Genomic DNA, 119848 nt, shown 5'->3' with positions numbered 1-119848 from the left:
AACATATTTTCGTTGCAATAATACACTAAAGAGGCCCACAATCAGAAGTGACTTTGGTTTAACCCAGGAGCCGACATGTATTTATTTAAAAAGCTCTTAAATGTAATGTGGTTCTGCGTGGTTCTGGTACCGGTTTCGACCAACATTTTCACGTATAAATCGATCTGTGGACAATGTAGATCAAAATGGCTTGCATTGAGTAATAGCCCTGGTTCCCACGGACACAGTAGTATATTTTCTGAGCATATGTGATGCAGGATGTGAAATCTGAAACCACTTGTATCTGGGATGTCCCTCCTACAATTTAATTCGCTCTTCTGACTGTCTATCAACTCCTGGCTGAACCTTATGTCAAAGCAACTGACAAAGCAAATGCTTGCAATCCTTACATCATAGCGCAGCAGGAGAGAGTGGTTTCATCACTGTAGCACACTCACAGATCGATTTATAGCCATTCATCTAAAATAATTCATAGATTTTAAACATAAAAACATTATCTTTGTGATAGTCAAATAGTAATATGAGAAGAAAGACAAGTTCCTAATGAGTTCAGGAAGCCAAGCTAGAGCTCTGTGAGACGTTCACAGTGATGGGGGCAGACATTTTGATCAAGAGAGACCTTTAGCGCATTTTCTCTAACACTAAACATACAAATACTGTACACTACATGACCAAAAGTATGTGGACACCTGCTCGTCGAACATCTCAATCCAAAATCAAGGTCATTAATATGGAGTAGGTCCCTCCTTTGCTGCTATAACAGCCTCCACTCTTCTGGGAAGGCTTTCCACTATGGAACATTTCTGCTGGGACTTGCTTCCATTCAGCCACAAAAGCATTAGTGAGGTCGGGCACTGATGTTGGGCGATTAGGCCCGCAGTCGGCGTTCCAATTCATCCCAAAGGTATTCGATGGGTTTGAGGTCAGGGCTCAGTGCAGGCCAGTCAAGTTCTTCCACACCGATCTTGACAAACCATTTCTGTATGGACCTGTTTTTATGCACGGGGGCATTGTCATGCTGGAAAAGGAAAGGGCCTTCCCCAAAGTTGGAAGCACAGAATCGTCTAGAATGTAATTGTATGCTGTAGCGTTAAGATTTCCCTTCACTGGAACTAATGGGCCTAGCCCGAACCATGAAAAACAGCCCCAGACAATTATTCGTCTTCCACCAAACTTTACAGTTGGTACTATGCATTGGGGCAGGTAGCGTTCTCCTGGCATCCGCCAAACCCAGATTTGCCCGACTGCCAGATGGTGAAGCGTAATTCATCACTCCAGAGAATGCGTTTCCACTGCTCCAGAGTCCAATAGAGGCGAGCTTTACACCACACCAGCCAATGGTTGGCATTGCGCATGGTGATCTTAGGCTTGTGTGCGGCTGATCGGTCATGGAAACCCATTTCATGAAGCTCCTGATGAAAAGTTATTGTGCTGATGTTGCTTCCAGAGGCAGTTTGGAACTCGGTACTGAGTGTTGCAACCGAGGACAGATTATTTTTACGCACTACACGCATCAGCACTCGGCGGTCCCGTTCGGTGAGCTTGTGTGGCCTCCCACTTCGCCAGCCATTGTTGCTCCCAGACGTTTCCACTTCACAATAACAGCACTTACAGTTGACCGGGACAGCTCTACCAGGGCAGAAATTTGACGAACTGACTTGTTGGAAAGGTGGCAACCTATGACGGTGCCACATTGAAAGTCACTGAGCTCTTCAGTAAGGCCATTCTACTGCCAATGTTTGTCTATTGAGATGGCATGGCTGTGTGCGCAATCTTATACACCTGTCAGCAATGGGTGTGACTGAAATAGCTGAATCCATTAATTTGAAGGGGTGTCCTCATACTTCTGAATATATAGTGTGTACTAGTGTTTTATTTTTCATTAATAAAAAAATTAAGTATTTTGTGTAGATCTTATTTTTTTAAGACATCCATTTTAATCCCAGTTTGTAACGCAACAAAATGTGTAAAAAGTCAAGGGGTGTGAATATTTTCTGAAGGCATTCGGATAGTATTCAGACCCCATGACTTTTTCCACATTTTGTTATGTTACAGCCTTATTCTAAAATGGATTAAATAAAATGTTTTCCTTATCAATTTACACACAATACCCCATAATGACAAAGCAAAAACTGGTTTTTAGACATTTTTGCGTATTTACATAAGTATTCAAGGATGACCCTTTGCTATGAGACTCGAAATTGAGCTCAGGTGCATCTTGTTTCCATTGATCATCCTTGAGATGTTTCTACAACTTGATTGGAATCCACCTGTGGTAAATTCAATTGATTGGACATGATTTGGAAAGGCACACACATGTCTATAAAAGGTCCCACAGTTGACAGTGCATGTCAGAGCAAAAACCAAGCCATGAGGTCGAAGGAATTGTCCGTCGAGCTCCGAGACAGGATTGTGTCGAGGTACAGATCTGGGGAAGGGTACCAAAAAATGTCTGCAGCATTGAAGGTCCCCAAGAACACAGTGGCCTCCATCATTCTTAAATGGAAGATGTTTGGAACCACCAAGACTCTTCATAGAGCTCACCGCTTGGCCAAACTGAGCAATCGGGGGAGAAGGGCCTTGGTCAGGGAGGTGACCAAGAACCCGATGGTCACTGACAGAGCTCCAGAGTTCCTCTGTGGAGATGGGAGAACCTTCCAGAAGGACAACCATCTCTGCAGCACTCCACCAATCAGGTCTTTATGGTAGAGTGGCCAGACGGAAGCCACTCCTCAGGAAAAGGCACATGACAGCCCGCTCGGAGTTTGCCAAAAGGCACCTAAAGGACTCGCAGACCATGAGAAACAAGATTCTCTGGTCTGAAGAAACAAGATTGAACTCTTTGGCCTGAATGCCAAGCATCACGTCTGGAGGAAACCTGGCACCATCCCTATGGTGAAGCCTGGTGGTGGCAGCATCATGCTGTGGGGATGTTTTTCAGCGGCAGGGACTGGAAGACTAGTCAGGATCGAGGGAAAGATGAAAGGAGCAAAGTACAGAGAGATCCTTGATGAAATCTTGCTCCAGACCGCTCAGGACCTCAGACTGGGGCGAAGGTTCACCTTCCAACAGGACAATGACCCTAAGCACACAGCCAAGACAACGCAAGAGTGGCTTCGGGACAAGTCTCTGAATGTCCTTGAGTGGCCCAGCCAGAGCCCGGACTTGAACCTGATCGAACGTCTCTGGAGAGACCTGAAAATAGCTGTGCAGCGACGCTCCCCATCCAACCTGACAGAACTTGAGAGGATCTGCGGAGAAGAATGGGAGAAACTCCCCAAATACAGGTGTACCAAGCTTGTAGCGTCATACCCAAGAAGACTTGAGGCTGTAATCACTGCCAAAGGTGCTTCAACAAAGTACTGAGTAAAGGGTCTGAAACGTATGTAAATGTGATATTTTATTTTTGTATACATTTGTAAAAAAATATATATATAAAAACGTGTTTTTGCTTTGTCATTATGGGATATTGCGTGTAGATTGATGAGGGGGGAAAAAACAATTGAATCCATTTTAGAATAAGGCTGTAACATAACAAAATGTGGAAAAAGACAAGTGGTCTGAATACTTTCCGAATGCACTGTATATGTTATTTTCTTCACAGGGCAGATTCTTGCACATGACTAATGATCTACAGTATATACTGTTTTTTGCATCCTTCTGGTCTCATGACATTAAATTAAGGGGATAGCCTTGACCGGGACCTGAACACAGGTCCAAGCGACTGTCAAGCCAACACCTTAACCATTACGCAACGAGGTTTGAACCTCTTTACGAGGTTGCTAGGCGGGTGACTACAAAATAATTGTAAACGAGCCTATATCATGTTTTGCGTCTGCAGCCATCCAGTTTAGGTCCAATCTAGACACATTGGGAACAGTATTTATAAACCCCACCTGTCCTGTCCGCCAGCTTGACAGATCTCCCCCATGACAGGGCAGGGTATGAATACCAGGACCTATTTTAGATCAGGGCTGTGAACTAGGACTGGGCTCTTCTCAGGCTTAGCTGGCTTTCACATGGTAAATTGGAGAGTACATTTCACAATTCACATTTCCAATTTCACAATGAATGTAGTATTCTGCATGTATTATTCGTTTGCATTCTGAAGGTGAGAAAATGCAGCATCTAGGTCTACCCTCTGTGCAGTTATGGCTGTGATTTTCTAAGTGTGTTGTTTTAATACTACCTTCGTGATATTTTGTAGCGTTCAGGAAAGTATTGATCTATTGGGGTATGTATTGGGAATTTTTGCCCATTCATGTTCACGGAAGGACAGGAACATGTATTTATTGCCCAACACTGCCCTCTAGACATGAAAGTTGTTAGGTACCAGAGAAAACCAACAAACACAAGCACCACTCTGCTACTCTTTTAAAGAAAAGATCTCATGACAAAGTTCAATATTGAAATGATTTAAACTTGAAGTTCTTTAAGTTAGTCGTTTTAAAATGGTTAATTGTTTGTTTATAGATGATTATGAATCCATAATAGACAGCAGCGCTGAGGGGAGAACGGCTCATAATAACGTCTGGAATGGAATCAATGGAATGGTATCAAACACATCAAGCAGGTGGTTTCCATGTGGTTGATACCATTCCATTGACTCCATTCCAGACGTTATTATGAGCCGTCCTCCCCTCAGCAGCCTCCACTGTAATGATAACACATTATTTGAAATACTGTGATTGTTAACAGTGTTCCTAGAATCCAATGAATCTGTCTAAGCCACCAGTATAGAAATACACATAATGAAGAGGATTGTAAACTAATGGTATGAACACCTCTAAAGGGGAACCTTAAAATTACAACAAGTAGTTGTAGTTTTCCATACAATGTCAATTTATTGTCAACATGAAAGTGCTTTTTGATTGAGGTTAGGAGTTTTGGACCAGTGTAGGGATGGAAATAATGGAACATGTGGATCAATAGAAAGGGGGGATGAAAAGAAACAGGTGGATATATGGAAAAGGGAAATGAAAAGAAAAGAGTGGATCTATGATAAAGAGTTTGAAAGACAGAGAAAGAAAGACAGCCATTTCTAATACTCTTCTCCGTCCTCATCTTCTTCACCGCTGTCACGTCCCACCTCTTCATAATCCTTCTCCAGGGCTGCCATGTCCTCTCTGGCCTCAGCAAACTCTCCCTCCTCCATACCCTCACCCACATACCAGTGCACAAAGGCACGTTTGGCGTACATCAGGTCAAACTTGTGGTCAAGCCGAGCCCAGGCCTCTGCCACAGCAGTGGTGTTGCTCAGCATGCACACAGCCCTCTGGACTTTAGCCAGGTCTCCACCAGGGACTACAGTGGGCGGCTGGTAGTTGATGCCAATCTTGAAACCAGTTGGACACCAGTCAACAAACTGAATGGAACGTTTGGTCTTGATGGTGGCAATGGCAGCATTGACATCTTTGGGCACCACATCACCACGGTACAGAAGGCAGCATGACATGTACTTGCCGTGGCGAGGGTCACATTTCACCATCTGATTGGCCGGTTCAAAGCAGGCATTGGTGATTTCAGAGACAGTTAACTGCTCATGGTAAGCCTTCTCTGCAGAGATAACTGGGGCATAGGTGGCCAGAGGGAAATGGATACGGGGATAGGGCACCAAGTTGGTCTGGAACTCTGTCAGATCAACATTGAGGGCACCATCAAATCGAAGGGAAGCAGTGATGGAGGAAACGATCTGGCTAATGAGCCTGTTGAGGTTGGTGTAGGTAGGACGCTCAATGTCGAGGTTCCTACGGCAGATGTCATAGATAGCCTCATTATCCACCATGAAGGCACAGTCAGAGTGCTCTAGGGTGGTGTGGGTGGTCAGGATGGAGTTGTAGGGCTCCACCACAGCTGTGGACACCTGGGGAGCTGGGTAGATGGAGAACTCCAGCTTGGACTTCTTGCCGTAGTCAACCGACAGGCGCTCCATCAGCAGGGAGGTTAAACCAGAGCCGGTGCCACCTCCAAAGCTGTGGAAAACCAGGAAGCCTTGAAGGCCTGTGCACTGGTCAGCCTAAGGAGAAATAGAAACACGTCAATAGAAGGACATTTATTTGATAACATATTTTACTGATATATTAATTCATCAAACCAACCAGTTTGCGGATCCTGTCCAGCACCAGGTCAATGATCTCTTTGCCAATAGTGTAGTGTCCACGGGCATAGTTGTTGGCAGCATCCTCTTTGCCAGTGATGAGCTGTTCAGGATGGAATAACTGGCGATAGGTCCCAGTTCGCACCTCATCTGAGGAGAGAAAATTAGCAGCTCATGGAGGAGCTCAATACCATAAAAGCAAAAAATAATATCTAACAAACACCTTTGACTCAATGTAGGAAACATAAATCTGTCAGAGTGCTGTGTGTGGATGAGTGTAGGGAATCAAGCGCAGGAACCAGGATGACTTCAACAGACTTTAGTAAATCCAAAATCAGGTAAAGAGTCGCCAACCCAACCGGGCGGCGCGAACAATTACGCACAAACACAGTGCGGAAAACAAGAAAAAGCGCACGCAGTGCGAACTCTCGAAAATGACAACCAACGAGAGAGAACAAACTCCTCTGTGGCAAGCTGACAAAATACAATCACGCATAACACCTGACCCAAACAAACGAAACTAAATAGGGAACATAATCAAACACAAACAAGGGACAGGTGTTACAAAGAGACAAAACCAAACGAACATGAAACATAGAACGGTGGCAGCTAGTACTCCGGAGACGACGACCGCCGAAGCCTGCCCGAACAAGGAAGAGGAGCAGCCTCGGCCGAAACCGTGACAGTACCCCCCCTTGACGCGCGGCTCCAGCCGTGCGCCGACCCGGGGCTCGGGGACGACCCGGACGACGCGGAGCAGGGCGCGCAGGATGACCCCGATGGAACTCGGTCAGCAGGGACTGGTCCAATATGTCCCTCCTTGGCACCCAGCACCGCTCCTCCGGGCCGTACCCCTCCCACTCCACGAGGTATTGAAGACCCCCATCCGGCGTCTCGAATCAAGGATGGACCTCACGGTGTACGCCGGAGCCCCCTCGATGTCCAACGGGGGCGGAGGAGTCTCCTCTATCTCATACTCCTGGAGTGGACCAGCTACCACCGGCCTGAGGAGAGACACATGGAACGAGGGGTTAATATTCCTATAGTCAATAGGCAGTTCTAACCTGTAACACACCTCGTTCAACCTCCTCAGGACTTTGAATGGCCCCACAAACCGCCGACCCAGCTTCCGGCAAGGCAGGCGGAGGGGCAGGTTTCTGGTCGAGAGCCAGACTCGATCTCCAGGTGCGTACACAGGCCCCTCACTGCGGTGGAGATCGGCGCTCGTTTTCTGCCGACGGATGGCCCGCTGCAGATGTACGTGGGCAGCGTTCCATGTTTCCTCCGAGCGCCGTACCCATTCATCCACCGTAGGGGCCTCGATCTGGCTCTCGTGCCAAGGTGCCAGAACCGGCTGGTACCCTAACACACACTGGAAAGGGGTTAGTTGGGTGGAGGAGTGGCGGAGAGAGTTCTGTGCCATTTCGGCCCACGGAACGTATCTTGCCCACTCCTCCGGCCGGCCCTGGCAATAAGACCTCAGAAACCTACCCACCTCCTGGTTAACACGTTCAACCTGCCCATTACTCTCCGGGTGGTAACCCGAGGTAAGGCTTACCGAAACCCCCAACCGTTCCATAAATGCTCTCCACACTCTGGAGGTGAACTGGGGGCCTCGGTCAGACACTATATCCTCGGGTACCCCGTAATGCCGGAAGACATGGGTAAACAGACCCTCAGCGGTCTGTAGGGCAGTGGGTAGACCCGGCATGGGAAGGAGACGACAGGCCTTCGAGAACCGATCCACAACGACCAGGATGGTAGTATTCCCCTGTGAGGGGGAAGGTCGGTAACAAAATCCACCGAGAGGTGGGACCAGGGTCGTTGTGGAATAGGCAGGGGTTGTAGCTTACCCCTGGGCAAATGTCTGGGCGCCTTACACTGGGCACACACCGAACAGGAGGAGACATAAATCCTCACATCCCTAGCTAACGTTGGCCACCAGTACTTCGTGCTAAGGCAGTGCACTGTCCGGCCGATACCCGGATGGCCAGAGGAGGGGGGACGTATGAGCCCAACAAATGAGGCGATCGCGTACCTCGAGCGGAACGTACGTCCGACCCACTGGACACTGTGGAGGACTTGGGTCGGTGCGTAACGCCCGCTCGATCTCGCCATCAACCTCCCACACCACCGGTGCAACCAGACAAGACTCTGGTAGTATGGGCGTGGGCTCAACGGACCTCTCCTCCGCGTCATACCGCCGAGACAGAGCATCTGCCTTCCCGTTCTGGGACCCAGGGATGTATGTGATTTTAAACACAAACCGGGCTAGAAACATAGTCCAGCGGGCCTGGCGAGGATTCAGTCTCCTAGCTGCCCGGATGTACTCCAGGTTACGATGGTCAGTTAGAATGAGGAAAGGGTGTTGAGCCCCCTCGAGCCAATGCCGCCACACCTTTAGGGCCTGTACCACGGCTAACAGCTCCCTGTCTCCTACGTCATAATTCCGCTCCGCCGGACTGAGCTTTTAGAATAAAACGCACAGGGACGGAGTTTAGGTGGAGTGCCAGAACGTTGGGAAAGAACGGCCCCTATACCGGCCTCTGACGCGTCCACCTCTACCTGGAACGGTAAAGAGGGATCCGGATGCGCCAACACCGGCGCCGAGGTAAACAGGTCCTTCAGTCTCCCAAAAGCCCTGTCCGCCTCAGCTGACCACCGCAAGCGCACCGGACCCCCCTTTAACAGAGACGTTATGGGAGCTGCCACCTGTCCAAAACCCTGGATAAACCTCCGGTAATAATTCGCAAAACCCAAGAACTGTTGCACCTCCTTCACAGTGGTTGGGGTCTGCCAATTACGCACAGCTGACACCCGGTCTACCTCCATCTTCACCCCTGACGCAGACAACTGGTAACCCAGAAAGGAGACCGACTTCTGAAAAAACAGACATTTCTCTGCCTTGACATATAGGTCATGCTCCAACAGCCTCCTCAATACTCGGCGCACCAGGGCTACATGCTCTGCTCGGGTAGGACTGTACACCAGAATGTCGTCGATGTACACGACTACTCCCTGTCCCTGCATGTCCCGGAAAATCTCATCGACGAAGGATTGGAAGACTGAGGGAGCATTCATTAACCCATATGGCATGACTAGATACTCGTAGTGTCCGGAAGTCGTGCTAAACGCTGTCTTCCATTCATCGCCCTCTCTAATGCGCACCAAGTTATATGCGCTCCTGAGATCCAATTTTGTAAAGAACTGCGCACCGTGCAGTGACTCCGTCATAGTCGCAATCAGAGGAAGTGGATAGCTGTACTTCACCGTAATCTGATTGAGACCGCGGTAATCAATACACGGGCGCAGACCTCCATCCTTTTTCTTCACAAAAAGAAACTTGAGGAAGCGGGTGAAGTGGAGGCCCGTATGTATCCCTGTCTCAGAGACTCAGCGATGTACGTCTCCATTGCCTTCCTCTCCTCTTGAGACAAGGGATACACATGGCTCCGCGGGAGAGCTGCTCCTGACTGGAGATCTATCGCACAATCCCCCGTCTATGAGGCGGCAGCTGCGCCGCCCTAGTCTTACTAAACACCAGTTTCAAATCCTCATACTCGGGGGAATATGCAGTGCTGTCATTAGATTCGGACTCTCCACCGAGGTCGCCCCTATGGAAACACCCAGACACCGCCCCTCACACTGGGCAGACCACCCTTTAAGAGCTTTCTCGCCACATAATAGTAGGGTCATGGGTCATCAACCAGGGAAGGCCCAGCACTACCGGATACGCAGGAGAGTCAATCAGATAGAGCTGAATCGTCTCCTCATGACCCTCCTGCGCCATCATTTGAAGGGGCGCTGTGACCTCCCTAATCAACCCAGACCCTAACGGACGGCTATCTAGGGCATGAACAGGGAAAGGCTTATCAACTGGAAGGAGGGGAATCCCTAACTCTATACAAAACTGGCGATCTACAAAATTCCCAGCTGCGCCTGAATCTACCAGCGCCTTATGCTGGGAACGAGGTGCAACCTGTGGAAAACAAACAGGCAAGGTTAGGTGCACGACAGAAAGCTCTGGGTAAGTAGGGCGCCTACTCACCTGGGGGACCCCCAATGCGTGACCTGCCTTCTCCTCCACCGGGGACCCTCCCCAACACCTAGCCGCGGTGTGCCCTCCACGGCCACAGTTAGTGCAGGGAACGGCCCCCCTCGGGTTCCTACTCCTCCGTTCTCTAGCGCCAGCACCCCGAGCTCCATAGGGCTCGGCTCGGAGGTGCTGGAGAGTGGAATGGCGAACCCCACCCGGGGACGTCCACGGGTGGCGAGCAGGGTATCCAGCCGAATGGCCATGTCGACAAGTTGGTCAAAGGTCAACGAGGTGTCCCTGCACGCCAACTCTCGCTGGACGTCCTCCCGGAGGCTGCAACGAAGTGGTCTATATGGGCCCGCTCATTCCACCCTGCATCGGCCGCTAGAGTCCGGAATTCCAAGGCAAAGTCCTGGGCGCTCCTCATCCCCTGTCGGAGGTAGAACAGACGCTCCCCCGCCGCCTTCCCCTCTGGTGGATGGTCAAACACAGCACGGAAGCGGCGGGAGAACTCCGCATAGGTAGTGGTAGCGGCGTCCATTCTCCTCCATTCGGCGTTGGCCCACTCCAACGCCTTGCCGGTGAGACAGGAGATGAGGGCTGAGACGCTCTCGTGTCCCGAGGGCGCCGGGTGTACGGTGGCGAGGTAGAGCTCCACTTGCAGCAGGAACCCTTGACACCCGGCAGTGGAGCCGTCGTACGCCCTTGGGAGCGAGAGCCGAATCCCACTGGGTTCCGGAGATGGGACAGGAGGACTGACCGATGGGGATGGTTCGGTAGGTGGGGTCGTGGGTACCCCGCTGGTTTCCCATCGGTGGAGAGTGTTCATCACCCCCTCCAGGGCATGACAGACCTGGTTAATCCGATCCTCCTGCCCACGAAGACGTTCCTCCATACCTGCTGTTGGCGCGGTCGCTCCTGCTGATTCCATGGAATGATGCGTGATTCTGTCAGAGTGCTGTGTGTGGATGAGTGTAGGGAATCAAGCGCAGGAACCAGGATGACTTCAACAGACTTTAGTAAATCCAAAATCAGGTAAAGAGTCGCCAACCCAACCGGGCGGCGCGAACAATTACGCACAAACACAGTGCGGAAAACAAGAAAAAGCGCACGCAGTGCGAACTCTCGAAAATGACAACCAACGAGAGAGAACAAACTCCTCTGTGGCAAGCTGACAAAATACAATCACGCATAACACCTGACCCAAACAAACGAAACTAAATAGGGAACATAATCAAACACAAACAAGGGACAGGTGTTACAAAGAGACAAAACCAAACGAACATGAAACATAGAACGGTGGCAGCTAGTACTCCGGAGACGACGACCGCCGAAGCCTGCCCGAACAAGGAAGAGGAGCAGCCTCGGCCGAAACCGTGACAAAATCTTACCAATAACTGTGGGCTCCAGGTCCACAAACACAGCCCTGGGGACATGCTTTCCAGCCCCAGTCTCACTGAAGAAAGTGTTGAAGGAGTCATCTCCTCCTCCGATGGTCTTGTCACTGGGCATCTGTCCGTCCGGCTGGATCCCATGCTCCAGGCAGTAGAGCTCCCAGCAGGCATTGCCAATCTGGACTCCAGCCTGACCCACGTGGACGGAGATGCACTCACGCTGGGGAAAGAGAGTTCTTTACAACTTTCTCAAACCAATAACTACTTTTAATTAGAAAATCGATCAAGTATGAACTATACACATAGGCCTAGTTACAGTCAAAACGAAAATATCTCCTTCAAGTTCTACTGTACAATCTCCTGAAAGAACTCACTGGGCATAGACATCAATTCAACACCTATTCCACGGTGGTTCAACGTAATTTCATTGAAATTATGTGGAAACAATGTTGATTCAACCAGTGTGTGCCCAGTGGGAAAACTGTTATACCTGAGTACATCTTTGGGCACAATAGACAATTGTACCAAAATATTAATCTAAAACTGGAATAGCAACAACAATATTTAAATTGTTCAAAAATGGCAATAGGATTGTTTGTTCTACTTTATTCATAGCAACTCTGTAGGGGAGGAGAGGGAGGAGAGGTGTGGGCACGGGGTATTACAGAAAATGCTTTCATTGTAGAAGAAGATAGGCTTCCAGCTTAAACCAGAACACATGGGGACGCATCACCTGACTGAAGAAACAAGTGATCAGCTGTTGAACAGACAAACAGACAGTGTGTTTGAAGCCAAATGTCAGACATAGCTTACTGTGGGTGGCTAATTTGACAAATCATTCCCATCTGACCAACACATTTCAAGGAATGCATTTTACTTCAAATGGATTTAGTAGACTTTTAATGCTAACCAAATCTATTTTAATATGCAATGTTAAATCAAGGTATTTAATGTTGCACTAAGAAATGTAATAGCATATCAGCAAAGCAGTTTGAACTTTGATATAATCAGAAATTCTGAAATAGCTCATGAAATATTTGAGTTCTAAATACATTTTACAGGATAGACCTGCCTACTCATTACTTTCAGCCTCGTTCATAAACGAGGCAATTATTTGAATATATTATGAGTGCCAATGACTGAGTTTACATTCGCCTCTACAATAAGTAATCATCCCTGGTTCGCTTCTAATGCAGACAATCCAGACATCAAAGCAGAGAGAGAGATGTCACTGACAAATCTGCCACTGAGCAGAGACATCCGTTTTGACATTAAGTTTTGTTAGAGTAGTTGACTGGAATTATCAAAATAATTGGGATTGATTAGCATTTTGGTTTAGGTTGGCTACAAAACAAAATCTCTGTAAGAGTATGACTTTAAAAATCATTTTAGTCTAATTGACGAATTGTGTTGAAGAAATTAAATAGAATCAGCTTTGATCCAAAACACTGATACAACATGATTGAAAGCAACAATAATATTATTTGTTTTATACTCACCATGTTAAAGTTGAGAAGATTCAAGATGTGGTGCGGAGAAAATGAATCTTCTTTTAGTTCAACACTTACAGGCAGACCTTTAGGAGTCTGTAGTAAGAAGTCAGTGTGATACCAAATTCGGTGGGTGGGGCCATTTATACTTCCACGATACAGTGGACAGGCTTTGTCGAAACTGATTGGAAGATCTTATCATATGCTTTGTCCCAATTGGCTATAAGAGGAGAATACTTGAAAGTACCTCATAGGCTTGTTGAAACTATGCATGAGGGTTTTTCTCTGATATAAGCATAAGCATCTTTAGCGCCTACTTGTGCAAGTTGAGGTAACACTGTATAGCTGCAGTTATATGTCCAAAATATTCCCATTCACTGTAGTATGCTGCATCCAGTGATTTTGCCCTTCAACTGCAGTACTACAATTTCAGAATTCATGTCACCAAATTATTACTATTTTACTACGTTGTAACTGCAGTATATTTTTTACATATTAGTTATTCAGCAGATGCTCTTATCCAGAGCAACTTACAGGAACAACTAGGGTTAAGTGCCTTGCTCAAGGGCACAATGATACATTTTTGCCTAGTCAGCTCTGGGATTGAAACCAGCAATCTTTCACTTAGTGTCCCAACGCTCTTAATCGCTAGGCTACCTGCCACCTAGGTCTACCGAATACAGATTCCTCTACTTCTGGTGAATATGTTGGAGTTTTGAAAACATGGATAAGTAACTGATGAAATAGTATACAATAAAACATATACATGGGAATCAATTTAAACACACTTTCTTGGTGAATCTTCAATGAGACACTCATTTCCCCCCTGTGACTGTCACTACAACAGGCCAGTTGTGCTTTAAACCTAAACAAGCAACAATAAAATATGAAACCGTAAACATAAATGCATTGCATCTTTTATTGTGCTTTTTTAAGATATGGGAGCCAGGGGCATCCTGGCATGAACACTCAGTATTCCTCTCCCTCCTCCTGTCCATCACCCTCGACAGTGTCAACCCCCACTTCTTCATAATCCTTCTCCAGGGCTGCCATGTCCTCTCTGGCCTCAGAGAACTCTCCCTCCTCCATACCCTCACCCACATACCAGTGCACAAAGGCACGTTTGGCATACATCAGATCAAACTTGTGGTCAAGCCGAGCCCAGGCCTCCGCAATAGCTGTAGTGTTGCTCAGCATGCAAACAGCCCTCTGGACTTTGGCCAGGTCTCCACCAGGGACTACAGTGGGGGGCTGGTAGTTGATGCCAACCTTGAAACCAGTTGGACACCAGTCAACAAACTGAATGGAACGTTTGGTCTTGATTGTCGCAATAGCCGCATTGACATCTTTGGGCACCACATCACCACGGTACAGAAGGCAGCAAGCCATGTACTTGCCGTGGCGAGGGTCACATTTCACCATCTGATTAGCCGGCTCAAAGCAGGCATTGGTGATTTCTGCCACAGATAGCTGCTCATGGTAAGCCTTCTCTGCAGAGATAACTGGGGCATAGGTGGCCAGAGGGAAATGGATACGGGGATAGGGCACCAAGTTGGTCTGGAACTCTGTCAGATCAACATTGAGGGCACCATCAAATCGAAGGGAAGCAGTGATGGAGGAAACGATCTGGCTAATGAGCCTGTTGAGGTTGGTGTAGGTAGGACGCTCAATGTCGAGGTTCCTACGGCAGATGTCATAGATAGCCTCATTATCCACCATGAAGGCACAGTCAGAGTGCTCTAGGGTGGTGTGGGTGGTCAGGATGGAGTTGTAGGGCTCCACCACAGCTGTGGACACTTGGGGAGCTGGGTAGATGGAGAACTCCAGCTTGGACTTCTTGCCGTAGTCAACAGACAGGCGCTCCATGAGCAGGGAGGTGAAACCAGAGCCGGTGCCACCTCCAAAGCTGTGGAAAACCAGGAAGCCCTGAAGGCCTGTGCACTGGTCAGCCTAAGGAGATAGAGGAACACGTCAATAAAAGGAGAACACAAGATACCCACATTCTGATCAGTTTGTTGATAAAATATTTAATTGATTAATTATGTGGTACCCACCAATTTGCGGACCCTGTCCAGCACCAGATCAATGATCTCTTTGCCAATAGTGTAGTGCCCACGGGCATAGTTGTTGGCAGCATCCTCTTTGCCAGTGATGAGCTGTTCAGGATGGAATAACTGGCGATAGGTCCCAGTGCGCACCTCATCTGAGGAGAGAAAATCAGTAGCTCATGAGAAGCAGAACACTCAGAGAAAGGAGTGTTCTAAAATAGTTATTCTACAGGGGCAAGGGTTCTACATGGAACTTTTTTCATCTGAGAACATTCTCTATGGAAGACAGGGTTCTAAAAGGGTTATTTCTTGTTGGAAAAGGCTTTGGAACCAGCGTTCTTCTACAGGGACAATCCAATGAACCCTTTATTGTTCTAGGTATAACTTTTTTGCCTGAGAGGGAAAGCTTACCAATGACTGTGGGTTCCAGGTCCACAAACACAGCCCTGGGGACATGCTTTCCAGCCCCAGTCTCACTGAAGAAGGTGTTGAAGGAGTCGTCAGCTCTTCCGATGGCTTTGTCTGATGGCATCTGTCCGTCCGGCTGGATCCCATGCTCCAGACAGTAGAGCTCCCAGCAGGCATTGCCAATCTGGACACCAGCCTGACCCACGTGGATAGAGATGCACTCGCGCTAGGGTGAAGGGGGAGCCATTTTTTGTCTGATAATTTCAGATGTACACCCCCTTGTGATAGGAGGACCACAATGGCTCAAAACAGTCTATACTCTATACCAGGGGTGTACTGTATAATCTACTGTAAAATAAAGTGTGTGAATAGAATAACAAAGATGATACCTGCAGCCAAGTGTTACATTGTTCTGATGTGGACATTTCTTTATTGCTGTTCTATCTATTCTATTCTATTATTCTATTATGGAATAATAACATATTTTTGTTCTGCTGATGTGTTCTAGTGTTGTGTTCTACTGTTGTGTTCTAGTGTTGTGTTCTACTGATGTGTTCTATACTGTTGTGTTCTACTGATGTGTTCTAGTGTTTTGTTCTACTGATGTGTTCTAGTGTTGTGTTCTAGTGATGTGTTCTAGTGTTGTGTTCTAGTGATGTAATCGACTGTTGTGTTCTACGGATGTTTTCTAGTGTTGTGTTCTACTGATGTGTTCTAGTGTTGTGTTCTACTGATGTGCTTGACTGTTGTGTTCTACTTATGCTTTCTAGTGTTGTGTTCTACTGATGTGTTCTAGTGTTGTGTTCTAGTGTTGTGTTCTACTGATGTGCTCGACTGTTGTGTTCTACTGATGTGTTCTAGTGTTGTGTTCTACTGATGTGTTCTAGTGTTGTGTTCTAGTGTTGTGTTCTAATGTTGTGTTCTAGTGTTGTATTCTACTGATGTGTTCTATACTGTTGTATTCTACTGATGTGTTCTAGTGTTGTGTTCTAGTGATGTGCTCGACTGTTGTGTTCTACTGATGTTTTCTAGTGTTGTGTTCTACTGATGTGTTCTAGTGTTGTGTTCTACTGATGTGCTCGACTGTTGTGTTCTGCTGATATTTTCTAGTGTTGTGTTCTACTGATGTGTTCTAATGTTGTGTTCTAGTGTTGTGTTCTACTGATGTGCTCAACTGTTGTGTTCTACTGATGTTTTCTAGTGTTGTGTTCTACTGATGTGTTCTAGTGTTGTGTTCTACTGATGTTTTCTAGTGTTGTGTTCTACTGATGTGTTCTAGTGTTGTGTTCTACTGATGTGTCCTAGTGTTGTGTTCTACTGATGTGTTCTAGTGTTGTGTTCTACTGATGTGTTCTAGTGTTGTGTTCTACTGATGTGTTCTAGTGTTGTGTTCTAGTGGTGTGTTATAGTGTTGTGTTCTACTGATGTGTTTTAGCAGTGGAGGCTGCTGGGGGGAAGACGGCTCATAAAAATGTCTGGAACGGCTAGAATGGAATGTTGTTGGTACTGTTCCACTAATTCCGCTCCAGCCATTATCAAGTACCCATCCTCCCCAATTAAGGTGCCACCAACCTCCTGTGTGTTCTAGTGTTGTATTCCTCTGACAGTGCAGCATATGGAGAGGATTATCTAGGTCAGCCAGTTTTAGGGCTGCTGTCTCTTTAAAATGTTATGAAACTTGTCAGACCACTTCCACATTTCTGCTGAAATTAATTTACAGTGTTTGATTATATTCTGATTTGTAGGCTACAATAATACGTATTTTTCCAATATCAATAATTACAGCAGGCTGATAGGAGAAACCAAACAGTTATCTGCAATTATTTATGTATTTATCCAAAATCTCACAGCAAGTGAGGAAATGATTTATTCTAAATAACGGTGGAAAATATTTGCAAATAGTCTAAAAAGTTGTATTTCTTTTTTTGTCTGCGATATGGCAGCTCAGTGAACAGACTGTCCACGTTTACCAGAGTTAAGCATGTCTAATCTGATTTACTGTCTGCACTGACACTGACCAAAGGATTTTGGAGAAGTACCGCGCAGCCTCCATTCAATTGCCGGTCCCCACAATTATTTTTATTTTGGATCAACCCCATAATATTTCCCGGCTTTCAACTCCGAACATTTTTTGAAACACAATATTTGAGGAATGAAATATCTAGTCAGTTGATGAGCTATAACTTGTTCCTATTGACAGGTGGGATCTATGGCCTACCGGGTGCAGGACTTCCACACACACAAAATTCACAAAAATATCTGAATAAAATTGTTGAAGTTTTACGTTCGATAATACGCCACAAAAAATAAATAGAATATTGCTCACCATGATATGTCTTTGTGCAGGGGATTAGGAGAAGTAATAAAAACAAGGAAGAGCTCGATTCAGAAGCTTGCAGCTTGAGGTGTGCGATGTCTGAAGATTATTTTATGACGCAACCGAGTCGACTACAGTATTATGTCTGGGCTGGGGAAAAGCTCCCATAGACTTGAGCATTGATTTCTTGCTAGAGGCATTTTTTTATTTGAATAGGTTATTTTTTCCAAAAACGTTATAGGCTATTTTGAAGCTGTACACCTGAATGTGTTTGAAGGCAGACACGTCCGGTGGACAGGACAGGAGGATTACATTATGTGATTCATTCATTGTAAGAAAATCCAAATGTACAGTCAGGGTAGTAGGGTAAGTCATCTTCTCACTCACCCAGGGTAGCTTTCGAATTGATTACCCTTCTAGGAAATTATAATTACGTTTCTAAATAATTATGTAACAAAATGTTAACACAATATTGTTTTACAGTGTAAATAAAGTGTTATTACAGCGTTATACATACATGTAGGTATAAGAACAAATTCATGTAAAGTGTTACCAAAGCCTGATTAACATCTCTCTGCTTTATCTACTGTAGCTGAAATGCAATTAGTAAGAATATAAAAAAGAGAAACAACATAATGCAAATTTGTCCTCAATAACTTTATTCTCTCAATTAGTTGATACACTTGCATTTCGCTAGAAATGCTTTTGGAATCATGTCCAGAACAACTTCTGCTTCTTGAAAAAGTAGCACCTAGTACTCTTCTCCCTCCTCCTCTCCCTCACCCTCAATGGAGTCAATCCCCACCTCTTCATAATCCTTCTCCAGGGCTGCCATGTCCTCGCTGGCCTCAGCAAACTCTCCCTCCTCCATACCCTCACCCACATACCAGTGCACAAAGGCACGTTTGGTGTACATCAGGTCAAACTTATGGTCAAGCCGAGCCCAGGCCTCTGCCACAGCAGTGGTGTTGCTCAGCATGCACACAGCCCTCTGGACTTTGGCCAGGTCTCCACCAGGGACTACAGTGGGGCGCTGGTAGTTGATGCCAACCTTGAAACCAGTTGGACACCAGTCAACAAACTGAATGGAACGTTTGGTCTTGATGGTGGCAATGGCAGCATTGACATCTTTGGGCACCACATCACCACGGAACAGAAGGCAGCAAGCCATGTACTTGACGTGGCGAGGGTCACATTTCACCATCTGATTGGCCGGCTCAAAGCAGGCATTGGTGATTTCTGCCACAGATAGCTGCTCATGGTAAGCCTTCTCGGCAGAGATAACTGGGGCATAGGTGGCCAGAGGGAAATGGATACGGGGATAGGGCACCAAGTTGGTCTGGAACTCTGTCAGATCAACATTGAGGGCACCATCAAATCGAAGGGAAGCAGTGATGGAGGAAACGATCTGGCTAATGAGCCTGTTGAGGTTGGTGTAGGTAGGACGCTCAATGTCGAGGTTCCTACGGCAGATGTCATAGATAGCCTCATTATCCACCATGAAGGCACAGTCAGAGTGCTCTAGGGTGGTGTGGGTGGTCAGGATGGAGTTGTAGGGCTCCACCACAGCTGTGGACACCTGGGGAGCTGGGTAGATGGAAAACTCCAGCTTGGACTTCTTGCCGTAGTCAACAGACAGGCGCTCCATGAGCAGGGAGGTGAAACCAGAGCCGGTGCCACCTCCAAAGCTGTGGAAAACCAGGAAGCCCTGAAGGCCTGTGCACTGGTCAGCCTGAGGAGAGAGGAACACATAAAACAAGGACAACACAAGATTCATAATCCATAATATTATAATTTAGTTAATACAAATAAAATGCTGTAATTCACTTGTTCATTAAACCCACCAGTTTGCGGATCCTCTCTAGCACCAGGTCAATGGACCTCTTTGCCAATAGTATAGTGCCCACGGGCATAGTTGTTGGCAGCATCCTCTTTGCCTCTGATGAGCTGTTCAGGATGGAATAACTGGCGATAGGTCAGAGTTCGCACCTCATCTGAGGAGAGAGCATGAGCAGCAGATCAATAAGGGATTTCTACAACCCCGCTTTGACTCAATTCATATTAAATGAGAAACATCTTACCGATGACTGTGGGCTCCAGGTCCACAAACACAGCCCTGGGAACATGATTTCCAGACCCAGTCTCACTGAAGAAGGTATTGAAGGAGTCGTCTCCTCCTCTGATGGTCTTGTCACTGGGCATCTGTCCATCCGGCTGGATCCCATGCTCCAGGCAGTAGAGCTCCCAGCAGGCATTGCCCATCTGGACTCCAGCCTGACCCACATGAACTGAGATACACTCACGCTGGGGAGAAAACATAGGCCTATTTAGTAAAAATCAATACTAAAATAATAGTCTGGACAACTATTCTATACATTCAGAACATCTTCTAAATATTGAAAAGAATCACCCAGAGGTTTAATGTTTTCAAAGGAAGTTGTAAGAGAGTTATGTTTTCTTGTAGGTTTGATTTGAAAGAAAGGCAACGCCTTAGGAATTGCTCTGTGCTAGCCATTCATGTATCAGTGTATACTTGATATGGTAGTTACATTGTTACAGCCTTCACAGTATCAGAATCTCTCAAATAATGTTGTATGTATCTAGCTCTATAATAATATGCTACATTATCCTGAATAATGTTTCTCTCTAGCCTATTTAATTATATTGTTGGCACCTCCCAGTGGTTGGCACGTTCTATGGAATTCCGTTCACATCACAACCTTCCTAAGCCCCTTTTTTGTCTGGGACATTGCGCCATTGCGCCATTATTCGACCCTGTACTCGAATCTGGTATTTCATGTTATATCAGGTGCAGACATAAATTGAGCAGAACAGAAGTCTGCCTTGGATATCTATTTAAGACTAATGCTATAATTAAAATAGCCTACAAAATCAAATTAAACACTTAAAAAATAGCTGTTTAGGCATAAAAGGTTCTAAATCAGGTTCTTATTAAATAGTTGATATAAATGTCACATTGTTCAGATATACAATTTCAAATGATTCAGTAAACAAATGTAAATAAAATAAAAACTATCTTACCATTTTTTTTTTGTCCGCTCCTCGAAAGGGCGTCTTACAATAGGACCGCAAGGGAGTCGATGTAAGATTCTATGCAAATGACTGCTTACAGCTCAATATATATACAAGTGTTGGCCTAACGACTGCGTCTCCTTTATCGCTATTGGGCAAGTCATGGTAAATCTGCCCAGTAAAGAAAACTCTGCATTTTTCCATTGGATAAACTAGAGCATCGTAAAAAAAAAAGCACCTATCCCTTACCGTACCCAGCTGTTATAAATGCCTATGCGCACATTGTGCGTCAAATTCAGTATTTTAATATTTCCAGCCTCAAACAGATTAATTGCAACAACTGACCACATACACCAGTAGCCTTTATTGCATATCACTGTTTCAGTAATGGAATTTTCATTTTCATATACAGTAGATTATTTTATTATCTCATTAAGCCTACAGGCATATCCACACAAAACATATATATATTTATGCTCACTGCTGACTGAATTTGAGTTTCATGTTAACACTGATTTGAACTCTGTAGCCTAATCTAATGTAGCATATATCCTGCATAGAGAATGCCTTGAAAACGTTTCCATCGTAGCCTACTCCATTCATATTGATCTGCAGAAAAAGTCGCATATATCCTGCATAGAGAATGCCTTGAAAACGTTTCCATCGTAGCCTACTCCATTTATTTGATCTGCAGAAAAAAGCATGACAAATACAATGTTACACTCCATCTGTCACGTAACCTAATTATCTTCTCACCACCTCCAAGCTGCTTCAAAGAAACACATCTAATGAATATGCCTAGCATTTTACTGAAGAATGTGTTTGGTTTCTATAATTGTGTTTTGCATTTCGTGAATTGATGTGAATATTGATGTATATATTTATGTGTTGATGTGTATTGATGTGTATACAGGGCTCATCTGTGAAAGAGGCCTTGGTCTCAGCATGACTCCCTGTCCAAATAAAGATTAAATAAATAAATAGAGCACACCATATAAACCCTGTGGCAAATATGTAATGTAGAATACTTGTATTTGTATTCGTATTTATTATGGATCCCCATACTCTTCCTGACGTCCAGCAAAATTAAGGCAGTTATACATCTTTTAAAACATTACAATACATTCGCAACAGATATCACAACATATTAAGTGTATTCTTGTGATACAATCAACCTTGCAGAATGCAGGCATCCCGGTCCTATCCACTGAGAGAGATCCACTGACATCTTCATGGATTGTTAGTGAAATGTAGGCCTATGTAGTACACAAGTGTCATTGTGATGATTTATATTCATTTCAAGCTATGAAGTTATTTGTTTTAATGTTTAGTGTCTGTTGCAGCATGACCACATCCAGCTGTAAAAATTATTATTCAATAGGGGTAGAATCTTCAAATGGGGTAGATTTCAATAGCTGACATTATTGATAAAATGTTACAGACTGCACCAACTTAACGTGAGTTCTTGCTTGTCATAGAACTACTGTCTGTGATAGAGGTCAAATGACTCAATTCTAGATCTAGGACAGGGAGCAACAGACACTCAACCCCCATTCCTCCCTGGCTCCATCCGTTGCTAGGTAATGAATAAGTTGCGTGGATACAGGCCTAGTATCCACATAAAGCCTCTTTATCTCTTAGTCACATGACCAAGATTGAACAACAGCAGTCATTGGGAGGAGGACGCAGCTGTCTCAGTGGGGCTTGTGACTGAGGCTTCCCTCCCAGACAGTCCCTGCTCCATTTCTTGTTTTCATTTTCTCTCATCCTGTGTTCAATGAAACAGGGACAATCCGGTTTTCTCTACATAGTATGTGCTGGAAAAGAACAAAATGTAGTGAAAAACAAGCATGCTAGCAGATACCCATAGACTTCCAGTCATTGCGCTAACGCTAGTTAGCATTGGCTTGCGAAACTACCTCTTACTTCCTTCATACTGGGCACAGAGACATACAACATTTATCCACAAGATCCTCTGACTCTGGATAAGTAGATAAAGGGCTTCATTGTCAAAATCCAGAAGTATCCCTTTAAGATTTATGCCCTGCAGTGGAATGACAACAATCAGTAAGCAAATAAACATTTTCACAGCCAACAATATGCTTCTTTTTCAAAAGTGGCTTGTATCATTCTGTCTTTTCTGGTGAGAATTCAATAGAGAAGCTTCAACTTGTTCACAGAGATCATCAGTAGGCCCAGAGGCGTCATGCCCATAAGGGACACAGGGGCACGTGCCCCCTCAGATTTGTCCTGTTTAATAATATATATTTTATTTTTTTTGCTGTTGTTGTTTCTCTGTAATCCTACTAGCCACCAGGCAATTTTATGAAGAAAAGTAATCTAGATTCTAGACTCTTCAGCTCTTAGCAATTTTTCGGCCAATCTCCAACCTTCCATTCTTAAGCAAAATTCTGGCAAAATTGTTTTTTAAACAGCTAAATTGTTTTTTTAAGTGCCAACTGTATTTTAGAAAACTCCAATCTGGTTTTCGGGCCCAACACAGCACAGAGACAGCCTTAGTTAAAGTGGTAAATGATCTTAGAGCCAACACAGATGCCAAACAGCACTCTGTCCTTGTACTCTTAGATTTAAGTGCTGCATTCTACACTGTTGACCATGATGTCCTTCTGGACAGGCTGGAGAGGTGGGTTGGCCTCTCCAGTCCAGTTCTAAATTGGTTTAGGACCTATTTAACAGGTCGAGAGTGTTTTGTCACCCTTGGTGAACATAGCTCAGAGAAAATAAATATCACATGTGGTGTTCCACAAGGTTCGATTTTGGCTCCGGTACTGTTCAGTTTATATACAGTTGAAGTCGGAAGTTTACATACACTTAGGTTGGACTCATTAAAACTTGTTTTCCAACCACTCCACACATTTCTTGTTAACAAACTATAGTTTTGGCAAGTCGGTTAGGACATCTACTTTGTGCATGACACAAGTAATTCTTTCAACAATTGTTTACTGACAGATTATTTCACTTATAATTCACTGTATCACAATTCCAGTGGGTCAGAAGTTTATAAACACTAAGTTGACTCTGCCTTTAAACAGCTTGGAAAATTCCAGAAAATGATGTCATGGCTTTAGAAGCTTCTGATAGGCTAATTGACATCAGTCGAGTCAATTGGAGGTGTACCTGTGGATGTATTTCAAGCCTACCTTCAAACTCAGTGCCTCTTTGCTTGACATCATGGGAAAATCAAAAGAAATCAGCCAAGACCTCAGAAAAAAATTTGTAGACCTCCACAAGTCTGGTTCATCCTTGAGCGCAATTTCCAAACGCCTGAAGGTACCACGTTCATCTGTACAAACAATAGTACGCAAGTATAAACACCATGGGACCACACAGCCATCACACCGCTCAGGAGGGAGACACGTTCTGTCTCCTAGAGATGAACGTACTTTGGTGTGAAAAGTGCAAATCAATACCAGAACAACAGCAAAGGATGCTGGAGGAAACAGTTACAAAAGTATCAATATCCACAGTAAAACTAGTCCTATATATCGACATAACCTGAAAGGCCGCTCAGCAAGGAAGAAGCCACTGCTCCAAAACCGCCATAAAAAAGCCAGACTACAGTTTGCAACTGCACATGGGGACAAAGATCATACTTTTTGGAGAAATGTCATCTGGTCTGATGAAACAAAAATAGAACTGTTTGACCATAATGACAATCGTTATGTTTGGAGGAAAAAGGGGGTTGCTTACAAGCCGAAGAACACCATCCCAACCGTGAAGCACAGGGGTGGCAGCATCATGCTGTGGGGGTGCTTTGCTGCAGGAGGGACTGGTGCACTTCACAAAATAGATGGCATCATGAGGAAGGAAAATTATGTGGATATTTTGAAGCAACATCTCAAGACATCAGTCAGGAAGTTAAAGCTTGGTCGCAAATGGGTCTTCCAAATGGACAATGACCCCAAGCATACTTCCAAAGTTGTGGCAAAAATACTTAAGGACAACAAAGTCAAGGTATTGGAGTGGCCATCACAAAGCCCTGACCTTAATCCTATAGAAAATGTGTGGGCAGAACTGAAAAAGCGTGTGCGAGCAAGGAGGCCTACAAACCTGACTCAGTTACACCAGCTCTGTCAGGAGGAATGGGCCAAAATTCACCCAACTTATTGTGGGAAGCTTTAGGAAGGCTACCCGAAACGTTTGACCCAAGTTAAACAATTTAAAGGCAATGCTACCAGATACTAATTGAGTGTATGTAAACTTCTGACCAACTGGGAATGTGATGAAAGAAATAAAAGCTGAAATAAATAATTATCTCTACAATTATTCTGACATTTCACATTCTTAAAATAAAGTGGTGATCCTAACTGACCTAAGACAGGGAATTTTTACTAGGATTAAATGTCAGGAATTGTGAAAAACTGAGTTTAAATGTATTTGGCTAAGGTGTATGTTAACTTCCGACTTCAACTGTATGTTACCCCTTGGCAACATTATCAGAAGCACAGCATTGATTTTCACTGCTGCGCAGACGATACACAACTTTATATTTCTTTGTCACCAGAGGATTTTAGTTCTACGGATAAATTATTAGACTTTTTTAGTGAATTAAATACTTGGATGGCTCACAACTTCCTCCAGATAAATCAACACAAGACCGAGGTACTTATTGTTGGAGCCAAAGCACAGAGAGAGAATCTGGCCGGCACGTTTTAATTCACAGGCAATAAAGATAAACACCAGGTATTAAACCTAGGTGTTATTTTAGATTCTGAACTCAATTTCGAATCACACATTAGTAATTTGACCAAAATAACTTTTTGCCACCTGAGGAACACTGTGAACATTTTTTAAAGAGATCTTAAAACACACCTTTTAAGCTTAGGGTGCTTTTTAGTCATTCAGTTTGCGTCCCTGAGTAGGCCTATAACTGCTTTGTGACTGCATTGAAGGCTTTGTATTCCATTAAAGGCCCAGTGCAGTCCAAAACATGATTTTCCTGTGTTTTATATACTGTATATTTCCACACTATAAGGTTGGAATAATACTGTGAAATCGTGAAAATTATGATAATGCCCTTTTAGTGTAGAAAAGACCACCTGAAATTTCAGCCTGTTTTGGTGGGATAGAGTTTTGGCCTGCCTGGTGATGTCACCAGGCGGTAAATTCATTAATAGACCAATAAGAAAGAGAGTTACAAACCTCTCTGCCAATAACAGCTCGTTTTCAGGTTTCCCTGCTCAGACCACTCCCAGACAGTCCTAGCAAAATTCTTGCTTGATAAATTGCTCTATCTAAGAAGCCATTTTTGTTAATTTTTGACCATTTTAATTGAAAACAATCCCTTACTGTGATTGTTTTCAATTAAAATGGTCAAAAATTAACAAAAAGACTTAAGTGTTACCCAGAAATGATTTGATATTGAGATACTAAAAACGTCTGCATTGGACCTTTAAAGGAAAAGTGTGCTCATTCTTGGAGGACCACTCCCATCTCAAACACTTCCACCATCTTCTCGCCTGCAGCTGTTTAATGTCAGGCTCCTCCTTGTCCCTCAGCTGTTGGGGAATGAGGACCTCCTGGAACAGTCGGCATGGGGCCATACATCTTGTTCAGCCCCTTCTACAGTAGGCCTAAATCACACTCACACTTACTGTATTACCCCACAATTGACATCTTTGTTCCTTGGTAACCCACCCAGTGAGCAAAACGGATTGAAAAGACGTCATTTCAACCAGTTTTGCTCACTGGGTGGGCTATATTTAGAATATTTCAAAATAAAGCTCTAAAGACCTATACAACTAGTATAGTTTGTGTCACAGATGCTTTTGAGTGGATTTTGCAGAGAGACTGTATCGAGGCGACAATTCACTTTGTAGTACATGACTTTGTAGCACAAGCTGATGTAAGCTTTAATTTAAATAGCTGCCAGACAAATTCCAGTATTCAGGATAGTCTGACAAAATGCAGGCTTTTCAAGCATCGGATGTTGTGTAATCCTTCATCGGAACATGAGTATGGCTTTATCAGGAAGCTTAGATTACCAAAATGCACTTGCAGAGACCTGAGCCCTAAAAGTCAATACATGTTTGGTCATCATGGGTATTCAATTGGATAGATGGGTTGAAAGAAAAACGGCTTACTTCCTTAATATGCTTACACTAAGGCCAGCACAGTGCATTCAGCAGCAAGACACTGTGATCATGTGATCAGCCCAGATGGATGACATCATCATTGCAGAGAATCTAAGACAAAGAGGAAGGAGAGATAGGAGGAGGATAGTGAGAAGGATTAGCTCCTACTTCTGCCATTCTACATGATTTATCTGGTACTGTTCCACAAAATGACTTTGGACATAAATCTACATATAACCATACTTGAAGATGTGGGTATGTGTTTTAGGTATGGTGATATTGGCAGGGTTTTTTGAGCATTCTGACATGGCTTCCACGGTCACTCCCATTGATTTGTCATCAATTATAATGATAAAGCTGTCCCTACATCTAAATATTGGATTGCTCACTTTCAGTGTTATCCATGATAAGATGCATTTTTAATTGGGGTGAACTATCCCTTTAAACGAGGTGACAGAGGACATCCTTTAAGGTAAATCCACTACCATCCCATGCATTCCCTGAATTGGAGAAAATATGTTTTCTCCTTACATAACATTTCTTACTTTTTTCAATCGCAATGCAGAATGAAAAAAATATCAACTGAACAAATAAGCTTCGTTTTAAAAACGTACATTCAGCCTCATATAGGCGTATTACACAGTGTGCACTGGCTGTGCATAAATCTGGGAGCGCCGCCCCTCTCCATCAGCAGTTGTTGCGTCGACTCTGACGGGCAGAGCATACAGTACACCCATTCATTCAGACACAAATAGAGATCTCTCTGCGTAGACTATTTCTTTGTATTTTCCCATATTGTTCGATCCTCCTCAGAAAATATGGTAAGTCATGTAGTTTTTCAGCAATAATAAGCCTGAAATAATTACGTGTTTGATGTTTTCTGTTGAGAATTTCTCAAATGATGAGACAATCACTACACGACCGTATGGTGGCTGTTATGGGTCGATTTTTAATGTATAGGTCAATGAATTCGAGATAGGGGCGAATTTGGAACATCTTGGTGTTGTTAACCCATTTTCAAATGAGGAATTTGCTTAGACTGAATTAACGCGTTTGGAATAGGTATTGCATGCTATTTCGGTTTATTACAAGGCTATTACATAAATTGGTAGGCTAATTGTATGGGAATGGAATGAAAGAACAAAGCACTATATTTAGAATGCATACTTTTTGGTAGCTATTGAACACAGATGAATTGTACAATATTCATCACAGACAGCAGCATTTATTTATTCAGGTAATGGATATAAAATTGGAATAAAATGGGATCATATTCTTAAGGTCATCCATTGTGTTGCTAGATGGGGGAAGGCAGACTAGGTGGGGACAGAAGGGGAATATATGTATCTCTACAGTTGTACACCTTAACATATGTCAATATTAATATGTCTAGTTTAACCCTGAAAATAAACCTATTCCACTCCAGCTGCCTTTTAATTCCTTAGTGATGTAATATGACCTCCTTGTCAGCTAAGTAATGGTCATAGGTGTAAATGGCTGATTCCTGCACATCAGTTGATTTGTCTATATTGTGACTGTTCTTCAGTCTACATGTAACCTACCCGTTCTTCCACTAGGTGGTGTTTTTGACAATTGTACATTTTTGTCAAATTAAATGTAATTCTGTTACATTCAATATTTTTCCATTTATTTTACAGCGTGAGTGCATCTCCGTCCACGTAGGTCAGGCTGGAGTCCAGATTGGCAATGCCTGCTGGGAGCTCTACTGCCTGGAGCATGGGATCCAGCCAGATGGACAGATGCCCAGTGACAAGACCATCGGAGGAGGAGACGACTCCTTCAATACCTTTTTCAGTGAGACTGGGGCTGGAAAGCATGTCCCCAGGGCTGTGTTTGTGGACCTGGAGCCAACAGTCATTGGTAAGATTTCTGTTTCTCATTTAATTGAAATAAAAGTATGTCAAAGAGGATTTCCTCTGCTTTCTTGCTATTGAGCTCCTTAACGAGCTGTTAATTTTCTCTCCTCAGATGAGGTGCGCACTGGGACCTATCGCCAGTTATTCCATCCTGAACAGCTCATCACTGGCAAAGAAGATGCTGCCAACAACTACGCTCGTGGACACTATACTATTGGCAAAGAGATCATTGACCTGGTGCTGGACAGGATCCGCAAACTGGTGGGTATTTCAGAATGAATAAATTCAATATTTTATCAACTATCTGATCATAATGTGGACATCTTCTTCTGTCCATTTATTGACATGTTCCTCTTTCTCCTTAGGCTGACCAGTGCACAGGCCTTCAGGGCTTCCTGGTTTTCCATAGCTTTGGAGGTGGCACCGGCTCTGGTTTCACCTCCCTGCTCATGGAGCGCCTGTCGGTTGACTACGGCAAGAAGTCCAAGCTGGAGTTCTCCATCTACCCAGCTCCCCAGGTGTCCACAGCTGTGGTGGAGCCCTACAACTCCATCCTGACCACCCACACCACCCTAGAGCACTCTGACTGTGCCTTCATGGTGGATAATGAGGCTATCTATGACATCTGCCGTAGGAACCTCGACATTGAGCGTCCTACCTACACCAACCTCAACAGGCTCATTAGCCAGATCGTTTCCTCCATCACTGCTTCCCTTCGATTTGATGGTGCCCTCAATGTTGATCTGACAGAGTTCCAGACCAACTTGGTGCCCTATCCCCGTATCCATTTCCCTCTGGCCACCTATGCCCCAGTTATCTCTGCAGAGAAGGCTTACCATGAGCAGCTCTCTGTCTCTGAAATCACCAATGCCTGCTTTGAGCCGGCCAATCAGATGGTGAAATGTGACCCTCGCCACGGCAAGTACATGGCTTGCTGCCTTCTGTTCCGTGGTGATGTGGTGCCCAAAGATGTCAATGCTGCCATTGCCACCATCAAGACCAAACGTTCCATTCAGTTTGTTGACTGGTGTCCAACTGGTTTCAAGGTTGGCATCAACTACCAGCCCCCCACTGTAGTCCCTGGTGGAGACCTGGCTAAAGTCCAGAGGGCTGTGTGCATGCTGAGCAACACCACTGCTGTGGCAGAGGCCTGGGCTCGGCTTGACCACAAGTTTGACCTGATGTACGCCAAACGTGCCTTTGTGCACTGGTATGTGGGTGAGGGTATGGAGGAGGGAGAGTTCTCTGAGGCCAGAGAGGACATGGCAGCCCTGGAGAAAGATTATGAAGAGGTAGGGGTTGACTCCATTGAGGGTGAGGGAGAGGAAGAGGGAGAAGAGTATTGAGATGCCCCTGCAGGCAAGCCATTGTTAAACACTGTTACTGTTGCATGATCTTATTATGATACCTAATAAAACATTGAATTAAATTAGCTATTTGTGCTCTTGGACTTTATTCACCACCTTATCTTGACAAAAAGAAAGACACTAGTACAATTTTGGGAGGATTTTAATGGGGAAAAGACATACAAATGTCAAATGTTTCCAATATTATTCACTGATAAAACTTCCAGTATAAAAATATGAGGATGCACATATGCGCTTAGAAAAAAAATTGTTTGAGGGAAATAAGCCAAATTATACACATTCATGAACTTTCAGTTAAAAAATAAATGTATAAAAAACTATAAAAGAAAAAGCAAAACATTTTGGATGACTATATGCGAAAATAAGATGTTTCTATGCTGTTGTGTATTGTGTATTTGGTTTTTGTCCATTCACACCAGCCTGTCATCGAGCAGTGGGCTGTTCTCTACAAGGCCCCGTTGTCGACTCAGAAGGTTCCAGAACAGTAGAGGCCCATAGCTCCAACCAGGACTGCTCTCAGCGCTCTGGGAGGCGGAGCCAACCTCAGACTCCTCCTTCAGAGGAAGGTAGGCTTTGAACCGTCTGTGGAACAAAAGGAGAACAATTATTTACATTAGTTTTTTCCAAGGCTCACTTATAAATATGTAAATCTCAATGTGACTCCTCTGGTCAAATAAAGGATAAAACTGTTATCAATGGTACAATATGCTGCATACAGTTGCCATGTACACAGGCACCATAAGGGTCATGTCTCAAGCAAGCTGAAAAGGTTATTGTGGTGATATGGAACTCTTCAGAGAGCTGTGACTAGAGTAGACCAATGTTGATTTGTGACTCACTTGTAAGTGTAGGCCACGGTTCCTGAGACCAGAGCAACGATCAGGACCCCCATTGCTATGGCTACAGTGCCCGCTGAGGACAGACTGGAACCTGCCACCAAAGAACCCAGACAATAATTTATGTAAAACAACTTCATATAACATCATATTACAATATATTAATTATATTCTAAACAATAACAATAGGTGTTGGACTGATTGTCCCAGGGACCCAGGTTCGAGACGTGGAGGGCAGATGTGCAGAGCAGACATCTTACAGTACATACCCACAGTCACGCTAACTTTGGCGCTGGTGATTGCCAGACTGACATCGTTGGTCATGGACACGTTGATACAGAAGATGCCGGAGTCATTGAAAAAGTGACGCAGTACCAGCTTGCACTCAGAAGAGGGCGCCACTGTGTTACACATGGTGTGGAAGGGCATAAAACAGTCCGCGTTGGACACCCCCATACACACCTCTGTGGGAAGGCTGGGTGGAGAACAGACACAGGGTCAGAAACACTCAGTGAAACACTAAGGGCCAGACTAATCCTGGACTAAAATGCAATAATAATTTTTAATCCAGGACTAGGATTAATCTGAGGCACAAACAGCTGGTTGCACCTTAAATCGGGGAGGAAGGGAACATAGTAATTACATTTGACATTTTACTCATTTAGCAGACGCTCTTATCCAGAGCGACTTACAGTTAGTGAGTGCATACATTTATTTATTTTTCATACTGGCCCCCCGTGGAAATCTAACCCACAACCCTGGCGTTGCAAGCGCGATGCTCTACCAACTGAGCTACACGGGACCACAAGGTTTCCATGTGGTTGATACCATTCCATTTACTCCATTCCAGACGTTATTATGAGCCGTCCTCCCCTCAGCAGCCTCCTGTGATATGGGCAATGAAACTGATCCTAGTGCCTAAATGGTGGAATATAGGCCTACATACCTAGTGGATTTGTCTGTGGATCATGATTCTGCTAAGGGAAATAATAAATGGTGTGATTGTCTGAGAAGTCTCCCTTTAATTGGGTCTGGAGAAGGAATACTCACCTCCCTTGGCAGGTGACAGTTAGATCCACCACGTTTCGTTCAACCTCAGATTCATCTGTCTTGATCACAGCATTGTCCACTTGCACTATCTTCAAACTCTCAATGCCCTCTGAAGAAAAACACAAAAAGACGGGCCGTAAAATAATCCTCAATTTAAATCAAATACAGTATTAGGATGGAGATTTACATGTTATTTAGACAGTGGACTTACCAACAATGTCAATGCCAGTGCAGAAGGACCCATAGCGATAGATCACACAGTCATCATCCTTGCGTTTGTCACCGGCTTCACGCTTAACAACTATCACCACGGGAGCTTGGCCTGTAGCGGTCTGTCCTGTATCAGGAGAAACAACAATGGATTCCAGTTACTAAATTGAAAATCCAACAATCTAAAGCACATTAGATGTACAGTTAATTCGCTTAATTAATCAATTAAAATGAATATGTTACATGTTTAGAACATACAGTACCTGCTGGCTCTACTTCCTCAGAGGAAGCTGTTGCCATGGCAGCAGGGACAGTTGGAGTGTCAGGGTTAACTGGAGAAGGTATCTTTGTGTCCTGAGCGGTGGAGGCTCCCTCATCAGTCATGTCCTCTGTGTCAGTCTCAGCGGGAGCTGATGGGCCTACATTTATTGTAGCTTCCTGTGTGGCCACCATCACTGGAGCAGCTGACGCATCAGCAGCAGGAGCTCTCACTGGAGGGAGAAACAAGACAAGACAATTCAATTTTCTATTTTCTTTGTCAATTCTGGCATAGCCTACATATTGGGTGAATCTCAAAAGTATTTTCCATGATTCCCCACATCCTCTCTTCTTGAGGACACTAAGGATGCAAGGAATCCAAGTTAAGACTTTAGAAATTGCCTTGTGGACTAAAGCGCTTCAAGATGGGAATGACCTGTTGTGCCGGCCGGGTCTGCGGGCCCGATGGTGACAGCATTACCAGTGGGGTCGACACCAGCTGGTGTGGCACATGCTTTATCAGGGATAAAGGCCTGTACGACCACCTTGGGCTTGAAGCCACCAGCCACTATATAGGTGTGGGTGACAGTCAGCTCTCTGGAGATGAGAGCCCCGCTGCTGTCACCAAAGTCCCAGTTGTAGGTGATGTCGGCGTCACTCATGTACTCGCTGGGGTCGTGGAGGCTGATGGTGAAGGCTATGGCTCTGTTCTGGACGAAGCTCAGGTCTGCCTCGTTGATGTCATTCACTTGGGTCATCGAGACTGCGAAGGGGATTTGATCTAAAGATATAGAGATAGAGAAAAACACTCATCTTCTTTTTCAAGACAGCTACTCATTCATTCATCCATTCATTCATTAGTTCGTCCATTCATTCATCCATTTATGACACTAACCAGTGATGGAGAACTGTGTTGAGGCGTATCCCAGAGGGATGAACTTCTCATGGCTACGGTAGTGGTAGATGACAATGTCCACGATGTAGGAACCCAGAGGGACATTGTCTGTCCCAATGGTGAGGGAGGAGGATGGGCCATCAGACACCTGCCAGTACTGACCTGTAAAGCAAAGCAAAGAAATTGGCTTATTACATGCTTATTACAGTGTTATTACATGCTTATAACATGTTATTACAGGTTTATAACAATATCATTAGCAGACAAAGTAAAACATTAATAATGTAGGCCCTAATAAGTGAGTGCTTGCAGCTGCACTTTACCCCATATCTTCCATACAAACACATATGCAGGGGGCTTGTCACCGCCCTTCTTGAAGGGTGTTCCGTCGGGAAAGACACCATTCCACTCCATGTTTTGTGCAGGATACACTGGCTCAGACTGATGGTAATTTGTTCCTGGAGGAAAACAGAGCGAGTGTTGGTTTCTGCTTCGTCTTTAGACCGAGGAGTATGTACAGTGAGGAAAAAAAGTATTTAGTCAGCCACCAATTGTGCAAGTTCTCCCACTTAAAAAGATGAGAGAGGCCTGTCATTTTCATCATAGGTACACGTCAACTATGACAGACAAATGAGAAAGAAAAATCCAGAAAATCACATTGTAGGATTTTTTATGAATTTATTTGCAAATTATGGTGGAAAATAAGTATTTGGTCACCTACAAACAAGCAAGATTTCTTGCTCTCACAGACCTGTAACTTCTTCTTTAAGAGGCTCCTCTGTCCTCCACTCGTTACCTGTATTAATGGCACCTGTTTGAACTTGCTATCAGTATAAAAGACACCTGTCCACAACCTCAAACAGTCACACTCCAAACTCCACTATGGCCAAGACCAAAGAGCTGTCAAAGGACACCAGAAACAAAATTGTAGACCTGCACCAGGCTGGGAAGACTGAATCTGCAATAAGTAAGCAGCTTGGTTTGAAGAAATCAACTGTGGGAGCAATTATTAGGAAATGGAAGACATACAAGACCACTGATAATCTCCCTCGATCTGGGGCTCCACGCAAGATCTCACCCCGTGGGGTCAAAATGATCACAAGAACGGTGAGCAGAAATCCCAGAACCACACGGGGGGACCTAGTGAATGACCTGCAGAGAGCTGGGACCAAAGTAACAAAGCCTACCATCAGTAACACACTACGCCACCAGGGACTCAAATCCTGCAGTGCCAGACGTGTCCCCCTGCTTAAGCCAGTACATGTCCAGGCCCGTCTGAAGTTTGCTAGAGTGCATTTGGATGATCCAGAAGAGGAATGGGAGAATGTCATATGGTCAGATGAAACCAAAATATAACTTTTTGGTAAAAACTCAACTCGTCGTGTTTGGAGGACAAAGAATGCTGAGTTGCATCCAAAGAACACAATACCTACTGTGAAGCATGGGGGTGGAAACATCATGCTTTGGGGCTGTTTTTCTGCAAAGGGACCAGGACGACTGATCCGTGTAAAGGAAAGAATGAATGGAGCCATGTATCGTGAGATTTTGAGTGAAAACCTCCTTCCATCAGCAAGGGCATTGAAGATGAAACGTGGCTGGGTCTTTCAGCATGACAATGATCCCAAACACACCGCCCGGGCAACGAAGGAGTGGCTTCGTAAGAAGCATTTCCAAGGTCCTGGAGTGGCCTAGCCAGTCTCCAGATCTCAACCCCATAGAAAATCTTTGGAGGGAGTTGAAAGTCCGTGTTGCCCAGCGACAGCCCCAAAACATCACTGCTCTAGAGGAGATCTGCATGGAGGAATGGGCCAAAATACCAGCAACAGTGTGTGAAAACCTTGTGAAGACTTACAGAAAATGTTTGACCTCTGTCATTGCCAACAAAGGGTATATAACAAAGTATTGAGAAACTTTTGTTATTGACCAAATACTTATTTTCCACCATAATTTGCAAATAAATTCCTTAAAAATCCTACAATGTGATTTTCTGGATTTTTTCCCCTCATTTCGTCTGTCATAGTTGATGTGTACCTATGATTAAAATTACAGGCCTCTCTCATCTTTTTAAGTGGGAGAACTTGCACAATTGGTGGCTGACTAAATACTTTTTTCCCCCACTGTATTATGAATTACACTATATATACAAAGGTATAAGGACACCCCTTCAAATTAGTGGATTCGCCCTTCAAATTAGTGGATTCTGCTATTTCAGCCACACCCGTTGCTGGCAGGTGTATAAAATCGAGCACACATCCATACAATCTCCATAGACAAATATTGGCATTAGAATGGCCTGTGCTGAAGAGCTCAGTGACTTTCAACGTGGCACCGTCATAGGATGCCACCTTTCCAACAAGTCAAATTTCTGCCATGCTAGAGCTGCCCTGGTCAACTGTAAGTGCTGTTATTATGAAGTGGAAACGTCTAGGAGCAACAACGGCTCAGCCGCGAAGTGGTAGGCCACGCAAGCTCACAGAACAGGACCGCTGAGTGCTGAAACGCATAGCGCGTAAAAATCGTCTGTCTTCGGTTGCAACACTCACTACCGAGTTCCAAACTGCCTCTGGAAGCAACGTAAGCACAATAACTGTTCGTCTGGAGCTTCATGAAATGGGTTTCCATGGCCGAGCAGCCGCACACAAGCCTAAGATCACCATGCGCATTGCCAAGCGTCAGCTGGAGTGGTGTAAAGCACGTTCTCTCGAGTGATGAATCATACTTCACCATCTGGCAGTCCGACGGACGAATCTGGGTTTGAAAATCTTTGGAGGGAGTTGAAAGTCCGTGTTGCCCAGCGACAGCCCCAAAACATCATTGCTCTAGAGGAGATCTGCATGGAGGAATGGGCCAAAATACCAGCAACAGGTGTGAAAACCTTGTGAAGACTTACAGAAAATGTTTGACCTGTGTCATTGCCAACAAAGGGTATATAACAAAATATTGAGAAATTTTTGTTATTGACCAAATACTTATTTTCCATAATTTGCAAATAAATTCATAAAAAATCCTACAATGTGATTTTCTGGATTTTTCTTTCTCATTTTGTCTGTCATAGTTGACGTGTACCTATGATGAAAATGACAGGCCTCTCTCATATTTTTAAGTGGGAGAACTTGCACAATTGGTGGCTGACTAAATACTTTTTTCCCCCACTGTATACACTGCTCAAAAATATAAAGGGAACACTTAAACAACACAATGTAACTCCAAGTCAATCACACTTCTGTGAAATCAAACTGTCCACTTAGGAAGCAACACTGATTGACAATAAATTTCACATGCTGTTGTGCAAATGGAATAGACAACAGGTGGAAATTATAGGCAATTAGCAAGACATCCCCAATAAAGGACTGGTTTTGCAGGTGGTGACCACAGACCACTTCTCAGTTCCTATGCTTCCTGGCTGATGTTTTGGTCACTTTTGAATGCTGGCGGTGCTTTCACTCTAGTGGTAGCATGAGACGGAATCTACAACCCACACAAGTGGCTCAGGTAGTGCAGCTCATCCAGGATGGCACATCAATGCGAGCTGTGGCAAGAAGGTTTGCTGTGTCTGTCAGCGTAGTGTCCAGAGCATGGAGGCGCTACCAGGAGACAGGCCAGTACATCAGGAGACGTGGAGGAGGCCGTAGGAGGGCAACAACCAAGCAGCAGGACTGCTACCTCCGCCTTTGTGCAAGGAGGAGCAGGAGGAGCACTGCCAGAGCCCTGCAAAATGACCTCCAGCAGGCCACAAATGTGCATGTGTCTGCTCAAACGGTCAGAAACAGACTCCATGAGGGTGGTATGAGGGCCCGACGTCCACAGGTGGGGGTCGTGCTTACAGCCCAACACCGTGCAGGATGTTTGGCATTTGCCAGAGAACACCAAGATTGGCAAATTCGCCACTGGCGCCCTGTGCTCTTCACAGATGAAAGCAGGTTCACACTGAGCACATGTGACAGACGTGACAGAGTCTGGAGACGCCGTGGAGAACGTTCTGCTGCCTGCAACATCCTCCAGCATGACCGGTTTGGCGGTGGGTCAGTCATGGTGTGGGGTGGCATTTCTTTGGGGGGCCGCACAGCCCTCCATGTGCTCGCCAGAGGTAGCCTGACTGCCATTAGGTACCGAGATGAGATCCTCAGACCCCTTGTGAGACCATATGCTGGTGCGGTTGGCCCTGGGTTCTTCCTAATGCAAGACAATGCTAGACCTCATGTGGCTGGAGTGTGTCAGCAGTTCCTGCAAGAGGAAGGCATTGATGCTATGGACTGGCCCGCCCGTTCCCCAGACCTGAATCCAATTGAGCACCTGGGACATCATGTCTCGCTCTATCCACCAACGCCACGTTGCACCACAGACTGTCCAGGAGTTGGCAGATGCTTTAGTCCAGGTCTGGGAGGAGATCCCTCAGGAGACCATCCGCCACCTCATCAGGAGCATGCCCAGGCGTTGTAGGGAGGTCATACAGGCACGTGGAGGCCACACACACTACTGAGCCTCATTTTGACTTGTTTTAAGGACATTACATCAAAGTTGGATCAGCCTGTAGTGTGGTTTTCCACTTTAATTTTGAGGGTGACTCCAAATCCAGACCTCCATGGGTTGATAAATTTCATTTCCATTGATAATTTTTTGTGTGATTTTGTTGTCAGCACATTCAACTATGTAAAGAAAAAAGTATTTAATAAGATTATTTCATTCATTCAGATCTAGGATGTGTTATTTTAGTGTTCCCTTTATTTTTTTGAGCAGTGTATGTGTATATATATATATATTCAAACACACACACACACACATATATATATATATATATATATATATAATATATAATACACACACACACACACACACATACAACATATATATATATATATATATATATATATATATATATATATATATATATATACATATACATATACATACACACACACATATCCTTTCTCCTGAACTTCCTCTACTCTCAACCTCTCCGATCATTTTCATGATGTCCATCTGGTTTGCTTCTATATGCCATATCTTTCTAACTGTGCTCTTTCACAAAAGCTCCAAACCTACAACCTATATACTTATTATGGACACAGTATGCTTACATTATTAGTTATCTTGTTATTATTTGTTGTTATTAGTCCCATCCTTCAATTCCATTCAACACCTCCCATCTATCTTTTAACACCATCCATATAGGATTTCTATTTGCCATATATATTTCAACTGTACTGTGATGTCTTACAAAAGTTCTGAACCTTTCTATTCTCATTGTTTCTACAGATTGTGAATTGAAAATACAAATTTTTGCTAAAAGTATTATTATGTTATTGATCGATTGACTATGACTTTTCAGATCACCCAGTAATGCTATCTGCAAGGTTAGCTCCAGGTAAATATTGCAATCCTTTAGCCATTCCTGGACCTGTGTCCAAAAACAAGCTACAAATGGACAGTACTAAAACAAATGATCTAATGATTCTGTCTCTTCGCAGCAAAATCTGCAGAGCTGGGAAGATAGTATCCCCCATATAAATAACATTCTATTGGTAGCAAGAATTTTATATAATAATTTAAATAGAAAGATTCTACGTTTTGAATCCGGTGTCGTTTTGCGTATCAGTTCATAAACACTATGCCATGGGATCGCATGCGTCAAAAATCTCTTCCCAACTATTTTGCAATCTATATGGGACGGCTGTCAATCCTTTGGTCCTTAAATGAAACTGATATACTTTTTTATTTATCACAGTTTCCTTAACCAATTATGTTCTTTAATGCAAGGCCGACAGACAAGTTCCTTACTTTCTCCACCTTCCACTTTCCTCTTCCATTTTTGCGGTAAGGCTGCAATTATTTGGTTGTAATTTTGGGTAGAGCAGACATTTCCATATGTTTTTGTTAGCTGCATGTGCGACATAACTCCACCAGTCCTACCGATGATATCATTTACGAAGATTATACCTTTTTTAGTCAATTAGTGTTGTCATGTGTTGCTGCCATGCTGTGTTGTTGTCTTAGGTCTCTCTTTATGTAGTGTTGTGGTGTCTCTAGTCGTGATGTGTGTTTTGTCCTATATTTGTATTTTTAATCCCAGCCACCATCCCCGCAGGAGTCCTTTTGCCTTTTGGTAGGCTGTCATTGTAAATAAGAATTTGTTCTTAACTGACTTGCCTAGTTAAATAAAGGTTAAATAAAACATTTACAAAATATTTATAAAAATGCCCCCGTGGTCCATACAGAAATGGTTTGTCGAGATCAGTGTGGAAGAACTTGACTGGCCTGCACAAAGCCCTGACCTCAACCACATCGAACACCTTTGGGATGAATTGGAATGCCGACTGCGAGCCAGGCCTAATCGGCCAACATCAGTGCCCAACCTCACTAATGCTCTTGTGGCTGAATGGAAGCAATTCCCCGCAGCAATGTTCGAACATCTAGTGGAAAGCCTTCCCAGAAGAGTGGAGGCTGTTATAGTAGCAAAGGGGGGAACAACTCCATATTAATGGCCATGATTTTGTAATGAGATCTTCCACGAGCAGGTGTCCACATACGTTTGGTCAGGTAGTGTATGTAGAAAAAGAGTACGTAGTATTTAACCTCAAAATGCACTGTAGTCTCCAAAGGGAAAGAACAATACAAATACTGTAGTCTCTCCCGTGACATACTTAATTAACAATAGCTGGCCAGAAACCAGCATTCGTGCAAGATTTAGTTCAGGGAGCCAAGATTTCTGTATAAGTGACAAAAGACCCTCATATGGCCAAAACTCTGATTTTGTTCCCAAGACACTTCCTCCCAATTAGCTTGGGAATGAGGTTACCAAAACCCTGATCTTGTTCACCAGACATGGGATGAGGTTACCAAAACCCAGTCAGTTCTCGAGGAGGACTTACCATTGACAGTGCAGTTCTCAGCCCACACCACCTCTCCATCCGGCATGATCTTCTGGTTGTGTGGGAACTGCAGCTCGATGGTAAAGGTTACCTTGGCTCCAGTCAGGGTTGGTGCGTCATTACCCACAATGAATTTCACCTTGCCACCTGTTGGGAAGAATGTACACTTTGAAGTGAATATCATTAGTATAATATTTCACAGAGATATTTGACTTACTTTACGTCAAGTGAGCAGAGGTCATCCACAAATGTCCACACATTTCACAGTATTATTCCAACCTCATAGTGTGGAAATATATATAAAACACAGGAAAAATCTAATGTTGGACTGCATTGGGCCTTTACACCCTTTTACTATATGAGGAGCAGAGGTCATCCACAAATGGCCACACATTTCACAGAGATATTCCTGATAAATAAGATGAAAATGTTATGTAACCATCAGAGTATACACATTGTGTTGAGACAGAGGATAATTGTGCATACCTTTCCAAGAGTATTTGTACTGAGGATCTTCATCTTTCCAGACCGGATACATTTTCGTATTCCATGATGGATATCGTGTGAAGCGACTTTTGGGCTCTGGAATATAATCATAGAAATGACATAAGTAAGCAGAGCATGCATCCATTAGAGTTGAAAAGGAAGGAGCTGGCCACACTTTAGGTTGCAACCTTAAAGGAGGGTGCTCAGCTCTAACCTAGGGGACTGCTTATCTCAAAAACTATACAATCTCCCTCAATCCTACTCATGTGAATGGCAGCTGAATTTGTACCATACATTTACTACAGATTAGGTCTAAGGGTGGGAGGGGATTGTCTTTGACATAAGGACCATGGAGGTCAAACAATTAATATTCCATTGCACTGATAAGCACTGATTCTTTTCATATATGCAGTAGTAGTATGTTTTTTTTAAAATCCTGAGTTGGAATTGAACCCCGGTCATCCATACACGGCACCCTAGTCAAAATCACAATACTTATATCCCGTAAGGCGCTTATCAAGAGTATGATTGTTACAATAGGCTACTGTATTGTGCAATGATCCCACCAACGGTACAATTTACTGTTAAATTAAGAACTAACAGCCGCTGACTGATACTCTCTACATTGTTTGGAATTCATGCAAACTGCTTATTGGTGACAAATGAGACTCTTGTGCTTTTTAATAATTCATTTAAATCTCATGCCATCTCATGCTACTTGCACGATGTTGAAGATAGTGTGCATTACTGCATTTAATCTTACTACAGGCCCTATGACTGCAATGATGCTTCCCCATAAAATTAAGAGTGTCAATTCATGTTTGATTCAAATTTGTGCAGTGTTTGCAAAGCATTTCGTTATCAAAACAGATAATCTCCATTGAAAGGGTTTTAGTCCAGGACTATGCTTAATCTGTGTCTGGGAATCTGACCCTTGGTCATGCAAAGGGCACATAGTGCTGCACTGTGGTGCCTCTGTCATAAGAGCATCTAAGACAAAACCAAATGCAGTGTTCCTCAATACACATCATTACTGAAAGGTTTGAATAAAACAAGTGTTGTCTGAAATGCCAGATGGGCTGGTCCATTTTTTGCCCAGTGGGCCTGTCTAACTTGATTAATGTTTTTGTGCAATATGATTATTATCTGGCTAATAATGGGGGCCTCAAGGGGGAAAAAATGGTCCAGTGTGGGGGCCTCAAGGGGAAAAAATGGGCAGGTGTGTTAGAAATGCCAGGGCAAATTTTTTGTCCCGTCCGCCCCTGCTAAAATTATTATCATATTGGGAAATCCTGGTGCACCACAGCCTGAAGTGAAGAATAACTCCCTTTTGTAACATCAAAAAAAGACAATTTTTGAAAATTTTGAAAATATATTATCTAGATATTCCTGCATTATCTGGTATACATTATGATATCCAGAGTGGCTGTACTTACTTGCTGTAGCAGATGAAAAAAGTGTCAGCACCAACACTGCAAGAGCTGTCCCTGTCCTCATGTCCTAAGTGTGCACACTTCCTTTCCACCTTAAATATGGAATATCCCTTTTCTTCTCCTCCACTGCAGGTCAGAACAAACTCACAAAAGCATTGTTATTCCTGGCTTTATAAATGCTCTAATCTGACCTCACAGCAGTAGTACTAAACCCCTCCTAAACCCACTGAAACCGTGATCCCACCTCCCCAAAGGCCCTTGTGACCTATGGGGTTTTCCTAGAACAGTAAATGAGGGCTCACTTATGTAAGGCACACAATGAAATGGAGATTCAAATGTATTTTACATGCACATTTTGGGTTGATCTTTGTAGACCATTTCAGAAGATACCTGAGTGTAAGAAAGAAGTTTAACTTGTCTGGTGACACAGAGAGTGATATTATCTGGGGAGTGATGTCCACCAATCGAGTTAAAAAATAAGACATTAATAAAAAAAGACCACACCTGTTGTGGTTATTTCCCATTAGGCTGTGCAAAGACTTGGGAATTATTTCTGTCTTCTTTATCTTAGTTTGTTTCCATACTGTAGCCTCATAAACTCACTATTACCTACACATCCTCATGAGTGAACTTAGACTCATACAGTATTTGTTACTCTGATTACGGATGGGTGCAACAACTTGTGAAATCAGCAGTCTACCTTCCCAAGGCTGTGGGGCTTTGCTAGTCTCAGGTTAGGGCGCCAAAGGGTGGCATAAGGGTCATGCTATGCTGCCTTGTGAATGAATTGTGACGGGTCGCCACTGGGGGTAATACTGTCATTCAGGGCAGGTGGGGCAGAGCCAAGCCTGTTTTGCATGTTATTTGGGCATTAATACGTGTCACATAACAGTTTGCAAACAATATAAAAAAACATTGAGTTAATAAAGTCGCGTACAAAATTCTTCTCTTTTTTGATTTCTTGATTAAGACAGCTCCAAAATGCAGGTGTTTCAGCCTAGCTCAGTGCTTTCTGTGGTGGAGGGGCAGCGAGTGGAAAATACAGAACGTAGGGGTTTTCAATCCTTGTCATATGAAGATAAATTATAGATAAAACGTATCAGTGCTCATCGGCCATTGGACATAAACATTACACAGCAAGTTGGAAATCACAAATTCAACATGAGTGGTTTGGAAGGAATCAGTGGACATCTGCAAGCGTTGCAAAGCAATCACTATTTACTTCCCCTGCTATTCGTGGAGAGGGTGTGTGGTCCAAGTCCAGGTTTAAGGGTCTCTTTTCCAAGCTTAAAAGGATAAACATACAGCATGACTTCTGCCGCGTTCAAGACAACTGAGAACTCGGAAAAGAACGAGCTCCGACTAGGAAAATACATTTCGAACGGTCATCCAACTCGGAATTCCAAGTCAGGAACTCGGGCCTACGGTTCTGACTTGGTGTACAGGGAGAATACTGTAAGAACGGCCCATGTTATGAATTCTGTTGCTGTACATTTCAAAAGTGCTGAACAAATAGTTATATTGACTACGTCCGTCTTAGCTCGCTCATTAATGTCTTAATCAAAATTACGGATTTCCTCTTATCCGCTCATCGTTCCCTTATGCCATAGTTTGTACATCTCAATTGTCAGTAGAAACCACATTTGTTTAAGCAAGTCAGCCATATCAGCTATATGTTTTTTAAAAAGGCAGTAATTGAGGCTGAATGAATTGTTTCGCTGCCAGACAAGGCTCTGCTGATAGCCAGGTGTAGCAGTGGTAAGGATTCACTCCATGGTGCTGAAAAGAAAGCTCTGCTGTTGGGACAGCTTTATGCAGGCCCTAACAGTTTGTGGGCACCGTTTGTCACCGTTATAGTGCAATTAATGTATTGTTTAGTGTTGTGTAGTGGCTTTGCATGCATGCATTAAAAACAATTGGGGGGAGTTCAGTTGGTAGAGCATGGCGTTTGCAACGCCAGGGTTGTGGGTTCGATTCCCAGTATGAAAAATAAATAAATAAAATTATGCACTCACTAACTGTAAGTCGCTCTGGATAAGAGCGTCTGCTTAATGACTAAAATGTAAATGTAATGTAAATGTGATTTCTCTCTGCCGTTTGGAACCTTTCTCGTATGGTGTAATACTGGCAAAGGCATCCGAAATAGATTTTTGCTTTGGAGGGCATTGAGATGCACTGCTGGACTTCACAGATGCACTCTCAGGAGAAGACTATGTTAGTGTCTCATATGTGAAGCCAGTTCTTCACCTGTTCAACACTTCAATGCTGCTAATACAAGAGGGAGACACAGACTTGACCAAGACCTTGAAAACTGAGATGTTACACTACATCAACGAGAAATATATAGATGAAGCCTCTCAGCAGCTGCTAGATGCGGCTTCTTGTTTGGACCCCCGGTTCAAGATGGACTTCATCAGTGAAGACAACAAGCCCCAAGTCAAGGCCAGAGTGGCATCAGAAATGATGGAATGCCAGGAGGAGACGTCAAGCAGCAGCACTGAAGTGGAGCCTGAAGTTGCTGATACGTCCCATGCAAAGAAAGCCAAGAAGTCCTTGGGAAGTTTCTTTAAACAGAACGGAGCTGCAGCAAAGGGTGATTCCTCTCTGACCCACAAGGATGCTGTGGAAGCAGAATTAAACAACTTCCTGCTAACACCTTCCTTAGACAAAGAGGAAGATCCACTTGCATGGTGGAAAACACAGAGTAAGCTTTCCACATCTCGCCAAGCTTGCCCGCAAGTATCTATCCATTCCCGCTACAAGTTCCCCCTCAGAGAGGCTTTTCAATGGCAACATTGTCACTTGCCAATGGTCATGTCTCAAGCCTGTAATGGTGAATAGACTGGTATTCTTGGCCAAAAACCTTCAAGTTTGAGTGAGCAATGTATACATGCTTAAAGTCAAGTTATTATATTTGAATAGAATTTAGATTTACTATATTATTCTACAGTTGTGAGAAATACATTTATTTATTTTACTAGGTACTCTGTTTAGAAAGAAACCCGATTTTATACAGTTGAAAAGTTTAATTTAAATCGGCATTTGTCTAGCCATGATGATCAACACTGTTTTCCTTTGGCACTGTTGCTAAGAAAAGTTTATTTTAAAAACAGAAGTTTGTGAAATACAAATGGTTCTGTGTTGATATTTGTTATTCATGTTAAGTTCATTGGTATTTATTAGTTAGGTTTTGCTTTTATTATTACAAATGATTTGTTTTATAAACACTGTATTTTGTTTTTGTAAACCACTCAGGATTGGTGTATAGCTGCTCTTTTTACATTTTAGTCATTTAGCAGACGCTCTTATCCAGAGCGACTTACAGGAGCAATTAGGGTTAAGTGCCTTGCTCAAGGGCACATCGACAGATTTTTCACCTAGTCAGCTCTGGGATAAGAACCAGCGACCTTTCGATTACTGCCACAACGCTCTTAACCACTAAGCTACCTGCCGCACCTCTATTTTTCTAATGGTTTAAATTAAAATATATATGTTTCTATTTTAAAAAAGGAGGTTTGTAATTTAATTTGTAATGTATTAAAATGTTAAATGACTTTTTGATTTGATTTTGTCATTCACATGAATTCCCTATTGTGATAATGAAACTTCCTCCGTAGAGAATGCTCTGTTTTAACCTGGTTGGAGTACTGAGATACAGCCTCCTGTAATCTCCTGGATCCCTTATATACACCACACCTCTTCATTCACAAAGGAGCCCCTTTATTTTAGGGTAAGCAACATGCATTATTAATATCATAACATGTTAGATCATTGACTTTAGCCTGAGTTGATAGAAGAGTATTACATGAATACAATAGAACCATGGTGAATTAAACAGTGTATTAATTAATATAATGAATTAAACTACCCAAAATAAGTCAAAAGTCATTTTCAGTTTCATTTTTTCATTTTTATTTTCCATGAAGATGCAGTTCCCTACAAAATCACCCCAATCATTCTAGAATAATTAATTATTCTCAAATAGAGCTTTTCAAGTCATCTGGTGAAGACATCCTGTATTTTTTCATATCGCAATATATATTGCAGAAAAACCAAATATCGCAATGTCAGTTATTTCCAATATCGTGCAACCCTATTGAGAATGTTAATAGCTTTTATTAAAATTGGGTAATTACCAATTATGTATACAGTGAGGGAAATAAGTATTTGATCCCCTGCTGATTTTGTACGTTTGCCCACTCACAAAGACATGATCAGTCTATAATTTTAATGGTAGGTTTATCTGAACAGTGCGAGACAGAATAAAAAATAAAAAAATCCAGAAAAACGCATGTCAAAAATGTTATAAATTGATTTGCATTTTAATGAGGGAAATAAGTATTTGACCCCTCTGCAAAACATGACTTAGTACTTGGTGGCAAAACCCTTGTTGGCAATCACAGAGGTCAGCCGTTTCTTGTAGTTGGCCACCAGGTTTGCACACATCTCAGGAGGGATTTTGTTCCACTCCTCTTTGCAGATCTTCTCCAAGTCATTAAGGTTTCGAGGCTGACGTTTGGCAACTCGAACCTTCAGCTCCCTCCACAGATTTCCTATGGGATTAAGGTCTGGAGACTGGCTAGGCCACTCCAGGACCTTAATGTGCTTCTTCTTGAGCCACTCCTTTGTTGCCTTGGCCGTGTGTTTTTGGTCATTGTCATGCTGGAATACCATCCACGACCCATTTTCAATGCCCTGGCTGAGGGAAGGAGGTTCTCACCCAAGATTTGATGGTACATGGCCCCGTCCATCGTCCCTTTGATGCTGTGAAGTTGTCCTGACCCCTTAGCAGAAAAACACCCCTAAAGCATAATGTTTCCACCTCCATGTTTGACGGTGGGGATGGTGTTCTTGGGGTCATAGGCAGCATTCCTCCTCCTCCAAACTCGGCGAGTTGAGTTGATGCCAAAGAGCTCGATTTTGGTCTCATCTGACCACAACACTTTCACCCAGTTCTCCTCTGAATCATTCAGATGTTCATTGGCAAACTTCAGACGGCCCTGTATATGTGTTTTCTTGAGCAGGGGGACCTTGCGGGCGCTGCAGGATTTCAGTCCTTCACGGCGTAGTGTGTTACCAATTGTTTTCTTGGTGACTATGGTCCCAGCTGCCTTAAGATCATTGACAAGATCCTCCCGTGTAGTTCTGGGCTGATTCCTCACCGATCTCATGGTCATTGCAACTCCACGAGGTGAGATCTTGCATGGAGCCCCAGGCCGAGGGAGATTGACAGGTCTTTTGTGTTTCTTCCATTTGCGAAATATCGCACCAACTGTTGTCACCTTCTCACCAAGCTGCTTGGCGATGGTCTTGTAGCTCATTCCAGCCTTGTGTAGGTCTACAATCTTGTCCCTGACTCCCTTGGAGAGCTCTTTGGTCTTGGCCATGGTGGAGAGTTTGGAATCTGATTGATTGATTGCTTCTCTGGACAGGTGTCTTTTATACAGGTAACAAGCTGAGATTAGGAGCACTCCCTTTAAGAGTGTGCTCCTAATCTCAGCTCGTTACCTGTATTAAAGACACCTGGGAGCCAGAAATCTTTCTGATTGAGAGGGGGTCAAATACTTATTTCCCTCATTAAAATGCAAATCAATTTATAACATTTTTGACATGTGTTTTTCTGAATTTTTTTGTTGTTATTCTGTCTTTCACTGTTCAAATAAACCTACCATTAAAATTATAGACTGATCATGTCTTTGTCAGTGGGCAAACGTACAAAATCAGCAGGGGATCAAATACTTTTCCCTCACTGTATAAACCCTGGATTGCTGATGCTATGTATTGGCTATTGAGAGGCTTTGAAGCCACCGGTCGGCCATATTGGTACTCCCCAGTAGAAGCAATCCTCCATAGGAATGAATGGAGATAAGGACAAAATTACATGTATTTAAGTATTCTGTAGTGGGGACAGTAACCTTCGTAATCTCTAAAAATTATACTTGAGGTAAAAAGAAAATGTGTATGTTTAGCTCACATAATATAATTTAAAAGTATGCATTAAGGTGTCTGTAATAGAATAAACATGTCAGAAACTAATGTAGACATTAATAAATGCATTTCTATAGCTTTCAAAATATTTTTTACAATGGTGAGGGAGTGCCAAGATGGAGGCACAGTGGCTTCAACACAGCACCCCTTATTAGTCATCTAGTGTAGCCTATATGTAAATCATTGGTGATTACAGTGTCACATGTGAAAACTCGTGCTAATAAGTGAATAGCCATCTTAAAATACCACCTAACCCATTGCATTTAGGCCAATCGGGACTCAATCTGTCCCAAAGTAGTCCTAATGATTTGGGGATTTACCCTCAAATACTTGCAGCTCTATTCTAATGAGGCTATTCAGTATTTAAAATATTCTGACAATCTGAGCAATAATGATCAAATCTTGCCAGAATAAACAGTGAATAAAATACCAAAGAACTCTTGATGTATAAATTCAACTACCTGAGGTATAATACCTGGAATACAGAGGAAGTTGTACTGATTAGTGAAGCGTTTCTGTGTCAACAGAACAATAGGTTCTGTTAAGAGAGACTGCTTACAGGCAGGAAAAATGGCAGGAATGTAAAGTTAATAAGGATTACTGGGGCGCTTGTGACTCCTAAATTCATCCAGCTTTGTCCTCCCCTCCCTTTAGAACCATAAGTCACAGTGTTAAACTTTTTTTGTATTAATATTTTATGGTCAAATTGTGAGACTGTTGGGCCTCCCGAGTGGCGCAGCGGTTTAAGGCACTGCATCGCTGTGCTAGAGGCGTCACTACAGATCTGGGTTCGATCCCGGGCTGTGTCGCAGCCGGCCGCGATCGGGAGACACATGAGGCGGCTCACAATTGGGCCAGCGTTGTCCGGGTTAGGGGAGGGTTTGGCCGGCTGGGATGTCCTTGTCCCATCGCGCTCTAGCGACTCCTTGTGGCGGCCGGGTGCATGCACGCTGACTTCGGTCGCCAGCTGTACAGTGTTTCCTCCGACACATTGGTGCGGCTGGCTTCCGGGTTAAGCGGGCAGTGTGTCAAGAAGCAGTGTGGCTTGGCGGGGTCGTGTTTCGGATGACGCATGGCTCTCGACCTTCGCCTCTCCCGAGTCCGTACGGGAGTTGCAGCGATGGGACAAGACTGTAACTACCAATTGGGGAGAATAAGGGGTAAAAAACTAAGTACAATAAAATAAAATAGCCTGTTTAAACAATGTCACCATTCAGAGCAAAGCTATATAATTACTCTCTCCTAACTTTCAATGTATTATTCCTAACTTAACCCTCACATCTAAGAAAAACTACATAGTGTAAATGCTTATGTCTTTTTTAGAAAATAAATGCATTCTTTAATAGCTCAATGCGATTCAAAATAATGTAAGCAAATGCTTCTATCATGTATGTCCAAGTAAACATGTGATTCTCTCTTCAGTTATCACTCTTGCTGTGAGGAGAGGTGTTGGAGGCAGTTGGTGAATCGGCGCGGGGTGTCCTCCGAATCTGAGCCAAAGTGCTGGGCATCTCATTGTCAGACGACAGCGCAGCCAAATGTCCGGCTAATTCGCTCCGCTTTGCCTCAACAACATCCTCACGAACAGACAGCATTATCTCTGCGACGAGTCTTTCGGACGAGTCTATCTTAAAGATGGACTCCTTGTCTGAGCTGTCGACCACTCTTAATAAAAAATAAAAAATGCATTTAATTTGTACAGCGCTTTTCATAACAGAGTTCTCAAAACTCTACTTAAAATACCAAAATAAAAACATTTAGAATCAAGGCAGTTAAAATATCAACAGTGGGGCTAGGTGCTAAAAAGCTTTTCAGATTAGGACTATGAGAAAGACAGTCTTACCTTGGCCTCTGGGACTCTGGAGTTGAGGAGTCTCCCTCGGATGACGATGGACTGGTCGATCGCATTGTCTCAGGGGGGAAATGAAAAGGATCCCTGTAAACTGTGTAAATGTGCATCTTGTTGGGGGGCTGCTGTGGAACCTTCTTAAGGCAAAGCACTGGGCGCCATGGCAGCCTCACCTTCGGCTTTCCCTCTGGAGGAGTAGGGACGAGGCTAGAGACATTGAAGACTGATTTGGAAGAGGTCAGGAGGATTGGTACTGGGGATTTGGACACACCGTCTTCTTCGTCTGTGGAGGAAATCCTTTCGGCCTCTTCGTAAATTGGGATATCAGACACACTGGAGGTATACTCCAATGCGCTCCAACAGTTGCTCATGGCATAAAGTGAGGATGATGCAGAGACATCCTTTCGCGACTGAGTCAGTTTCAATTCTGTGCCATATGAAACTTCCTCTAAGGTTGAAGTAGGCACACCAATTACGGAGAGAGAATCAAGGCTTCTACTGTGGTGAGTAGCATTGTCAGTGTCTTCAGGATTCTTCAAAGCATCAAGGTAGGACATTGACAGGCATCTTTTGACAGGCATGGAATTGACTGGGGATGCTGGTTTTGAAGTAATTACCTTCTGAAGATCAAGGTCTTGCTGTGAGGATCTTGCACCAGCGCTCCATCTGAGGAAACCATCCTCATCCAGTAGGTCCTCACAGATAGTGTCCATGAGGCCTGAGGCAATATATTCCATCTTCGGGGATGACATCCAGATCCCTGGATATCCCTCAAAAGCTTCAGTTGAGTAAGATTGTACATCATCTAGGTCAGGCTGGAGTCCAGCCACATCAGGAAAAAACGATTTGTTGCTTGCCATGAGAGAGGTTCCCATAGCACCCAAAATGTTGCTGACAGCATTGATGGCAGTCTGGCTTGCCTTGGGGGAAATCGCCCTGTTGGGAGAATCTTGTCTAATGATATCGATTATTTTAGTCTTGACATGCTCCAGAACATTGATGATTAGGTCTTTGGCAGTAGACTGTAGTTTGGGGGTAGGTGAAATGGCATTTACATTGGCATTCATGGGCTCACTGGCTTTCTTGGTCGGCTGACAGGCCTGGTCTTTACTGAGTTTTCTGGATACACTCTTCAACATATCCTCAATAATTTCTCTCTCTGAGCAATCCTTGCTTTCGAGGTTCACCGATCCAAATTGAGGCAAAGAGAAAGAACGTCTTACCTCATTCCTCACAGATTGGGCCAGGATTTCTTTGAAAGGCTCTGTGCTAATTTGGTCCAGAACTCCATCCACAAGGGTGACATAGAGGTTAGGGAAAGTGGTGCTTCTGGTGGCCTGGTGAGCTTTCCTTCTAGGGGATGAGTCAAATACATAACTTACTCTAATGACTCTTTTCTCATCAGTATTCTTCTCACCTGGAGATATGAGCGTTGGGTCTTGGATCAAAATTGGCTTTACCTCATGGTCTTCAATCTTTACTGCAGGGACCTGTGATTTTGTGTGGCATTCATCAGATCCAGACAGGCTGCTCTGAATTGGTCCAGGAACAACAACATTTGATGGACCTTCTTCAGGATCATCATGTAGTAGGCCTAGTGGCTGGCCGTCTAAAATCATTTCACTGCACATATCAATGACATCTTCCACTAAATCATCAGCAATCAACTCAACTTTTGCAGAGGCCATTGATTTCGCTGGGTGCTCGCCTGATGCCTCAGAGAGCATTCCTTCCATACCTGCTCTGGAAGTAGTATGAGACCGTGGAACACTGGCCATCACAGTTGTCTCCATGTCACCCAGAAGACTGCTCACAGCATTGATGGCTGTTCTGCTTGCCTTTGGAGATAGAATCAGAATACTTTATCGCCATGTAACAAATGCAGTGGTGTAAAGTACTTAAGTAGTACTTTAAAGTATTTTTACCTAAGTAGTTTTTTTGAGTATCTGTACTTTACTAACTTTTACTTCACTACATTTCTAATGAAAATAATGTACTTTTTACTCCATACATTGTCCCTGACACCCAAAAGTACTCGTTACATTTTGAATGCTTAGCAGGACAGGAAAATTGTCCAATTCACGCACTTATCAAGAGAACATTCCTTGTCATCCCTACTGCCTATGATCTGGCGGACTCACTAAACACACGATTCATTTGTAAATTATGTCTGAGTGTTGGAGTGTTCTCCTGGCTATCCGTAAATTAAAATAACAAAAAAATTGTGCCATCTGGTTTGCTTAATATAAGGAATTTGAAATGATTTCTACTTTTACTTTTGATACTTAGGTATATTTAAAACCAAATACTTTTAGACTTTTACTTACTTAAGTAGTATTTTACTGGATGACTTTCACATTTACTTGAGTCATTTTCTATTAAAAAAGGTATCTTTACTTTTACTGAAGAATGACAATTGGGTACTTTTTCCACCACTGAACTAATGACACTAGGAATTTATCTTGGTGTTGAACATAGAAGCATCCACATCAACAATCACATCAACAATCCAAATACACTGCTCAAAAAAATAAAGGGAACACTAAAATAACATCCTAGATCTGAATGAATGCAATAATCTTATTAAATACTTTTTTCTTTACATAGTTGAATGTGCTGACAACAAAATCACACAAAAATTATCAATGGAAATCAAATTTATCAACCCATGGAGGTCTGGATTTGGAGTCACCCTCAAAATGAAAGTGGAAAACCACACTACAGGCTGATCCAACTTTGATGTAATGTCCTTAAAACAAGTCAAAATGAGGCTCAGTAGTGTGTGTGGCCTCCACGTGCCTGTATGACCTCCCTACAATGCCTGGGCATGCTCCTGATGAGGTGGCGGATGGTCTCCTGAGGTATCTCCTCCCAGACCTGGACTAAAGCATCCGCCAACTCCTGGACAGTCTGTGGTGCAACGTGGCGTTGGTGGATGGAGCGAGACATGATGTCCCAGATGTGCTCAATTGGATTCAGGTCTGGGGAACGGGCGGGCCAGTCCATAGCATCAATGCCTTCCTCTTGCAGGAACTGCTGACACACTCCAGCCACATGAGGTCTAGCATTGTCATAGCTATGTCTCCTGAGTGGCGCAGTGGTCTAAGGCACTGCATCGCAGTGTTAACTGTGCCACTAGAGATCCTGGTTCGAATCCAGGCTCTGTCGCAGCCGGCCGCGACCGGGAGACTCATGGGCGGCGCACAATTGTCCCAGCGTCGTCCAGGGTAGGGGAGGGAATGGCCGGCAGGGATGTAGCTCAGTTGATAGAGCATGGCGTTTGCAACGCCAGGGTTGTGGGTTTGATTCCCACGGGGGGCCAGTATAAAAAAAAAAGATGTATTCACTAACTGTAAGTTGCTCTGGATAAGAGCGTCTGCTAAATTACTAAAATGTAAAATGTAAATGTCTTGCATTAGGAGGAACCCAGGGCCAACCGCACCAGCATATGGTCTCACAAGGGGTCTGAGGATCTCATCTCGGTACCTAATGGCAGTCAGGCTACCTCTGGCGAGCACATGGAGGGCTGTGCAGCCCCCCAAAGAAATGCCACCCCACACCATGACTGACCCACTGCCAAACCGGTCATGCTGGAGAATGTTGCAGGCAGCAGAACGTTCTCCACGGCGTCTCCAGACTCTGTCACGTCTGTCACATGTGCTCAGTGTGAACCTGCTTTTATCTGTGAAGAGCACAGGGCGCCAGTGGCGAATTTGCCAATCTTGGTGTTCTCTGGCAAATGCCAAACGTCCTGCACGGTGTTGGGCTGTAAGCACAACCCCCACCTGTGGACGTCGGGCCCTCATACCACCCTCATGGAGTCTGTTTCTGACCGTTTGAGCAGACACATGCACATTTGTGGCCTGCTGGAGGTCATTTTGCAGGGCTCTGGCAGTGCTCCTCCTTGCACAAAGGCGGAGGTAGCAGTCCTGCTGCTTGGTTGTTGCCCTCCTACGGCCTCCTCCACGTCTCCTGATGTACTGGCCTGTCTCCTGGTAGCGCCTCCATGCTCTGGACACTACGCTGACAGACACAGCAAACCTTCTTGCCACAGCTCGCATTGATGTGCCATCCTGGATGAGATGCACTACCTGAGCCACTTGTGTGGGTTGTAGACTCCGTCTCATGCTACCACTAGAGTGAAAGCACCGCCAGCATTCAAAAGTGACCAAAACATCAGCCAGGAAGCATAGGAACTGAGAAGTGGTCTGTGGTCACCACCTGCAAAACCAGTCCGTTATTGGGGGTGTCTTTCTAATTGCCTATAATTTCCACCTGTTGTCTATTCCATTTGCACAACAGCATGTGAAATGTATTGTCAATCAGTGTTGCTTCCTAAGTGGACAGTTTGATTTCACAGAAGAGTGATTGACTTGGAGTTACATTGTGTTGTTTAAGTGTTCCCTGTATTTTTTTGAGCAGTGTACATCAACAATCAATCAGATCACCATCAACACAGATAAATACATCAACATCAATACAAATACACACTGAGTATAGAAAATATTAAGACAGACTGACCAGGTGAAAGCTATGATCCCTTATTGATGTCACCTGTTAAATCCACTTTAATCAGTGTAGATGAAGGGGAGGAGACATGTTAAATAACTATTTTTAAGCCTTGAGACAATTGAGACATGGATTGTATGTGTGTGCCATTTAGAGGGTGAATGGGCAAGACAAAACATTTAATTGCCTTTGAATGGGGTATGGTACTAGGTGCCAGGCACACCGGTTTGTGTCAAGAACTGCAACGCTGCTGGGTTTTTCACGCTCAACAGTTTCCCATGTGTATCAAGAATAGTCCACCACCCAATGGACATCCAGCCAACTTGACAACCGTGGGAAGCATTGGAGGTGTTCCTAATGTTTATTATACTCAGTGTACATGACTTCCCTTGTAGGAAAAGTGTCATAGCATCACACAGCACATACAAAATGTTGCATACATTTCACAGTACATACAACATATTAATATATTGGCTTACTTTTGGGGATAGACATCTCTTGGGAGAACCCTTCCTGATCTTGACGACAAACTTTGTCTTGACCTCCTGGATAACTTTCTGTATCAGTTGTGCTGCAGCAGATTCTAGTCTGGAGAACTCTTCTTCATCTGTAGCGTTTTCAGCCACGGTGCTAGAGCTTTGTCCTCCGCACTTTCGGGATACTTCCTTCAGCATATCCTCTAGTATTTTCCTCTCAAAGTAATTATCAATTTCAAGGTTTAACAATCCAAATTCAGGCATAGAAAGGGTGCGTCTCACCTCATTCTTCACTGATTGGGCCAGTCTGTCTCTGAAGGGTTCTTTGCTGAAGTGGTCCATAACTGCATCCACAACAAGTCCATACAGGTTAGGAAGAGAACCGCTTCTGGTGGCTGCATTTTCTTTCTTCACCTTGTGTATGAGAATAGGCCTTGAAACAACTTCTTCAGTATTGACTGAGGGGACAGAAAGGGCGTTGTCTGTGTCACTGGTGTTACCATTCTCTATTCTTTCTTCTTTGCATTCCACAGTGGTTGTGGTATACGTCTCCTGGGACGAGGTTGATGCAACTGCAGAGGCCTCTGGTATGCTTGTCTTACTGTTGTTTTCTGCAACCTCTGAAGTGTCAGACGAAAACACCATTCCATAACTGGGAGAGTTGGAGAAAGATGAGATCACTGGCTCCGTGGGAAGTATTTCCAGAGTCAGGGAAGGAGCTTTTTCTACAAAAGAGATTTGTATGTTACTTCTGATAGCCCTTGAGGTACTTGGTTGTTCATCTCTTTCACCCTGAAGCTCAGGAAAAGCCAGCTCGAATAGGAGGCTGTCATATGCAGTGCTAATAAGGTCACAGGCGACACCTTCTAGTTTTGAACAGGAATCTGGGCGGTTCTTGGGGTCTGCCTTTTTTAATGCAGTCATTGCAGGTGGCTGGCTGTCTGAAAGCCCTGAGGTGCCTTCTTCAGCATCACTGTCTAGTGCAAGCTCTTCAATGTTTTCCTCATTTAATAAGTCTCTAATGTCTTCCAAAACATTGCTTACCACATCAATGGCTGTTTGGCTGGCCTTTGCAGAGACAACTCTGAATTGGGTAGGGGAGTCTTTTCGGATCATTACGATAACCTGCTCCTGGACTTCCTCCAGAACGTCAGTGATCAACATTGTCACATATGTGTTTATGTCTTCTCCGTTGGCCATCTGCTCCTCTGGTTCTGGATCATCTGCTTTAGCGTTGGGTTTGATTGGGTTTCCCCCACGGAGTCTGCAGGCAGGTTCATTGCTAGGATTGGCCGCTCGAGAGACGCACTTCAACACGTCGTAAGCGATTCTGGCACTCAGAGCCCTTTGTGCCGCTGGCGTAGACCCTGGAATCGTCAGTTTGACCTCATCCCTGATCGACTCCGCCAGCTGCTTCCTGACAAGCTTGGAGCCCAAGTGGTCGAGGATCACAGATTTCAGCTGAGCTCTGTCTGGGATGCTTTGTCCCTCGATAGCTTTGAAGATCCTCAAAACAGGTTCTTGGAAACCCTTCAGCGGTGCCAGACCATCCAGGCATGGTCTCCTCTGGAGTGGTGCAAGGCTTGGTCTCCTCTGTAGCATGGCTGGCTTTTCCTTAGATTTCCCTGTTACTAACACACACAAAATATTAAATTGGATTTAATATAGCATTCACTGTCTATGAACAAACAATACTCCGAAAGATCTTTCGTAATGAAATGATGGTTCTTTAGTAAGGAAATGTACTTACCTGACAAATAAACTGTTTTCTTTACAGTTTTGGAGTGAGCAGGTGGGAGAGCAGGCTGAGCAGAAGCTATAATTCAGAAAAAAATACAAAATGATATACAGCACAACACATTCAACTGCTCCTTGTATGCTGCATTTGGCATAGTCATTTAAACATTGCTTAACTGTGTGATGAATTCAAATGAAATCTTACCTGTTTTTTCAAATATTTCTTCCAGCAGCTTATTTGGTTTGATAGTGGCCCCTCTCAACTTCTCAAAATCCTGGAGGTTTTTCAATTCCTCTTCCATTTTCCTCAACTGAATAGCCTGTTTTTGTTCAATTTTGCTAATTTTCTGTGAAGAACATAATATAGAATCCCAAAATAGCAAAAATAGCAACTTAGCACCCACAAATGTTGAGGTAAAATTATTTCTTAATTTTCTGAATTATTCAAACTTGAAAATAATTGTTGGTAGTTTTGTGAAGTATGATGAAAGTGTGACATTTGTACCTTTCTGATGCGCTTTTCTTTGGCCTCTTTCAGATACTTGGCCTTGTTGATGTCGTGCCTAACATCCTTTTCAATGAGTTTCAGCCTGGATCGCTCCTTAAAAACCCAATCCTCTTTACATTTACATGCAGTTTGCAGGGCATATTTCTGTCCCCTGTCCCTATCAATACATTAAACAGATGAGTCATGACATTGCCAACACAGAGTGAGCCTATATAACTCTACGTTATTACCTCATGCACTTCTTGCCTACCTGGAACCAATGGTTGACTGCAGATGCTTCAGGTTCTGAGCTCCTTCTTTCAGTAAGTACTCTCTAATAGCTTCCAGGGTAACATCCTTAGGGATATGGCCTTCCTCTTGCAACTGAACCATTCTCAGCATCTGTTTCTTCTTAAATAGGATAAATAACATTTTTGTACATTTTAAACACTTATCTACTTGATTAAATACATGTTACATTAACATTGCTTTTAGAGTGATGAGTGATCATTTCACATTTCCTCGTGAAAATAATGTGTGATCTCAACGTGTGACCTTCACAGAAATTCACATTTAAAAACACAGTCATACTGCCCACATACCATATTTTTGCTGTAGGTTTTGTGATGGTCAGTCTTGACCGTATCTAGGTAATGTTTGTATGTGTTATACTCCTTTAATGAGCATACAACCTTGAGAAGAGAGAGAGAATCATAATGTATCCTGCTATAATACTATTTCCTGGAGTTAACTATCAGTAAAGTTTACAGTCTTCAACTACACTGTTCAGAAACAACATTATTAACTTAAAACTTACATTGTCTTCTTTAGTGATGAAGTTTCGCTTCTTAAGCTTGTCATGCATTTCCTTCTGATGGTAGTATTCATTGAGGTTTGGGTCATGCAAACTGTTGTATGTCGGCCTCATAATGTGACAGTTTGGGTCACTGAGGTTGAAATCAGATGTAGGCTGATACAACTGAAGGAATCAGGATAACAATGGTTCAAAAATAAACATTCCACTGCACCATTCTACTGGACCCTTCTTCCATTCTACTGGACCCTTCTTCCATTCTACTGGACCCTTCTTCCATTCTACTGCACCATTAGACTGGACCCTTCTTCATTTCTACTGTACCATTCTACTGGACCCTTCTTCCATTCTACTGCACCATTCTACTGGACCCTTCTTCCATTCTACTGGACCCTTCTTCCATTCTACTGCACCATTAGACTGGACCCTTCTTCATTTCTACTGTACCATTCTACTGGACCCTTCTTCCATTCTATTGGACCCTTCTTCCATTCTACTGGACCCTTCTTCCATGCTACTGCACCATTCTACTGGACCCATCTTCCATTCTACTGCACCATTCTACTGGACCCTTCTTCCGTTCTACTGGACCCTTCTTCCATTCTACTGCACCATTCTACTGGACCTTTCTTCCATTCTACTGTACCATTCTACTGGACCCTTCTTCCATTCTACTGCACCATTCTACTGGACCCTTCTTCCATTCTACTGCACTGTTCTACTGGACCCTTCTTCCATTCTACTGTACCATTGTACTGGACCCTTCTTCCATTCTACTGTACCATTGTACTGGACCCTTCTTCCATTCTACTGTACCATTGTACTGGACCCTTCTTCCATTCTACTGCACCATTCTACTGGACCCTTCTTCCATTCTACTGGACCCTTCTTCCATTCTACTGCACCATTCTACTGGACCCTTCTTCCATTCCACTGTACCATTGTACTGGACCCTTCTTCCATTCTACTGCACCATTCTACTGGACCCTTCTTCCATTCTACTGGACCCTTCTTCCATTCTACTGCACCATTCTACTGGACACTTCTTTCATTCTGCTGCACCATTCTACTGGACCCTTCTTCCATTCTACTGCACCACTCTCCTGGACCCTTCTTCCATTCTACTGGACCATTCTACTGGACCCTTCTTCCATTCTACTGGACCCTTCTTCCATTCTACTGCACCATTCTACTGGACCCTTCTTCCATTCTACTGTACCATTCTACTGGACCCTTCTTCCATTCTACTGGACCCTTCTTCCATGCTACTGCACCCTTCTTCCATTCTACTGGACCCTTCTTCCATTCTACTGGACCCTTCTTCCATTCTACTGGACCCTTCTTCCATTCTACTGCACCATTCTACTGGACCCTTCTTCCATTCTACTGTACCATTGTACTGGACCCTTCTTCCATTCTACTGTACCATTGTACTGCACCCTTCTTCCATTCTACTGCACCATTGTACTGGACCCTTCTTCCATTCTACTGCACCATTATACTGGACCCTTCTTCCATTCTACTGCACCAATCTACTGGACCCTTCTTCCATTCTACTGGACCCTTCTTCCATCCTACTGCACCATTCTACTGGACCCTTCTTCCAATCTACTGTACCATTCTACTGGACCCTTCTTCCATTCTACCGTACCATTCTAATGGACCCTTCTTCCATTCTACTGTACCATTCTACTGGACCCTTCTTCCATTCTACTGTACCATTCTACTGGACCCTTCTTCCATTCTACTGCACCATTCTACTGGACCCTTCTTCCATTCTACTGCACCATTCTACTGGACCCTTCTTCCATTCTACTGCACCATTCTACTGGACCCTTCTTCCATTCTACTGGACCCTTCTTCCATACTACTGGACCCTTCTTCCATTCTACTGGACCCTTCTTCCATTCTACTGTACCATTGTACTGGACCCTTCTTCCATTCTACTGTAGCATTGTACTGGACCCTTCTTCCATACTACTGCACCATTGTACTGGACCCTTCTTCCATTCTACTGCACCATTATACTGGACCCTTCTTCCATTCTACTGCACCATTCTACTGGACCCTTCTTCCATTCTACTGCACCATTCTACTGGACCCTTCTTCCATCCTACTGCACCATTCTACTGGACCCTTCTTCCATCCTACTGCACCATTAGACTGGACCCTTCTTTCATTCTACTGCACCATTAGACTGGACCCTTCTTCCATTCTACTGGACCCTTCTTCCATTCTACTGGACCCTTCTTCCATCCTACTGCACCATTAGACTGGACCCTTCTTCCATGCTACTGCACCATTAGACTGGACCCTTCTTCCATTCTACTGTACCATTCTACTGGACCCTTCTTCCATTCTACTGCACCATTCTACTGGACCCGTCTTCCATTCTACTGGACCCTTCTTCCATTCTACTGCACCATTAGACTGGACCCTTCTTCCATTCTACTGCACCATTAGACTGGACCCTTCTTCCATTCTACTGTACCATTCTACTGGACCCTTCTTCCATTCTACTGCACCATTCTACTGGACCCGTCTTCCATTCTACTGGACCCTTCTTCCATTCTACTGGACCCTTCGTCCATTCTACTGCACCATTCTACTGGACCCTTCTTCCATTCTACTGCACCATTCTACTGGACCCTTCTTTCATTCTACTGCACCATTCTACTGGACCCTTCTTCCATTCGACTGTACCATTCTACTGGACCCTTCTTCCATTCTACTGCACCATTCTACTGGACCCTTCTTCCATTCTACTGTACCATTGTACTGGACCCTTCTTCCATTCTACTGGACCCTTCTTCCATTCTACTGTACCATTCTACTGGACCCTTCTTCCATTCTACTTCACCATTCTACTGGACCCTTCTTCCATGCTACTGCACCATTCTACTGGACCCTTCTTCCATGCTACAGCACCATTCTACTGGACCCTTCTTCCATGCTACTGCACCATTCTACTGGACCCTTCTTAATTTCTTCCATTCTACTGCACCATTCTACTGGACCCTTCTTCCATTCTACTGCACCATTCTACTGGACCCTTCTTCCATTCTACTGGACCCTTCTTCCATTCTACTGAACCATTCTACTGGACCCTTCTTCCATTCTACTGGACCCTTCTTTCATTCTACTGTATGCTTGTTCTTTTTTTAAATGCTATACTGTATCCTGTTAAATGTATGTTCTGCTTACCTTTTTACCCAGGCTGGCTCTAAAAAATGTAAAGGCAACCCCAGGTAGGACCGGAAGCTTTGTCATCGCAGGCAATTTGCTGCTCACTAACGGATTTGTCTCTATCATGATCTGAGGAGGCTTTCCTTTCGGTGGAAGAGGTTGCTTCTCTGGTTGCGAGGGTATCTGACTCGGGGGCTCTGAGGTCTTCTCCTGAAAACAGCAACATAGCAATAATGTATTTCTTACTAACTCACCTGTGATAGTCCACCTGACCATTATGACATGGCGCAAGCCTGATATGTCATTTTACATTTACATTTTAGTCATTTAGCAGACGCTCTTATCCAGAGCGACTTACATTCTTCTTTTTTTTTTTTTTTTCATACTGGCCCCCCGTGGGAATCGAACCCACAACCCTGGCGTTGCAAACGCCATGCTCTATCAACTGAGCTACCTCCCTGCCGGCCATTCCCTCCCCTACCCTGGACGACGCTGGGCCAATTGTGCGCCGCCCCATTGGTCTCCCGGTTGCGGCCGGCTACAGCAGAGCCTGGATTTGAACCAGGATCTCTAGTGGCACAGCTAGCACTGCGATGCGCCACTCGGCCTCTCTCATCTTTTTAAGTGGGAGAACTTGCACAATTGGTGGCTGACTAAATATGTCATCATAGGTTGACGCCCAATGAACTACTGTGGCCATAGCCTGAGTGCCAGTCTGTTTGTGCTTTTATGTCATTTCCCGGTCACTCACTGTCATGCCAAACATGATGTTTGGCTTAGCTATGAGAGCAATGAAGTTGACAAGAGCACAAACAGATCTGGGACCAGACTACTATTGCAATAGAGATCCTAATTATGTGACCTGTGTCTGACCAGTAGTGGTGTGTGGGTAGAATCACTGGGGAAGCCAAGACAGTAAAAAAGCCATATTACAACCTATGTTGTGATATTTGCTCTATAACCCATCAGTTCATAAGCCACTGTGATATACAATAAGGCCATGACAACAAAAAGACAACAGTTATACAGTGGCGGAATAAATTAAACTACATATACGTTTGTTTCATCACAAAACCAGAAAGCAACATATGTCTGGTGAAGCCCACAAAGCAAATATTATATATAACAAAACAGTTATATGACCTGCAGCATGGTCAAGCAAGTTCACGTTCACTAAACAAGTAGCTACTGATGTAGAACCACAGAGTTACCGCAAGTCTGCACAAAGACAACGGGAGCACTGCCTCTGCTATTCACGCACTATTTCAACTTAAACATTTAAACATCATCAAATCAACAAGGCTATATATGCTTAGTTTAATACACTGAAAATGTTTCCATTGGCACGTTGAAGTCAACAAGGTTGGGCTGGCCTTGGTGGGCTAGCTCAAATTGCGTTTCCACTGCCCCCAGAAATTTGAAATGATGTCATGTTGCTAGGTAGCCAATATGTGACTGCAGCTGGATTCGCAAATGTTGTTAGCTAGCTAGCAAGATGTTGAATAATTTCATTCACCCTCACCATGCTGTAACTAACGTTACCCCATACTCCTGTCAGTGCCAGCCAGACTCAGAGCCATGTATTTAGCTTGCTAATGTTAGGTAGCTAGCATTTGAGGGCTGACTGTTCTCATAAAAGTTTATTGTATAGTGCAAAAATGAATGAAGGATCCAGCTATGGTGGTAATTTGTGTCATGTCTGACTACTGCAGTTCTGCTTGTCCATGTACAAGCTAACAGCAACAAGCCCAGACTAGCTAGCAAACCGTTGTCAGCATCCAGCAGTGATCTGCTTGGTGGTTGTATAGTAACGGCGTCACCAGCCCTAATTCTAATCAAGCTGGCACCAGTTGTGAAACTGAGCTGCGCTGGCCCAGGTTTCCCTCGACCCAGCTCGAATTTGGCCCTAATTTTAAGTGCCAGTGTAAACGGGGCTTTAAAGATACCAAAAACAATTTAGTCCAATGTTGCTAAATATAATGTGGCTGTCCATAGTACTGATTTATATCTGTCTGTGTATGGAACAAATGTTTTGTAGGACTCACCCTACTTGTAGACTAGTTGAACGCCAGTGCCGTCCTCCTCTCTTTCATGTTGGCAAAACGATATATGGCTCTGTACGCTTTTAGTTTTAGTTTTCATAGGCTACCTAGCTAAAATTATTGCTATCCTAACTTCCTCGCATGGGCAACAATGAACCAGCTAAGTTAGCTAGCTAGTTAATGTGAGTCTACTAGGCTACATATTGAACTTCAATCGTCTCAGGCCAGCGGCACAATATATTAATTTATGGTTAGATCAGAATCGCTGTTATAATTATTGGCCTGTAGAGAGAATTAAGTCAAAACCTCAAGTCCAAATCCCCATCCATGGCTTGGGAAAGGGCCGATTTAGCAAAGTAGCTACTGCAAGATATCAACACAAGAAGACTGGAAACCAACACCTTTTTCTGACAATGATGACGTTTTTCGTGATTTGATTGGTGTGAAGCCAAATCCAAATTGGCCTCCCTTGGGGGGGGCGTTCTGCTGCGCCAGGACAACCCACAGTTGAGCTCAGCTCAACGCTGATTGGCAAATTTGTATTAATTAAATTTGTTTTATCAAGGGAGGCCAAATGCTTGCTGGCATCAATCAATCAAATGCTACGGCGGCAACATGTCATACTCTTTTGTTCCACACAGCATCAGATACATGGTCTACATGGATGATTTCTCTGGTGAGATTCAGCCACTTGCGAATTTACGGATAATTATGAAAACACAGAGAGACTAAAGATAAATTATTTTATATTTTTATTGGTCAAATATTTGGGGAAGCCTGGCTTCCCTTGGCATCTATGAATACACGCCACTGTGTCTGACTGAGTTGGAACTGGACTTCACCCCTCCCTTGACCTCCTCTCACAACACCCCATCAACTGTGCGATCAAGGACCAATGGCACCAATGAGACTGACTGTGTTTGAACCCAGATCATATGCACGCCACAAGACTGAGGGGGTTAGTTTATCTGGCCAGAGTTTGAACCGGGTGAAAAGTGATTGCATTCGTTTTGGAACCGTGCTGCCTCCCGGGGGTGAGCCAGGTGCCCCGCTCTGGCCGACAGCAAAGTCGGCAAAAAACAAAAGTGACGTAATTATTAAGCTCATGGAGTGATGAGTAGTGATTGCTTTGATAAAAACGCTTTATCTTCCTTCCCAATGAAAACTTGTTTGAAAATTCAAACATCTATTTTATGCAAAAGAGATGTATGTTTCTGGAAGATGCACCATGCTGCCTTGTTGACAACATGACCGAGCAGCGCAGATTACTGTTTGATTTGAGAAGGGCGCTCCATCCTCCCTGCTTTCAACCAATGATGTGACCGGCCATTGCCCGGTTCAACCCGGTCCAGCGTAATATAACTCCCTCTCTGTGTGTTGGCCAGATGGTTGTTGCTAGGTGGGACCCATAGGATGTCCCAAGGATACCGCCTAGCAACAACTATGGCACTGACTGTGTTTGAACCGAGGTCAATCTGCAAATCAAATCAAATCAAATTTTATTGGTCACATGCGCCGAATACAACAGGTGCAGACATTACAGTGAAATGCTTACTTACAGCCCTTAACCAACAGTGCATTTATTTTAAACAAAAAAGTCAAAATAAAACAACAACAACAAAAAAAGTGTTGAGAAAAAAAAGAGCAGAAGTAAAATAAAGTGACAGTAGGGAGGCTATATATACAGGGGGGTACCGTTGCAGAGTCAATGTGCGGGGGCACCGGCTAGTTGAGGTAGTTGAGGTAATATGTACATGTGGGTAGAGTTAAAGTGACTATGCATAAATACTTAACAGAGTAGCAGCAGCGTAAAAAGGATGGGGTGGGGGTCAGTGCAAATAGTCCGGGTAGCCATGATTAGCTGTTCAGGAGTCTTATGGCTTGGGGGTAGAAGCTGTTGAGAAGTCTTTTGGACCTAGACTTGGCACTCCGGTACCGCTTGCCGTGCGGTAGCAGAGAGAACAGTCTATGACTAGGGTGGCTGGAGTCTTTGACAATTTTGAGGGCCTTCCTCTGACACCGCCTGGTATAGAGGTCCTGGATGGCAGGAAGCTTTGCCCCAGTGATGTACTGGGCCGTACGCACTACCCTCTGTAGTGCCTTGCGGTCGGAGGCCAAGCAGTTGCCATACCAGGCGGTGATGCAACCAGTCAGGATGCTCTCGATGGTGCAGCTGTATAATTTTTTGAGGATCTGAGGACCCATGCCAAATCTTTTTAGTCTCCTGAGGGGGAATAGGCTTTGTCGTGCCCTCTTCACGACTGTCTTGGTGTGTTTGGACCATGATAGTTCGTTGGTGATGTGGACACCAAGGAACTTGAAGCTCTCAACCTGTTCCACTACAGCCCCGTCGATGAGAATGGGGGCGTGCTCAGTCCTCTTTTTTTTTCCTGTAGTCCACAATCATCTCCTTTGTCTTGGTCACGTTGAGGGAGAGGTTGTTGTCCTGGCACCACACGGCCAGATCTCTGACCTCCTCCCTATAGGCTGTCTCATCGTTGTCGGTGATCAGGCCTACCACTGTTGTGTCGTCGGCAAACTTAATGATGGTGTTGGAGTCGTGCCTGGCCATGCAGTCATGGGTGAACAGAGAGTACAGGAGGGGACTGAGCACGCACCCCTGAGGGGCCCCCGTGTTGAGGATCAGTGTGGCAGATGTGTTGTTACCTACCCTTACCACCTGGGGGCGGCCCGTCAGGAAGTCCAGGATCCAGTTGCAGAGGGAGGTGTTTAGTCCCAGGATCCTTAGCTTAGTGATGAGCTTAGAGGGCACTATGGTGTTGAATGCTGAGCTGTAGTCAATGAATAGCATTCTCACGTAGGTGTTCCTCTTGTCCAGGTGGGAAAGGGCAGTGTGGAGTGCAATAGAGATTGCATCATCTGTGGATCTGTTGGGGCGGTATACAAATTGGAGTGGGTCTAGGGTTTCTGGGATAATGTTGTTGATGTGAGCCATGACCAGCCTTTCAAAGCACTTCATGGCTACAGACGTCAGTGCTACGGGTCGGTAGTCATTTAGGCAGGTTATCTTAGAGTCCTTGGGCACGGGGACTATGGTGGTCTGCTTGAAACATGTTGGTATTACAGACTCAGTCAGGGACATGTTGAAAATGTCAGTGAAGACACTTGCCAGTTGGTCAGCACATGCTCAGAGTACACGTCCTGGTAATCCGTCTGGCCCTGCGGCCTTGTGAATGTTGACCTGCTTAAAAGTCTTACTCACATCGGCTACGGAGAGCGTGATCACATAGTCATCCGCAACAGCTGGTGCTCTCATGCATGCTTCAGTGTTGCTTGCCTCGAAGCGAGCATAGAAGTGGTTTAGCTCGTCTGGTAGGCTTGTGTCACTGGGCAGCTCGCGGCTGTGCTTCCTTTTGTAGTCTGTAATAGTTTTCAAGCCCTGCCACATCCGACGAGCGTCAGAGCCAGTGTAGTACGATTCAATCTTAGACCTGTATTGACTCTTTGCCTGTTTGATGGTTCGTCGGAGGTCATAGCGGGATGTCTTATAAGCATCCGGGTTAGAGTCCCGTTCCTTGAAAGCGGCAGCTCTACCCTTTAGCTCAGTGCGGATGTTTCCTGTAATCCATGGCTTCTGGTTGGGGTATGTACGTACGGTCACTGTGGGGACGACATCATCGATGCACTTATTGATGAAGCCAGTGACTGATGTGGTGTACTCCTCAATGCTGTCTGAAGAATCCCGGAACATGTTCCAGTCTGTGCTAGCAAAACAGTCCTGTAGCTTAGCATCTGCGTCATCTGACCACTTTTTTATTAACCGAGTCACTGGTGCTTCCTGCTTTAGTTTTTGCTTATAAGCAGGAATCAGGAGGATAGAATTATGGTCAGATTTGCCAAATGGAGGGCGAGGGAGAGCTTTGTATGCGTCTCTGTGTGTGGAGTAAAGGTGGTCTAGAGTTTTTTTCCCTCTGGTTGCACATTTAACATGCTGGTAGAAATTAGGTAGAACGGATTTAAGTTTCCCTGCATTAAAGTCCCCGGCCACTAGGAGCGCTGCATCTGGATGAGCGTTTTCCTGTTGATTAATGGCCTTGTACAACTCATTCAGTGCAATCTTAATGCCAGCATTGGTTTGTGGTGGTAAATAGACAGCTATGAAAAATATAGATGAAAACTCTCTTGGTAAATAGTGTGGTCTACAGCTTATCATAAGATACTCTACCTCAGGCGAGCAAAACCTCGAGACTTCCTTAGTATTTGATTTTGTGCACCAGCTGTTGTTTACAAATATACACAGACCGCCACCCCTTGTCTTACCGGAGTCAGCCGTTCTGTCCTGCCGATGTAGCGTATAGCCTGCTAGCTGAATGTTATCATTGTCGCTGCTCAGCCACGACTGGTGAAACATAATATATTACAGTTTTTAATGTCCCGTTGGTAGGATAACCGTAATCTTAAGTCATCCACTTTATTTTCAAAAGATTGAACGTTGGCTAATAGGATTGATGGAAGAGGCAGTTTACTCGCTCGCCGTCGGATCCTTACAAGGCACCCCGATCTCCGTCCCCGATATCTCTGTCTCTTCCTCACGCGAATGACGGGGATTTGGGCCTTGTCGGGTGTCTGTATGATATCCTTCGCGGCCGCCTCGTTGAAGAAAAAATCTTCGTCCAATACGAGGTGAGTAATCGCTGTCCTGCTATCCAGAAGCTCTTTTTGGTTATAAGAGACGATGGCAGAAACATTATGTACAAAATAAATTACAAATAACGCGGAAAAACACACATAATAGTACAATTGGTTAGAGGGCTGTAAAACGGCAGCCATCTTCTCCGGCGCTGTTCTGCTAACATGTCACAAGACTGTGTTAGCCCACTGAGCTTAAATCTAGGCATTAGCTCAGGCAGTTAACACAAATCTCAGGCAAGGTTACTCATCACACAAGAATAGTTAATGTTGTAGTCCTTTGTAGCTCAGTTCAGAGCATGGCACTTGTAAACTTTGATGGCAATTAGGCTTGATTCACATAGTCCTACTGTTTTTGTTCAGACTTCATAGTATTGGAGTACACAATAGCCTATTTTACCTTTTCAATTACAAAATACTTAGGCTACACAATTGTTTACAAGTTTAACAAAATGCAAAGGTGAAAGCAAACTGTTTACCTGACTGCTTTTAGAAACGTTGTTCTCCATAGCACAGCATGACAGGAAAGAGCAACATGCCTCCGAACATGATTATTTGTCAATACATCATGCATCATAATGTAGTTTGAATACTGTACCATCTGTGACGCAATGCATTGGCTTATCCAAAATTCCATTGATTCTATCGCATGTATTGGAGTCCAATTGTGTTGTTTTCCCCTTCTAAATCTGTTGGATTAGAAAAGTAAGGTTCAATGTATATAACGAACGACTTAGGCCTATCAATAAAGATATTTTACATGAAAAACTGGGCTATACTTTTCATTGATGTGTCAACGCAAATTACAAAAGTGTCACCGAATTTACACACAAAAACAAAAAACTATTTAGGCAACCTATCCATTAGTACAGCAGCAGATGGCAATGTACCAACTCAAAGCGGTTGGGATTCTACTGAAGAAGTAGACAGGTCAATTTCTGATCGAAGAAACAGATTCCGCATCTAATCAACCAAGTAGTAATGGGCATTCCGAGTCTTTTCGGTGAGCCATATCATTTGGCTTCATTCACCTAAGGAGCCGTTAATTTTGCTCCCAAAGTGCTTTTCGTTAAGTAGTGCTTAGAAATGTACCTAAAAACATGATAAAATTGTCAATCGATCATGTAAAGCCTAAAAGGTTGCCTACCAGATCTTGACATTTGAGTTCAAATACATTTTTACCTGAAAAAATTATTAGATGGCCTGCAAAAACAAATTGAGAAAAAAAAATGATGCACTGAAATAATAAGCACGGACCAGAATGAGGCTCCTCGCTATATTGTTCCTGCATTGAGGAATTACCATCTTCAGTGAATGTTTTTATAATTTGTCAGCAGATAATCGATGCCTGGACTCTGGCGTTCAAAAAGTCATAACAGTAGGCTATGCAAATCAGGGAGCCAAATAAACGTCTCTTTCACAGCTGCGATTCGGTTCCCGACGTTCACCAAAAAGAGCCGTTCAAAATGAGTCGTTCGTTACCCACCACTACAACAAAGCAAGATGGCTGAAGTTGTGGAGCTCCATAAACTAAAGGTTGTTAATCCGTTTTAGCTAAATTTAAAACGTCTAATATCGGTGTTATATTTTGTGGAGATTATGTATTGTATGTTTCAGCTACCTTTACTTTGTAAATCAGGATCTAGCACGCTGGGGATCCCCGGACACAAAGAGTCGTAGGTAGCTAGCTAGCAGATGCTAGCGGACGGGAAGGGAAACAGACCACGCTTGCTGCACGGTGTAGCTAGCTAACAATGAAGTTTGAGATATCCACGCGTGTATTGGGTTGGCGTGGCTTTGTTATCTCAACGAGGGCCAAAGTTTGCTCTGCTACGGCTGTGAAGTTGGCAACGGATAACATCGGCGCATGCGCGACTACAAGTGACTGGATGAATTAACTATATTGTACAGGATGTGCTTGAGAATGTTAGGCCTAACTTGGCTGTTTGGCAGTAACATTTGAATTGCAAAAATTGCCATTTAGTGGGAATTCATCTAAAATGTAATCTAACCAGTAATCTACACTCATGTCTGGCCTCCCACAGCTTGCTGAACTGAAGCAAGAGTGTGAAACCAGGGGTCTGGATGTGAAGGGCAACAAAGTGGAACTGATCACACGACTACAGGCTTATCTGGAGGAACATGGTGAGCATGCAATAATGGATGGACTAAATACAAATGGGGTCAGGTTCCCATACTCTGATAAAGCCTGGTGCAGTTTCCAATCAAATGAAATGTTATTGGTCTCATACACATATTTACATTTTAGTCATTTAGCAGACGCTTTTATCTTGAGCGACTTAACAGTTAGTGAGTGCATACATTTTTCATACTGATGGTGGGGTTGTGTTCCTTACTGAGCGCCAGTATGCCCTGCCCTGCATTTCCTGTTCCATCTGACAGAGAACTGCCCTGCTGTCTCCCAGGTATAGCAGATGTTATTGCGGATGTAGCGGAATGATTGTGTTCCTAGCTCCAACAGTGCAGTAATATCTAACAATAATACACACAATTCTAAAAGTAAAAGAGTGGAATTAAGAAATATAGAAATATTAGGACAAACAATGTTTGAGTCGAGGGTGTGTGTGATGGGATGTATAGAAATTATGGACAGTATATGGATAGAATATGTAGTATATCTGGAGAATACGTGGATAGAATAGTATATGTACAGCAATAGTTGAATAGCATGGCCTTGACTAGAATACAGTATATACATTTGAAATGGGTAAAAAGTATGAAAATGTATGCACTCACTAACTGCAAGTCGCTCTGGATAAGAGCGTCTGCTAAATGACTAAAATGTAAAACAGTATTTAACATTTATTAAAAAGTGACCTGTGTTCCATGTCTATGTACATAGGGCATCAGCCTCTAAGGTGCAGGGATGAGTAACCGGATGGTAGCCGGCTAGTGACAGTGACTAAGTTCAGGGCAGGATACTGGGTGGAGGCCGGCTAGTGATGGCTATTTAACAGTCTGATGGTCTTGAGATAGAAGCTGTTTTTCAGTCTCTCGGTCCCAGCTATGATGCAACTGTACGGACCTCTCCTTCTGGATGATAGCAGGGTGAACAGGCCGTGGCACGGGTGGCTGAGGTCCTTGATGATCTTCTTGGCCTTCCTGTGACACTGGGTGCTGTAGATATCCCGAAGGGCAGGCAGTGTGATGTGTTGGGGTGACCGCACCACCCCCTGGAGAGCCCTGCGGTTGCGGACGGTGAAGTTGCCGTACCAGGCGGTGATACAGCCCGACAAGATGCTCTCAATGGTGCATCCGTAAAAATGTGAGGGTCTTAGGGGCCAAGCTGAATTTCTTCAACCTCCTGAGAGACGCTGTTGCGCCTTCTTCACCACACCGTCTGTGTGGGTGGACCATTTCAGATTGTCAGTGATGTGTATGCTGAGTAACTTGAAGCTTTTCACCTACTCCACTGCGGCCCCATCGATGTGGATGGGGGCATGCTCCCTCTGCTCTCTCCTGAAGATGAGGGAGAGGTTATTTTCCAGGCACCACTCCGCCAGGGCCCTCACCTCCTTCCTGTAGGCTGTCTCGTCATTGTTAGTAATCACTGTTATCATCTGCAAACTTGATGATTGAGTTGGCCTATGGAGTGGAAAGTGTAACTTGCTGAATTCCAAATTGACTTATATTAGCCCCTACCCCTTGACACCCATTTATATTTAAAAGGTGTGAGCAATATGGCAAATTCCACCAAGCCTATGAAATGGTAAGGTGAATCATAAGTCTATGATTTTTTTCCTAAACAGAGGATGACATGGGCCTAAATGAAGATGACGTTCTGGGAGAAGAGCCAGAGGTAAGCCTGCTTTTAAACCATTATGGCAGCAATGGCACTTCATGTATGGATTAGATGGGTTCCACCATGTCCAGTATGATTTTGATCATACAGTATAAAGTCACTTTGTACATACTGCAATTGCTTTGGTGAAAATGTAAAATCATAGGTGCATTTCTTGATTATGCTTTATGCATTTGAACATGTAGGACCTCACGAAAGAGGATGCTGTCACTGAGGTTAATGACAAGAAACCCGTAACAGTGTCTGAGGAGTAAGTTTTTCCTTTTATGCAAACAAACATTGAAGAGTGACATTTTCTCTCCATTTTCCTGATGATCTGATGTCCCTATTGAAATATGTTAATCAAATGCGATTTTAATGTGTTTCAGGACGGCTGAAAAGAAAGTGGTAAAGATCACACCCCCGGCGTCTGTGGATGAGGTAATACAATGCTTGCTGCACTCTCGCCAGTCATGACAGGTCTTCAATGCAATGGTGGTGTGCTAACCTTATAATTAACATTTTTTATCCTGTATTCCCAGAGGGTACAGAAAAGAGCAGAACGCTTCAATGTCCCTGCGTCAGCTGATGGCAAGAAGGCCATACGTGCTGCCCGGTCAGTATCCCACAAGTATCCAACCATTCTTAAAAATTGTAGAAGACATATTCCCCACACTATTGATTGGGCATATCTATGAAACTATATTGACATTTATTAAATATATGTCTTGTGTTCAGGTTTGGTTTGCCCGCTGCTGCACCGCCAACTTCCACCCCAGGTCAGTGTCAATCTTCCAGTCATTTTCACAGGTCTTGTGTGGTTTTAATATTATTTTTTCCAAGAACCATAACCTGCAGTCAGTTTATAAACAAGGGTTGAACAACATCATTGTCACAAGTAATGTTTTCTCCTGTATTTGCTCTCTGGTTTTAATCAGTGTTTCTCTTTTCTTTCTATCATAGGTGTTACTGTGAATAAATCCACTGTGAGTAATCCAAATATCTGTGATAAGCAGTGACCTCCCCTCATTTAATTAATGTAACCATAAGTGACCCAGAATATTTAATGAAACGTCTATCTCCCTCTGTTGTGTGTAGCTGGTCAGCGTTGAACAGCTAAAAAAGCGAGCAGAGCGATTTGGCGGGAACGTTTCTTCAGTTTCCAAGAAGGTGAGCGCCTAGGGATAGGGCAGCTTCTATCCTCCCTGGACAGTTTATTAGGTACACCCATCTAGTACCGGCTCAGACCCCCCTTTGCCTCCAGAACAGCCTGAATTATTCAGGGCATTCTACAAGGTGTCAGAAACTTTCCACATGGATGTTGGTCCATGACGACGCGATGGCATCACGCAGTTGCTGCAGATTGGACGGCGGTACTGCCGCTGCATGAACAGCCCGTTCCATCTCATCCCAAAGATGCTCTATTGGGTTGAGGTCTGGAGACTGCGCAGGCCACTCAAGTAAACTGAACTCGCTGTCAGGTAGCTTAGTGGGTAAGAGCGTTGTGCCAGTAACCGAAAGGTCGCTGGTTCTAATCCCCGAGCCGACTAGGTGAAAAATCTGTCGATGTGCCCTTAAGCAAGGCACTTAACCCTAATTGCTCCTGTAAGTCGCTCTGGATAAGAGCGTCTGCTAAATGACGTAAATGTAAATGTAATGTTCCAGGCAATGTTTTTCCACTCCTCAATTGTCCAGTGTTGGTGATCGCGTTGCCACTGGAGCCGCTTCTTGGTTTTAGCTGATAGGAGTGAAACCCGGTGTGGTCGTCTGCTGCAATAGCCCATCTGTGACAAGGATTGATGAGTTGTGCGTTCCGAAATGCCGTTCTGCACACCACTGTTGTACTGCGCTGTTATTTGCCTGTTTGTGGCCCGCCTGTTAGCTTGCACCATTCTTGCCATTCTCCTTCGACCTCATCAACAAGCTGTTTTCACCCACAGGACTGCTGCTGACCAGATGTTTTTTGTTTGTCGCACCATTCTTGGTAAACCCTAGACACTGTCATGCGTGAAAAGCCCAGGAGTGCGGCAGTTTGAGATACTGAATCCGGCGCGCTTGGCACTGTCAATTTATACCACACTCAAAGTCGCTTAGGTCACTCGTTTTGCCCAGTCTAACGTTCAATCGAACAGTAACTGAATGCCTCTGCCTGCTTTATATAACAAGCCACGGCCACGTGACTCACTGTCTGTAGGGGCGATCCATTTTCGTGAACGGGGTGGTGTACCTAATGACCTGTATGGTGTGTGTATTAGACTACAGGGCATCCTGAAATAAATGCTCAATTGAAACCTTGTGATTATACACTGCTCAAAAAATAAATAAAGGGAACACTAAAATAACACATCCTAGATATGAATGAAATAATCTTATTTAAATACTTTTTTCTTTACATAGTTGAATGTGCTGACAACAAAATCACACAAAAATTATCAATGGAAATCAAATGTATCAACCCATGGAGGTCTGGATTTGGAGTCACCCTCAAAATTAAAGTGGAAAACCACACTACAGCCTGATCCAACTTTGATGTAATGTCCTTAAAACAAGTCAAAATGAGGCTCAGTAGTGTGTGTGTGGCCTCCATGTGCCTGTATGACCTCCCTACAACGCCTGGGCATGCTCCTGATGAGGTGGTGGATGGTCTCCTGAGGGATCTCCTCCCAGACCTGGACTAAAGCATCCGCCAACTCCTGGACAGTCTGTGGTCCAACGTGGCGTTGGTGGATGGAGCGAGACATGATGTCCCAGATGTGCTCAATTGGATTCAGGTCTGGGGAACGGGCGGGCCAGTCCATAGCATCAATGCCTTCCTCTTGCAGGAACTGCTGACACACTCCAGCCACATGAGGTCTAGCATTGTCTTGCATTAGGAGGAACCCAGGGCCAACCGCACCAGCATATGGTCTCACAAGGGGTCTGAGGATCTCATCTTGGTACCTAATGGCAGTCAGGCTACCTCTGGCGAGCACATGGAGGGCTGTGCGGCCCCCAAAGAAATGCCACCCCACACCATGACTGACCCACCGCCAAACCGGTCATGCTGGAGGATGTTGCAGGCAGCAGAACGTTCTCCACGGCGTCTCCAGACTCTGTCACATGTGCTCAGTGTGAACCTGCTTTCATCTGTGAAGAGCACAGGGCGCCAGTGGCGAATTTGCCAATCTTGGTGTTCTCTGGCAAATGCCAAACGTCCTGCACGGTGTTGGGCTGTAAGCACAACCCCCACCTGTGGACGTCGAGCCCTCATACCACCCTCATGGAGTCTGTTTCTGACCGTTTGAGCAGACACATGCACATTTGTGGCCTGCTGGAGGTCATTTTGCAGGGCTCTGGCAGTGCTCCTCCTGCTCCTCCTTGCACAAATGAGGAGGTAGCAGTCCTGCTGCTGGGTTGTTGCTCTCCTACGGCCTCCTCCACGTCTCCTGATGTACTGGCCTGTCTCCTGGTAGCGCCTCCATGCTCTGGACACTACGCTGACAGACACAGCAAACCTTCTTGCCACAGCTCGCATTGATGTGCCATCCTGGATGAGCTGCACTACCTGAGCCACTTGTGTGGGTTGTAGACTCCGTCTCATGCTACCACTAGAGTGAAAGCACCGCCAGCATTCAAAAGTGACCAAAACATCAGCCAGGAAGCATAGGAACTGAGAAGTGGTCTGTGGTCACCACCTGCAAAACCAGTCCTTTATTGGGGGTGTCTTTCTTATTGCCTATAATTTCCACCTGTTGTCTATTCCATTTGCACAACAGCATGTGAAATGTATTGTCAATCAGTGTTGCTTCCTACGTGGACAGTTTGATTTCACAGAAGAGTGATTGACTTGGAGTTACATTGTGTTGTTTAAGTGTTCCCTTTATTTTTTTGAGCAGTGTACTTCAGCATTTCTGATTTAAGCCACCTCCATGTTACATATTTAAGACCATATGTGTGTTACAGGTTGAGGAAGATGAAAAGCTGAAGAAGCGGAAAGAAAGATTTGGGATCCTCGCTGCTGTCATACCTGATGTCGAGGTATGTTTTCAGATTCTATGTATCGAATCGATACAGGTATATTATACAATTTCTTTCATACTTAATACCGTAAAGATGTAAAAAAATATGTTTTCCGACAGGCAAAGAAACGGAGGCGTTCTGAACGATTTGGAAATGTGACCGTGTAAATTGTGGTATTTACAATGATGTTTTATGCTTTTTTATTTTGTTGCAAACAGAACTGAAAATGTACTGTGTATATATAGCTTGTTGTCAATTATCAGTTGCATTACTCTTTGTCATTAAAGTCATTTTCAATTATTTTCCAGAGTTGCTATGATTCTTTCCATGGGTTTGCTACTTGATTATCATCTAGTTGTACCAAGTGGAGTACACGGCCTGGTAGCAGGGCACCCTTCTCATTGGGTCCCCCAGATAGCGGCCTGGAACAGCATGTTGGACCATGTGCTTACATTGCCAGACCTGTAGGGTGGTTGGTCGCGGTGGGAGTATAACGCAAAGGTTGAGAGTTCGAATCTCATCACGGACAACATTAACATTTTAGCAACTTGAACTACTTAGCTAACCCTTCCCCTAACGCTAACCTTAACCCTAGCTAACGTTGGCCATCTAACGCTAGCCACCTAGATAGAGTTCGTAACATATCATACGAAATGGGTGATGGACATCCAAAAATTAATACGTACCATACTAAATTTAACATATCATACAAAATGGAGTGACTCGGAACTACGTACAGGATAATACGAAATGCTCTGAGACCAGGTTTGTGAGTGTTGGGTGATACTGCTGAGTAGTAATAAGAATATTAATGGATTTATTTTATATAGCAATTTATTACAATAAGAATCTCGGTTGCTTTTAAAATCAAAACAAACATTAGGGATTTCTTGGGCCATGTCTTCCACACCTTCAGATGCTGGGCGGTTCGGAAAGGCATTATCTTGAGCGGAGGGAGCATTGATACAGCCAGGCATGGAGGTAGAAACATCGGACACACAGCAGGCCCCGGAGCTCTTCATCGGGGACATGGTCGTCTGACGTTCACAGCTCCTCCTCCGTTGGTAGGCTGACTCGTCCAGTACTGAAGTGTAGCATCCTCCTGGGTGATTATTCCGCGACTGTAAAAGCACCAGACCACCACACCTGCAATAATCCAAAACAGTCCCCATTCGAGGCGAGACTGCATCCCCGGCCTCACACTGCAGTCCACGTCCAAACCGGGAATATGTTATAGATTCACTCACCCTTGTCTGCTGAGTGTAGGCCCTTTGCAGTTACTTTTCTGTCATGCCATGGACACCAGATGGGTTTAGTTTATTTGCCACAGATGTTTAGAAATAATGCTTTCTTCTTCTTCAGTGAGGTTTATCGGCGGTTGGCATCCAACATTATGGTGCATTACCGCCACCTACCGTACTGGAATGTGGGCCAGAGACGGGGAGAAACTAAATCCTACCTGCAAACCCCATTTCTCTTAAAAAAGATAAAATATTTGAGACTATCTAATGACGTTCTGCTCAATATACTCAAACTAATTTCCTGTATCCCCTTCTCCCTCACACTAAATCTCATCCTCTCTCTTTCCCTCTGATACTGCCCACACTGTAGCAATACATGCTCCACAGTCTCTTTCCTGACAATAATCACACTTTCCTGATGGATGCTTTCCTATAACGTTTAATGTCTTATTCAACTGGCTGTGTCCCACACTTAATCTTGTAAAAATAGCCTCCTCTCTTCTGTCCCTTCCTGCTGTCCTCCCCTCCCGACTTTCCTCTGTACTTGAAATAAATGCCTTCCCTTATTATTTCTATTCCACTGCTCCTGCCATCTCTTCACCATCACTGTATACATCAGTCTTTTTGCCTCTGCCTTGCTCATTGACACTTCAACATCCTCGCTACTAAGTGCTTGTTTAGCCAGTTCATCTACTGCCTCGTTCCCCTCCACCCCCACGTGCTGGAACCCAAGTAAATCTTATCTGAATACCCATCTCCATATTGGAGATACCCATCTCCAATACCCTAGACCCACTCCAATTTGCATACCGCCCCAACAGATCCACAGATGATGCAATCTCTATCGCACTCCACACTGCCCTTTCCCACCTGGACAAGAGGAACACCTACGTGAGAATGCTATTCATTGACTACAGCTCAGCATTCAACACCATAGTGCCCTCTAAGCTCATCACTAAGCTAAGGATCCTGGGACTAAACACCTCCCTCTGCAACTGGATCCTGGACTTCCTGACGGGCCGCCCCCAGGTGGTAAGGGTAGGTAACAACACATCTGCCACACTGATCCTCAACACGGGGGCCCCTCAGGGGTGCGTGCTCAGTCCCCTCCTGTACTCTCTGTTCACCCATGACTGCATGGCCAGGCACGACTCCAACACCATCATTAAGTTTGCCGACGACACAACAGTGGTAGGCCTGATCACCGACAACGATGAGACAGCCTATAGGGAGGAGGTCAGAGATCTGGCCGTGTGGTGCCAGGACAACAACCTCTCCCTCAACGTGACCAAGACAAAGGAGATGATTGTGGACTACAGGAAAAAAAAGAGGACTGAGCACGCCCCATTCTCATCGACGGGGCTGTAGTGGAACAGGTTGAGAGCTTCAAGTTCCTTGGTGTCCACATCACCAACGAACTATCATGGTCCAAACACACCAAGACAGTCGTGAAGAGGGCACGACAAAGCCTATTCCCCCTCAGGAGACTAAAAAGATTTGGCATGGGTCCTCAGATCCTCAAAAAATTCTACAGCTGCACCATCGAGAGCATCCTGACTGGTTGCATCACCGCCTGGTATGGCAACTGCTTGGCCTCTGACCGCAAGGCACTACAGAGGGTAGTGCGTACGGCCCAGTACATCACTGGGGCAAAGCTCCCTGCCATCCAGGACCTCTATACCAGGCGGTGTCAGAGGAAGGCCCTCAAAATTGTCAAAGACTCCAGTCACCCTAGTCATAGACTGTTCTCTCTGCTACCGCACGGCAAGCGGTACCGGAGTGCCAAGTCTAGGTCCAAAAGACTTCTCAACAGCTTCTACCCCCAAGCCATAAGACTCCTGAACAGCTAATCATGGCTACCCGGACTATTTGCACTGCCCCCCACCCCATCCTTTTTACGCTGCTGCTACTCTGTTAAGTATTTATGCATAGTCACTTTAACTCTACCCACATGTACATATTACCTCAACTACCTCAACTAGCCGGTGCCCCCGCACATTGACTATGCAACGGTACCCCCCTGTATATATAGCCTCCCTACTGTCACTTTATTTTATTGTATATATAGCCTCCCTACTTTCACTTTATTTTACTTCTGCTCTTTTTTTCTCAACACTTTTTTGTTGTTTTATTCTTACTTTTTTGTTTAAAATAAATGCACTGTTGGTTAAGGGCTGTAAGTAAGCATTTCACTGTAATGTCTGCACCTGTTGTATTCGGCGCATGTGACCAATAAAATTTGATTTGATTTGATCTGCTTAATCCTGCCATGGGTTTGTAGAACCTCATAAAGCAAGTCTTGTCTGCTACGTGAGCTAAAGGACTGAAGACTCATTAACACTGCACATGAATCAAGAGTAAATAACTATTCTGTCTGGCTTAACTTCCTCCACCCACTGCAAGGCCAACAGTATGGCCATCAGCTCCGCCGTATATACAGCCAGATGATCTGTCATACGTTTCCTGACTTCCACCCCACACTACAAATGCTGATCCAGTACGTCCTGTCCTTGGATCTTTTGAACCATCTGTTCAAGATTGTCTCCTAATCTGCAACGGCATATCCCCCATCTCCACCTGTAATGCAGCCACTGGGGATGTCTGAAACGCCCCACTACATATTCTGAGTCCTTGCCCCTGTATGACATCTAGCCTTTCCAGTGAGGTCCAGGCTGCCGAACCATATGCTATACTTCCATAGTCTATTACAGATCGGATCAATGCAACATACATGGTCTTCAATGAGGAACGCCAAGCCCCCCACTCCTTCCAAGTCAGACAGCGCATCACATTTAGCACCTTCTTACACTTTCCCACCACTCTCTCAATGTGTTCTGCCCAGGTCAGTCTAGTGTCAAAGTATACCCCAAGGAACCTGAAGGCCCCCACCCTCTCCAAGTTTCTCCCATATAACCTCAAGCATACCTCATCTCCCACCTTCCTCCTGGTAAAGAATACTGCCACTCACAGATTCCTGCCATCGCACTAGATACCAGAGTGAGGTCCAAGGCAGACTCTTTCCCTGTGCCTACATCAATCCTGGTCCCTCAGACATCATTCAGGCACACCAGATCTTTCTTTTCTATCAAATTTTCCATCACTTGGCCATTTCCATCCATCCGTTCCCCCCCCCCCAGCGTGTTGTGGACGTTAAAATCCCCACACCACATTACCTTACTTCTTTCCTGGCCCTCCACCCTCTCCAGCACTTCCATTTCCAACACCTGACACGGATTATAGTAATTCACTACCACTAGCACCCCTCCTCTCATCCACACTCTCCTGTTCAATACCTTTGCCTATCATCTTGTAGGGAATTCCTTGCTTTATGAAGGTGGCACCCCTCCCCCTATATCTTGGCCCCTACATATCACTGTATGATAAACTCCACATTCGGTTTGAGCCATGTTTCCTGCACACAAATCACATCAGGCTTAGCTATCATATCAACAATGAACTGCTTGAATTCCTGCCCATTAGCCAATAGGCTTCGAGCATTCCATTGTAGTACTACCACCATAACTAGGCTCCAGTAATACATGACTACACCATCGGCTGATTGAGGTCATCTCGAACCTCTTCCTATGTCAACCCTGTCATACTCAAATGTTTCCCAGCAGCTTTCACTATTAGTTTAATCCTCTCAGTTTTAGACTCTTCTTTATCAGTGCTATTGATAGCTCCTGCTATGAACGTCACTAGCTTTCTCTTTTCTATGTATACCATATCGCTGCACACCTGCCCCGTAATCCCCGGTCTAGATGCTCCTACCCATCTCTCCCTTGAACCTGTATCTCCCTGGACCACCCTCACTGCCTCAGCATATGACACCCTTCTCTCCTGGACCACCCTCACTGCCTCAGCATATGACACCCTTCTCTCCTGGACCACCCTCACTGCCTCAGCATATGACACCCTTCTCTCACTTGTTGCACCTCCACTGCCTTCTTCATAGCCTCACACCCACTATATGCCACACTATGAGCACCCCCACAGTTGCAGCACTTTGGTTGTTCACCATCTCCACACTTCCCATACTCATGCTCTCCTCCATACCTGGCACACCTCTTTTTCTCTTTACAGACTGTTGCCACATGCCCAAACCTCTGGCATTTATAACATCTTAAAGGCTTCGGTACATAAGCCCTCACATAATAACTAATATCCTGTTGTTACCTTAATTGGCAGTACCCGGTCCTTAAAATGTAACAGAATAGACGTGCTATCTACCCTACAGTGAGGGAAAAAAGTATTTGATCCCCTGCTGATTTTGTACGTTTGCCCACTGACAAAGAAATTATCAGTCTATAATTTTAATGGTAGGTTTATTTGAACAGTGAGAGACAGAATAACAACAAAAAAATCCAGAAAACGCATGTCAAAAATGTTATAAATTGATTTGCATTTTAATGAGTGAAATAAGTATTTGACCCCCTCTCAATCAGAAAGATTTCTGGCTCCCAGGTGTCTTTTATACAGGTAACGAGCTGAGATTAGGAGCACACTCTTAAAGGGAGTGCTCCTAATCTCAGCTTGTTACCTGTATAAAAAGACACCTGTCCACAGAAGCAATCAATCAGATTCCAAACTCTCCAGCATGGGCAAGACCAAAGAGCTCTCCAATGATGTCAGGGACAAGATTGTAGACCTACACAAGGCTGGAATGGGCTACAAGACCATCGCCAAGCAGCTTGATGAGAAGGTGACAACAGTTGGTGCGACATTTCGCAAATGGAAGAAACACAAAATAACTGTCAGTCTCCCACGGCCTGGGGCTCCATGCAAGATCTCACCTCGTGGAGTTGCAATGATCATGAGAACGGTGAGGAATCAGCCCAGAACTACACAGGAGGATCTTGTCAATGATCTTAAGGCAGCTAGGACCATAGTCACCAAGAAAACAATTGGTAACACACTATGCCGTGAAGGACTGAAATCCTGCAGCGCCCGCAAGGTCCCCCTGCTCAAGAAAACACATATACAGGGCCGTCTGAAGTTTGCCAATGAACATCTGAATGATTCAGAGGAGAACTGGGTGAAAGTGTTGTGGTCAGATGAGACCAAAATCGAGCTCTTTGGCATCAACTCAACTCGCCGAGTTTGGAGGAGGAGGAATGCTGCCTATGACCCCAAGAACACCATCCCCACCGTCAAACATGGAGGTCGAAACATTATGCTTTGGGGGTGTTTTTCTGCTAAGGGGACAGGACAACTTCACCGCATCAAAGGGACGATGGATGGGGCTATGTACCATCAAATCTTGGGTGAGAACCTCCTTCCCTCAGCCAGGGCATTGAAAATGGGTCATGGGTGGATATTCCAGCATGACAATGACCCAAAACACATGGCCAAGGCAAAAAAGGAGTGGCTCAAGAAGAAGCACATTAAGGTCCTGGAGTGGGCTAGCCAGTCTCCAGACCTTAATCCCATAGAAAATCTGTGGAGGGAGCTGAAGGTTCGAGTTGCCAAACGTCAGCCTCGAAACCTTAATGACTTGGAGAAGATCTGCAAAGAGGAGTGGGACAAAATGAGATGTGTGCAAACCTGGTGGCCAACTACAAGAAACGTCTGACCTCTGATTGCCAACAAGGGTTTTGCCACCAAGTACTATGTAATGTTTTGCAGAGGGGTCAAATACTTATTTCCCTCATTAAAATGCAAATACATTTATAACATTTTTGACGTGTTTTTCTGGATTTTTTTGTTTGTTATTCTGTCTCTCACTGTTCAAATAAACCTACCATTCAAATTATAGACTGATCATGTCTTTGTTAGTGGGCACACGTACAAAATCAGCAGGGGATCAAATACTTTTTTTCCCCCTCACTATCTCCACCCCTTGTTACTTGCAATCTGTGTACATTCACTAGAACGCCTCCTCGCAAATGTTCCCTTACCTCTTTAGTGCTAACACTCACAGGCACTCCCGTTATCACCCCTTTACTCCACTGCTTCCCTGCTTGATCAGTCCAGCTGCTCGACTCCACCTTACACTTCCCTATTTGCTTCACTCCGATAGCTTTTTCCTCTGCGCCATGTCCTTACAGCACACCAACAATCTCCCATCTCTTAACACTTTAGCATTAACAACTTCCCCAATCAACTATTTTATCACAGCCGTCAACCTTATCGGACTCATCGCCCAAACTCCCTCTTACTTTATGCTCCTCCTCACCTCCATGTTCCTGTCTTATCTTGCCCTTCCTCTGCACTTTCTACCTCCGAACTTCCGCTAGCGTTGGAAGCTAGGTTGCTCTCCTCAAACTCCCTTTTCTGCCTCCTCTCTACCTCCGTAGACCTCTCGCTCCCCTACTCCCTTTCTCTCCCTTTTTCTTACTCCCTCCTCTATTTGTACCACTATGTTCCATACTTGCTTCACTTTCCTCTCCTACCATATCTGACCCATTCACAGCACGGCGGTGCTGAAATGATGCTTTGGGGACACATGGCATATTTATGCCATCCACACCATTGACGTCAGTTCCTGTGACGTACCAAAAGTCTAAAATATTGTCCTTCTCAGTAATGGCGGCTTCGTTCCCTTCTCCTTCTGGAACAAACAACAAATGGTACTTCACCCGAGAACAGATCGAGAATAGCCCGTCTCGTCGTGCGGGGCTTGATCCAGACAAGGAATTGTCCTACAGACAACAAGCCGCGAACCTTCTACAGGATATGGGACAGCGACTCAATGTGTATCTTTTGTCGGGCCGGGGACGACTTGCGCCTGCTAACGGCTAGTTAGCTACAGAGATTGAAGCCGGTTTGGCGGCATAGCTAGTTGCTAGCTTATATCTGCTAGGTTATATGGATACTGTATATAGTTGGTGTTATTGCTGATACTGTATTCATTTTAGCCTATTTATTAATCTGTGGTGTGTACAGACTGGCGTAGTTACTAGATATTTGCCACAAGCGGCCCAGACTTTCTGCTGAATGCTGTTACTCGCGCGGGCCAGGGCATTGCGTTCGATTAGCATAACTAGCTAGTTAGCCTAGCCAGTTAGCTAACGTTGTGTAGGCCTCTGCGGCCTAGGCCTACGCTTCCTGTGGAGAACAAAAGCCGAGCATGGGCCGTTTGTCTAAGTTATTTATTTATTATAAACGGGGTTCTGGTGTATCAAACACGTTCTTGACATTGGTTTTGTTGGCCACATTGTTAAGGTGATATGAATGATCTGTGGCGCTGTTGTGGGAGCTAAGCTGAATCTATTTATCTGCTCTACCGAGTGGCTAGCTAGCTAGTAGGCTAAAAACATCCTGGGGCAAGCATACGTTATCTGAAGTTATGTTAACTAGCTACATAATAGAAATGTTATTGGTGAGAGGTCCAATGCTGTTCTGTGATAAAATGTCCCTGTGTATTAAAGCTTGCAAGCTTTTTACCTTAACGTTAGTTTCTTATTTCTGATAACATGTCATTGGCTTTTTCGTGGCCATTTGCTACCCCCTTAACTACAACAAACTCTCTGACCCAGAATGCCAAACTGGTCTCAGAGCATTTTGTATTATTCTGTACTTAAATCCGAGCGGCATCATTTAGTATGATATGTTTCGTATGGTATGTATTCATTTGTGAATGTCCATCATCCATTTCGTATGATATGTACTGAACACAATTCTTAGAAAAACGTACAATATGTTACGAATTCTAGCTATGTGGCTAACGTTAGCTAGCTCACTAGTGTTAACTAGGGGTTAGGGTTGAGTTTAGGAGTTAGGTTAAAAGCAGTTGCTAAAGTTGTCCGTGATGAGAGTCGAACTCACAACCTTTGGGTTGCTAGACACTTGCGTTATACGTCCACCCAACCAACCCCACCAAATGTAACATATACTAAATGGAGTGTGTCGGATTTACATACAGAATAATACGAAAACTCTGAGAGCAGGTTGAGAGTGCTGTTCTAGCCAGCTAGTATGTTGTTCTAGCACTCGGGCTCCCGTGTGGCGCAGTGGTCTAAGGCACTGCATCTCAGTGCTTGAGACGTCACTACAGACCCCCTGGTTCGATTCCAGGCTGTATCACAACCGGCCGTGATTGGGAGTCCCATAGGGCGGCGCACAATTGGCCCAGCGTGTAGGCCGTCATTGTAAATAAGAATTGGTTCTTACATTTACATTACATTTTAGTCATTTAGCAGACGCTCTTATCCAGAGTGACTTACAGTTAGTGAGTGCATACATTTTCATACTGGCCCCCCGTGGGAAATGAACCCACAACCCTGGCGTTGCAAGCGCCATGCTCTACCAACTGGGGCCCGTGTAGCTCTTAACTGACCTGCCTAGTTAAATAAAGGTAAAATAAATAAATAAAAATAATGTTATCCTACTATGTACCACCGGTCAACACTAGGAGTAGTTACAGCAGATCACTTAGCTACATCCACAACTAGCTAGTTTTGTCGAAAATAAGTTGGTAGCTGCTCTTGCATAACATAAACTGTAATTTATCAAAAATATACTTTTTGTGAGTTAAGTCTCACTGAGATATTATGTTATAACCCTTAACCCTTATGCATCAGGTCCCAGCTAACAATTAATACTGCTATTGTGTATATGCACCGATTCTACATGATCCAGTCCTTCACCAGGTTCCACCGAAATGTAAGTACTTTTGCACACACTGACAGGCTCTTTTGCACAATTTGGTCTTGTTAAGTTTGAATTAAGTCTTGTGTGAAATGCATCCTGCATAGCACTAACAAGACACCAGTTTTGATCAACATTTTCAATTTTTTTACTCCTAGGTCATAGCTCCAGCAACACTGTTCCTGGCTGCAAAGGTTGAGGAACAGCCCCGCAAGTTGGAGCATGTTATCAAGGTGACCCATGCATGCCTCAACCCTCAGGACCCTTCACCAGACGTCCGCAGTGATGTAAGTCTCGATGGTCTGACCACTTCAAACTCACTATGGCTCTTGCAGTGTGATCCTCTGACCACAAACTGATTTGGGTGTGGTTGTGTTGAAGTATGTTGTCTCAGTGGTCGGAAACACATTTCAATATTTTAACAGTAGGTCCAGTGTTCTCTACCTTTTGGTATTTTTAAAGACCCAAAGTATGTGCTTTTGTGTCAGTATGCATGATGGTAGTGGCATCATAACTGTTTGACATCGATTTCTCCGCTTGCAGGCTGTTGGTGTTATATGAAACAAGTTTTTTATTTTTATATGATTGGATGTTGCTTTATTTGATACAAGGTCTGGCAAGAAATGGAGCAATAACTCTTAATGCAACGTGACTTTCAAGTTCTTGAAAACATTTGAAGTGGTATTGTGATATGTTTTGTGAAGAACACATAGCCTCAATGCATTCTCTTTCACAAAGTGGATGTTGATATTCTCCACACACTCACCATCTTCCTTTCAGACTGGGAGATCTGTAAACAGCTCTGTCCATACCAGGGGTTGGAGCCAAAATTATTTTCCAATTGTTTTGTTCTGAACAGAACCACTTTTTTTGATTGTTTCAGCAAAATAAAGTTCTGAATAGGTTCGAACCCCCAAAAAAGGGCTGGTATATGTCGTTCCATTCTGTTCCTTTTTTAACCTGTGAAATCACGTTTTTTACATTTATCTCATTCAATTACTTCACTAATCAGTGCAGATAGAGCAGGCAATCTAGTTGTTTACATGCATGATGGACAGACAAGTGTAGCCTATGACGCAAGATGTGACTGAACTTTTGCGGGTGGGGACAGCAAGAGGAGGAGGCTTGAACCTCTGGACGTCTTGTTATGAGTTATCTGAATTAGGTCCACTAAATAATACCTAGGAGGAGCGGCTTCTATGGAGGAACTTTGAATGTCCTTTGAGCTAGCTAGCTAACAAGTTGTGTGTGCAGAGCGGCACCAGAATTAAAAACATGTTTATTTTTGTAGTTAAATCCATCGTGGTAACTAGGCCTATAGTATCCTTAACTAGCATTGAAAAAATGTATCCATTCTTCTCTAGCTAATAAAAAATATTTCTCCCTATCTTCTGAATCAAGCTTCTAACGTTAGTACCATAGCCTATGCTTCAGAGGGGGGAGGGGCAGGTAGCCTGCACAGGCAAAGATTTTTAGGTTGCGAACAGACACTGGAATACGTTTCTGAGTGACAGTGAGGGCTTTGCGTAGGCGCTTTGTTGGGGGACTCGTAAAACAAATCTGGAACGTAAAATAGTGTTATTAACCGGTTCCCATGCTTTTAAAATAACGGTTCTGTTCCGGAACAGTATGGATAATTTTCATTCCAGGTTCCATTTCTGTTCCTTGAAAAAGTCGTTGTTTTCGGTTCTATTCCCTTAACCGGATCCAACCCCTGGTCCATAGTCACTGCTTTGATCTGTAGAAAATGTAAAGCTAACCTGCGCTTTGGGGTTTTCCTTTTTCTCAATCTTACCTTTACCATCATCCTCCTTTTTTAAGTGCTTAAATTATTATAACAAAGTAAGAAATTGGGTGTTCTGAGGCGGTTGTACCTCCTTGAAGGTAAGACTGCGTAAAGGGAAAGCAAGAGGTGTGAGTGAGACATGAGGGGTGAGAGAATGCCTCCTAGTGAGTAATGCCTGTCTCCTGCCTGTCCTCTCAACCTCAGGCTTACCTGCAACAAGCCCAAGACCTGGTCATTCTTGAGAGCATTATACTCCAGACCCTGGGTAAGTTGGGATGGACAAATGAATGGGGTCTTTGATTTCACCCCAAACTAGAGAGATGTGCTGCTTGCCTACTGATAATATTAAACATCTTTGTTCTTGCCTACAGCAGAGTCTTGAGTAGCAGTCCATTCCATTGGAAGGTCACACATCTAGTCCTTCATGCTCACTTTATCACTACTGTCTTGCATTTTCGGTTCCCCGCTGTTTTCGTCATTAACTTTACAGTGCAGCACTTTCTTTTCACATTTTCCTCGTGACTTTAAGCCATTCTTTTGAGTCACGTAATTGTTGTGATGGAAGATATGTTGGTTGTAATCACATTAGAGATTGTGAATTTAGTACAGTATTGATAGAATTGGGATTGCACAGTAAAATGCCCATTCACCACCTATAACCCCTGTCTCAATGACTGGCTTAAATGTTAATGCCAAACCTTTAAGTCTCAACTCACTCATTCACATTTGTCTTATACAGGGCCTGTCATCTGAAGATCTAAAGCAGTGCATTCATTCACTATTTACTGTAGTTTCATAAGACGTTGGTTTTCAGGGAATTATTTATTTTAATGCTCAGTGAGAGTACTGAATATTCAGTAACTATTGAGCTGAACCTATTTTGACGTAACACCCTCAGGTTCCCATAAATCAGGATAGAAGATTCTAGATTGTTCTTAGACATTCTGTTGCTCATGAAACCTTTTGTCTCCCTTCTACCCCCTTCATTACAGCCTTTGAAATCACCATTGACCACCCACATACTCATGTTGTCAAGTGCACCCAGCTCGTCAGAGGTAAGCCTCAACAAACCCCCTGTGTAGGCGACTGGTGAAGTTTGAGAACCCTAGTACTTATACAAATGGCATAAATGGTTCTCACCTATTTAGATGTATTCATTAGTATTTTTATCGCGTGTATTTATTGCCATTATTTTGAACGCAGCAGGTTTTAATTGTATTTTCTTGTTTCTCGTGTTGTTGTCCCAGCGAGTAAGGATTTGGCCCAGACATCATACTTCATGGCTACCAACAGGTATGCTGTTCACTCCACTCTGTGCTACTTTGAGCTTTACATTTTTCAATTGAATACAACTTTATTCTATACAAATGCAATGCAACGTTGTCTAAACTGAAAAAGATGATCTTATGACCTGTATTTGAATGAAATCACCACCCATTGATGAGATGCACAGTCCTCCTTTTCATGGTATTCTGGAACTGAATCTGTTTCTTCTCCCCACCCCCCTTGGATGGTTAATCTGGGACCCAACCTGCTGTGTAGCCTACACCTGACCACATTCTGCCTGCAGTACAGCCCGCCCATAGTGGCCTGCGTCTGCATCCACCTGGCCTGCAAGTGGTCCAACTGGGAGATCCCTGTCTCCACAGACGGCAAGCACTGGTGGGAGTATGTGGACAATACTGTCACCCTTGAGCTGCTGGACGGTATGTTTGATTGAATAAAAATGTTCATGTCTGTGCAGATGTTGGTTATATTGTAAGGAAGTGAATTGCAGAGCCCCTTGTAATACTTTTACTTTGTTACCCACAGAGCTCACTCACGACTTCCTGCAGATCTTGGAGAAGACACCAAGCCGATTAAAACGAATTCGCAACTGGAAAGTAAGTTGTAGTTTGTAACATACTTGCACTGATTTTAAATTCTCATAGGTCCATTTCATTCAGGGTATTTCCTTATTTCGTTCACTAACTCAGTAATGTCTCTCATCCCAGGCGGCAGGTCAGACAGTGAAGGGAGGGAAGTCTAAGGTGCCAGAGGACGGGGACCAGACAGATGGCATGATGAGCATGATCTCCATGTCATCGTCTGAGACCACGCTGGCCAGCCTCTCCAACCCTTCCTCTTCATCTTCCTCCTCCATGGCTCCCATACTACTGGAGCTCAAGTCGACCCTGGGCAGTGGCTCTGACCAGCCCAACCACGTCGAGCTGCACGCCCCAGCCAAGGTGTCACTGAGTGAGTACCGGGCCAAGCACGCTGACGTCCTGGCTGCTCAGAAAAGGAAGCTGGAGAACATGGAGGCCAGCGTGAAGAGGGAGTATGCCTCGGCAGCCCAAGCTCTGATAGGCCAACAGCAGAGGAAGGAGAAGTACCACCGTGACCAGCAGCAGTCCAGCTCCCACCATTCCAGCTCAGCCTCCTCTGACCTCAGCAGCCCCTCGCCCATCATCCTCAAAATCCCCCTTGAAAAGGAGAGGGGCGAGCGCAGCTCCCTGAAGATGCGCCTCCCTCTGGGGACTGGGGGGCACAGTGGAGGAGGGAACAGAGGAGCAGGAGGAGAACAGGACATCAAAGTGAGAATCCGGGTGCCTGAGAAAGTACGCAGTGGAGGCTCGGGAGAGGAGGGGGGCAAGAGTAGAGAGGGCAAGCATCGAGAACGCTCCAACCATCACCACCATCACCACCACCACCATCATTCATCGTCGTCTTTGAGCGGTGCTTCCGTCTCTTCGTCCTCGTCACATAAACACTCAGCCAGTGCTGCTGGAGCTGTAGGAGGAAGCAGCAGCAAAAAGGCCCCCAGTGACTCGTCTAGAATGAGCTCCTCTTCCTCCGCGTCTCGAAAGAGGACACACTCCACAGAGTCCCAGGGATCCCACCCCTCCAAAGTCTCTAAGTCCTCCAGGAACTCAGCCCACCAGCTGCCTGCTCTGTTAGCCGCCTCTGGTGCACACTCCCTAGGGGTGCAAACCACTGACATCCTCCCCTCCCTGGGTCTCCCCTCCCTCCACCAGGGAAACTACTCTCACTCCAAGGGGGACAAGGCTGACACTAACGGACACAATGCAGGCGGGGGCAGCCAGTCGAATGAGTACCAGGACACGTTTGAGATGCTGAACTCTTTACTGAGTGCTCAGGGGGTCCAGCCTGCCCAGCCTCCCATGTTTGACTACCGGTCTCAGTACGGGGAGTACAGATACAGCGCAGGGTCGAGGGGGGGCTCTCGACCTCCACCCCTGCCTGCTGAACCTCCACCTCCGCTACCCCCTCTACCTAAATGATCCCTGATGAAGGGGTGAATTACTGACAGTGTATCTGTAGAAGCCTCCACATCATCCATAAGACATTTGCTCTGTGACTTTGGTTCCCTTTGTGTTTGAATGAATCATGTTTTGTGGTTTTCAACTTGACAGCAAAGAAATGTACTTCTAATACATACTTTCCAGTGGTGCATGTATAACAGTTTCTCCCTTGTTACATCATCATATCCAATCTATCTGTGGGGCAATAACAGGAGGTGTGAAAGAAAAGCTTGCAAAAAAATGAAACAAACAAAATGAATTTATTTATGAAAAATGTAAATACTATTTTTGATGTTATTCAATTTTGTATTGTGATATGAACTCGAATCCAATTTCATGGAATGACTGGACCTTATATTTTAAACATGGCTGTTTTTAAGTCATTTTGAATGCACGGTAGAAGAAACAAACTTGTCTGATTCACTTCTTAAATTGTGTAAGTCTTGCTAACAATTAGTATTTTTCAGAATGTTTTTAATATACTATTTATTATTAGTATTGAATGCATTTAGAACATTTCCTCAATTTCTTTCCTTTTTTTTGCCAACTGCCTCCCTGGCCCTTTCTGCTGTGTCCTGTTGAATTGAAGGATAGTTGAGTGCTCCTTACACAGGTCTATTTGAGAATGCATGTATTCAAAGCCATCGTTTTAAATGTTTTTGGTCACTGAATCAAAAAAGAAATCTCAGTTTAGTAAATTCTAGTTTTTTTTATTTTATGTATCTGCATTATTTGGTTATCACTTGTTTATATTAATAATGTAAAATGACTGAAGTGGACATAAAATATTTTTACATTTAGTTAAAAGTTGCAAAAAATACTTGAAATTAAGAAAACATTTCAGTTTTTCAACTTGATATTAATCTCCAGCACCACCCTAACAACAACTTGAAAATGGTGCGTTTCTATGTTTTGGAGTAAAAAATACAGGAAGAGAAGTGTTTCCAATGAAGTCAACCAATTAGTAGGCAATGCCTACTCATATTTGGTTCAAATCAAATGATGCACATCGACGTCATTGGGAACACTTATCTTCTATCTTTTTTTTTACTACAAAACATAAATGTGCCATTTTCACATGTTGATGTTGGGGTGGTGATGGAGATGACAAATATTTTTTTACATTTCCCTTAAGGATTGTATTTTAGTTTCTAGATTTTAATGTGTTGCAGTCATTGTTTTAAATGGTTGTAAAATGTTTGTCATAATACTCAAATAATTACACTAACGTACAGTGTTTATACTACAGTACTTATCTACATATTCATACACATTTTGATAATGGACTGATTTTGTCTTTTAGTGTTTTGAACAGAATTCATACTGTTGCTTCAACTACTGTTTTAACAATAACTGATGTCTTCACTCATACATTTGGAATGCAACTGAAATTCTCTTTTGAGATTTTGGTAAGGTGCATAATCTTTTGTCAATATTATTTCTGGTTTCATGGCACACCATAGGGTTGCTTGTGGTGATCACACATACTCAACTGAGGGACTTTAGAGGTTTTAAGGTAAGAAAACCTCTGGTACCACTGTGTCAACCATCACTGTCAACATTTCATTTCAGTGTGAAGGACCTGTTCCATTAAGATAATCTTCCCCTTCGTTTCCCAGATTTGCTGTTTGTCATGCTTATTGGTCAAACTGGTATAGTCTCTCTCATTAAATCATGTTTAAAATTGTATGATAGTGGAAATGGGCTAGAACTTAGCTCTGACATGTTTCAGACCGTTGTATTTATAAAGTTTTTATCTGAACTCTCTTGGTCCAATAGACGGATTAGTTGACAACGTCACAAAAACGATGCACATGCTTCAATGGGGCAGAAGTCTGTTGTGATTCTGCATGGCCAGATAGCTAGCACCATTACAAGAGGCTGCCGTGTGGGGAATCGTAGGGTGCTCGTTTCAGTACGTTTTATTTCGTTCTTGATACCGTGTCTTGTTTTTAGGTGTTTTGGCTGATGTCACGTCTATGCTAATAAGGATAAAATTCACAAGCTAGCTAACCAACAACTGTAACGATGTATTTGAGAGGCAAGTGCTCATTGTGCGAATATAGTTGTTTTCAATAAACATCGGAGACTAAATATAGTTTACATTTCAACAATCTAAGGCAACCCCGTCTGTGTTGCCCCATAGTTGCAGACGCGTCGTTTTTGTTGCTAAACAACCAACCAGTCTATAAACTGCCAATGGACCACTCATTGGCTGGAAATCATGTAACACAGCTGGAGCATACTGATTTGATGTGGTAGTTCTGCTGTTGATTGGTTTTGTATATAAAGGAAGGAGTTGACATTATTGTGGGGGCTGTTTCCTAGTACTTTAACTGATGCATGAAGGGAACAGGTGTACATTTCTACTGTTTCTACAGTCTGCCCAGTTTCTACAGTACTTGAGCCCAACCATTGATTCTTGTCACTCAGGTAAGCCTTTATGATGAAATATGAAGAGAAACACATGGATATGCTTTCAAATGCACTGAATCTTTATCCCAGCAAGATTGTATTCAAACATAGCTTTTTGTATTGTTAAAACTGAGGAAATTGTATTTTGTATTACCAGGAGCTTTATGCTTCCATTCTGCTTTTTGTAGGATGGGTGGACTGGGACTGATAAATGCATGACTGTATGCAGTCTGTCTTGTGTGAATGCTTGTTGAACATGAATGACTACAAAATAAGCTGATATGATGAGAGTCGAAGGAAGACACGCAACCAAATGCAAAGTCACAGTGCTACTCATCTTTACTTCATAAACTTTTCCAAAAGTTGTATCTGTCTGTACTAATTGTCACAACTTGTTAATGTTTTAGTGGTACCACAAACTCAGGTCTGGAATCGAAATGTTTGGGCTATTTTTTTGTAAAAAATTAATCTAAAAGTCTGCATTGTTTTGTTGTGAACACGTTTTTTTTTATGTTGATATAATCCCATGTCAATAAATGTTTGAAGAAAAAACCCTTTCTAATTTTTCGTGTGTATCATCATGCAACAAACTTTGTTTTACAGAAATTACACTGGGGGGGTGCAACTCAATATTAGGAAGACGTTCCTAGTGTTTGGTATACTCCGTGTATATTTAAGCAATAAGATCCGAGTGGGTGTGGTAGGATGTTCTTAGGCTAGATGCATTGAATATCTCAGCTTGCTCAGATATGGGTTCTCTAACTTGACAGAGGGGTCTTTAAACCAATCGTGTACGTCACACCCACAAGTCTACACCAATCAAAGCTCAAATTGGGCGGATATCTTCTCAACTCAAAGAGTGTGCTTTCTTTGCTTCGATAACTGGCTAGGTAACAACACGGTAAGCTCCTCGTATCAACCAAAATGCTATTTAAAAGTAAATTTTTTGGTCATTAACGTATTTTGGTTACATCAGAGGGCAACTGTATATTAACGACAGCGAATAAACAACTGTTTTGCTACATAGAGGCTAACGAAGGCTAAACAAACATGGCTGCTAAAGCTAGTAATACAAAAGCTACAGTTCGCTGACTGAGTTAGAAAAGAGGCGGAGCTGTTCCATGTGGCACGTGATTGGGTTTATGCAGGATCGTCAAAGGTCCAGAATAGTCATTATGATTCCCATGTAAAATAGCCTTTTGAGTGACAAAAATATCACCCATAAAAAATGTAAGGGATAGGAATGTTCAATTTGATTAAGTTCTTTTTCTCTCATGACTAACTACCAGGAAGTTTGAAAAGCAAGGCTGTGAGTGGGGGTTTCCACTAGTTAAAAATACATTAAAACAAAAATTAGCTTATTGGTCTTAATTTAGGGATAGGGCTAAGGTTAGCAGTGTGGTCAAGGTTAGGTTTAAAATCACATAGGCAGGGTTTCTGACTTTGTGGCTGTGGTAACTGTTAAATAGCGTAATTCAAATCTGGTATCAGAACAGAATTGAACACTATGTCACTGAAATATTCTCTGCTTTTTTATTAATATAATTAGTCAAGCGAATAAATGGTAAATGCAATTTTCGTATATACGGGTTCACTGTAACACCTCGCAGGGCAAAACAGAGAACTAACTGTCCCAACCCAAAGTTATTATTTTAATACTCTGACAGAGAGAGTTCCCGTTCAAAGCGGGCCTGTCAGAGTAGAGGCTGAGCGTGGTTTAAACTTACTCAGCCTATCGTTGGCGCACAGGCTGGTCCCAGCCCCGTGGCGCTTCACTGTTGCCGGGCATTAGTTGTTTTTTGCAACTTGTCTCGAGAGTCAGCAACCTCAGACATAGTTTCCTCTTCTTCATTGTTGCAGTACACATGTCCTTGAGCGGTTTAACAAAGAGGCAGTGTGTGTGTCACAAGTCTATCTCAGCCTCCCTCCTAACGGTTCCTCACGTTAGTCACAGCTTGTTACGTTAAACAATCTATATCAGTACAGCACAAACCTATTATGTTTAATCATTAATGTATTATTTTTAAGCTAGGCATCACATCTAATTATAAGAAAATAGATCCCAACATAACTAGTCATGACCCTGAGTGGGTTGGGAGTTTATATTCATGAGCTTGCCTTGACTGACAGCTCTTTGAAATGCCTATGTCAAGAAACTTGGATGCAGTGTTACAGTAAAATCCATTTCAAGCAAATCTGGTGATACACAAAGCAACTCAAACAACATTTAAATTGCATTTTATTAAACATCTCCCGTTTGACATGTCTCTTGTGATGCGGTTCACGGCAACAATGACAGATGTGTTGACATGACAACTCCCCCAGTATAGCTATATAAACCATGCCCCTCTGCAAACACGCCTTCTACGATGTTGCTTACAAGGCGGTACTTATTTAAATTGGGTAAGAGAATATTATGTTACCATTGGTGTGTTAGGGTGATGTCACCCTATCCCCTTAATAATCCCGCCTCCTGAATCCAAGAGTTTGACATGGGGGAGGCGACTAGTAACTTTATGATTAAACTTTATCAATGTACAGGGTTCGCACAAAGTGCTTGAAGTGCTTAAAGACCCATCCAGGGATGTAATGGAGGGTAAACAGCGTTTACGCACCTTTTATAATCCAGTGTAGCTCAGTTGGTAGAGCATGGCGCTTGCAATGCCAGGGTTGTGGGTTCGATTCCCACAGGGGACCAGTACGAAAATGTATGCACTCACTACTGTAAGTCGCTCTGGATAAGAGTGTCTGCTAAATTACTAAAATGTAAATTTGTGAAATGGCGTTTACTTGCCTTTTTATTTTAACGGTCGTTTACCCACATATTATTGCGTTCCTAGCGTTGATCAACGCTCAGAAGGCTTCTTGATCTGAGTTCTAATCGCACCTACCTCTGCGAACGAGTGGAATCATGAATGTTTCATGTATGTTCGCTATGTTCGCCTTCTCCCCCGGATTTCCCTTGTTAGCAGCGCATTCATTCACCACTCTGTCCAACGCCTGTAAACTCAGACCACGACATAGGCAGAGAGGTGAAATTAACTACCTCAGCCCAGACCTACAGTGGCAAGTGGCAGAGAGACGCCGCTGACAGTGGGATTTTTTAAAACATCCATCGACTCCTGCCGTGTCAACAGACATCCCCCAAACAAAACCCCCCTGACTCTCTGAGAATGAGTGTACAACTGGTAAATAGTCGCTGATATTTCAGTCAGATGTCTAGGTAGCTCAAGGGCTCTGGCTGTTAGCTAGCTATAACTAGCTGGCTAGAAGGATGAAGTTTGAAGCCAACGTTGAACAGAGCCTGACCTCAGCAGGAGCATTTGACTGAAATTAAGCTAGCTATTATCAAATGATGGGCTACTATAACTTCTCATAACATAATACATTTTCTTTTCAATGATTAGTGAGACCGACGGTGGTGAGTCAGGCTGGAAAGGAGATACAGAGGGAGGAAGCATTGAAACAAGCAGGGAGAGAGGTTAGTAGTACAGTGGTTCCCAAACTTGGGGTCCGGGACCCATATAGGGTCAGCTAAAATTTTAATAGAGTCCCCTGAGAGAATCTTTAATCTATCACACAATAACTTGTTTCTCTTCAAATGGGTATAGAATACAACATTTTAGAGTCAACTAAGGGCCTTTTACATTGTCAGAATTAACTTTCATGTCGTGTTGGGACAGCCTGTGGGACCTAACATTTAGTGAAATATAAAGACAATTTCAATATAAAGACAATTTAATATTATCGTGTACACTGAGCAAAAATATGAATGCAACAATTTCAAAAATTTAGTTACAGTTCATATAAGGAAAGCAGTCAACATCATCAGTACTGACTTACCACTCGTATGTAGTAAATAAGTAATGAAACACATATTATTGAGTAGAGATGGGTTCAATTCCCGCGACCGGGAGACCCATGGGGCGGCGCACAATTGGCCCAGCGTCGTCCAGGGTAGGGGAGGGAATGGCCGGCAGGGATGTAGCTCAGTTGGTAGAGCATGGCGTTTGCAACGCCAGGGTTGTGGGTTCGATTCCCACAGGGGGCCAGTATAAACAAATAATGTATGCACTCACTAACTGTAAGTCACTCTGGATAAGAGCGTCTGCTAAATGACTGAAATGTAATGAAATGTAAATAGAAAGTACTTTTTTCTCTCGAGGTTGTGGCAATACTGCCATCTGGTGGCGACGAGAAACAATTGCATAATATTACAAATTGATTGTCCTTGAAAATAAATATTAGTGCTTGAAAAAGTACTTGAAAGTCCTTGAATTTGACTTGCCACTGTCTGTACGAACCCTGAATGTAGACGCAAGACATTTTTCATACTTTTGTCATCATACTTTGATCTGGTTTCATCCAAATATAACATTTATTGAAAAACATGTTGACTGTGCATGGCCTTTAAGCTAGGTAGAGGAGCTACAGTTTGTTTTATCCTGCACATATTTGTGTTGGGCAAACTAGATAGGTATAAGAACTGTCTTGCTAGTTAGCTAGCAAGCAACATTTTTATTGTCAATAAGTTTGCAATGAAAAGGCCGGTGTTTCTCTTGCTAACGTTACTCTTCTGAATAACTTAACTATCAGCCGCATGTACAAAGGTCAGATCTGAAACCATGTCCATGTGGCATATTGTCTAGACAGCTGTCATGAGTAGTGCCCTGTGCTTTTCTTGACTTCTTTTATTTATTTACTTCTGGTCATTCTGTCCTCCAGCCCAACTGTCAGTGGTTATGACGATCCACCTGTTTTAGTATTTATCTATTGATTGCTGAGGTTGAGTAAGGCTTGAATTACAGATTAAGTTAATGTCAGACATAGGTCAGGTTTGCCTAAACATCAGAATGTTACCCCATGGATCTTCTGTCTGAACGAAGGCAGCCTAAAAAAGACGCAAGAGTCTCTACAAGCCAGAATGGCGAATAACATTATATGTGCTCTTACTTTACTGGTTGTCCGTGCTGTTGGTCCTTTTGGCAGTAGGAGGTGGAGATAGGGTATCCACAGCAATACTTTTTGCGGCGTCGGTAGGTTCTGTCACTTGTATTTTCAATCTCCTGAGGCATTACACGTGATGCACAATATGTAAACAATAGCTGAATGTAACCGAACTTAGTCGACCGAAGCACATTTCCTTGCAATCAGCTGGAAGTGTTTGTGAAATTTTCCAGCTGATTGTGTGGGACAATATTTGGTTAGGTTCGGCCATATTGTGTAAGTGTTTGTCGCTTGGGAAAACCGATATGCAGACCCTCATACTGAAGGTCTGGGTGATAACGCTTCCCTGTCGATATTTTCTCAGATAACCGCCAACATGGGGACAAAATCGGCGGACAACAGGTAAAGTAATTTGAAATGTTTGTTCAACATTCTGATTGTAATGGGACTGTTCAGGAATTCTGAGCCTACATGTTAAGTATAAGCCATTCTAAGGGGGATTTCACACATGGTTTGGTGAGGTTTTTCCGAACTCTGGTGTAGGCTTGGGCGGTATCCAGATTTTCATATCGCCATAACATCCTTCTCTCATCCTGGAATTTACAGTATTACAGGCATAGCACACAAGGGGGCGCTAAAAATGCAAGAAAATCCCATTGGGCTTCTATTACCAGAATGGTAATAATTTAACGCTACCTAATAGCAAAATCACATAGCTAAATGATATTGAGTGAAAACGACCATAAACTAATTGCTAAGACAGCTCATAAAGTTATACAGTGAGGGGAAAAAAGTATTTGATCCCCTGCTGATTTTGTACGTTTGCCCACTGACAAAGAAATGATCAGTCTATAATTTTAATGGTAGGTTTCTTCGAACAGTGAGAGACAGAATAACAACAACAAAATCCAGAAAAACACATGTCAAAAATGTTATAAATTGATTTGCATTTTAATGAGGGAAATAAGTATTTGACCCCCTCCTAATCAGAAAGATTTCTGGCTCCCAGGTGTCTTTTATACAGGTAACGAGCTGAGATTAGGAGCACACTCTTAAAGGGAGTCCTCCTTAGCTCAGCTTGTTATCTGTATAAAAGACACCTGTCCACAGAAGCAATCAATCAATCAGATTCCAAACTCTCCACCATGGCCAAGATCAAAGAGCTCTCCAAGGATGTCAGGGACAAGATTGTAGACCTACACAAGGCTGGAATGGGCTACAAGACCATCGCCAAGCAGCTTGGTGAGAAGGTGACAACAGTTGGTGCGATTATTTGCAAATGGAAGAAACACAAAAGACCTGTCAATCTCCCTCGGCCTGGGGCTCCATGCAAGATCTCACCTCGTGGAGTTGCAATGATCATGAGAACGGTGAGGAATCAGCCTAGAACTACACGGGAGGATCTTGTCAATGATCTCAAGGCAGCTGGGACCATAGTCACCAAGAAAACAATTGGTAACACACTACGCCGTGAAGGACTGAAATCCTGCAGCGCCCGCAAGGTCCCCTGCTCAAGAAAGCACAAATACAGGGCCGTCTGAAGTTTGCCAATGAACATCTGAATGATTCAGAGGAGAACTGGATGAAAGTGTTGTGGTCAGATGAGACCAAAATCGAGCTCTTTGGCATCAACTCAGCTCGCCGTGTTTGGAGGAGGAGGAATGCTGCCTATGACCCCAAGAACACCATCCCCACCGTTAAACATGGAGGTGGAAACATTATGCTTTTGGGGTGTTTTTCTGCTAAGGGGACAGGACAACTTCACCGCATCAAAGGGACGATGGATGGGGCCATGTACCGTCAAATCATGGGTGAGAACCTCCTTCCCTTAGCCAGGGCATTGAAAATGGGTCGTGGATGGGTATTCCAGCATGACAATGACCCAAAACACACGGCCAAGGCAACAAAGGAGTGGCTCAAGAAGAAGCACATTAAGGTCCTGGAGTGGCTTAGCCAGTCTCCAGACCTTAATCCCATAGAAAATCTGTAGAGGGAGCTGAACGTTCGAGTTGCCAAACGTCAGCCTCAAAACCTTAATGACTTGGAGAAGATCTGAAAGAGGAGTGGAACAAAATCCCTCCTGAGATGTGTGCAAACCTGGTGGCCAACTACAAGAAACGTCTGACCTCTGTGATTGCCAACAAGGGTTTTGCCACCAAGTACTAAATCATGTTTTGCAGAGGGGTCAAATATTTATTTCCCTCATTTAAAATGCAAATCAATTTATACAAATTTTGACATGCGTTTTTCTGGATTTTGTTGTTGTTATTCTGTCTCTCACTGTTCAAATAAATCTACCATTAAAATTATAGACTGATCATGTCTTTATCAGTGGGCAAACGTACAAAAACAGCAGGGGATCAAATACTTTTTTCCCTCACTGTAGCTAGTAGCTACCGAATGTCATTTTCGGTGAATTTGTACGCTTACAAGCGAAAGTGAACGAGAGAAATTGGGCAAATGAACAAAGTTGTGATGCATGCTTTACTGAAGGAAGAGCAGCATGTGCACACGGAGAAGAACAGAGGAGAAAAAATATAGCAGCTGTACAGAACGCATCCAGAGCTCTTTGACCTCTGGCAGAAAGCCATTATAAAATACACTACAAGGCCAAAAGTGGTGCTATAACAGCCTCCACTCTTCTCGGAAGGCTTTCCACTAGATGCTGGAACATTGCAGCGGAGACTTGCTTCCATTCAGCCACAAGAGCATTAGTGATGTCGGGCAGTGATGTTGGCCTGCCTCGCAGTTGGCGTTTCAATTAATCCCAAAGGTGTTCGATGGGGTTGAGGTCCATTTCTGTATGGACCTCGCTTTGTGCATGGGGGCATTGTCATGCTGAAACAGGAAAGGGTCTTCCCCAAACTGTTGCCACAAAGTTGGAGGCACAGAATCGTCTACAATGTAATTGTATGCTGTTGCGTTAAGATTTCCCTTCACTGGAACTAAGGGGCCTAGCCCAAACCATGAAAAACAGTCTCAGACCATTATTCCTCCTCCACCAAACTTTACAGTTGGCACTATGTACTGGGGCAGGTAGCGTTCTCTTGGCATCCGCCAAACCCAAATTTGTCCGTCGGACTGCCAGATGGTGAAGCGTAATTCCTCACTCCAGAGAACGCGTTTCCACTTCTCCATAGTCCAATGGCGGCAAGCTTTACACCACTCCAGCTGACGCTTGGCATTGCGCATGGTGATCTTAGGCTTGTGGCGGCTGCTTGGCCACATTTCAAGAAGCTCCCAACGAACAGTTATTGTGCTGACGTTGCTTCCAGTGGCAGTTTGGAACTCGGTAGTGAGTGTTGCAACCGTGGATAGATGATTTTTATGCGCTACAGCACTCTGCGGTCCTGTTCTGTGAGCTTGTGTGGCCTACAACTTCACGGCTGAGCTGTTGTTGCTCCTAAACATTTCCGCTTCACAATAACAACACTTACAGTTGACCGGGGCAGCTCTAGCAGGGCGGAAATCTAACAAACTGAATTGTTGGAAGGGTGGCATCCTATGACGATGCCACATTGAAAGTCACTGAGCTCTTAAAGTACAGGCCATTCTACTGCCAATGTTTGTTTGTTTGTTTATGGAGATTGCATGGCTGTGTGCTATATTTTATACACCTGTCAGCAATGGGTGTGGCTGAAATGCTTTATCTGCTAACGTATTGCACAAGTTGACTGCAGGTATTAACTTAAAGTAGCTACAAATATTCAAATTGATTTAACTTCAAATAGTCAAACTGTGTGAAAATGACCTAAAAGAGCCTAAGGTCAGGTCTGTGAACATGTTTACTGTACTGTAGTAGCAAGATGCACTCTAGTGTCCCTGTATTCTCTGCTTGCCATCACATATTGCCAGAGTCTCACCTGAGTAACTTTGTTGACACTTAACTGTAGAGTTGCTGCTTCAGCCCCTGGTACTCACCTGAGTATGTATTTCCCTTCCAGAACCAGTAATGAACAGGATAAGGATCCACGTGTTGCCGTCAAGCCGGGGCCGTTTGGCCCAGACTGCCCGTACCCAAGAGCCCCAGGCCTGTTCCTTCACCCAACGGACCTGCTTCCAGCCCCGCCTGGAGGGCCTGGAGTTCTGCATCAAACATGTCCTGGAGGACAAGAACGCCCCCTACAGACAGTGTAGTTATGTGTCTAACAAGAATGGCAAGCGCTGCCCGAACGCAGCCCCAAAGGTTGAAAAGAAAGAAGGGTGAATGAATCAACTTGGATATACATTTCTTCTATCAAACTCTCAAAACAACAACTACATGTTGATGTTGTATTTAGGCTTACATTGGGGGAAATCCCTTGAAGTGTATCAATGAAGAGTGAGTTTTTTCCTTTTCAAGTCAGTTCTTCACGTTTCAAGTTTATTAGCCATAAATACATTGGAAATATCTGCGCCATCTGGGGTTCTGTGACCTTATCTGACATGTGTGACTCTTATTTCTACGTTCAGGGTGACCTTCTGTATGGAGCACATTAGGAGGAATGTCAAGGCTGTCCAGGCCCAGCTGAGGAAGGCCTCATCTGGTCCCGCTCCTGAGGCCCTCCTATCTCAGCTCAGTGGATACAACCTCCCTGAGACACACGGCCCGGACAGTGGCCGCAGTGAAGCCAGCCGCATCCTAGGTGTGAAACGTTTCTGCAGCATCTTTTTTCTTTCTACACATATGCGTTGGCATATTTTGACATTTATTTTATTTATCAGAGACCATGCACAACAAATGAATTGCACCATATTTGACAGCTAATTTTTTACTCTCTGGTGTTCTGATAGCTGTTCTTTTTTTCTAATAGTTGCAATTCCAGGTAAAGGGAGCGTTTACTACTTACTGCATGGTCCCATTCCTGTACATTCCTCCGCTGCATTGAGCCATGTCACAGTCTAGGGGAGCTTATGGGGATTGTCTGTCTGTAGATGAGGACAGCTGGCTCTGGACCAGACCTGGAGAGGAGACCCAGACAGTGAAGCTGACAGTGACAACGAGGACCCTCTCAAGTAAGACTGCACTATCTGGGTACTGTGTTGTGTACCACATTACATAGGTGTGTAATAAGATAGAAATCTACTTGATCTTTGGAAATTGATCCGAATGGCTCAACATTCTCCAGGTCCCAACCTGTGCCCAGTCCGCTAATGTGGACAACAAATCTTTGTTTTGATTGCAAGATCAGACTGGCGTGTTTGTAGTGGTTCTATTGTGGTCTAACTGTTTTAATTGTATGGATGTGGTTTTGACGTGCAGACGTGCAGGACTGCTCAGCATCCGACCGTAAGGCGCTACAGAGGGTAGTGCGTACGGCCTAGTACATCACTGGAGCCAAGCGTCCTGCCATCCAAGACCTTTACCAGGCGGTGTCAGAGGAAGGCCCAAAAAATTGTCAGACTCCAGCCACCCAAGTCATAGACTGTTCTCTCTGCTACCGCACGGCAAGTGGTACCGGAGCGCCAAGTCTAGGTCCAAAAGGCTCCTTAACAGCTTCTAGCCCCAAACCATAAGACTGCTGAACAATTAATCAAATGGCTATCCGGACTATTTGCATTGACTTTACCCCTACTTACATGTACATATTATCTTAATTACCTTGACTAACATGTACCCACACACATTGACTCGGTACCGGTACCCCCTGTATATAGCCTAGTTATTGTTATTTGATTGTTACTCAAAAAAAATTATTTAGTAAATATTTTCTTAACTGCATTGTTGGTTAAGGCCTTGTAAGTAAGCATTTCACGGTGTATTGTATTCGGCGCATGTGACAAATAACATTTGATTTTATGTCTTGTTTTGACTGATTTCACTTCTATGCTAATATGGCTAAAATTCGCTAGCTAGCTCACCAACAACTAACAATGTATTTGAGAGACAAGTGCTCATTGTGCAAATGTATATATGTTTTCAATAAACATTTGGAGACTAAATATAGTTTATATGTTGTCAAAAATCTAAGTCAACCCCGTCTGTTTTGCCCCAAAGTTCTGCATGCATCGGTTTTGTTGCTAAACAACCAACCCGTCTATAGCACCCCAAAACCACTCTGCTTGAGCTTCCATGTACAATACAGTGCCAGTAGAGGGCACAGTGGGGTATTTTGCTGCAGACTGCACAGAAAGTTTGCCAGATTTAGTGATTAACTTGTTAGCAAATGCATGTGAAACCTCTGTTGTTCAAGATGCATTTTGTGTTAAACTTCAAGCTGACGATTTTGTTTTGTTTGAGGATTTTAACCTTTTTTGCCCCGTTATTGTGTGTTCTCTCTACAGGCCCATACAGTGAGGTCCAGCCAGAGGTGTATCTCCTACGTGGAGGGGACACGCTGCTCTAACCAGTGTCTTCCAATGACACAACACTGCATCTCTCGTATCCATCATAGTATGATCTATGATCCATCATGGGTTGATTTTAAAATGTGCACGAATACAATAACTTACATGGACTTATGTGAGGGTGTAAAACCATACTAATGCTCTTTGTGGCGAAAGCTACAACATAAGCTTGGATGTTGCCATGTTAACCAGCCAGCCTCACTACTTCTTGGACATTTGCACCCTTCAATTTCGTACATGTGCTTGAACTGAAGAAGATGCATGCACCTGCATTTTCACACACCCTCTTATTGCTAACACGGCCTTAATCAAGTCTGGCAGCTTGTTGTAGCTGTCCAGATCCAAACCAGGCCAACATTAACCTCTTCCCATGGTCTGTTGGTTTTCCCCCATTCTAACAAAGGGGATAGTCAATTCAGTTGGAAGGAACAAACACCTCCTTTCCTCCTTTACAAATCATAATGATATCATTAAAAAAAATAAACATTGTTCAAGCAGATGCATACATCCACCATTGTTTTTAAACGTGATCTGCTTACAGTGCATTCAGAAAGTATTCAGACCCCTTGACTTTTTCCACATTTTGTTACGTTACAGCCTTATTCTAAAATTGATTAAATTGTTTTTTCCCCTAGTCAATCTACAAACAATACCCCATAATGACAAAGCAAAAACTGGTTTTTATCATTTTTTGCAAATGTATTAAAAATAAACGGAAATATCACATTTACATAACTATTCATACCCTTTACTCAGTACTTTGTTGAAGCACCTTTGGCTGCAATTACAGCCTCGAGTTCTTGGGTATTACGCTACAAGCATGGCATGCTTGTATTTGGGGAGTTTCTCCCATTCTTCTCTGCAGATCCTCTCAAGCTCTGTCAGGGTGGATGGGGAGCGTCGCTGCACAGCTATTTTCAGGTCTCTCCAGAGATGTTAGCTCGGGTTCAAGTCCAGGCTCTGGCTGGGCCACTCAAGGACATTCAGAGACTTGTCCCGAAGCCACTCCTGCGTTGTCTTGGCTGTGTGCTTAGGGTCGTTGTCCTGTTGGGAAGGTGAACCTTTGCCCCAGTCTGAGGTCCTGAGTGCTCTGGAGCAGATTTTCATCAAGGATCTCGCTGTACTTTGCTCCGTTCATCTTTCCCTCGATCCTGACTAGTCTCCCAGTCCCTGCTGCTGAAAAACATCCCCACAGCATGGTGCTGCCACCACCATGCTTCACCGTAGGGATGGTGCCAGGTTTCCTCCAGACGTGACACTTGGCATTCAGGTCAAAGAGTTCAATCTTGGTTTCATCAGACCAGAGAATCTTGTTTCTCATGGTCTGAGAGTCCTTTAGGTGCCTTTTGTAAAACTCCAAGTGGGCTGTCATGGGCCTTTTACTGAGGAGTGGCTTCCGTTTAGCCACTCTACCATAAAAGGCCTGATTGGTGGAGTGCTGCAGAGATGGTTGTCCTTCTGGAAGGTTCTTCGATCTCCACAGAGGAACTCTGGAGCTCTGTCAGAGTGACGATCGGGTTCTTGGTCACCTCCCTGACCAAGGCCCTTCCCCCCCGGTTGCTCAGTTTGGCCGGGTGGCCAGCTCTAGGAAGAGTCTTGGTGGTTCCAAACTTCTTCAATTTAAGAATGATTGAGGCCAATGTGTTCTTGGGGACCTTCAATCCTGCAGTCATTTTTTGGTACCCTTCCCAAGATCTGTGCCTTGACACAATCCTGTCTCGGAGCTCTACGGACAATTCCAAATCATGTCCAATCAATTGAATTTACCACAGGTGGACTCCAAGTTGTAGAAACATCTCAAGGATGATAAATGGAAACAGGATGCACCTGAGCTCAATTTCGAGTCTCAAAGCAAAGGGTCTGAACTTATGTAAATAAGGTAAAAATGTCTAAACCTGTTTTCGCTTTGTCATTATGGGGTATTGTGTGTAGATTGATTCAATAAAAAAAAAATCCTCATCAATTTTAGAATAAGGCTATTAATTAACAAAATGTGGGAAATGTCAAGGGGTCTGAATACTTTCCGAATGCACCAAGTGACCAAGAGTAAGTTCAACATAATGGCCGATGTAGCAAGTAATTCAGCTGTTGATTTAGAATGTTTTTCCAAGAATCTATAAACCCTGATTTAATTCAAAGTAAAGCTATTGTCAATGAGGTACAGAATATCGTTGTACAAAACCAATCAAGATTGTAAGTAACTTGCACCTTCCAGCATTTCACACAAGTACCCTAATACTGTTATTGTAGTGAGCTTATGTGTGAAGTAACGCTGATAATCGCAGCATAACAGTCTAATTCATAGTGTAATTATATGAAGTTTATTGGTATGTGGTAATTGTAGTAACCCTGATAATCGCCATGTTATTTGTGTTACTAACTGGTGGATGTTTGTTTCTGTTAAATCTGTTATTGCATTTCTATAGACGCATATGGCACTAAAATCCTATAGACCTAAAATCCTACATCATCACTGTCTATTGGTGTGGTCCACAAAGGTGCAATCTAATACTATATTTAATTTGTATATTTAGTTATATTTCATTAAGTGGTTATCCTTGACCATAAAACATCCAGACATCTACCAGGACAGTAACCAGGTACTGTTTAACGTGTGTCCGGGGCTAAAGGATGTTCCGTGTGATCGGCCGGTCCATATGGGCCAGTCTGAGGAGCCTCGCTGCCCCCTGCATCTCTCCCTGCCGCCCCCCATGTACCAGCCTGAACAGGAGACAGCCCTGGCCCCAGAGCAGCTAGATGCAGTACTACCCAGAGACATGTACCTGAGTGCTGCAGAGTTACAGCCCACGGAGAGCCTGCCGCTAGAGTTCAGCGACGTACGTAAAGTCTGACTCCCACCAAGTTTTCTGCTCTTATGATATAGCCATAATCCTATGATTAACCCATGGCTAATATACCAATCATTTTAATTTGAAATGGATTTTCACCCCAAAGATACATTTTCACTCTCCCTAATCAGTGCCCTAATCAAGTCTGGCAGCTTGTTGTAGCTGTTCAGATCCAAATCGGGCCAACATTAACATTCAGTTGGAAGGAACAAACGCCTCTTATTTCTCAAACAAATGTTCACCCCCTGAATGTCTAAAATGTTGCATGTTGTTTTGACTCAATGTTTTTCAAGTGTGTTATACACTCCAGTGGGGAATGCGCATCAGTGCAGCTGCACTGAAATTGAACCTATGCTTAAAGCTACTTCCTGCCTTTGCAACACAGCTGTTTAACATGCTGACCACACTGCCCGCGTTGCAAAATAAATGCACATATACATGTTATTCAATAATTTCATCCAAACTGCTCGCGCTCATCAATGAGCGTCTGCGTTGCCAGGCACTAAAATAGAACTTGGTTATATTTTTTACACTTGACGCACTGCTAGTCCGGCCTCTCCCATCTCCTCATTGGTTTTTAGGAGCATATACCCACGGGGTGATTGAAAGATGAACTGAGGTCCACACTCCAGTCCAGTTGTTGGTGGTAATGCACCTTAAAGTTGGTTGCCAACCGCCATATAAAGTCCACAGAAGAAGACTGAAGGAGGAGCTATTACTAAAACTAACTAGGTTTCCCCTTTTATCTGTGGATGAATTGTCGGAGTAGAGAACACACGATTTTGTGTGACTCAAAATGGGTCAAAATTCTACAAAGATCCAGAAAATAAGTACCTTGTGCATTTCAGGTAAAATAACAACCCACTGTTTATATCCCAGGACAAATTAGCTAGCAACAGCAAGCTAGCTAGCTAAATGTGCATGAATGTTTTATGTGTTTCGACCTGTCCTCAAATTAATCTAATTGGTTCAGAGTTCATTTTGATATTTCAACCTGCGTGTCCTGATCGCATATGGTGTGGATGGACAAAATCAACATGGGCGTGCCCGGTCTAGTCAGCATGTTTGAATGTGTTAATAAATTAATCATGACCGTCTCCAGGATTTGCACATAATTTCAGATTTCTCGCCCGATTTCCTGTGATGCCAGACAAAACCCAATAAAAAAGTTCTGGCTTTTTTAAAACCAGGAATAAAAACTTTGAAAATGATGGGTCTTTGATACTAAAATTGCTTCTAAAATACTTTTGATACTAAAATAACACTTTGCTACCACACCTCCTAGAACAGCATTAACGAGGCTTACAGTTTGGTTATACATGCTCACAAAAATCTGCCTTTTACTTCCCCTGTAGCCTATTTAGCTGTATTAATCTACTTAGTTGAGGAATATAAACTTCTAGCAGCACATGTCCCCCCTCATATGTTAATCTCCTGTAGGACCTGGATGTAGTGGGGTGTCCTATGTCCCCTCTGACGTTTGACACAGCCTTGGCCCTGGAGGACCAGGCAGTCAGGGCCATCGCTGAGGCCCCCATGGACTTCCTGACCGGGGCCAAGCTGGACGCCTTGGGACACATGGAGCTCTCTGAGAGAGATATGGAGTATATAGAGGACCAGGTGAGATGTCATGTTTTAATTCTTGATAATGATTGTGGACCAGTAGCCTTGTGAACCAGCCGGACCTGTCTATAGCTCACTCTTGTTAAACAGAATGGGGAGCGCAGTAATCAGGCTGGTTCTACGTGGCTAGTGGACCAGACCCCTAAATAGGTGTTTGTCTACCATTGTGTACCATTTTATTATGGTACTGTGCACAACCCCCTTTAGCTGCAGCACTAATGTCAAAGCTGTTACATTGTACATTTACATTTTAGTTATTTAGCAGACACTCTTATTCAGAGCGACTTACAGGAGCAATTAGGTTGGGTTAAATGCGGAAGACACATTTCAGTTGAATGCATTCAGTTGCTAAACAGTTGCAACATTTTTATTTTATTTGTACAACTGACTAGGTATCCCCCTTTCCCAATTAGGGTTAAGTGCCTTGCTGAAGGGCACATCAACAGAATGTTCACCTAGTTGGCTCGGTGATTCAAACCAGCGACCTTTCAGTTACTGGCCCAACACTCTTAACCGCTAGGCTACCAGCACAACAATAATAGTACATTGTAACAGTACTCCACAGTACATTGCTCTTAGACATATACAGTGCATTCGGAAAGTATTCAGACCCCACTTTTTCCAGATTATGTTATGTTACAGCCTTATTCTAAAATTGATTAAATTGTTTTTTTCCCTCATCAATCTACACACAGTACCCGATAATGACAAAGCAAAAACTGGTTTTTCATTTTTTGTGCAAATTTATAAAAAAGAAATGGGGCAGGTTTTCATCAAGGATCTCTCTGTACTTTCCTCCGTTCAGCTTTCCCTCGATCCTGACTAGTCTCCCAGTCCCTGCCGCTGAAAAACATCCCCAAAGCATGATGCTGTCACCACCATGCATCACCGTAGGGATGGTGCCAGGTTTCCTCCTGACGTGACGCTTGGCATTCAGGCCAAAGAGTTCAATCTTGGTTTCATCAGACCAGAGAATCTTGTTTCTCATGGTCTGAAAGTCCTTTAGGTGCCTTTTGGCAAACTCCAAGCGGGCTGTCATGTGCCTTTTACTGAGGAGTGGCTTCCATCTGGTCTCTCTACCATAAAGGCCTGATTGATGGAGGGCTGCAGAGATGGTTGTCCTTGTGGAAGGTTCTCCCATCTCCACAGATGAACTCTGGAGCTCTGTCAGAGTGACCATTGGGTTCTTGGTCAACTCCCTGAGCAAGGCCCTTCTCCCCCGATTGCTCAGTTTGGCCGGGCAGCCAGCTCTAGGAGGAGTCTTGGCGGTTCCAAACTTCTTCCATTTAAAAATGGAGGCCAGTGTGTGTTCTTGGGGACCTTCAGGATGCACCTGAGCTCAATTTCGAGTATCATAGCAAAGGGTCTGAATACTTATGTAAATAAGGTATTTGTTTTTTTTATTTGTAATACATTTGCAAAATTTCTAAAAACCTGTTTTCGCTTTGTCATTATGGGGTATTGTGTGTAGATTGAGGAAAACATTTAATTTTATAAATTTTCGAATAAGGCTGTAATGTAACAAAATGTGGAGAAGGGGTCTGAATACTTTCCGAATGCAATGTATGTTGAAGAAAATATTTCAACACCATAGGAACAGACTATGGAAATTGTTGTCTTTGTCTGAACTGCATGTCTTCTTGTTCTCTCCAGATTGTCATGGAGGTGAAGGGGAAACTATAGGAAACTCAACAGAACTGGACCATGTTGCTGCAGACACTTCCAGATGAGAGAAGATATTTACCTCAACCCATGTTCTAATGGGTTGAAAAGACTAATATAAATCTCACCCATATAAATAAAAAAAGACATATGTAGAATTCCAGAGACTGATGTTGAGTTGATCAATCTTTTTACGCTGCTGCTACTCTGTTAATTATTTATGCATAGTCACTTTAACTCTACCCACATGTACATATTACTTCAACTACCTCAACTAGCCGGTGCCCCCGCACATTGACTCTGCACCGGTACCCCCCTGTATATATAGCCTCCCTACTGTTATTTTATTTTACTTCTGCTCTTTTTTTCTCAACACTTTTTTGTTGTTGTTTTATTTTACTTTTTTATAAAAAATAAATGCACTGTTGGTTAAGGGCTGTAAGTAAGCATTTCACTGTAATGTCTGCACCTGTTGTATTCGGCGCATGTGGCCAATGCAATTTGATTTGATTTGAAAGCCAGGGTTTTATCTACAAGGCATTAGATCATATGAAGCCTTTGCACACCATTGCCAAATGAATACTGTTCAGTCATTGCTCAATCAGTTGTCATCTTGCTGACATTTTGTGATGATACTCATGAGTCCTTTCACCCTGGTTTCGCTCAGGTACCTGTGTAATATCATAACTCCTGTTACAGACAGAGTAACTCAACTAGCCGGTGCCCCCAGCACATTGACGCTCGCACCGGTACCCCCCTGTATATATAGCCTCCCTACTGTTATTTTATTTTACTTCTGCTCTTTTTTCTCAACACTTCTTTTGTTGTTTTATTTTTACTTTTTTTGTTAAAAATAAATGCACTGTTGGTTAAGGGCTGTAAGTAAGCATTTCACTGTAATGTCTGCACCTGTTGTATTCGGCGCATGTGGCCAATGCAATTTGATTTGATTTGAAAGCCAGGGTTTTATCTACAAGGCATTAGATCATATGAAGCCTTTGCACACCATTGCCAAATGAATACTGTTCAGTCATTGCTCAATCAGTTGTCATCTTGCTGACATTTTGTGATGATACTCATGAGTCCTTTCACCCTGGTTTCGCTCAGGTACCTGTGTAATATCATAACTCCTGTTACAGACAGAGTAACTCAACTAGCCGGTGCCCCCGCACATTGACGCCGCACCGGTACCCCCCTGTATATATAGCCTCCCTACTGTTATTTTATTTTACTTCTGCTCTTTTTTTCTCAACACTTCTTTTGTTGTTTTATTTTTACTTTTTTTGTTAAAAATAAATGCACTGTTGGTTAAGGGCTGTAAGTAAGCATTTCACTGTAATGTCTGCACCTGTTTTATTCGGTGCATGTGACCAATAAAATTTGATTTGATTTGAGTCTGTCTGGCATACCGGGTCAGTCGGTGTTGGTACAGGGAAGAGATGAAACACCACTCGTAACTCCTTGGTTTACAAATTAACGGGTATCGTCCTCATATTAATTCAGTAGCACCTTTTGGGGGGGAGATTTCTAACCCTAAATTGTTGAATGTTTCCTTTGAACACCAAACTCTTGAAAGGAGTAAATGTTATTTTATGTGTGCGAAGGAAATCACTGCACACTGCTGTTCATGCTCCCAGGGGATTTTATTGACACGTTTCAACCCTTAGGTCTTCATCAGGCATCCATATCCCAGGTGGGGGTGGAAGGTCCTATATATATATATATATATATATACAGTGGAGAAAAAAAGTATTTAGTCAGCCACCAATTGTGCAAGTTCTCCCACTTAAAAAGATGAGAGAGGCCTGTAATTTTCATCATAGGTACACGTCAACTATGACAGACAAATTGAGGAAAATAATTCCAGAAAATCACATTGTAGGATTTTTTATGAATTTATTTGCAAATTATGGTGGAAAATAAGTATTTGGTCACCTACAAACAAACAAGATTTCTGGCTCTCACAGACCTGTAACTTCTTCTTTAAGAGGCTCCTCTGTCCTCCTCTCGTTACCTGTATTAATGGCACCTGTTTGAACTTGTTATCAGTATAAAAGACACCTGTCCACAACCTCAAACAGTCACACTCCAAACTCCACTATGGCCAAGACCAAAGAGCTGTCAAAGGACACCAGAAACAAAATTGTAGACCTGCACCAGGCTGGGAAGACTGAATCTGCAATAGGTAACCAGCTTGGTTTGAAGAAATCAACTGTGGGAGCAATTATTAGGAAATGGAAGACATACAAGACCACTGATAATCTCCCTCGATCTGGGGCTCCACGCAAGATCTCACCCCGTGGGGTCAAAATGATCACAAGAACTGTGAGCAAAAATCCCAGAACCACACCGGGGACCTAGTGAATGACCTGCAGAGAGCTTGGACCAAAGTAACAAAGCCTACCATCAGTAACACACTACTCCGCCAGGGACTCAAATCCTGCAGTGAAAGACGTGTCCCCCTGCTTAAGCCAGTACATGTCCAGGCCCGTCTGAAGTTTGCTAGAGTGCATTTGGATGATCCAGAAGAGGATTGGGAGAATGTCATATGGTCAGATGAAACCAAAATAGAACTTTTTGGTAAAAACTCAACTCGTCGTGTTTGGAGGACAAAGAATGCTGAGTTGCATCCAAAGAACACCATACCTACTGTGAAGCATGGGGGTGGAAACATCATGCTTTGGGGCTGTTTTTCTGCAAAGGGACCAGGACGACTGATCCGTGTAAAGGAAAGAATGAATGGGGCCATGTATCGTGAGATTTTGAGTGAAAAACCTCCTTCCATCAGCAAGGGCATTGAAGATGAAACGTGGCTGGGTCTTTCAGCATGACAATGATCCCAAACACACCGCCCGGGCAATGAAGGAGTGGCTTCGTAAGAAGCATTTCAATGTCCTGGAGTGGCCAAGCCAGTCTCTAGATCTCAACCCCATAGAACATCTTTGGAGGGAGTTGAAAGTCCGTGTTGCCCAGCGACAGCCCCAAAACATCACTGCTCTAGATGAGATCTGCATGGAGGAATGGGCCAAAATACCAGCAACAGTGTGTGAAAACCTTGTGAAGACTTACAGAAAATGTTTGACCTGTGTCATTGCCAACATAGGGTATATAACAAAGTATTGGGAAACTTTTGTTATTGACCAAATACTTATTTTCCACCATAATTTGCAAATAAATTCATAAAAAATCCTACAATGTGATTTTCTGGATTTTTTTCCCTCATTTTGTCTGTCATAGTTGACGTGTACCTATGATGAAAATTACAGGCCTCTCTCATCTTTTTAAGTGGGAGAACTTGCACAATTGGTGGCTGACTAAATACTTTTTTCCCCCACTGTATAATACATTTAATTTGTATAGTGCTTTTCATTAGTGTTATTCAAAAAAGATGGAGCCGATGGAGAAGGGCGACATCTTACGAGTTCCAACCCAACTTTGCTATTTAGTGACTTTTATCGTGTTTATAGTTTTTTTGTACAGAAAGTTCATACTATTATGACATAGTATCATCACAAGCACTTCTGGACATCAGATCGACGGTTACTAAACTTGATTTCGACTTCAAATACGACTTCAACTCTGACTCCGCTGTTCATACCGGACCCTATTCCTTTGATCCATGGGCTTCCAAAACGCTGCAGGCGTAAATGCGGGAGATGAGGTGGAGTCCTAGTGAAATTGAGGCGACTCCATCACCACCATGTGGTCCTCTGTAGCTCAATTGGTAGAGCATGGCGCTTGTAACGCCAGGGTAGTGGGTTCGATCCCCGGGACCACCCATACGTAAAAATGTATGCACACATGACTGTAAGTCGCTTTGGATAATAGCGTCTGCTAAATGGCATATTATTATTATTATTATCACCATCGTCATCAAGTTTGCTGACAACATGACAGTGGTAGGCCTGATCACCGACAGTGATGAGACAGCCTATAGGGAGGAGGTCAGAGACTTAGCAGTGTGGTGCCAGGACAACAACCTCTCCTTCAACGTCAGTAAGACCAAGGAGCTGATTGTGGACTATAGGAGAAAGAGGGGAGAGCACGCCTCCATCCACATCAACCAGGCTGTTGTGGAGCGGGTCGAGAGCTTTAAGTTCCTTGGCGTCCACATTACTAAGGACTTAACATGGTCCACACACACCCGCACAGTCGTGAAGAGGGCACAGCAGCGCCTCTTTCCCCTCAGAAGGCTGAACAGATTTGTCAAGGGCTCAAAGTTCTACAGCTGCACTATCGAGAGCATCTTGACTGGCTGCGTCACCGCTTGGCATGGCAAATGCGCCGCCCTTGAACGCAAAGCGCTACAAAGGGTGGTGCGGACAGCCCAGTACATCACTGGGGCTGAGCTGCCTGCCCTCCAGGACCTCTATACCAGGAGGTATCAGGAAGGGCCGGAAATTTTCTGAAAACTCCAGCCACCCAAGTCATAGACTGTTCACTCTGTTACCGTTCGGCAAATGGTACCGGCGCATTGGCTCTTAGACCAACAGGCTCTGAGACAGCTTCTACCCCCAAGCCATAAGACTGCTAAGTAGCCAGACTACTAAATAGTCAATGAATGGGACCTAAACTATCTGCACTGACCCTACACACACTCAGTACACCTTATATAAAGTGCATTTGGAAAGTATTCAGAAACCTTGACTTTTTCCACATTTTGTTGTGTTACAGCCTTATTCTAAAATTGAGTTTTTTTTTTAAATAATCCTCATCAATCTACAAACAATACCCCATAATGACAGAGCAAAAACAAGTTTGTAGAAATGTTTGCAAATTTGGAAAAAAATTAAAACTGAAATCACATTTAAGTTTTAGAGCACCTATTCATTGAAGTTTTTTTTTTTTTTTTACTATTTTCTACATTGTAGAATAATAGTGAAGACATCAAAACTATGAAATAACACACATGGAATCATGTAGTAACCAAAAAAGGTGCTAAACAAATCAAAATATTTTATATTTGAGATTCTTCAAATAGCAACCCTTTGCCTTTGACAGCTTTGCACACTCTTGGCATTCTCTCAACCAGCTTCACCTGGAATTATTTTCCAACAGTCTTGAAGGAGTTCCCACATATGCTGCGCACTTCTTGGCTGCTTTTCCTTCACTCTGCGGTCCGACTCATCCCAAACCATCTCAATTTGGTTCAGGTCGGGGGATTGTGGAGGCCAGGTCATCTGATGCAGCACTCAATCACTCGCCTTCTTGGTAAAATAGCCCTTACACAGCCTGGAGGTGTGTTGGGTCATTGTCCTGTTGAAAAACAAATGATAGTCCCACTAAGCCCAAACCAGATGGGATGGCGTATCGCTGCAGAATGCTGTGGTAGCCATGCTGGTTACGTGTGCCTTGAATTCTAAATATATCACAGACAGTGTCACCAGCAAAGCACCCCCACACCATAACACCTCCTCCTCCATGCTTTACGGTGGGAAATACACATGCGTAGATCATCTGTTCATCCACACCGCGTCTCACAAAGACACAGCGTTTGGAACCAAAAATCTCAAATTTGGACTCCAGACCAAAGGACAAGTTTCCAACGTCCATTGCAAGTATCTTCTTCTTATTGGTGTCCTTTAGTAGTGGTTTCTTTGCAGCAATTCGACCATGAAGGCTTGATTCACACAGTCTCCTCTGAACAGTTGATGTTGAAATGTGTCTGTTACTTGAACTCTGTGAAGCATTTATTTGGCCTGCAATTTCTGAGGCTGGTAACTGTAATGAACATATCCTCCGCAGCAGAGGTAACTCTGGGTCTTCCATTCCTGTGGCAGTCCTCATGAGAGCCAGTTTCATCATAGCGCTTGGTGGTTTTTGCGACTGCTCTTAAAGAAACTTTCAAAGTATTGACTGACCTTCATGTCTTAAAGTAATGATGGACTGTCGTTTCTCTTTGCTTATTTGAACTGTTCTTGCCATAATATGGACTTGGTATTTTACCAAAAAGGGCTATCTTTTGTATACCCCCCTACCTTGTCACAACACAACTGATTGGCTCAAACGCATTAAGAAGGAAATAAGTTACACAAATTAACTTTTAAGAAGGCACACATGTTAATTGAAATGCATTCCAGGTGACTAACTCATGAAGCTGTTTGAGAGAATGCCAAGCGTGTGCAAAGCTGTCATCAAAGCAAAGGGTGGCTATTTGAAGAATCTCAAATATAAAATATATTTTGATTTGTTTAACACATTTTTGGTTACTACATGATTCCACATGTGTTATTTCAAAGTTTGATGTCTTCACTATTATTCTACAATGTAGAAAATAGTAAAAAATAAAGAAAAACCCTTGAATGAGTAGGTGTTCTAACATTTTTGACCGGTAGTGTAAGTATTCAGACCCTTTACACAGTACTTTGTTGAAGAACCTTTGGCAGTGATTACAGCCTCGAGTCTATGATGCTACAAGCTTGGCACACCTGTATTTGTGGAGTTTCTCCCATTCTTCTCTGCAGACCCTCTCAAGCTCTGTCAGGTTGGTTGGGGAGTGTCGCTGCACAGCTATTTTCAGGTCTCTCCAGAGATGTTCGATCGGGTTAATGTCCGGGCTCTGGCTGGGCCACTCAAGGACATTCAGAGACTTGTCCCGAAGCCACTCCTGCGTTGTCTTGGCTGTATGCTTAGGGTCATTGTCTTTTTGGAAGGTGAACCTTTGCCCCAGTCTGAGGTCCTGAGCACTCTGGAGCAGGTTTTCATCAAGGATCTCTCTGTACTTTGCTCCGTTCATCTTTCCCTCGATCCTGACTAGTCTCCCTGCCGCTGAAAAACATCCCCACAGCATGATGCTGCCACCACCATGCTTCGCCGTAGGGATGGTGCCAGGTTTCCTCCAGACGTGACGCTTGGCATTCAGGCCAAAGAGTTCAATCTTGGTTTCATTAGACCAGAGAATCTTGTTTCTCATGGTCTGAGAGACCTTTAGGTGCCTTTTAGCAAACTCCAAGCAGGCTGTCATGTGCCTTTTACTGAGGAGTGGCTTCTGTCTGGCCACTCTAAAATAAAGGCCTGATTTGGTGTAATGCTGCAGAGATTGTTCTCCTTCTGGAAGATTCTCCCATATCCACAGAGGAACTCTGGAGCTCTGTCAGAGTGACCATCGGGTTCTTGGTCACCTCCCTGACCAAGGCCCTTCTCCCCCGAATGCTCAGTTTGACCGCGCGGCCAGCTCTAGGAAGAGTCTATGTGGTTCCAAACTTCTTCCATTTAAGCATGATGGAGGCCACTGTGTTCTTGGGGAACTTCAATGCTGCAGACATTTTTTGGTACCCTTGCCCAGATCTGTGCGTCGACACAATCCTGTCTCAGAGCTCTACGGACAATTCCTTCGACCTCATGGCTTGGTTTTTGCTCTGACATGCACTGTCAACTGTGGGACCTTATATAGACAGGTGTGTGCCTTTCCAAATTTCTAAAAACCTGTTTTCACTAAGACATTATGGGGTATTATGTGTAGATTGATGAGGAAAATGTCTATTTTAATTCATTTTAGAATAAGGCTGTAACGTAACAACATTTGGAAAAAGTCAAGGGGTCTGAATACTTTCTGAATGCACTGTATATCCTGCCTCATTTTGATGGTAAAGGTCCCCTCTTTGTGCCATGTTTCAGATCATGTTAGTCATTGTCTGAGAAACTCATATAGAAGAGGAGACTTGTTAAGTATTGAAACTCATACAAAAGAGGAGACTTGTTAAGTATTGGATATTGTAGAGTGCAAAACCTATGGAGGCATTGGTGGAAACTGTTTCATTACATTTTGGTTGGTTCACTGTGCTCTTTATGGTCTGTATTGGCTTGGAGTGGGTGTCGTCATTTGGCTGAGGATCAGCCTGCAGATGGCTGGTGTCCTTTATCGTCCAAGTCCGGTGGGCATGTTGTACTGCTCTCATTACAAGTGCACACAATAGACTTTGGTTTGTTAATTAGTCTCCTACAATCTCGTCTGCATGTTTTCCGTAGGAGCCTGTATTGAAAGAGGCTGTTCTTGAGCTCCTTACACAGGGTTGTTTTAATCTGTGCAAGACTTCTGAGGAATCCTTCTGTATAATGAATGAAGGTTGCTGCCATTTCTGAATGTTTTGGTCCTGCCTTTGGTCCAGTATATGGTAGATGATATGAGGATCTAGGAGCATCTAGCTAGGCTGGCATTTGAATCCAAACATTTTGCTAATTGATTGCTTAGGTTGGAGAAGTAGCCACATATGTTAACTCATTTAACGTTGATGAAAAAAAAAAAAAAGATTCCTGTGTTCTTGAACTATAAAAAAAACAAAAGGTTGATTTTAAAAACTGTGCATAAAAAAACACAACAGATAATTTGGAGGAGTAAACTACCAAGGCTGCCTCTAGGTGCCATGGCAACCAAGGAAGACCCTTAGGTCTTCATCAGGCATCCATATCCCAGGTGGGGGGGGTGGATGGTCCAATATATATAGGGGCAGTGCTCAGTGACATCACTTCCTGAAACAGAGGCAGGGGCTACCCCTTAAAGCTGCAATATGTAACTTTATGGGCGACGTGAGCAAATTCATAAAGAAATGTGAGTTATAGATCTGTCACTCATTGAAAGCAAGTCTAAGTAGCGGTAGATCTGTTCTATGTGTGCTATTTCTATGTTTCCCGTTCTTAAGTTTCCTTTTTGCGTCTTTTACTTTTGGTTTTGTACACCAGCTTCAAACAGCTGAAAATACAATATTTGTGGTTATGAAGAAGATATTTCACAGCGGTTTAGATGGTACAATGATTCTCTACTCTATACTTGCTTGTTTTGTCACAAACTGAGGTAAACTTTTTGAATTTTAGCATAGTGCACCTTTTAACAGGAAGTGATGTCACTGAGCACTACCCCTAATATAAAGGACCTTCCACTCCCACCTGGGATATGGATGCCTGATGAAGTCCTAAGGGTCGAAACGTTGTCAATAAAATCATCTGGGAGCATGAACAGCAGTGTGCAGCGTTTTCCTTTTATTTTTCATGAGTTCACCTATAACCCATTTACATTTGTATCTCACTGAGGCAGCATTTACACAAGCAGCCCAATTCTGATATTTTTTTCACTAATTGGTCTTTTGACCAATCAAATCGGCTCTGAAAAAGAGCTGATGTGAAAAGATCTGATGTGATTGGTCAAAAGGCCAATTAGTGGAAAAAAAGATCAGAAATGGGCTGCCCGTCTAAATTGCAGCCTAAATGTACTTTCTGAAAATGCCTGCATCTTGGTTTGCCTTTTCCAATGAAAAAATATAATTACTCTCCAAAGCATCATCAGTGGAACTTTTGAGACTACAAAGTGACATTAAAAAGTCATACTTGGCAACATGGAACACAGCCTGTCCTGAAATTGGGGCGGATAAT

General features: G+C 43.7%; 8 protein-coding genes and 1 pseudogene across 10 annotated transcripts; 4 read left to right on the top strand and 5 right to left on the bottom strand.

Annotated features, from left to right (window-relative positions):
- Window positions 1-4818: 4818 nt before the first annotated feature.
- Window positions 4819-13259, bottom strand: LOC121537945 (tubulin alpha-1C chain-like). The gene is made up of 4 exons (XM_041845615.2): window positions 13027-13259; window positions 11525-11747; window positions 6099-6247; window positions 4819-6016 (listed from the first exon to the last, which is right to left on the bottom strand). Exons 1-4 carry the CDS (start codon window positions 13027-13029, stop codon window positions 5042-5044), a joined length of 1350 nt encoding a protein of 449 aa, XP_041701549.1. The 5' UTR covers window positions 13030-13259; the 3' UTR covers window positions 4819-5041.
- Window positions 13260-13922: 663 nt separating this feature from the next.
- LOC123481053 (tubulin alpha-1B chain-like) lies at window positions 13923-17888 on the bottom strand. 2 transcript variants are annotated; one of them, XM_045207082.1, is made up of 4 exons: window positions 17800-17888; window positions 15477-15699; window positions 15072-15220; window positions 13923-14967 (listed from the first exon to the last, which is right to left on the bottom strand). In XM_045207082.1, the coding sequence occupies exons 1-4, from the start codon at window positions 17800-17802 to the stop codon at window positions 13987-13989; spliced, it is 1356 nt and encodes a 451-aa protein (XP_045063017.1). In that variant the 5' UTR covers window positions 17803-17888; the 3' UTR covers window positions 13923-13986. The 2 variants fall into 2 exon arrangements, with proteins under 2 accessions (XP_045063017.1, XP_045063018.1); XM_045207083.1 differs by having other exon boundaries at window positions 15477-15669; window positions 17800-17817.
- A 540-nt stretch (window positions 17889-18428) lies between these two features.
- On the bottom strand, window positions 18429-20935 carry LOC121537944 (annotated as a pseudogene).
- A 6684-nt stretch (window positions 20936-27619) lies between these two features.
- LOC121537943 (tubulin alpha chain) lies at window positions 27620-30227 on the top strand. Its single transcript, XM_041845614.2, has 4 exons — window positions 27620-27739; window positions 28577-28799; window positions 28908-29056; window positions 29161-30227. Exons 1-4 carry the CDS (start codon window positions 27737-27739, stop codon window positions 30139-30141), a joined length of 1356 nt encoding a protein of 451 aa, XP_041701548.1. The 5' UTR covers window positions 27620-27736; the 3' UTR covers window positions 30142-30227.
- A 59-nt stretch (window positions 30228-30286) lies between these two features.
- Window positions 30287-42375, bottom strand: LOC121537942 (melanocyte protein PMEL-like). The gene is made up of 12 exons (XM_041845613.2): window positions 42203-42375; window positions 40767-40862; window positions 40281-40427; window positions 33735-33869; window positions 33412-33573; window positions 32953-33297; window positions 32522-32749; window positions 32260-32385; window positions 32049-32157; window positions 31268-31473; window positions 31002-31092; window positions 30287-30744 (listed from the first exon to the last, which is right to left on the bottom strand). Exons 1-12 carry the CDS (start codon window positions 42261-42263, stop codon window positions 30573-30575), a joined length of 1878 nt encoding a protein of 625 aa, XP_041701547.2. The 5' UTR covers window positions 42264-42375; the 3' UTR covers window positions 30287-30572.
- Window positions 42376-49398: 7023 nt separating this feature from the next.
- Window positions 49399-68466, bottom strand: LOC121537941. The gene is made up of 11 exons (XM_041845612.2): window positions 68417-68466; window positions 61264-61455; window positions 58063-58224; window positions 57848-57937; window positions 57517-57656; window positions 57264-57423; window positions 56964-57105; window positions 56772-56837; window positions 55025-56652; window positions 50031-51874; window positions 49399-49852 (listed from the first exon to the last, which is right to left on the bottom strand). Exons 1-11 carry the CDS (start codon window positions 68444-68446, stop codon window positions 49606-49608), a joined length of 4701 nt encoding a protein of 1566 aa, XP_041701546.2. The 5' UTR covers window positions 68447-68466; the 3' UTR covers window positions 49399-49605.
- Window positions 68467-69372: 906 nt separating this feature from the next.
- Window positions 69373-76038, top strand: LOC121537409 (SAP domain-containing ribonucleoprotein). The gene is made up of 11 exons (XM_041845046.1): window positions 69373-69473; window positions 69983-70082; window positions 71708-71757; window positions 71946-72010; window positions 72129-72180; window positions 72282-72355; window positions 72478-72518; window positions 72703-72725; window positions 72838-72909; window positions 75682-75756; window positions 75858-76038. Exons 1-11 carry the CDS (start codon window positions 69441-69443, stop codon window positions 75903-75905), a joined length of 633 nt encoding a protein of 210 aa, XP_041700980.1. The 5' UTR covers window positions 69373-69440; the 3' UTR covers window positions 75906-76038.
- Window positions 76039-83457: 7419 nt separating this feature from the next.
- LOC121537940 (cyclin-T1) lies at window positions 83458-92346 on the top strand. 2 transcript variants are annotated; one of them, XM_041845610.2, is made up of 9 exons: window positions 83458-83674; window positions 85502-85583; window positions 85727-85855; window positions 87559-87619; window positions 88347-88409; window positions 88602-88647; window positions 88897-89060; window positions 89167-89237; window positions 89349-92346. In XM_041845610.2, the coding sequence occupies exons 1-9, from the start codon at window positions 83505-83507 to the stop codon at window positions 90636-90638; spliced, it is 2076 nt and encodes a 691-aa protein (XP_041701544.2). In that variant the 5' UTR covers window positions 83458-83504; the 3' UTR covers window positions 90639-92346. The 2 variants fall into 2 exon arrangements, with proteins under 2 accessions (XP_041701544.2, XP_041701543.2); XM_041845609.2 differs by having other exon boundaries at window positions 88593-88647.
- A 1553-nt stretch (window positions 92347-93899) lies between these two features.
- Window positions 93900-110743, top strand: LOC121538383 (KAT8 regulatory NSL complex subunit 2-like). The gene is made up of 12 exons (XM_041846324.2): window positions 93900-93975; window positions 96482-96555; window positions 98386-98423; window positions 101966-102224; window positions 102474-102646; window positions 102815-102826; window positions 102936-103016; window positions 103264-103295; window positions 104253-104382; window positions 106926-107185; window positions 108638-108817; window positions 110474-110743. Exons 4-12 carry the CDS (start codon window positions 101974-101976, stop codon window positions 110501-110503), a joined length of 1149 nt encoding a protein of 382 aa, XP_041702258.1. The 5' UTR covers window positions 93900-93975; window positions 96482-96555; window positions 98386-98423; window positions 101966-101973; the 3' UTR covers window positions 110504-110743.
- Window positions 110744-119848: the final 9105 nt, after the last annotated feature.

Source organism: Coregonus clupeaformis, chromosome 24, assembly GCF_020615455.1.
Source record: "Coregonus clupeaformis isolate EN_2021a chromosome 24, ASM2061545v1, whole genome shotgun sequence".
NCBI classification, from domain to species: Eukaryota; Metazoa; Chordata; class Actinopteri; order Salmoniformes; family Salmonidae; genus Coregonus; species Coregonus clupeaformis.
This window is presented reverse-complemented; position numbering and strand designations above follow the sequence as displayed.

Bases quoted from the DNA above. Each gene is read 5' to 3' on its own strand.
- LOC121537945 (XM_041845615.2), bottom strand. The intron at 6,248-11,524 runs GTAAGATTTTGT...TTCTCTCCTCAG, and splicing joins CCTGGAGCCCACAGTTATTG to ATGAGGTGCGAACTGGGACC. The intron at 6,017-6,098 runs GTTGGTTTGATG...ATTTCTCCTTAG, and splicing joins TGGACAGGATCCGCAAACTG to GCTGACCAGTGCACAGGCCT.
- LOC123481053 (XM_045207082.1), bottom strand. The intron at 15,221-15,476 runs GTAAGCTTTCCC...TTCTCTCCTCAG, and splicing joins CCTGGAACCCACAGTCATTG to ATGAGGTGCGCACTGGGACC. The intron at 14,968-15,071 runs GTGGGTACCACA...CTATCTCCTTAG, and splicing joins TGGACAGGGTCCGCAAATTG to GCTGACCAGTGCACAGGCCT.
- LOC121537943 (XM_041845614.2), top strand. The intron at 28,800-28,907 runs GTAAGATTTCTG...TTCTCTCCTCAG, and splicing joins CCTGGAGCCAACAGTCATTG to ATGAGGTGCGCACTGGGACC. The intron at 29,057-29,160 runs GTGGGTATTTCA...CTTTCTCCTTAG, and splicing joins TGGACAGGATCCGCAAACTG to GCTGACCAGTGCACAGGCCT.
- LOC121537942 (XM_041845613.2), bottom strand. From the start codon at position 42,263: ATGAGGACAGGGACAGCTCTTGCAGTGTTGGTGCTGACACTTTTTTCA. The intron at 40,863-42,202 runs GTAAGTACAGCC...ATTATATTCCAG, and splicing joins TTTTTCATCTGCTACAGCAA to AGCCCAAAAGTCGCTTCACA. The intron at 33,574-33,734 runs GTAAAGTGCAGC...TTTGCTTTACAG, and splicing joins GTTTGTATGGAAGATATGGG to GTCAGTACTGGCAGGTGTCT.
- LOC121537941 (XM_041845612.2), bottom strand. From the start codon at position 68,446: ATGGAGAACAACGTTTCTAAAAGCAGTCAG. The intron at 57,106-57,263 runs GTACAAATGTCA...TGTTCTTCACAG, and splicing joins AAGAAAAGCGCATCAGAAAG to AAAATTAGCAAAATTGAACA. The intron at 56,653-56,771 runs GTAAGTACATTT...TGTGTGTGTTAG, and splicing joins GAAAACAGTTTATTTGTCAG to TAACAGGGAAATCTAAGGAA.
- LOC121537409 (XM_041845046.1), top strand. From the start codon at position 69,441: ATGGCTGAAGTTGTGGAGCTCCATAAACTAAAG. The intron at 70,083-71,707 runs GTGAGCATGCAA...TTTCCTAAACAG, and splicing joins GGCTTATCTGGAGGAACATG to AGGATGACATGGGCCTAAAT. The intron at 71,758-71,945 runs GTAAGCCTGCTT...TTGAACATGTAG, and splicing joins TTCTGGGAGAAGAGCCAGAG to GACCTCACGAAAGAGGATGC.
- LOC121537940 (XM_041845609.2), top strand. From the start codon at position 83,505: ATGGCGGCTTCGTTCCCTTCTCCTTCTGGAACAAACAACAAATGGTAC. The intron at 88,648-88,896 runs GTATGCTGTTCA...CCTGCTGTGTAG, and splicing joins TACTTCATGGCTACCAACAG to CCTACACCTGACCACATTCT. The intron at 89,238-89,348 runs GTAAGTTGTAGT...CTCTCATCCCAG, and splicing joins AACGAATTCGCAACTGGAAA to GCGGCAGGTCAGACAGTGAA.
- LOC121538383 (XM_041846324.2), top strand. From the start codon at position 101,974: ATGAACAGGATAAGGATCCACGTGTTGCCGTCAAGCCGGGGCCGTTTG. The intron at 102,225-102,473 runs GTGAATGAATCA...TTCTACGTTCAG, and splicing joins AAGGTTGAAAAGAAAGAAGG to GGTGACCTTCTGTATGGAGC. The intron at 107,186-108,637 runs GTACGTAAAGTC...AATCTCCTGTAG, and splicing joins TGCCGCTAGAGTTCAGCGAC to GACCTGGATGTAGTGGGGTG.